This window comes from Carassius carassius, chromosome 14 (assembly GCF_963082965.1).
Source record: "Carassius carassius chromosome 14, fCarCar2.1, whole genome shotgun sequence".
Taxonomy (NCBI): Eukaryota; Metazoa; Chordata; class Actinopteri; order Cypriniformes; family Cyprinidae; genus Carassius; species Carassius carassius.
Window position 1 is genome coordinate 18,071,332 of NC_081768.1, and position 144,179 is coordinate 18,215,510.

Consider the following 144,179-nt stretch of genomic DNA (forward strand, 5'->3'; position numbering starts at 1 on the left):
ATCATCGCCAAATATGTTTTGTGCTTTGACCAGATGTTTAAAATTACACCTAAGCCCTGTGCTTTTCTTAATTCAGCTAATAAAAAAACATATAATTGGAAAGATTGAGAAATTAGACTTTAGGACACGCAGTTCTGATAAAATTCCAGAAAATGGTCTGGTGAAGTCTGTAGATAAGATAAGAGTTTCACACACATGGCCATATAGTCAGTGGTAAAGACCTGCCTTTCTTGGTGAGACCCCTTCAACAGCAGAGCAAAGCATCTTTATGTCCAGATAACAAATGAGAGAGTGAAAAAAAGCATAGCTTTAAACTTGTGATCAAAAACAGCAGATCATTTGATAACACATGATTTTTTTATGTTTTATGCTCACAAAGGCTTCAGACAAAATAAGAGACAAAAATGTTTACTAATAAGACATTAAAAGAATTAAGATATGGAAAAAGAGATATCATCCATCATCCAAAATAATTTTAGCAGCTTGAGTCAACAAATGATAAAAAAAGAAAATAAATGTGGCTTATTACTGCAGAACTATTGAAATAAAAACAATGTAAAATCCACCACACCTGATTATACAGTGAGGCTTCAATCCTTCCGCTGCAGCTGAGTTCTGATGTAACTTCTCTGTAATACAAAGCAACGTCCCCAATGCAAATATCACACAATCATTTGGAGTTTGGTCCCTGTGGTTTGTTTTAAGTGCTCAGGGCACCTCAGGTTTCTTATTTATCCATTTTTTTAATTTGTGTCATATAAACACAAACAGATTAGATAATAGAGACGAGGGAGCGTGGGATTAATTTTGAAGTGGCTCATTAGCACGTGGCTAGTCTAGGATAATTAGGTTTCGTTTGTTCCCCACAGCCTCTAGTCATATTGCAGTGTGGCAGCTGCTTTTACAAGCCCCCCATGCTTTGGGTTATAAGTGGCTGTCAATCAAACAGGCCTGAGTTTGGTAGCGTAACATCTGCGACTGCATCCTGAGTGGTCCATAGCAACAGCATCCACTTAGTGTCTGGTTCACAGGCCTTTGAAACACCCTCTTTCAGCCATCACAATTATGCTGTACTGAAATAAAACTACGGTAACAGTGTGTCACAGAAACACAGAAAAACCAACAATACTTATGTAAAAAGAACAAGCTTCTTAAGTTTTATTATTTTAAATATTATTATTATTATTATTAACTTCATTCATTTTTGCATAGAATTGCATCCATCAGTTATACCACAAGTTGTTAAATTGGGGTTTGCAAAGGTATGAAAGGGAGTGAAAAAAAGATTGTATTTTTTATAAATGAACAAAAACTGTATTTTAAGGGCAATGATAACTTAATGTTTAACTCAATTATGTTATTAACAACTGTCATCTTAATATGCCTAAACGAAGTAAATTCTTTTAGTATTTTATTTTAATAATTTGCTGAGAATATAAAACTATCAAAATTCTAGGAAGAGCTTCACTTGCAACAAAAACCATCATATTTCGGAAGATGAAGACATTCATTTCAATTATAATCGTGTCAAGTTTAACGTAGCAAGATATCTATTTTATTGAAGTTATGAAAACTACAGTAACAGCAGGTTAAATGTAGAGCAGAAGCAAAAACAGCATCTTTGAATAAGAACAAAAGATATTCCCTAACTTTTATTTTTACATGACATCAAAGCAGAGTTGAAAACTAGACTTGACTACGGTAAATCTTCAATGAATAGTTCCTATCTGAGAACCCTAATGAGGTCCAGAGTGATCCGATTCCTCTGAAGATCCACATTTATGACCCGTACCTCTACCCGCTCACCTGGGCCAAGAGCTAGGCTTCTTTGCCGCTGGTCAACAGGCAGCTTATCCGGAGTGATGAAACGCTTTGGGATGAGACCAGAACGTCCGACTCCAATGTCCACAAATGCTCCAAATAAAGCAGTGTTTGTCACACGGCCTGTTACCACCATTCCATCATGTAGGTCACTCATGGACACAATTTCCCGCTTGAAATCAGCCTGTTCAAAATCTATTGAGGACAATAAAAAAAGAAAATAATTAGGGTAAAGGTGCAGTCATATTAGTGAAATTTCATGGGCAAACAATTTGACATTGTAATTTATGATGAATTGCTGAGGGGAACTTTTTCACCCTCACGAAAAACACTTTTGCCCAACACGCAAACCCTTGGACTCCTATTGAAATTAGTGGAATTTACATAATTTCGCCAAGCAATGGTAAATGTGACTGCACCATTAAAAAACAAAGATGGAAAAAAGGGAAGATACGGTAGAATGAATGTTTAAACAGATTTTGTCTTTTTCCAATGACTAAGACTGACATTATCCTCCTTCCCCTTTAAGACTTGAGCACCGTCCTCCAAATTGATCCAAGAACTCCAAAGCTACACATTAGAAACAAGCTTCAGTTAATGGTTTAAAACAAATAGAATTACCAGCCCTCTCAAACATCTTCTTTCCGAGTCCATTTCGTCTGTTTTTTTGGGGTGATTTTCTTTGGGAGGTGCTTTTTACATAAACATGGCCTCTCACCAGGCTCTGCAGTCCAGGAAACATTCATCTCTGATTATTCTTATCCGGGACACCTTACCTAGAGCACTGCTCACATGGCAGTTATTTATACAGCTGGCTACAGAGCAGAAGCCATCAGGCTTCCAACCAGGGGAAGTGAGCTTGCAGCCTTCTGATGAGAAAACTAGTGTCCTATTTAGTGCACCACACTGACGAGGTGATGTCTCATTCATTCAGATGTGCAATATGTTTGGTGGCATTTTCAGATTAACTTATTTCTAAAAGACCTACAAAATGAGTTTTTTCCCTCCACACGAGTCTTAATTCAACTTCAACGAGCATTGCCATAATATTTTCAAGTGTGGAAATTAAACCCCTTCCCATTCCCAAAGAAAACCTTTCTCTGCATATAATGAACACTGCTCCCCAACCCTGAAAACACGTTAAGACATTCATCTCAATTATAATCCTGTCACCTTTAATGAAACATAACATTTACTATCAACACCCGCAGAAGGAAAACAATGTCTTCTCAGATGTCTGAACCTAACATTAAAACCAGAAGAGGCGTTTGTTGTTTGGTCGTTTTTATTCACTTGGAGAGTCACTGGGGGATTTTAGTGCTGGGATCAAGGCTACTAAGCTTTCCTCTTTATGCTGCATTCTCTCTCATTAATGATATATCTGTCGGCAGGTCTGCTTTAATAATGTGGGTCTTCCCCCAAATTACGCGACAAGACTTCAAAAGCCTGGAGCGCCGCCTAGTCATCTCACAGACAAGAGACGGACTCAGGGGAGATGGGAGGAGAATCATTAGGTGGGGAAAAGAGTATATGATGCCAGCATTGTCTATGATCTGCGCAGCGGCCATGTTGAGAAAAGAACTTTGATACTTTGGTTTGTGCTGTGCTAAACGGATTTCAAAACCTAGCCACAGGCTGCAATCCGAACCATATTATAAAAAATGTAAAACGTCCATGCACTTAGTTTGCATTAGCCTTTCTATAATGTGTAAAGTTGTCCTACATGTCTATTTCTTAAAGCAACACAAAATGAAAATTTAGCATTTACTTAGCAACCTGACAAATCTGTATGATCTACCTTCTCTGGTGGAGTACAAAAGGAGATATTTATAGGACAATGTCAGAGCTTCTCATTTCCATTTAATGAATCTCAAAAGCCATCAAACAAGATTATATGTGCAAAATAACTTAAATCTCCATCTTTTCCTCATACAAAGCCATTGTTCTGACCTTAACCATTTTATGCATGGTGCCCAATACAGTGGACAGTTATGTGGAAGCCATTTTGAACCATTTAAGTTGTAGCACCATTTCCCGTCCACCAACTGGTGAACCCCCAAAGTGTCGTCTACAATTCCAATTCTTATTATTATTGTTATATCTTTTTTTTTAGATCATTTATTTCAATGCTTACCGTATATATTTATTTATTAGGTCATATAAAAGTGTAGGCATGTATACTGAATAATTGCAGGTATATGTGTGCATGATTGCATTCAAGTGTGTGGCGGGAGGGTGTGTGTGCTTGTGTGTGTGTGTGTATGTGTGTTCACATGTGTATGAATTAAATATATTGTATGAGTTGGACTTTTATCATGCATTTACTGTGCCTCACTTATGTGCCTTAACAGCTCAAAAGCTAATGGTCACCATCAAGTCAATCTAACCTCATGAGAAAAAAACTCTGAGTTGTCAAATTTGGGCCAGATTTACTAAAAAAGGCAAATTAGCATGAGAGAGAGCAATTCCAAAAAGAAAAAAAACAAGGCAAGTGGAATGTTTTGCAGGTGATCTACTGACAATGCACAAATTAAAGAGTAAATTCACCAAAAATTAAAATTAGCTTGTGTTTTACTCACACTCGAAGCATCCTAGCTGAATAAAGGACTATTGTAGTGAATGTATGCGTTTTTGTAAAATATCTATATTTCAAATGTAATAAACACTATTCTCTCACTTCCGTTATCTCTCATACGCGGAAGCAGTTCCGGCGGATGTCGTAGTAATGCGGAGAGAGAACACATGAAAAAGCTGAGATTTGCAAAGAAAAATGTCAGAGGATTTCGCAAGGATCCTTTACAACTATAAATTCACTTGCGAGACTAGCATATCTCAGAGGCGCACGCATGCGTAACGTTACAACAACATCTGCCGGAACGGCTTCTGCAGTGCGTATGACAGATAACAGAAGTGAGAGAAATGTGTTCATTACATTTGAAATTAATATTTTTCTTACAAAAATGCATGTATTCACTGCAGAACTCCTTTATTCACCCACCGGAGCTGTGTAAGGCACGTTTTATCATGAATGCGTGAAATTTATTTGACGACTTGTGGACTATTCAACTGTAACACCCACTGCCTGAACAGCCAGGACAATTTTTTAAATAACTCTGACTGGATTCGTCTGAAAGAAGAAAGTCATATACGCCTAGGATGCCTTAAGGCTTAAGGTTCAGTAAAACACAAGCTAATTTTCATTTTTGGGTGAACGTACCCTTTAAGATATTTTTGATTAAATCCGAGAGCTTTCTGACCCTGCATAGACAGCAGCACAACTACCACATTCAAGGCCCAAAAAGGTAGTAAGGACATAGTTAAAATTGTCCATGTGACATCAGTGGTTTAACCTTAATCCTGAATTAAGAAGCTACAAGAATAACAAAAATAACGACTTTATTCAAGAATTTCTTCTCTTCCGTGTCAGTTTTCGACATGCATTCACAAGAGTACCATGACGCATGCATCTGGTGCTGTTGATGCACAAGCCAGCTCTCAAATTTGATAAAAAATAGCTTATTTGTTGTTCCGAAGGCGACTGATGGTCTCACGGGTTTGGAATGACATGAGGTTGAGACGCATCTCATTTCCATAATGACCAACATAATCTATCAAGAGCAGCACATAATAGCATAAGGACATGTTCAGATAATGGCGTCCTCTGGTATTCAAAAATTAATACAGGTGGAAAAATTCTCTCCCGTCTACACGCATTCTCTGTTCACTGCAGTGCCAAAAATCGCAGCCATGTGAAGTGCAAGAAAAAAAGTGATGCGACATTCAGCCAAGTATGGTGACCCATACTCAGAATTCGTGCTCTCCATTTAACCCATCCAAAGTGCACACACACAGCAGTGAACACACACACACCGTGAACACACACCCGGAGCAGTGGGCAGCCATTTATGCTGCGGTGCCCGGGGAGCAGTTGGGGGTTCGGTTCCTTGCTCAAGGGCACCTAAGTCGTGGTATTGCCGGCCCAAGACTGGAACCCACAACCCTAGGGTTAGGAATCAAACTCTCTAACCACTGGGCCACAACTTCCCCCAAAACTTCAACCAAAGTGGGTTAAGACATTCTTATTTGATTGACTACAGCAAACCTTAGAAAATCGCGTTGCAGGACTCAATTTAAATACTCTCCTCTCATATATTTTGTGTCTGAAAGAGAAACTTTTACAAATGTACGTATATGTAACGTTCAGCCACAAAAATCCACACATTTTCAGCGCTAATTTTGCACTGCTTGTCTTTAATAAATCCTGACAGTATTTTTTAAGGCTAAAAGATGGATTGCATTGGGGCAAACTGTTGGTAAATTTAGCCCATACTGTGAATTCATGCAAAAACAATTTTACGAAGAAAAAAAAAAAAAAAAGCCTAAACCTCGGCTCAAACGAAAGAGAACGTACAAATCATTGCAGTACAACTTCGCAACATATTCACCAAATTTTGATAAATTACAAATTGACATGAAAGTGTGTTGGAAAAGCTTTCCATGCATTCAGCTAAACTTATGCTAAACAGTCTGAAATCTGGGTGAATAATCCCTTTGATAAATCAAAAAAAAAATATATATTTTTTGCTGAGGCAGTAGTTGGGGTTTTTGACTGGAACCAACACAAAAAAAATGATGTATTTAAATTTTTATAAATGTTTTTTTCTTTTGCAGTTTGCGTCAAGCTGGAAATCACAACTCTGTAAACACTTCTGCTGAACAATGATGATGTAAGAACTTAAACATCATAAGAAGTTTTCAAAAAAAAAAAATTTATGTACAAAATCAAGGAATATGATAGTGGGAACAGCACTGGCCCAAAAAGGGAAAGTGACAGAGTTATGTTAACTGACCTGTGTCAGTGAGCAATATTTATCAATGAGCCCTGCATAGATCTTCAGATACAAAGTAGACTCTTACCCTGACGAATGTCAAAGCCAGGCGGCTGAGTGAGTCCGTCCACAGTTAGCTGAAGAGTCTCAGGTGTGGTGTCCAGAGATTTGGCCAAGACATCTAGACCTCTGCTCTTAACACTACTCTCAATACTCTGCCTGAGCGCAGCACTGCCAATCTGATCCAAACTGCCCCCTATTTGAGACAAGAACCTAAATGAAGAGAGAAAGAGCATACAGTTACTGCCTTGACAAGTCAAGAAATAAAGTTTTTAAGGACATTTCATATAAAACATTGTATGTAAACTTTTCAATCTTAATCAGAAACACTCCACATGCAAACACATACACTTTCAGATGCTGTGTTAAGGAAGTGAGGTCTGTTGAGGACCATGGGAGGTGGTTTCTTAATGAATGGTGTTTTAATAGCCCTTCTCAGAGCCCAGTGCACGTGGAGGAACTCCCCCGACACCAGCGAGGAGCCTGAAGGCCGACACATGGAGTGCAAAGACTGGGAGAGAAGGTAGATATGGGAGGGGAGGGGAGACTAATTATGCCCTAAATCTTGATTTCTAGAGTCCCAGAGACGAAGACTCTGTCTCCCTCCATAAATCTAACTGCCTTGTGAGCATCATACATAAAAGGAAAATGTTAGTGCTGAGGCTTGAGCAGTGAAGCAGGAACACAGAGCAAACAAAGCCAGCAAAAAAGATCCAGACATGGCCTATTACTTGGCACAGGCCATAAGCTCTGGCTCAGGATGAGCCTTTATATTCATGATGTGATCACAAACTGTAATGCTGAGACAGTGGTTATTCTTCAGCTTTATATTGTGCTGCATAGTAGGTCTGTTAGGGACATTGCATGTAAAAATGCATGGAAATATACAGCATATGTATGGGTGGGAATCTTTAGGCAAATAATGTATTAAATTTTGGAGTTGCAGTAAAATTACAGGTTTAAAAAGAAAAAAAAAATTCAGGAAAGGTTTTCCTGATACCTTAAAAAGAGCTTTTTTTAGATTTGTGCTTTAGCATTAAAATAACAAGACTTTGGTTTTTGGTTTCATCTAAAAATTCTTAATGGAATAAAGTGAATTTAAACATCACAACATTTTATATTTGGAAGTTGCTTTAAATGTTAATGTTAATGTTAATATACTGATAAAATCATAAAGTTAGTGCCTGAATAATGTTCTTTCATCAGAGTACAGTGCAAATAGGTGATATAACCTCTACAGGGACACACACATGTCCTGGAGTGTGCAACAAGCCTGTATCAGGGGGTCAAGCTGTCCAGAGGTGGCTGTGGAATGCTGGGGTCCGGGGCATTACTGGAATGTGAGTTTTGGCAAGAGGAGGGGGCAGACCTGCTGAGCCAGCTTGCTGATGGATGGCCGTCGCCGTGACAGCCTGACGCCAGCGCAGCTGTCCTCTGTGTGAGTGACAGGGCAGGTGGGTTCAAGCCCCGCCCATTAACTGCTGCAGACAGGGGCTTGACAGCAGCAGTGACACGCAAATCTACTCACACTCGCTCTATTGTATGTATCCAGACAATTTACCACTGTCCGTGCTTGCAAACTGATACATAGCACTAATACTTGCATACAGATCATTGCTCCTCCTCGACTCACCCTCTTAAAAAAAGTGTACACTTGACAAGACGGATGCTGGTAGAGTGTAATTTTAAACTGTGTGTGTCCAAACATTGACAAGACACAGATCCTTCATCATTTTAGCAAGAAATTCATATGTATGAATATATTCTGAATAATCCATGCATTTATTAAGAATATGGCTCAGGTGGTGTTTTATAGTTGAACCCCTTCTCAAGCATCCCCACTTTGGCATGGAGACAGGTGAAAAGTAACAACATTCCTCAACAAGCTGCATAATTCAAGTTATCATACTTCTCATACAAACATTGTTGGAAGATTTCTGCATCAACGTTTTCTATAAACACAGAAGTGCAATGCCATAAGCAGCTTTTCATGCTCACATTGAAACATCTTACAGTTCTAGAGCAGTACTAGATCTAGTGAAATAAAAAACAAAACAAAAAAAAAAAACCATCACAGACTCTGTTGGGCCTTTGAGTTATGAGGCGATGAAAATGCAAAGAGTAACAGACACACGCACACACCGCGGATGAATTCCAGCTTGTCTCTCAAGTTAAAGATTTGATGAAAGAACCACAGAACCGAGACATTTAAGGGACACTGCATGTTTTGCAGCCTGCACAGCAAGGACAGCACTAATGGTCAAATGGTAAGAATTTTGTAATGTTTATGAAACAAGTATCCAATGCTCACCAGGGCTGCATTTATTGGATCAGTAATACAGTAAAAGAAACACTAATACTGTGAAATATTTTTTTACAATTTAAATTTTTCTATATAATTTAAAAAGTAATTGTGCAATGTGATGGCAGATAATTCGAATATGTTAATAATAATAAATGTTTCTTGAGCACCAAATCAGCAGTTTCGTGCTGGCAATGTTTTTGTGGAACCTGTAATTTTTTTTTTTTTTTTGAATTCTTTGATGAATAGGAAGTTCAAAAGAACAGCTTTTATTTAAAATAAACAATGTATAAAAGTCTTTATTGTGAATTTTCATGCATCCTCTTATCTCATCCTAAATCTTTATTTGGAGCCTTCTAGCTTCAACAAAATGATTCATAGTCTATCTACATAGCAGTATACACTAGTGTTGTCAAAAGACCCGGTACTTCATGTATATTATGTGCAAAATTTAAGTGTATACTAAGTATGTGTGTTAGACAAATTAAGTGTATGTGTATACAAATATAAAGTGTAGTGTGTTCAGTGTGTTCAGTGTGTATCTGCTGTTCATAAGATGGATTGCCTGAGGGAAGAAACTGTTCCTGTGTCTGGTCGTTCTGGTGCTCAGTGCTCTGTAGCGTCGACCAGATGGCAACAGTTCAAAGAGAGTGTGTGGGGGATGTGAGGGGTCCAGAGTGTTTTTTAACAGCCCTTTTGCTCACTCTGGATAAGTACAGTTCTTGAATAGATGGGAGAGTTGAACCGATGATTTGCTCAGCAGTCCGGACTACCCTCTGTAGTCTTCTGAGGTCAGATTTAGAAGCTGAGCTGAACCAGACAGTTACTGAAGTGCAGAGGATGGATTCGATGACAGTGGAAAAGAACTGTTTCAGCAGCTCCTGTGGCAGGTTAAACTTCCTCAGCTGGCGAAGGAAGTACAACCTCTGCTGGGCCTTTTTCACAATGGAGTCAATGTGAATGTCCCACTTCAGGTCCTGAGAGATAGTGGTGCCCAGGAACCTGAATGACTCCACTGCAGTCACAGTGCTGTTCATGATGGTGAGTGGGGGGAGTGCAGGGGGGTTTCTCCTGAAGTCCACAGTCATCTCCACTGTTTTGAGCATGTTAAGCTCCAGGTTGTTGAGAGTGCACCAGACAGCCAGCTCTTTAACCTCCTGCCTGTAAGCAGACTCGTCACCGTCCTGAATGAGGCCGATGAGTGTGGTGTCGTCTGCAAACTTCAGGAGCTTGACAGAGGGGTCCTTAGATCTGCAGTCATTAGTGTACAGGGAGAAGAGCAGTGGGGAGAGAACGCAGCCCTGGGGAGCTCCAGTGCTGATTGTACGGGTGCTGGATGTGTATTTTCCCAGCCTCACTAGCTGCTGCCTGTCTGTCAGGAAGCTGTTGATCCACTGACAGACGGAGGTGGGCACGGAGAGCTGAGTTAGTTTGGGCAGGAGGAGGTTTGGCATGATTGTGTTAAAAGCCGAGCTGAAGTCCACAAACAGGATCCTCACATAGGTTCCCGGTCTGTCTAGGTGTTGCAGAACATAATGCAGTCCAATGTTTACTGCATCGTCCACAGACCTGTTTGCTCTGTAGGCAAACTGAAGAGGATCCAGCAAGGGTCCAGTGATGTCCTTCAGGTGAGCCAGCACCAGTTTTTCAAATGACTTCATGACTACGGATGTTAAAGCCACAGGCCTGTAGTCATTTAGTCCTGTAATTTTGGGTTTCTTTGGGATGGGGATGATGGTGGAGCGTTTGAAGCATGAAGGGACTTCGCACAGCTCCAGCGATCTGTTGAAGATCTTTGTGAAGATGGGGGCCAGCTGGTCAGCACAGGATTTCAGACAGGCTGGTTTAACACAATCTGGGCCTGGTGCTTTTTTCCTTTTCTGCTTCCGGAAGACCTGGCGCACCGCATCCTCGCTGATATGTATTGCAGGTGTGGGGGAGAGGAGGGATGCAGGAGGTGTGAATGGTGAGAGTGCTTGATTGGAAAGGTGTTCAGGATGGGTTGCAGGAGCTGTTAATGGTGTGAACGGTTGTGTGGAGAGGTGTTCAGGGCAGGTGATGGGTGTTCTTTCAAACCTGCAGTAAAACTCGTTCAGATCGTCTGCCAGTCGTTGATTTTCCACAGTGCTGGGGGGTGGTGTCTTGTAATTGGTGATCTTCTTTAGACTTTTCCACACTGATGCTGAGTCGTTCGAAGTGAACTGAGTCCTTATTTTTTCAGAATAATTCCTCTTTGCCACTCTGATCTCCTTTTCCAGTGTGTATTTAGCCTGTTTATACAAGACATTGTCCCCCTTCCTGTAAGCATCTTCTTTGGCCTGACGGAGCTGTCTGAGTTTTGCAGTGAACCACGGTTTGTCATTGTTGTAATTTAGTTGAGTCTTTGTAGGAATACACATATCCTCACAGAAACTGATATATGATGTTACGGTTTCTGTGAGTTCATCCAGATCGGTAGAAGCAGCTTCAAAAACACTCCAGTCAGTGAGGTCAAAACAAGATTGTAAATCCTGCTCTGCTTCATTAGTGCATCTTTTTACAGTCCTTAATACAGGTTTAGCTGATTTTGGTTTCTGCCTGTAGGTCGGTATAAGATGAACCAGAAGGTGATCAGAACGTCCCAAAGCTGCTCGTGGAACAGAGTGATATGCATCCTTTATTGTTGTGTAACAGTGATCCAATATATTACTGTCTCTGGTGGGACAGGTAACATGCTGTCTGTATTTTGGCAGTTCATGGGAGAGATTGGCTTTATTAAAGTCCCCGAGAATGATTAAAACAGAGTCCGGGTGTTGTTGTTCTGTCTCTGTGATCTGCTCAGCGAGTTTCTGTAAAGCCAGACTTACTTGCGCTTGCGGAGGAATGTAAACACTAACCAGAATGAACGAGTGAAACTCCCGCGGCGAATAGAACGGCTTGCAGTTGACAAACTGCATTTCTAGATCTGGACAGCACATCTTCTTTAATACAGTTACATCTGTACACCACAGTTCATTGATGTAAAAGCATGTCCCGCCGCCGCGCGATTTCCCCGTTGATTCTGCGTCGCGATCCGCTCTAAACAGCTGAAAGCCCGGCAGATGGAGCGCGCTGTCCGGTATGGCGTCATTCAGCCAGGTTTCCGTGAAACACAGAGCAGCAGAGTGAGAGAAATCCTTATTTGTCCGAGAAAGCAGAAGGAGTTTGTCCATTTTGTTGGGTAGAGAGCGTAGATTTGCCAGATGGATGATAGGCAACGGCGTTCGAAATCCGCACTTCCTGAGTCTGACGAGCGCTCCAGCTCGCTTTCCCCGTCTGCGCGTCCTGAAGCGTTTGATCTGCGCCGCTGCTCCTCCGATAACAATATTCAATAAAACGTCTGAATAATTGAAATCCGGAAAAACATCTTGTGGTGCGTTCTGCCGAATGTTCAGCAGTTCATCCCTGGTGAAACTGATTGCAGGAACATAACTAAAGACAGGACAAACTAACAAAAAGACAAAAACATATGCAGAGCAAGTCACGGAGGCAGCCATCCTGTACCGGCGCCAAGTGATTCATAAAATATTTTATTTTTTGTGATAAAAAGTTTTTTTTTTTTTTATTAGCTTATTTTTGTGTTTTGCTTTGGTACCGAAATTGGTGTAGAGAACCGTGGATTTTCACTGGTATCGGTACCGAATCCTGAAATTTTGGTACGTGACAACACTAGTATACACTATATAATATATACAATATAATTAATGGTAACACTTTATAATAAGGTTTAATTTGCTAACATTAACAATGCATTAGCTGTTCACAATACTTTTAAAAACAAAATATTTTATGAACTATTAAAGGAATAAATGTGCTACTACTTGTTTGCAAGCAGAGGTATGCATGCATAAATGTCATGGTACTCTCGTGAACGAAGGTCTAACAGGCTTGAAATGACATGAGGGTGAGTAATTAATGACTGAATTTTCACTTTTGGGTGAACTATCCCTTTAACAATACTTGCATACAGCATTTATTAATCTGGGTACATTTTATACTATAGTTTATATATACTATACATATACTATACTAAATATACTATAGTTTATTATTAATAATTTTTGTTCCATAAAATAGATGTATCAGCATATTGTCATGGTTCTGCCTTCATGTCTTGGTTTTTCTCTAGTCTTGTGGCAGGATCATGACAGGCCCGTGTTTTGTGTACAAGCACATGGCCTTGTCTTTGGGCCATGTGCTTGTGTTGTCTCGTTTCCTTGCCCCGCCCCTCTTGTTACCCTAGTTTTGTCATCATTGTTTCACCTGTTCCACCTGTTGTGTTCATTAGTAGCCTCCCTTTATAACCTCGTGTGTTTCTCTGTCCCTTTGTCGGTTCATTGCCAAACGTTGTTTAATATTGTCAAGTACTGTCAAGCTTTGTCACTGTCCTTCGTTAATTAGATATTGCTGTTAGTATTTTGTCTAGAGCTCTCTCGTACTGCGTCTTAGCTTAAGACGCTACGGGAAAAGTCTCTTTTCACGAAATACTGAAGCAAAAAATTATCCTTAATTTTGTATTTTTGTAAAGCACATTTGCAGCAGTACACAGCCATAGGCGAGACGGCTCGTTCGCTCATTGGCTTGTTCTGCGGCAACTGCACAGCCTATCGAGCGCAGGTTGATGCAACATCAGACCAATAAGGGCGCTTCGCGCCCTTCTTGCCACTTCCCGCCGAAACGGGTGTGGCCCAACCTATAAAAGGAGCTCGAAAAGGCTGACTCACCTGATTTTTCATCTCTTCAGCGAAGCTCACGCATCGCTGGATCACGGAGGAAGCAAGCGCCGTCTGAGAAAGCATATCAGCAGGACGAGCCATTCTGAAGCTGCTGGCATCGCCGCCTTCCACTACCGTTCCTGCTGCGCTATCCGGCGCCTATATCCTTTCAATTCTGTTATATCCAGCTGTTTTTTATGTGTGTGTGTGTTCGCCCTGTCAGAGCCCCACTCAGCGAGAGAGACCGGTACGTCATCTGTGTCTCCTGCCTGCGCTGCGCTGAGGCGCCGTAAAAGCATCGCTTCCAGCGGATTCCGGAACCGTCTTCAGCTCAACCGAGCTCGCCGGTTCGCCCTGCTTCACCGGCCCCCCCTGCATCGCTTCCCGGTGGGCAGCGCCCGCTGTTTGCCAGCACGTCGTCCGAGGAAGTCGATCTCAGGGTCGCGTCGGGGGAAGAGGACACGCGCTCTCTGCTAGCTTCGGGCAGTGAGGGCTGGGCGAGCTCCGAGGATCTCGCGCCTTCTGCTCAGAAGCCCAGGAGACGAGCTGACATCGAGAAGGAGCCGGGGCGAATGCTCGCGTTGCCGCGACGAGTCTCGGCCGCGAGTGGTTTTCACCAGCGCCCCCCCCTCTCGTTCCCGGCTGGATGGTATTTCCCTTTCGGATGAGCGTACTTCTCAAAGCCCGCCTCATTTCTTCCTGAGCTTCACGAAGTGGTGGCGAAGGCTTGGAACGCTCCATATTCAGCGCAAACTCGTTCGTCTGTTTCACTAGCATTCTCCACACTGATGATGCTAAAAAAAAACAGGAACTACCAGTCACTTCCGCCGGTGGAACAGGCGATAGCGACGCACCTTTGTCTGCCCTCTGCTGGACGGCGGCAAAAGCGGTGTTGCCATCTAAAGCCTGCTGTGTGACGCTGCGGCTGCACTACTCGCGTTGGCTGCTTCATCAAAGCGCAGGTGTAAGAGTTCCGCTGTGGCCGAGCTCTCACCCAAGCGCGACGCTGTTTCAGTTCCAGGAATTGTGACTGTCTCAGCGTTTTCTGCAACGCGCAAGCCTGCACAGTTGCCCGCTTGCCTGCACACAAAAGCCGTTATCACAACAGCTTCAGCAACGCAGCTCGAGACCCCCGTTCTCGCTCTACCGGCCGTCGCCCCGCGCCGCGGGGACCGCGGCAGAGGATTACGGTGAGGCCGGGAGCCCCGAAGCCATCCTAGGAAAGCCATCTATGCATGCTGCATGACGCTGCGTCTGCACTACACACGATGGCTGCTTCATCGAAGCGCCGGTGTACGAGTACCGCTGTGGCCGGGCTCTCACCTAAGCGCGCCGCTGTTTCAGTTCCAGAGATTGTGACTGTTTCAGCGTCTTTTGCAATGCGCAAGCCTGTACGGTTGCCCGCTTGCCTGCACACAAAGACCGTTATCACGGCTACCGAGATATTTCCCGAAAAAGGTGTAATTTCTGGTGTCCCGGCCACAGCCGATGGTGCTATAAATGTAGTGACGATGCCCACTGCTCAATGCCAATCTCCACATATAAGCACAGCCCTTCACACAGGGCTCGCGCCCATAAAAGCATAGTAGACGTGCCCACTCCTCAGTGCCCACAATCACTATGTCACACGCGTCATGTAGTTTCTGTAAAAACGAAACCCGTGCACGTTCGTCCGGCCACGGCCGATGGTGCTATAAATGTAGTGACGATGCTCACTCCTCAGTGCCCATCTCCACATGTAAGCACAGCCCGCACACAGGGCCTGCGCCCATAAAAGCGACTCAAGTCGATCGCGCACACTGCATAGTAAGCGTGCCCACCCCTCAGTGCCCACAATTACTATGTCACACGCGTCATGTGGTTTCTGTAAAAACAAAACCCGTGCACGCTCGTCCGGCCACGGCCGATGGTGCTATAAATGCAGTGACGATGCCCACTCCTCAGTGCCCATCTCCACATGTAAGCACAGCCCTGCACACAGGGCTCGCGCACATAAGATCGACACAGATCGGTCGAGCGCACCGCATAGTAAACGTGCCCACTCCCCAGTGCCCACATACACTATGTCACATACGGCGCATGGCTTCTGTAAGAACGAGGCCCGTGCACGTACGCTCTGCACAGGCAGACAGCGAGTTGAAAGTGGTAAATGTGCACATATGCAGCCCACAGTTACTCGCAGACATATCGAGCCCCACGGGGCCTGCTCAGCCTTCCCCCAGTCGGTTAAGCGCCGGGACGGGGTCGAGGAGGAGCGATCTGCCCGATGTGATCAGCGCGCTCCCCGCCTCAAATGCGCAGCACACCCGAGCGCCGCCGTTGCCCAGTCAACAGAGCGCGCTTCGCATCCAGCCCTTAGCCATTCATGCAGATGCATGGTCAGAGCTTCCAGGGGTTTCGGATTGGGTGCTAGGCATTATAAAGAGAGGCTACTCGCTACAGTTTTTTTCGACACCCTCCGCGTTTTTCAGCGCGCGTCGAAACTACGGTCAAAACAGAAGTAGCACACATACTTCGGGCCGAAATATCAAAAATGTTGAGCAAAGGGGCTATAGAGCCTGTGTCTCAAGCTCAAAGCGAGGGGGGGCTGTACAGCAGATACTTTCTGGTGCCCAAGAGAGATGGGGGTCTCAGGCCCATACTGGATCTAAGAAAGCTGAACAAGGCATTGATGAAATGCAGTTTTTCAAAATGCTTACGACCAGGAAACTCCTCGCGCAGATTCGCAGAGGGGACTGGTTCATGTCAATAGATCTGAGGGACGCGCATTTTCAAATACAGATAGCGTCAAACCACAGGCGATATTTGAGATTCGCCTTCGAGGGCCAGGCATACCAGTTTACAGTCCTCCGTGGCTCCTCGTACGTTTACGAGGTGCATGGATGCTGCGCTCGCTCCTCTCAGACTCAGAGGCATGGGAGTGCTGGATTATTTGGACGACTGGCTGGTTCTGGCCCGATCACGAGCGGAGCTCGTGGATCACAGGGCCGTTTTACTCGATCACATCGAGAAGCTCGGCCTCAGTGTCAATTGGGCGAAGAGTTCGCTGAACCCCAGTCAGACGATTCTGTTTCTGGGTATAGTTCTGAACTCGTGTTCCATGACGACGCGGCTGTCACCACAGCGCGTGATGGGCATTCAGCGCGCAGCGAGTTCTTTCTGCTGCGGCGCGACCATGTCGCTCAAACACTGTCAGAAGATGCTGGGCCTCATGGCCTCAGCATCTCCGGCTCTGCAGCTGGGCCTGCTCCGCATGCGCCCCCTGCAGTTCTGGCTGAAGACGCGGGTGCCGCGCAGAGCGTGGGCGTCTGGCCGGCGGCATCTCAAAGTCAATCAGAGCTGTGTCACAGCTCTGGCACCTTGGACAGCGAACGGCTGGTACCGATCAGGTGTAAGCCTGGGGACTTCCCCGAATGTGAAGATGGTGTCGACGGATGCCTCCACTTCGGGATGGGGAGCGCTGCTCGAGGGCAGACCATCCTTTGGCCTATGGTCAGAATGGGAAAAGCTCCATCATATCAACTGTCTAGAAATGCTGGCAGTAGAGAACGCGCTGATGCGCTTTTGTCCCCAAATCAAGGATCACCACGTCCTAGTCCATTCGGACAACATGTCTGTGGTGTCCTACATAAATCGCCAGGGCGGTCTCGGGTCCTGAAACCTGTACAGGCTAGCGGAACGCCTCCTGGTTTGGGCTCAGCGCAACGTGCGTTCGCTGAGGGCAGTGCATGTGCCTGGGCTACAGAATCTGGGTCCAGACAGGCTGTCCAGAGGCAATGTTCCTACGGGCGAATGGTCTCTACACCCGCAAACAGTCCGGCTGTTGTGGGAGAGATTTGGCAGGGCGGAGGTGGACCTCTTCGCGTCCCACGAAAACGCTCACTGCCCTGCGTTCTTTTCCAAGAACGAAAGCACGCTGTCACGGGAATGGCCGTGCTGCCCGCTTTATGCTTTCCCTCCCGTCTCCCTCCTTCCGCAGGTGATGGAACGGGTGAGAGAAACGAGATGTTCAATACTGCTTGTAGCACCTCTTTGGATGAACCAACCATGGTTCCCAGATTTGATGCAGTTAGCAGATATCGCCCCGTGGCCGGTAACGTTGAGGAGGGACCTCCTCTTGCAGGCCAGGGGCTCGATTTGGCACCCTCAACCGGAGTTGTGGTCCCTCCATGTGTGGGCGCTCAACGGTTACCCGCTGATCTCGCAGTGGGAGTGCTAAATACCATCACTCAGTCTAGAGCTCTGTCGACACGACGTCTGTATGCCTCGAAGTGGTCGGTGTTCTCCAGCTGGTGCACAGCTCGAGGTTATTCTGCGAAACTGCGCTCGGTCAGTTAATAGGAAGGAATGATTTAGTCATCCGGTTCCTCAGAGGAGCTAGGAGGCTGAATCCTCCCAGACCTCCGTCAGTCCCTATGTGGGACCTCGCGGCGATTTTGGAGGCATTTCCCCCTTTTGAGCCTATCCAATCGGTTAGCCTTCAGCATCTGTCGTTCAAGACAGTATTCTTGTTGGCTCTCGCTTCGGTGAAGCGTGTGGGTGATTTGCACACACTCTCGGTGAGCCAGTCGTGCTTGGAGTTTGGGCCCAATGACTCAAGGGTCATACTCAAACCTAGGCACGGTTATGTGCCGAAATCCCTCAACACACCGTTTCGGGCTCAGGTTATTGCCCTGTCTGCCCTGCCGGTGTCAGGAGAGGATAGAGACTCGAGTCTTCTTTGCCCTGTCAGGGTTTTAAGAGCTTATGTGTCTCGCTCTGCTGCCTTTCGGCAGACGGAGCAGCTGTTTGTCTCGTTCGGTGGACGTTCCAAGGGAATGGCTGTTTCGAGACAGACTCTATCCAGATGGATAGTTGACGCCATAGCGTTAGCTTACGCTTCCAGGGGCCTTCAGTGCCCGTTGGGCGTCAGAGCACACTCCACAAGAGGCGTCGCCTCGTTGTGGCGTGGTCTACTGGGATCTCCTTGCATGTATGGCGGCAGGTTGGGCCTCGCCGTCTACATTTATCAGGTTCTATAACCTGGAGGTTCCCGCCTTGTAAGCAAGGCTGCTGTCGGTATAGTCGAATCAGGGCCCTGAGGGGAATTCTGAGTTCACGAGCGCTATGCGCTGCCGACTGTTATATGGGCAGTATTGCGTAAGACCCGCATTGCCACATTGGTCAGTGTAGCACACAGCTCGGTACTAGATCCTACAAAATCAAAAACCATGGACCAAAAACAGAAGACCTGGATCGACTCACAGAAGCAATTATTAGCAAAGATGATAGTAAAAATTTATAAAATAAATGAACCACTCAAACTACTGGAATGCAGCTAATTAAAGGTAAATGTGTTTCTTTTCTCTTTTTTTTTGTTGTTGTCTTGCTTATGTTGTACTTTTTCGAAATTGACAGAATGAAATAAAACAAAAAACAAATAAAAACAAATGGATAACAGTAACACACAGTATTTGAAATAAATGATAAACACAGAAACAGTCAAGAATTCCCAATCTCAGTTTCTGAAATTTGACCTCAGTGTTTCAATCTCAAGTTCAAAGTCTCAATTTCAAATTCCCAAAAAAATAAGGGATGTTCATCAAAAATGAATTAATGAGTTCAGTCCATGAAGGGGAAGAAAAACTTTGTCCTCAGGGAAATCCAGAAAAAAAATTGGAAAAGAGAAAAAAAACGTAATGTGTGCAGTTCTGTCCTACCCAATCAGAAAACTCTTTCTCGCAACTCTCACAACTCTTTTACTCTGTTTCCAGGTACGAAAAATGGGATGGCTCGCCAGTCCAAACCAGGGATGAGGATCCACAGCCAGGACAGAATTCGAGATCACAGCAGCAGTTCAGAACTCACAAAAGAGAGAAATAAAACAAGAAACACAAAAAACCCGGCCTCGCAAAAACAAAGCCGAAACAATCATTAGTTAAACTCATTCAAATAAACAGTTTCAAATTACTAAGATGTCCGTTTCAATCATTTGGATACAGGAAACAAATAAATGCTAGTCACCATGTGCTTAATAAACACACTAGGGTCTATATGCAGAGCAAGCAAAGCTAGCACCGCATGGCACACACTTTACAATAGAGAAAAATATAATCTCAATAAAAAGTACGTCTATCAAACATTCAAACATAACTATATGCACTCACATATTATATCAGAAAACACTTAAAGCATTTCCAAACTATTTTTTACATCATTCATCATTTCCCAAATGTATTTTACACATTAAAATTACAAAAACAGTATCTACATTCCCAAAATACATTTCTTATAAAGAAAACGGTACTCACCAAGAAGAAATATAAATCGGAGAACAAAAGAAAAAAAAATAGAAAAATAGTTTCAAGGAAAAAAGATCGGAAGATTTATCCTATCACGTTTGTGCTCTCGTCTCGTTCTCGTCTCTCATCTTCTCGTCGTAATCAGGTTCACAACAAACTTCTCAAAGCTTAAACAAATCTACTTCTCACTTTTTAATGATCTTTTGCTGAATTATTAAACAGCTATTCACAAATCATGTAATCTACTATCACTGTCGTGTCGTTCTGGATCTCTCGTGTCATTCGTAATCTCTCACTCTCTCTCTTCTCTGCTTGTACGCGATACTTCTGGAAACTTTCCAACAGGGGCGGAGCTAACCTTTCACCTCACCAATAAGAATTCAGTTCAACTTCTAAATTTCTGGATTATTTATAATAAAATAAATACATTTTACTTCATGTTCTTCTTTTCTTACTAATTATTTTATAGTGATATAAATAAAAGAATATAATTATTAATATTAGTGACCCGAGTTAATGACCTGGGTTACATCAGGCCTTGCCTCGGCTGTGTGATGTCATATTGCCGCATCTACGGATGCTGCTAGATATGGGACGGAGGGCTTTCCCCCTTTCTGTCCTGGACTCTCTGTGAGTCCCTCAGGTGACTGTGCACCGTAAATCCTGGGCATTGCTTCAGGTTTATTGGTGTGATCCCTGCGCACACGGCGTTTTACATTGGGTTCCCGTAGCGTCTTAAGCTAAGACGCAGTACGAGAGAGCTCTCGTAAGAGAACGTACTCGGTTACTAAACGTAACCTCGGTTCTCTCTAGAAGAGAGGACGAGTACTGCGTTCTCTGCCGTGCGTACGATTCACTCTGGTTCGCTTCGGCGATGAAATAAATCAGGTGAGTCAGCCTTTTCGAGCTCCTTTTATAGGTTGGGCCACACCCGTTTCGGCGGGAAGTGGCAAGAAGGGCGCAAAGCGCCCTTATTGGTCTGATGTTGCATCAACCTGCGCTCGATAGGCTGTGCAGTTGCTGCAGAACAAGCCAATGAGCGAACGAGCCGTCTCGCCTATGGCTGTGTACTTCTCCAAATGCGCTTTACAAAAATACAAAATTAAGGATAATTTTTTGCTTCAGTATTTCGTGAAAAGGGACTTTTCCCGTAGCGTCTTAAGCTAAGACGCAGTACTCGTTCGCTCTTCTAGAGAGAACCGAGGTTACGTTTAGTAACCGAGTACGTTTTGTTGTTTTAGTCATCCTCAAGTCTTAGTCAAGTCCTAGTCAAGGCTTTTGCCTTTTTGTCTTGTTTTGCCCCCTCGTGGGTTTTGTTTTCCTATTTTTGTACAATAAACTGTGTTGCTGTGACTACTGTCTGCATTTGGGTTCATCCTCCACCACCCTCATAACAGAATGAACCAACCAACAAGGAACCCAGCAGACAGTATGTCCTCCTTTGTAGAGCACAACCCAGACGACCTTGCACAATGGTGGCACTGGGCTATCGACGATGCAAGGAATGGCAAGCTGCCAATTCCTCCCCAGGAAGAGCGGTCCCTGAGAGAGTACGCTCGGGTCGCGAACGAGAGGAGGCTGTTCCTACCTGATATCCTCCTCAACCGCTACCTCATAGTGGGTCTCAACGCTCCTCCACCCCTGGCAGAACGGGAGAAGCTGGTCTGCTGCTCGTTTGGTGACATGGTGGATTGTTTGTCGCTGAGGGAGTCGCGGGGTTCCACCTTGTCGTCACCATCACCCAAGCTGTCAGTGATCCCGGAGGGTCGTGTCCTGGCTGTGGTTACCCAGGGGAATCAGGCTGGCTCCACTTCCACCCCTGAGGCTTCAGTCGTCCCCGAAAGTCTCCGTGGCAAACGAGGGAGACGGATTTCGTGAGATTCTTCGTCGGAGTCATCCTCGGCTGAGTCAGCGCTGTCTGAGACTGCCCGTCCAACGCAAGTCACAGATCCCGCTGAGCCTCACCCACCAGCCACATGTCCGACTCTGTCTTCCACACCGCGACCAAAGAGGAAGAGGAGGAGAAAGGGAGCCTCTCGCCCTTCATCTCAGCCGGTCCCAGAGCCCGCTACTGTAAGCGCTGTCCTAAGCGCTGTCCCAGAGCCCGCTATTGCAAGCGCTCTCCCAGGTGCTGTTCCCGAGCCCGCTACTGCAAGCGCTGTTCCCGAGCCCGCTGTCGTGAGTGCTGCAGAGAGAGCAGCGGCCGATTCAGCTGCCGTGAGCGCCGAACCCCAGTCAGCTGCTGAGAGCGCCATACCCCAGTCAGCTGCCGTGAGCGCCGAACCCCAGTCAGCTGCTTTGAGCGCCTAACCCGTCAGCTGCTGTGAGCGCCGAATCCCAGTCAACAGCCGTGAGCGCCATACCCCAGTCAGCTGCCGTAAGCGCAGTACCCCAGTCTGCTGCAGACGATGATCTCCCCGAGTCAGAGATGGGGAGCTCTATACCTTTTTCTGCTCCAAGGTCACCCGCAGTATCTCCTGTCGTCTTGTCTCCTGTTGTGTCCCCTCCTGTCTCCCCTGTCAAGCTGCCTACTGTTTCCCCCAAGTCATCCCCCCATGTGTCTCCAGCCAAATTCCCCCGGAGTCCCAGTCCTCAGTTCTCGTCCCGGAGACCCAAGAACCCCAGTCCTCCCATCCACCCTGGACTGCCCCTAAGAACTTTGTGCTTCCCCCACCTCCTCTGCCTTGTTTATTGTTTTTGATTTTGCACCCTAACCCTGTGATTGTTTTTTCATGTTTGCCTTTAGTGTTATTTGTCATGTCTTGTTGGTTTGTGTATTTGTCCCAGTCAGTCGTGTCCCGTGTTTGATGTTCCCTTGAGGAGCGTCTGGAAGCCGCTCCTTAAGGGAGGGGTTCTGTCATGGTTCTGCCTTCATGTCCTGGTTTTTCTCTAGTCTTGTGGCAGGATCATGACAGGCCCGTGTTTTGTGTACAAGCACATGGCCTTGTCTTTGGGCCATGTGCTTGTGTTGTCTCGTTTCCTTGCCCCGCCTCCCTTGTTACCCTAGTTTTGTCATCATTGTTTCACCTGTTCCACCTGTTGTGTTCATTAGTAGCCTCCCTTTATAACCTCGTGTGTTTCTCTGTCCCTTTGTCGGTTCATTGCCAAACGTTGTTTAATATTGTCAAGTACTGTCAAGCTTTGTCACTGTCCTTCATTAATTAGATATTGCTGTGAGTATTTTGTCTAGAGTTCTGTTCTGCGTTTAATGTTAATTGTTTTGTTGTTTTAGTCATCGTCAAGTCTTAGTCAAGTCCTAGTCAAGGCTTTTGCCTTTTTGTCTTGTTTTGCCCCCTCGTGGGTTTTGTTTTCCTATTTTTGTACAATAAACTGTGTTGCTGTGACTACTGTCTGCATTTGGGTTCATCCTCCACCACCCTCATAACACATATGCAATTAAAAATATATAATTAAAATTAACCTAGAATAACAAATGCTGTAAAGTGATTGTTTATAATAATTCATTAAGTTACATTAACAAATTAAACCCAACTGTAAAGTATTAGCAGATTAACAATGTCTATGGCAAAACTAAAGACACATTATCTACAAACAAATTACCAAAAATGTAATTCCACATTAGCTCACCATATGTTGAATGCTAATAATGATAATACAAAAAACAAAACAATTTCCAGCGGAAAATTAATTGAAAAGTCAGACACAAGCTTAGTGTCCTGACAACACCTGCTTGTAAATTACTTTAACACATATACTTGTGCCCTGTACTTCTACCAATTTCAACAAATTACTCAAGCACTCATATTGCCCAATGGCAGCTACCCATCATCCTATATTGGTCCTGCACAGATTTCCGTGATGTTGGTCAGGGACACTGTGTTTCCCTCCAGCTGTCCCTCTGGAGTGCCAGAGTTGGCACAAGAACAGAATAGAGATGGAGAAAGAGAAAGGAGGTTGCAGAACTGGACTCTGAGTGATTTATGAACAGCTACAGTGTGAGTGTGGCGGTGGTGGACGATTGGCCCAAGGGCTCAGGTTTCTGGAAGGGGTCTCAGCTGGGCTTATGTTACCTTCTGGTGTGTTAGTGTTTAGGGGGTACCAGCGCTCCTGCTCTTTTGGATCCAGAAGAGCGGAGTCGGCCATATCCTCCGGGCATAATGAAAAGCAGCTCTGCCGAGGAGAGTTGTGGAGGACGCCTCTGTTCCACACACCGTAAGCTACTGGGTGGGCCTACAGATAGAGGCTTTCCAGACACAATGAGGCTGCTTTAGTGTGTGGTCCCCTTAGCAGTAACCCTGAAGTTAATTCGTTATCATCAGTGAATGTAAGATATTTGATATCAACCCTCCGATGATTCAGTGACTGAGAGAAATGAGTTACTAATGCTGCAGTGAAAATGATGAAGAGCTATTCACTTCCTAAGACTCACTTGGCAACGCTCATAATGCTGGAATGGATATACGTGTATTGCTTGGTTGTTAAAGACAGAAAATCATTCAAAGGGATAGTTCACCGTAGAATGAAAATTGTATATATATATATCTAACAATATCACAATTGATTTAAAAGTTTCAAAGAGCAAGATTTTCAGTGGACCAGTCCTCCCACAAAAACATATCATATGACTGGGAACGCAGTGTAACAGTCATATAAACCATTTTTTGACCCAGATCACATCAAACATTTTTTGTGTCTGAAAATGCGAGGCGCACCGCACTGCCTTTTTTGGTGACCAAATCAGTTGACCTGTCAATCAAGTCAAAGGTTTATAGCGCAAAAGCTCTAAAATCTTTGGTTTTTGCTGTTAAGTAAACTGTCATTTTAGCAGAAGCCTTAAAAATACAGCTCCAGGTAACCCGCGACAGACACCAAAAGTTTCTCCATCACTGCAGTCTCCGGACTTTCTAAGCAACGGTAAACTTTCCTCACCACAGTAGAAGGCCTGCCTCTCCATTCATTCGACAGGACAATGGGAAGAAAAACGCGAATGACGTCGGGCGCTTTTCCACTCAGAGTTGCTTTTTTTTTTCAACTTTAGGTGCTCAGAGCGCTTCAGAGCACTTCAGAGCTCATAAACAGCATGCAGAATGCTCACTGTCAACCGAAAACGATTAAAAAAGATACCTTTCACTACAAAAAAACGTGTTCTGTGTGATCGGGCCTTTTACGTGAGTGCCCTGTTGGTTACAGTGGCTACTTTTTTTATATGTAATAATTTCATTAAATATTTATTTATTTGTGAAAAATACTGTAATCTATACATCTCTTTTTTAATCCATTGTCAAATGATTTCAAATTTCTTAAATATTAATAATAATAATTTTAAACAATTATATCGGCTTTATATTGGCCCCCCTGCATTCCAAGATATCGGCATCGCCTGTAAAAATAAAACACATATCGATTGACCACTACTTAAGATTTTAAAACGACATGAGGGTGAGTATTTAATGACAATTTTTATTTTTGGGTGAACTATCCCTTTATTTATAGAAATTTTTAAAAGAAAATAAAATCATAAATTCATCTTTAACTTCATCTTTGTGCACGGTAAAGATCATCTTTATCATGGGTGCAGCAGGCGCAGTGATATTACGCAGCGCCTGAAAATAGTCCCCAGCAACTCTATTTGCTGCAACTACTACACTAACTAGTTGTGGACTATTTTCAGGCGCTACGTGATATCACTGCGCCTGCTGCACCCATGTTATGGAAGCAAAGTTCCTTGATTATTATGCTGGAATAAGAATATAGTTCCTAGCCATATCAGCCTAGAAAATCGCATTCAATGATCTATGCTAAGCTAAGCTAAAAGTGCTACCACCAGACCTGGAAAATGAGCTTAGATATTGTTCCTTTAAACATAATGGTTAATCACTACCTTCCCCTTCATGCTCTTGCAAATTATTGAAGAACAAAGAAAGCGCTTTCAGTTAGTGGCTATAATAAAATGTCACAGAAAACTGGTCCCCAGCAACGTCACAGAAAACTTGTGAAAGTGAGTTTATTTTGGTAGGTCCCAATAAGAGCTAAAATCAACCTTTGTTTCACAGCTAATACTTAAATACTAGAGATGGTCCATCAGGGGGTCAGTGCTACATATTGTGTATGCGTATTTGTGTGTGTATGAGTGGGAAGTGGTGGGGCTAAGGGTATCAAGTTCATCACATTAGAGCAACATGATCCACCATTACCATCCACTGGCCCACACTTCGCAAAGCGCCGACGTGCAACAAAATCACCAACGAAATGGAGGGAGACAAGCTGCATGTTTTCACAAGCACAATGTGTGACTGATTTTAGCCACCTCCTGTCCTGACTTCACAAATATTAAGCGCAAACCAGTCACGGATGCAATGAGGGGCGTTTTTCCATTTCATTTCTATTCTCATTAACTGCTGCATTTATATGAATGAGAATGAGAGAGGAAGTGAAAAGGCCTGTCCAATAATTTGCAAAGGGAAAGAGAATGAGCTGGTGAAACAGAGGACAAGAGTGATGAACCCAGTGCATAAATGGGTTACAGATTGTTGGGAATACGTCAAGCTTGTCATCATCATTATAAAGACATCGCTCAGACGGTTCTGCTCGCATCATTAGCCTTATGCTTTCAGCCCTGGCCGAAGCTCACAACATATTTGATACATTTTATTAGCAATACCCAGAATTCCTCCCAAGCCCCCTAGAAACCTTTGTTTAAAGTCCGCTACATTAGCTGGGCGCTACATTACCAACTCAGCACTGCTGGTGGCCATGTTTAATCAAATCCTGTTACTCCAAGAAAAATATGCCTGGGCTCATGATGACAATCGGAGTGGAGCAGCGTCCATTAGCACAGCATTTGGTAACGATAGAGAATGGTGATAATACAGGGGACTGCAAGGGAGGCTTTTCTGCCTGGTTTAGTCGGAAATGAAGCCTAACGGAGAGAAATGAAAACAAACAGAAGGAGAGGAGAGGAGAGGAGGGAGGATATGACAGGGTGATTATTCCCCCTCTCCATGCCCCTAAGTGGCTTTATTAGACCTCTGACCGTAAAAGGCGCCTGCGACGACAGATCAGTCAGAGAAGGAGTGGATAGACACGCATACGATTCACACATGCATGTACAGAGGGGTCTACGGTCTCAGACCAGCAGTGAAAACGTTCAGTTTTAAATCTATTTAATTCATACAAATAAAAAATTTTTTTAATATAGATTATTATACAATATGATTTGCAAATTACTATCTATCTATCTATCTATCTATCTATCTATCTATCTATCTATCTAAATTCTATTTTAATTCTATTTAAATAATATATAAATATTTTTATTATATTAATTTATCATTATATTTAATTTATAATATACAATATCAAATTCATATTCATATTCAATAAAACATTCTGGCCTACAAATGGTCTAGAAACTTCAATATTTTTTCAAGTCATAACTGTCTTTGTTTTACTTTTTTTATAACATAATTTTTAGCCATTTTGTTTATTTCAAGGTTTAACTGGAAAAAAAAAGAAAAATACAGATATTCAGTGAGGTCTCTTATGTTTGTACACAACTGCACATATACATGCAAAGTTACAAAATGAAGTGTAATTGCACAAGTACACACACTGTGCTACAACTGAAGCCAAAGTACAACATCAGCTATGAAGGAAATGAAAAAGTGAGTAATAGGCAGTGAATGAATGTCTTGTTCCTAAATTATAGTTGCCATTCACCAATAAATCCTCCAAATTCCACAGCATTCGAATGCCTTGCCCACGGTTCAAATTCAATTTTCAAAAACCTCTTTCACATGCATACACTGAATTTGATTTAACTTGCAGCTGTCATGCATGCAAGCACATCCAAACCACAGGGCATCCGTGCTCACATCTTCTGGAAGCAACAGGCACAAGTGTCAGATTGGAGTAGTCTAAACAGACTTGAGCAGCACAGCTGCGGGGAGAGCGTCATTCACTTCCAGAGTGCTGAGCACACGCTGAATGTGCTTTTCATATGAGCACCAGCAGCTCGCAAAACTCTCACACTAAGCAACACAGGACCAGATGCTCCTACTTGAAGTAAACACTTGTTACCACTTGGGTCAATCCTTAAGCAGATCCAATGATCAACTGCAGTAGTGCAGTAACGTGATAGTTTAGTGCCACGATCTGTTCTCACCTCAAGGCGATGCTGTAGGATTCGGGATGGATGCAGGTTTGGTCCAGTGGGTTAAACTGGTTAGAGGTGCTCCCAGAGCCTTTGACTTTTTTCTTCTCAGCTGTCTGCTTCAGAGGAAGCTTGAAGTCTTCGTTACCTCCAGAACAGACACTGCTTGAAGCAAAATAACAAAAACATTGAGGGTAAAATATCTGAATTAAAAATGTGCTTTTACATGTGATTTGTGGCCTATAAATTGTAAGTATTTCTTCTTCATTTTCTAGAGACTGGGGTAAGCTGTGCCACTTTTTAGTTGCATTCTACAAGATATTACATATATCTGATGATATCCTGATGCATTATAATACATAAGATTATTTCATCTAATCAACGAATTAGATGAAAGCATCTATTACATATCACCATATAATTATGTGAAGAAAAAAAAGTCAAATGTAAGACTTTTTAATACCATCTTATATGATATTTAATAACTAATCCTGTAATGGAAATACACATTATATTACATATATGTAATATTTAATGTGTAAAAAAAAAATATATATATATATAGCTGTCATGAATACCGGTAAAATTTATTATTATGATATACTTTAAACCTTTCATATCAGCATACAATATTCCATACTAAATATCCCCACAAACATACTGCATCACCAAGAGGTTTGGTGGTTTAAATAATTTATTCTAAAGCTGTATTTTTTGTAGTGTTCTATCAGCTTTTGCACTTAAATCTGCATATTTTTATTTATCTTTTCAAATACCCTTTTCAACTTTTTTAAATGTATGCATCATCTTTCATGTCAAATTATTACAATTGATCAATAAATTCAATATACAGTATAGGGCTGTTACGGTCACAGTTATGAGTTACTTTTAGTTTAGTCCATTTCCCTCAAGTTTTTCCTTATTATGGTTATGTTTCTGTTCTCGTTAATTCATCATTAGTTAACCCCCTTCACCTGTCTGCCCCTCGTTATTTGCCTTATGTAGTTCCCTCCTAAATAAGAGTCCAGGTCTTTGTCTGGTGGCTCCCATGATAGCTTGTGTGTGTTCCTTTCTTTGTGTGGATAATAATAAATACATGTTTATATTCCTTCATCTTCGTTGTGCGCTTGTCTTCTTACACACGAGAGAGTGACGGTAAATAAATAAAATAAATAATGTAAAAAGATTAATGTTTTAAATAAATTTTTGGATGTACAAATAAAAAAATGTAGGGAAAAAAAATTACACTTTTAATGAAATGCGATTATGCGATTTAAGGTTATTTTCCACATACTGTGCATTACTATTTATCCTGTATGCCCTGCATTCTGAAATGCACTGATTGGCCTTAATGGTGCCTAATGGTGGCCTAATGGTTAGAGAGTTTGATTCCTAACTCTAGGGTTGTGGGTTCCAGTCTTGGGCCGGCAATACCATGACTTCGGTGCCCTTGAGCAATGCACCGAACCCCTAACTGTAGCCTCCGGGCTGGTTGTGGACGACGCCATGTTCAACACGAGGGGAGGGGGAACAAAAACAAGGAGGCGGGGACAAGCACAGCACAGAGAAGACAAACAAGCAAAGTGGCGGAATCAAAATTAAATATAAACAATATATCGATATATACGATATGTCAAAATCCATATCGTGTTTAAAAAATATCTCGATATATTTTAAATATCGAGATATCGCCCACCCCTACCACACAGTGACGTGACTTTTATAAAGAATATCTCTTTGGATTTGAGACTTTAGTCTTTGCAACTTTACAGATCTTCTTTATGCACCAAGAGCTTGTAACACTCCAAAGAGAAAGGAAAAATGTAAATCACACCATATGACCCCTTTAAGTCACTTATTGAGTGAGTTATTGTGTCATTCAACCAATTCATTTAAAACGCTGAATCATTCAGTAACAAAACACCACTGATTGTTTCTTGGAGAATGTTTAATACTTCTGCTGTGATCTTTGTTTGGAACTATTTTCATTGAGAAAATAGAACAAAAACAGTAAATATTATGCCTAAAATGTAAGTAACTTAATAATTACCTGACTACTTTACTTGTTTATTGAACTAAAATCAATGTGACATTTGCAATCGTGAAAATATTCAGCAAAATATCTCCCTTGTCAAGGTGTTACTTAACTATATCATGTTACGAATAAACTAAACAATTTTTTTTTTTACCTTTGTTTACTTCTGAGTTTCTTTCTGTGTGCTGTTACAATTTGTTTTGAAGTTTTGAAGGTTTTTCAACATTATTTAATAGCACCTGTAGCATTAATAGTATTAATAATTATTATTAATAATAATTACATTCATTTATTAATTATTATGAATTGTAATTGTATTTTCTCCATTTGGTGGCAAAACTCACCATTACTATTGGTTAAGCCACTGACACGTTAACCAAAGTATGAAAAGTGTTCAATATTATAATTCAAAGCTAATTTTTTGACAAATAATTTAAATCATTTTACACACTGAACTTTTATTAATATATGATAAAAAATAATGCATAATTATTTTAAGTTAAGGTGGCGACACATCTTGTCCCACTAACCACCTACATAATATAAAGGCAGCTTGGTGCAAAAATATGTAACTGTAGAAATGGCATGAATTTGGGGGTGTACCTGCGAACGGTCTCGGGGTTGATCCTGATGAAGCCGGCACATTGCTGGAAGCTCTTAGGACCGAGGCCTTTAACCAGTTTTAGCTGCTCTCTGTTGAGAAAAGGCCCATTCTTTTCTTTCCACTCCATAATACTGCGTGCTCGACCTGCGTTCAGACCTGCTATGTGCCTGATAAAACAAAACACCTCATTTAAAAAAGGGACATCGGAAACACTTTAGTATAGGGACCAATGCTCACTATTAACAAGTTGCTTATTATGCTTATTAGTATGCCTATTATTAACATATTGCCTGTTTATTAGTACTTACAAAGGACATATTCTGCATAACCATATTCTATATCTTACCCAGTACCTACATTTAACAACCTTACTATGAATAATCACCAAATTAGATTTTTTTTTTTTTTTTTAGACAAAAGTCAAAGTTAATCGCTTGTTAATAGCAATAATTGTACCTTAAATAAAAGAGCATTCAAAACATATATGATTTAAAAAAATTTAAAAAAGTCTACATTTTTTTTTTTTTTGCTAATGTTCTAGGTTAGGACGTTTTGCTATTTTTCTCTGATGTTCAGAATTGTCATTCTTAAACACACCTTTGATGCTTTTTACGCAATCAAACTTCTTAGGTAGCAATGAGATTGATTTATATGTTAATACCCAGCATTAACCACACATACTGGATCAAGAGCTTCGCTTTAAAAGTCCACCCAAGGCCATGGAAACTTCTTTTTTATACTTATGTAATCCGTACATATTCACAAACATGAAGTCCGATATTAGTAAAATATCGAGAACATTTTCCAGCAGAATTACCAAAATGGCTGCCTAAGATCTCATAATCTTTTTAACATTTCCATATAAAACAGAACTGCATTGAGACCATTTGCAGTGAGATGGTATGGGCAATTCGAAGTGGCAGCTCCCCTAAAAGCAGCTATGTAAACATTATATGTCATCACTTATAAATAAGGGGTGAATACCACTGGAGCCACAAACACATCGTCTGGAGCTCTGGTACTGAGAGCTCATTTAAAGTCAAGTAAACAGATGACCTGATCCCAGCCTACCTCACGAGCATTTAACCCTGCATGTTAATGGGATCACACAGCTTTCCAGCTCAGTATAGTGATGTATGGGTGTCTAAGTAAACCATAAGTCAAAGGCATAATCATTAAGAGAAATACAGAAATCTGATATTTGTGAAATGTGCGTATTTATTTCTAATGCTTACAGTATATGTATCTGAATGAATGCACTGACGAAACATGAAAGTGTACCTGCTTTCATAAAAATATTTTTTTAACTCGCTTATACTAACTTCTTGTGTTGAACAAAGAAAAAAAAATAAATAAAAAAAAATAAGCTGTGTAAATGAAAGCTAACATTTTGAAGTCACATCTAGGGGCATAAAGACGTGATCCTGATTATATTCCGGAAATATATGTTTCCAAATCACTGTTTTCCGTAGTGCAAACAATTTGCAATTACTCACGAAATCCTACAAGGTATTAGGCAGATCGAGTGGATGTAATGAATGTGTACATTTCAGTGTTTCTGTAAGTTTATGTGACTAATATTCAAGGCTATATATCTCAGTTTGAGTATATGTTAGCGAGCGGCAATGTTTGTGTATGTAGATCACAATGTTTGTGTGTAGTGGGGATGTGAGTAGATGTTATGGTGCGCGCGTCTCTGAGTGTGTGTGTGTGTACGCGACGTGTAGGGTGTCAGACTAAACAGAGCGCTAAGCAATAACGGCGAGTCGAGTGAGAAGTTGCCATGTTGTGACTCCTGCTGGAAAGTATTTGGCCTCTACCTCATCAGCGTCTCTGAACAGATGTTGATGTCCACTCCCACGAAGCTCACACACTCCTGCACCACCCCATCCAGCGCTGCCCTCAGCAAACTCTGTGACACGTCGTGCTGGAAAGAGTGACCACAGTCTTAGAACGTGTGTTTGTGCAAGAAAGGAAAAGGAAGGGCTCTGTTCTTGACCTGGGCTCTGAAAACGAAATCAAACACCTTGAAGATGTTTTTTCTGGTATGCTGACTTGATTCAATCGTAATTTAGACATGTATTAAAAGTTCACTAAATCGCTAGGTTACTTTGAAAATAATTAAAACGGTAAAAGTTCTCCTCTGTGTCTTTCGAAATGTCAAGAATGTCTACATCTATTAGATATCTCAGCAACAAATCGTGCTGTCTCAGTCACTTTCCAAAAACAAGCCGCTTTGCAAGGCCAACGGTGTGTCACTGGCAATCAAACGGTAACCCTAAATACTTTGCGGTGTTCATGCTGGTCTGAAGGGGGGGGAAAAGAGACGGCAGAATATAAAAGCAGCCAGTGGACTGCTTTGCCTCGAGAGACACAGAGAAGGTTTGAGGCTGTTTTCATTGGAAAGCATCGGTGACACTTCAAAGTCCGCTCACAGGGGTTTTCCATTAAGTGCAGGGAATTGATAAAGTTAATCCAGCCGAACTTTTCACACTTTGGAGGCGGTTTTCTAAAATGGAGATGGAATTCAAAGCAAAGAAAACCACAAGGCCAAATTCAAAACTGACCAAAATTAGGAGCAAGCAGGGAACTCTGACAAGCCTTTGTCTGTCTTGGGACCAGCATCCATATGGAAGTTGTTAAACCAATGCTTGAGACCTGCTAAGAAGAATGTGCAATTCTTCATTTAGAAGAACTCATTAGGACGAACACAACCTGCACTTATACAAGATATTCATGTACTAGCTACAGTTCACCATGGTGGCTTGGGAGAAAAACTATAATTGTACTCATATTTAAAGTTGCAATGAAATGGAAATAGCAATAGATTTTTTTCTTGACTTCATTTCTCAGAATTGAGTTTATATCTCGTAGTTCTGACTTTACAACTTGTAATTGTGTTTATATCTCACAATTCTGAGAAAAAGAATTCCAAATTGTGAATTTGTATCACACAGTTCTAAGGAAAAAAAATCTGAGGATATGTAAACTCACAACTGCTAGAAAAGAGACAGAAATGTGAGATTAAAATAATCTCAATTACCTTTTTATTTTTTTTTCAGTGGTGAAATGGATTTCATCTGAGTGAAATGGATTATCGAAAAAAAAAAATTATGGCAGCTGTTAATACTTATTGTGTACGTTTTCACATTGTACTTGTATTTTAAAATACCTTTCTGTAATCACATCTGTAATTAATTTCTGTAGTTAGATCTGCATTACCCTCTCCACCGTACTCCTATACATGTACCTTAGCCCACAAACCACCAAAACCTGTCCCTAACCTTAACCGTGTACCACCTCAATAGCAGCAATTTTAAGTTCAACATGAACACAATAAGTACATTGTACCTAACAATTATTACAATTAAAATAAAATAATTTATAGCAACAGACATGATGGGTTCAACACCTTAGAAAACACAAATGTAGTTAAACTACTCAAATAGCTCATTGACTCCCTCTACGACCTAAATAGATTCAAAGCACTTTTGATGAATAGTTGAGCATGTGACTTCTAAAACACCAGCCCATTTATGGTTGTTAAAGGATGATGAGAAACTTCAAGGGGTCAAAAGACTGTGTTCTCTAATTTTCTTTTTAATTAGGGGAAAACCCAACAGCAATGACAGTTTATGGTGGTTTGGGAGTGTACAACATGTACTGCCTGTTCTTTGTACATTTCTGTGTGTAAATTTACAGTGCGAGTAAGATCTAATGCACTCAAGTTGTCTTTGCATGCACTAGTGTGTCATTGTGTTTGTGTGAATACAAATTCAGTATATTAAACAGACCGAGAAGCCCACGGGCCTCTTATAGCTAACTCAATATACACATTCAACCTCCCTTGTGCACACACGAATACACACAGCCACACACTAACACAAGAACAGGCAGAAATAATAAACAAAGACATAGACGATATATTTCCCTCATATTTGGACGCAGTGGTTTACTTTCAGAGAGTGTTAGTGTTTGAAATTACACAACCAATGGGAAAAAGTAAGAAGTGGGTCTGAGATGGTGTGGATCAGGATACTTTATCCAGAATATATTTTGTTTTAATCATTCTGGGGCAGCTTACAAATCAACTTGCTTTATCATAAGGCCAGTTTAGCTGGGAATGAAGAACAGAAAACATGAAACAGTGTAGAGAAACTTATTCTATAACTAAGCATGTTAGAGGATATAAATATAAGGTGTGTATTCAGTTTTTAAAGACTGACTGTTAATATCCTTCCATCTTGTTTCACATTAAACACAGAGCAATTCAATGTGCTAGCTAAAGAACTGTTTTCCAATGTTATAAAACGCAGTGCTTTTGGACTGCAAAAATGCGGCCAAAAACACGGAGAATGTCAAAGTGGTCTGAGAAGCAGATGTTCAGTTAAAAAAAAAAAAAACTTCACCCTCAAACCAAATGTTGTTGCCTAGAGAAATCTGATCTTGTAAACTCATTAGCAGATCTGCCTGTTTGTCCACAAAACACATGTCCGTCGAGAACAGGCACCAAAAAAAGGTGTGATAAGAGATATTATGGGACGAACAGACTTTTCTCTTCTTTGATGGCTGAAAGATTTTTGTGCATGGGTTGATTTAAATATTAATAGACAAGTCAAATATAATATAATAATATTCTTTCAGTGAAATGGAATTGAGGTTTTAATGCTCAGTTCTTCATTAACAGAGTAAATGAAATTAAAATGATGGACTCCTGCAGGCAGGGTACCTCATATATAAGTACTGCAGTGCAATGGAGATGAGGTTTTAATGCTCAGGTTTTAACTTTCGTTGACAAACAGAGTGATGGAATAGTACCCTATTAGATATGACTGAATGAAGATAAACAGAAATGGTTTAGACCAGCACAATGATAAGATCTCAGTGGGTTAAGGATGACTGAGATATTGAGTGACTGCTAGGAAGTGAAGTGGCTGAGCTATGCGGGTTATAGCAAAGAGCAGAATGTGTGTTTTGACCTGACAGGATCCGGATGACTGCCACTGGAACAAGGACATCTGTGTGATAACATTTACTGTCTAGCCGTTTACAATGGAGTAATCTTATCCAAGGAAAGACACAAAATCATTCATCACAGACTGGAAGAGAATCACACTTTGCAAATATCTTTAAGTTGTCATCATAACACTGCACCAGGTTGTGCATTTTCTTAAACTTTCAGTTAACTTAATTAGTAATGGTTTTAAAAAACAGTAGCGGCATTGAGATCTCAGCACTATACATCCCCTGGGAGTAACTGTGAGTGTAAAAAATGAAAGATGTGTCTTGAGGCTTTCAGAAATCTGGCACTCTTTTGTAATATCGCCTCAAGTGGTTAATGCGGTTCACTGCAACATGCCAATAGTCAAAAAAGAATGAATGTTATTCTAGTATCACCTCCTAAATTTAGTCTGTGATACACAAATGCTGGAAAAACAACTGAAATATTAGACCTCCAAAAATATTTACTGCACAAAAACAGCCTTCATGTGGGAGAACACCACTGGCTGTAATATTCTGTCAAAATCTCTCACACATTTCCTTTGTAACCTTAGAGAGGTGAGAAATATATGAACACTACTGGATCGCATGTGTTGAAATGAAACATGAAATCTAAACAATAAACATTGAAGCCTGAAGGCAGAAGCTGAGATATTCAACGGTGGCCCAATCATTCCTAATGATCCTCATTTACTCCAACAGTTTATTGCTATTTTCCCATATAATGCTTATGGTGCTTTCCAAACAGTCACTCAACAGACTTATCAACACATTCACGATTGTACACAAACAGATTATAAGGCTAAAATCACTGACAGCTTGCTGATAATCAATAAATCAGTGCACGCTCAAGGTACTTCTCACAACAAACAACACCTTGTTTTTAACGTACAAAAACCTGCTGGTGCATAATATCCGGATGCAACCTGAGAAGTATGTGGACAGGTTCCCATGTAGCTGCTCCCAAACCCTAAGGTTAGCTTTCGAGTATCTGGCAGCCGGTCGACTGTATAAACTGCCTTGAGCACGGATGGAGCGAAAATTCTCACAGTCCTTAAGCAGGCTGATAGAGGAAGACACCCAAAAAGTGTCGCCTGCGGGCAGTTTGGAGCTCTGCTGATGGAATGCACACTCATTAGAAAGCCATCAATCATCTCAACCCCCCCAGATCTATTTTTAAAGGCTGTTCCAGGAAGCTATGTGCTAGGGTACACTAATTTACGAGGCGGGACGCCACCACTGCGATATTAGTGATCACATACAGGGAGAAAAAGTTCAATGAATGGTATATGATTGAACAAGAGAACTGTCCGGCCGTCTGGCAATGCAGGGTCAGTAAAGAGTGAATTAAAATGACAGTTCATCCTAAAATGAAAATTCTGGCATCATTTACCCACCCTCATGTCATTCCAAACCAATATGTCTTTTTTCTGTGGAATAAAAAGATATTTTCAGAAATGTTTTTTTTCTCTCTCAGTGGAAGACATGGGTCATCAAAACAGTTTGGTTACCAACATTCTTCAAAACATCTTTTGTTTTTCTGCAGATGAAAGGAATGACACAAGGGCAGTGTTGGGAGGGTTACTTTGGAAATGTAATTGGTTACATATTACAAGCTACCCTATTTAAAATGGATTAAGTAGTGTAACTATTTCAATTAATTAGGTTACACTTTATTTTAACGTGTCCTTGTTACAATACAATTATACATTTAAGTACTGAGTAATATGTACTTACTATATGGTTAGGGTTAGGATTAGTGTTTGGTTTAAGAAACTTGCATGTAATAGTGCATAAATTTATTGTTATTATAATAGTACATGTATTATAAATGTATATGTAACAAGTGTAACACGGACACCTTAAAATAAAGTGTTACCCTATATAATGTAACTGATTACATTTTGAGTACTTTTCTTAATTTCTAATGAATGTTTTCAACTATTAATCATTTTGAAACATTTCACATCTTAGTAACTATAATACATTACAGTTACATTTATTTTGTAATTAAATTCTGTCACATGTAACTAGTTACTCCCCAACACTGCATGTAAGGGTCAGCCAATAATAAAAGTATTTTTTTATTTTTGCATGGTCTATCCCTTCAACGCTTCAAAAACACTTCAATCACTTGAGGACAAATTGAACAAAGCTGAACAAGAAGGTAAACATGGGCTGAAATTGTTGCGGTCATATTTGAGATATCAACCTAGACACATTGAATGTTTCCAGTAGTAGCTGTTGAAGAAGGCTTCAGCTTTCATCTCTCCAATCTCCTGTCAATCCTACTGGATATATCTAAGACTGCATAACCGTTTTGATTAGTGAGTGTAAAACTAAGCTGGATCTGGTAGAGCATACGTTAAGAATCAAACCAACATCTCCAGCAGGGCCTGAGAAAGACCAAGCTCGCCTAAAGCCGATATTAAGCTTTCCATCTGTCTTCAAACGCACATGAGCCGCACTCTCTGCTCCTCGCTCACAGTAGGAAAAGCGGCTGACAGCTGAGCTCTGACATGGCGTAGCGGTGTGGTAACCCTGAAGACAAAACAACCAAAACTCAATTAAAGCATTGGGGAATAGGTGAAGAAATGTGGTGGGAGTTCACATAGTTTTTAAACCTGCCCTCTGTTTGAACAGACTCGTATCCCGGACCCCGTCATGCCAGGTATAGAGCAGGGGATGGGCCAGTGGTAACACAAATACGCAATTACATTGCCTCACCAAGCTCAGCAGAGCCATGGCGAGGTCTCCAACCCAATCACGCACACATGCATGCACGCACAAAAACACACAGGCTCACACAAACCACAAGATTAAATTCAGGTGCGAGGTCCTGTTTGGCTTGGATAGGCTCCAGCGCCAGAACAAAGTGTGTCTGTCCACACTCAGCCCAGTTAACAGGGCTTTTTTTGACGAAAAGCTGCCACTCCGAGACGTCAATCAGTTCTTCTCTCCTTTCCCCGCCCTCATGACCCAATGCAGATCTAACCAGCTGCAGGCTCTGAAAACACACTTCCCAGAGAGAGCTGAACACACAAAGATGTTAGACTGGGGAGATCCCTTTACATACCTCCCAAACCTCTGCCTCCTGTGTAACCAGAGACCTACATTTTCAGCAAAATGCAAAAGCTCCAAACAAGGCATCTGAAAACGGCTAAAAGATGTCTTGACAGCAGCGTAAAAATTATGAGGCCTGACAGAGCATAAGTTCTGTTAAATCATCCTTAAACCAGGCTACAATTTCTATTTATGACATAAGATTTTTTAAATGTGCAGTCTTGTCTTGCCTGCAAGGTCATTTAGACTAATTAAATAATCTCAGACATCATTAAATCTTGCAGTAAGGATTCAAGTCTTCTCTGCAAGGTTCCTACACTTTTTGACCAAGACTTTCAATCTTTCCAGACATTTCAGATAACGTTATTTTTCTGATTCAGTTTGAGCCCATTTGTCAGATTTGTTGAATTTGTTGAGATTTATCAGAGGTGCAAAAAGAAAACGGTATATTCACCATAGAATTTCTAGGACTTTTTCATGATCTTTAGTCATTTGTGAAAATGGAATAAGATTTTTTTTTTTAATTGTGACTCAATCAAATTTGCCAGCAAGTAATTCTGATCAATCTGTCAACACATTTGACAGATTAAAGCAGTTGTTTTGAACATATATTGATGTTAAACATTTTGAGATTTTAAAATCTCTTATGCAATCAATACCTATCTTTATTTGAACAAAAATATAGGAAAAATAACTGCTTTCTCTTTTAATGTTTAAATGTAATATAATGTCAGAAATGGTTAATAAATAGAAAGTTTTAAAAAAAACAACCACTTATTTGAAATATATTTATTGTCACTTTTGATCAACTTAATGCAAACTTTATTACAATAAATAAATAAGTACATTTTAATAAAAAATAAATAATTAAAGCATTGCCTAAAGTAAATATTCACTACAGAAATTTCCATGTCTTTGATGCATTAAAAACACTATTTTTATATAAGAATTATTCAAAGCTTGCTTTGTTCCACTAAAACATTATGCATTAACTCTTAAAAAGCATTCTGGCAGCAAATCAGATGATGCAGTTTCCTGGCAGTGGGCTGAAATTTTAACGACTAATTCTGACACTTTTCTCACCTACACTCTGCTCCATCTTTCCTTTACCTCAGGTGAAGCCTAGAGACCAGGTCTGGAGTCAGTAAACACCTGTCAAACAGAAACTGAGAGTCGCACCCATGCACACTGCACTACTGGACTCACTCACTGAAGTCATGAGAAACAACACGTACGTTAGTCTTCTTTTGGAGGTTTGCTACAAATGTGAACAGCCCTAAGACAAAAAAGATAAACAATATTTCTCATAGACTTTACCCAGGAGAGAAAATTAATTAAGAGTCACATAAGTAAAAGATTTATCATGCAAAAACACAGCTAGATCAGACTGACTGAAAGAAGGTGTTCAGCAGAGCGCACAACTCTTCCTTTTTCCCACGTGAAAATGGACTCGGCTATCAATCATTATCAATCAGCCTCCTGTCAGTCAATACCATTCGCTCTCTTCCGTTTTACCCTGAGGGAACAATCTCAGCAGACCCATTAAATAGAGAAAGCCTTCAGGAGTGACATCACCGCTGCTTTTTCACTACACAACCTTCTGAACCTTCATCGAAAACTGTTTTTTTTTTTTACAAAGAGATTGTTTATTGGCGTTCTGAACATGCAATAAACAGTGTGAAAACAAGACTATATTCTAAAGCTTTGGCTGTGTGATCAATAGCGGTCCTTGTGACCAAACATTTAAATGTAACCTATTTTGTAATACAAAATTAAAGTACAACCTAACATACGCATATTTCTTCATGTGCTCAGAAAAACTTAAACACTGACTAACATAATTTAATAATAAAGAAAGGTTAAATAATTAATAAATAAAGGGTTTTTTGCTGGTTTAAATGTTTGGACTTGAAAACACATGGGAAAGTGCATCAAGGAGAGTGACAGTTTCCTTAATATCCGGGGGTGTGTATGGTGTTTTCTCTCACAGCTGGGTAAAATGGTAAAATGTGCCTTCTGGGAGCTTTAAGCAGTTGGGGAAACTTGAAAACTCTCCACCTATGTCTCAGTGATTGACAGTTAACTATATAAACCTAAACTTTAGAGGTCCCACCCACTTCGACTAAATGGAACTTCAGGATAAAAAAAGTAACAATAGAGGGCGATCAAAAGTGTTATGAAGGTGACAGAGAACGACTTCAAATTCAGCTCAGCAGCAAAAGCTTCCACTCACTTCATAATGTTACTGTACTATATCATATCATAAATTCTTTATAGAATTACTGGTTACACTTTATTTTAAAGTCCAATTCCTGCTATTAACAAACCATTAACTATGACTTTTGCCTTGACAAACTCCTAATTTGCTGCTTATTAAGAGTTAGTAAGGTAGTTGCTAAGTTTAGGCATTGAGTAGGATTAGGGATGTAGAATATAGTCATACAGAATATTTATACTTATAAAAAATATAATATGTTATTAATAGTCATGCTAATAAGCAACTAGTTTATAGTGATAACTGGTCCCTATACTAAAGTGTTATTAAATAATTTTTTATTGATATAATATTTTAGATTTTATTTGGAGATATACACTACATCTATATTGATCATATTTTATCTATCTGTATCGTCTATGTTGGATTTATATGTTGTAAAACAATATTATGTTATTTAATTAACTGTACATGCTCATTCAAATATATTTACATGTATATTGCTTCTGTCAGCTGCATTTCACTTAATGAGATACTCCACTCCAAAATAAACATTTTGTCATTAATCACTTACCCCCAGGTCTTTCCAAACCCGTAAAAGATTTGTTCATCTTCGGAGCACAATTTAGAGAGAGAAAGAAATAATTATATAAAATAAATATCAGCAATAACATTATGGTAATATAATTATAGCTTATTGGTACCAGCCAGAAATTCAATATCGGCAGTGCAACCCTAATCTTATTGTCCCTAATTATTTGTTGTAATTTATGAATATATAAATTCACATAATTAAGTAATCTATACAGAATCTTACACACAAAAAGTGAGTTCCAAACAGAGACAACCACTAATGGCAAACTTTGCTCAAAAATTTACAGATAAAACACCTTTTTCCCCATCACTCAAAACATGTAATTATATATTCTGTAACATCATATATAAGGGCCGTTATCGTGCTGCGTTAACGTGAGACTCTTATCGGGCGATAAAAAAATATATTGCCGTTAATCTATTCGCAAAGTTGGGTTGGGAGCTGGGTCTATACTAAGCAAGCTATGATGACTTTCACCTTGATATTTAATATAACCGACTGGCTGAGGCCAGCCTAAAAAGATACTCAGGACAGTTGATGGGCCACTGCTGCGCATCGTCACGAAAGCTTATCTTTTCACGTGTTTTTAAGCCTTACCGCTTGTCGATTTAAACATTAAAGCATCCAAAAATAAGACGCGGAAAAGCTGAACAGAGTAGCTGGTTACTCGCGCGCTGTGTTCGGTGCGCACGAGAGAGAGAAAGGCGTCTCAAAACACTTGAATATCGAATTTGCTTATTTTTGCTCGTGACGACAAACACATACAAAATATGTCAAAATATCCACCTTGGAAATTATGCTTGAAAAAACTGTCAGTTATTTCTTAAGTGAAAGTAAACAGTTGAGGAAAAAAAATGGGATGTGTATTATATTGGATGCGTTCATCGTCTCTTAAAGGGACCGCGCCTTATTTAGCTAGTGGCTGCTGTAATGTTAATCCAAGAAAATGAAAATGAAAATCACTCACTGCTCTTGACTGAATTACTTTGTAGTTTTAACAGTCAAACCAAAAATTATTCAGACACCAGATATAATTTTTGATATATATAGCAAAACTGTAATAATGTGAGAAATGTTTAAGGTGTCTGAATAAATGTGGGTTTGATTGTATATTTAATTTTTACATTGAAGACTATTCAGTGCTATTTTACATTTAATTATTTGGTTTCTGTATCTTGACACCTACAAACTTGAAAAAACTTAAACATTGTGTAAATAGCACAAATAAATAAAAATAAACGAACATACAAATTAAACAATTTCAAACAGGGCCCACTGGTAAAACCTTCACCGGGTCCCCGCTGTCCCCAGCTACGGCCTGCTCACGCCTGTTTCACACATACTCCGTCTGCAGTGCGTATGCAGTCCGTGTGTGTTACGTATGTGGTGCAGCACGGACTCGATGTGCTTTCACACAGGACGCATTTGCAGTTCGCTACTCTGTACGTAAACGATCGCTGCACTGCTGCAGATGCAACGCTCCTGGAACGCAACTGGAATCCGTTAACATGGGTGCGTAAAAAAATATGCAACACATACGCACTGCAGAAGGAGCATGTGGGAAACAGGCGTAAGGTTGTTTGCACCTTGTGCAATGTGGAATTAGTTTACAGCTTTTTCAAGCAGTTTGTGATGCATTTTGAAAACAGGAGATGAGCCCCTTTTCTAATGAACCACCTAGCTTGATAAACCCCTTCTCAAAGACTTACTGTTTGTCAATTTTATTTGGGTAACACACATATTCTGAATGTCTTCTGCAGAATTCGAATGAGCCATTTTAATCTAGATTAATCTAGATTAATTTCAAGATCACAGCGAGATTAATATAGATTAAAAAAATTTATCTATGCCCACCACTAATATATATATATATATATATATATATATATATATATATATATATATATACATACCGTATTTTCCGGACTATAAGTCGCACTTTTTTTCATAGTGTGGCTGGTTCTGCGACTTATAGTTAGGTGCGACTTATTTATCAAAATTAATTTGACATGAACCAAGAGAAATGAACTAAGAGACATGAACCAAGAGAAAACATTACCGTCTACAGCCGCCAGAGGGCGCTCTATGCTGCCAGATAGAGCCCTGCACGGGCCTCAAATCTAGGCCCGAGCCCGGCCCTGGCCCGAGACGCTCTGGCCCTAGCCCGACCCGTGTCCGACAGCTCATCAGAATTATCAGCCCGAGTCCGACACGAGCCCGTGTTTTTATTTATTTATTTTATTACACAGCAGAAGCCTGCCCTATTTGCAACAATTAAAAAAGGGGTCAGTTTTGTGTTATGTTTCTTTTCATTTCTTTATCAAGTTAATTTAGAAAAATGTTTGGAGCATTTTTTTTTTAAATGACGATTAACGTTAATCAGCCGAGCCGACAGCGAGTATAAAACATATTTAATCAATTAAGCCTCTAAAATTAACGCTAATACTTTACTTGGATACAATAAAATCCATAGATATAAAACACTTAAAGCATATCACACAGACAGTTAGTTTAATATATGTTTATTTATTAAACCACAGTGAGTAAAATAAAAAAAAATTGAAATACTGAGGCAGGCTCGCAACAGCGCTCGCAAACGAAATGAGAAATAGCCTACAATCTAAACAAATTAAATTAATTAAAAACAAACTTGCAGGTTATCTTACCTCAAAAATGCACCACAGAACATGTCCATTCTTTTTTCCATTAGTTTCCAACAGTTAAACGAAAATAAAGTCCAGTCAAATGAAAAGTTAGAATAGTCTCTTACAGAGCATCGTGGAGAAAAAGAATAGCATCCAGAGTGGAAGGTTTTAACCCACTCCTCTTCTCTTCTATCACTCTTCCCGCTGCGCTGAAGACACGTTCGCTGCTGCTGCTGGCGGGACACTAAACACAGAGCGAGCCAGTCTTGACAGTTGCGGTAGCAGGGTCTCGTGCTGTTTCCACCATAGCAGCACATCTCGTCCATCACCTTCCATGTTGTGATTGAGGCGCATGTATTGCTGTACTTCATCGTCGTCATCCTCGTCCTGCTCCACAATGTTTTCAAACTCGGCCAGCGCTCTCTTCTTTCCTGCGTGTCCCGCAACAACAGGTGCAGACACAGAAATGCTCGCCGCTGCATGAATCATCATTTTATATTTATTAGTTGGCGAACTAGGCTATGATTAATACATTAATTTAGAGGCCTATATTAGCTACTACTACAGTAAGTGGATATAAGTGAAGTATAATCGTGGGTCGCGCTGACGGAAAAGCGTGCGTGCGTGAGACTGTCATGTCAGTATGTCAGAATAATTATAACGGGTTGAATTATCAGATTATGAAAGTTATCAGGTTATGAAATGTCTATGTTTGTTTTTCTATCGTCGACGTCAACTTCTCATTTTTTTTTTTTATTAATGTCTAAAAATATAAATAGAAGGATAACCCAAAAAAGGCCCGAGGCCCGGCCCGCATGTGAGCTATAACGTGAAAATTGGCCCGAAGCCCGGCCCTAGGTGCATAAATAAGTCGGGGCCGTCGGGCTCGGGCTGAAATGCAGGGCTTTACTGCCAGAGATGCTGCTCAGTGCTCCTGTAGTCTACACTGAAAACATAGAGCGCCCTCTTGCGGCTGTAGACGGTAATGTTTTCTCTTGGTTCTTGGTTCTAAATAAATGCGACTTATAGTCCAGTGCGACTTATATATGTTTTTTTCCCTCATCATGACGTATTTTTGGACTGATGCGATTTATAATCAGGTGCGATTTATAGTCCTAAAAATACGTATTTATATATATATATATATATATATATATATATATATATATATCTATATATATATATAGTAAACCCCTCTCACATGCACACACACAAACACACTTATCACTCAGCATGTCAATGCAGTGGAGAGGCATCATGTGTTGCTCAGATTATGTGGCAGGGTAAATAAACGCTAAGTGCTGACAGACGTGCAGGGGGTCGCTGTGATACACACTAGACAACACTCACACAGTGCAGGGGCAAGGCGAGGTGACTCTGATACTCTGCTAACCTAAACCTGTGTGCATTTGTTTTTTGGGTCAAAAAACTGGCAGTGAGAAGCATGTGATATTGATCTTTTTTCAAAGATGAAAGATGTTATCCTCTCCTTATTTGGAAAATGGCTCAGATGTTGCAGTTGACTAAGTTTACAATTACCTTTAACTATCTACATTGTCCAATTCTAGATTTAACAACAAATTGCATTTAAGCTTGGAGCTTTTTTTTTTTGATTCACCAAACTTAATTTAACTACAATTCTGGGAGGAGTAAGATATTTTGTTTTCTTTTGCACATCAATAATGTATTTATTTAATAATAATAAAAATATAGTAAAAATAAATATATTATCAAATATTATTTCAATATAACTGTTTTCTGGTTCCATTTAAAATAAAAGGTAATACATTTCTGTGAAGGTAAAATAGAATTTTGAGTAGCCAATACTCCAGTGTCACATGATCCTTCAGAAATCATTCTAATATGCTGATTTGGTTCTTATCCTCATAAATACAAAGGGTTGTGTTGCTTAATATCTTTTTGAAGGAAACACACACACACACACATATATATTTGCAAAATAAAAAATAAAAATCTTACTCCTCCCAGTATTGTAGTTAAATTAAGTTTGGTGAATCATAAAACAAAACAAAAGCTCTAAGCTATATATATATATATAAATATATATATATATATATATATATATATATATATATATATATATATATATACAGTACAGACCAAATGTTTGGACACCTTCTCATTCAAACAGTTTTCTTTCTTTTCATGACTATGAAAATTGTAGAGTCACACTGAAGGCATCAAGGGCTATTTGACCAAGAAGGAGAGTGATGGGGTGCTGAACCAGATGACCTGGCCTCCACAGTCACCGGACCTGAACCCAATCGAGATGGTTTAGGGGTGAGCTGGACCGCAGACTGAAGGCAAAAGGGCCAACAAGTGCTAAGCATCTCTCGGGGAACTCCTTCAAGACTGTTGGAAGACCATTTCAGGTGACTACCTCTTGAAGCTCATCAAGAGAATGCCAAGAGTGTGCAAAGCAGTAATCAAAGCAAAAGGTGGCTACTTTGAAGAACCTAGAATATGACATTTTCAACAAGAGGTTCTGCATAGTCTTGATGTTAAAAAAAAGGGCAGCAGAGGGCAGGAGAGAGAAATCAAGCATGCAGGACAGCTAGAGAAAAACAGAAAGATGGAAAGTCAGAGCCAGAAGGAAAAAATACAAATCAGGCCCAGCCTTGAGTCAACATATGATGCTACTGGGAATCATAGTAGAATTAATTTCTGGAGAAAAATGGATTACTCATAATATGAAACTGCAAAAGCAAACAGTTAGAGACAGGATTAGCTCTCTAGTCCAGCTGACTTCTGTTTGAAACTGCTATTACTCAAAACTAAAAATCAGAGCCTGGCTTAGAAAGTTGGGAATGTGCCTACAATTACTTTGAACATTTCGTTGGATCAAGAGCAGAGCCAGACACAACATCATATACGCAGCATTATGTGAGAGGACACTCAACTGTTGGCACAAAGACAGAATAAACATCCATCCATCCATCCATCTTCTTCCGCTTATCCGGGGCCGGGTCACGGGGGCAGCAGTCTAAGCAGAGAACCCCAGACTTCCCTCTCCCTAGACACTTCCTCCAGCTCTTCTGGGGGGACACCGAGGCGTTCCCAGGCCAGCCGGGAGACATAGTCTCTCCAGCGTGTCCTAGGCCTTCCCCGGGGTCTCCTCCCAGTGGGACGCGCCCGGAACACCTTCCCGGGAAGGCGTCCAGGAGGCATCCGGAACAGATGCCCGAGCCACCTCAGCTGACCCCTCTCGATGTGGAGGAGCAGCGGCTCTACTCTGAGCTCCTCCCGGGTGACTGAGCTTCTCACCCTATCTCTAAGGGATCGCCCAGCCACCCTGCGGAGAAAGCTCATTTCGGCCGCCTGTATCCGGGATCTTGTCCTTTCGGTCATGACCCAAAGCTCATGACCATAGGTGAGAGTAGGAACGTAGATTGACCGGTAAATCAAGAGCTTCGCCTTGCGGCTCAGCTCTTTCTTCACCACGACAGACCGGTACATCGACCGCATTACTGCAGAAGCTGCACCAATCCGTCTGTCAATCTCCCGTTCCATCCTTCCCTCACTCGTGAACAAGACCCCAAGATACTTAAACTCCTCCACTTGAGGCAGGAACTCTCCACCAACCTGAAGTGGGCAAGCCACCCTTTTCCGACTGAGGACCATGGCCCCCCTCCTTGAACTGCCAACCCCTCCTTGAACTGCCACCTTAACGTGGTGGAGGGGTTTGAGTACCCGAATGACCCTAGGAGCTATGTTGTCCGGGGCTATATGCCCCTGGTAGGGTCTCCCAAGGCAAACAGGTCCTAGGCGACGGGTCAGACTAAGAGCGGTTCAGAACCCCCTTATGAGAAGACTAAATCTAAGGACCGTGACGTCGCCCGGTATGGCGCAGCCGGGGCCCCACCCTGGAGCCAGGCCCGGGGTTGGGGCTCGTATGCGAGCGCCTGGTGGCCGGGCCTCTCCCCACGGGGTCCGGCCGGGCTCAGCCCGAAGGAGCGACGTGGGGCCGCCTTCCCGTGGGCTCACCACCTACAGGAGGGACCGTAAGGGGCCGGTGCTTAGACAATCGGGCGGCAGTCAAAGGCGGGGGCCTCGACAGCCCGATCCCTGGACACGGAAACTAGCAGAATAAACATTACTGAAGTAAAACCCCTGGCCTTGTATAACAAACTAACAACCCATTATTATTAGGAGTTGCATAAAACCAGTTTCTTATCAGATTGAATGTCACCTGACTCACCTGGTAAGTGCCGATACCAATGTGTTTGGGGTCGATCTTAATGAGCTCCGCTAAAGGGTCCTGAACACGCCTCCCAATAGACACTGAGGACAAAGAAAACAATACAAGAGGAAATCATCTCACCATTATGGGTAGTTACTGCTCAAATATAATAATGAATGTCTCAAGAGAACAACATTTACACTTTAATAAACCCACAGACTTAATTAAGAATAAATTAGGCTTGCATGAGCATTAGATCTACGCAAATGAGAGACTATTTAAATCATGCAAAAGCTTGTGTGGAATCTACTGCACTAATCACGTTTATTAATATAATCTGTTAAACTAAGATTAAGTATTTAACAATGGATGCCCGTTTCCACCACAGAATAAAATAAAAAGTTAATTGCGATTCACAAAATGTTATTTAATTTAATTTTATTTTTTTACAATAGATCACACATAAATCCGAGAATTGTGAGTAAAAAAAGTCAGAGTTGTTGGATAAAAATTTGCAATTAACTTTATTTATTTGTTTTTTTTTGTATAATCCTGTGGTGGAAACAAGCTCTTTTATACAAAACTATTCAGCAGTCAATGTAAATGTGACCACATAACATTGTTAAATATATGCCAAAAAATGTGTATACACACATATTAATAATCATTGATAATAAAATAATCATTGTTATTTACATTCTGTCAGTTAACAAAAGTAGAAAGTTAACAATAAAGCAAAAAAAGCTAAATTAAGGCTGAAATAATTATTTAGAAACTGTGAACAAATGAAAAGATCATTTAACAGACTAAGCTACAGATGAATATGCCATCACATCTGTCAGAGAGAAAGAGAGAAACACGCCCAATAATAGACACACTCACTTATGAATCCTCTTTTCTTAGTAAATTGTCGAAGACAGGCAAAAACATGGGCCAGCTAAGAGAGGTCTGGTCAAATAAGAACTCAATTAAAGACAAATAAAAACCCATATCAGAAAAACTTGAATCTAACTTATCCCAGGAAATGTGACCAGCCAAACACAATATTATAAAATGAAATGAACATAAGCAGTTTAGTGCACTTGTTCCATTAGCTTTATCTAGTCTTGTTGAGGGTCAGCAAATGAAAGTCAGATTTTCATCTTTACTCGACCATATGTGCGAGAGTCAGAGTGAGAAAGAGAGCGACTCGCAGGACAGAATGTGAGCCATTGCGTGGTTTTCTGCCCAAGCACAACCTCCACATTACAGAGAGTGGAGGGAAGTGCTTTTGTGTGCGCTGTACAAGGCCTGAGCTGAAACTCCATCCCTTTCCAAATATTATTACAGGCAGCAATTTCCCACAGAGTTCAATGTGGAGACGCAGAGAGTGAGGCTTGGTGATCATATTCCAGAAAGCCACCTCAAAACCTCCATCCACAAGCACCCACTTCAGGCAGCACATCCACCTCGATCTTTACACAGACAACCACTACCTCTACAAAAAATTGTCCTCAAAGTATGAGCACCTTTGTGGGTTAAAGCAGGAGGAGTCATATAATGAGCAAGTAATTTTAGCAGGACCTTTAATAATTTATATATATATATATATATATATATATATATATATATATATATATATATATATATATATATATATATATATAAATGATGAAAATGAGTCCGAAAAATGAATTCATTAACATAAAAACAATAGACATGATTTAATTATTTATATGCTAGTGATAATGTAGCAGTGTTAATGCATGAATCACAAAACACTACACACATTTACACACACCCCACAAAAGGACAGTCCAATTTCTTACGCCTTTCATAAAAGCTATAAATATAGCTCCCTAGTTTGCTCTTGCACTTGACCAGAGGAAAATTTATGTTTAATCCCATACTGATTTACTGCTTTTATAGAGGAAGTCTGGTATAATTCTCAGATCCTGTTTTTGAGAACGTTTGAGCGATTTCCAAAGTTTTCGCCTTGCTTTTTTTATTTCTGGAGGAGTAAGAAAGGGTGCTTGTGTGGTCTGAACACAGGCAAACCTTTTTTACAGAAAGTTCTGTTTCACAGAAAAATATCTAATGGGTATGACAGACATAGAGAGAAGCGAATCGAAATGGTTTGATAGACTGTAAAAGAATATTTCCAAAAGTACTGTCACTGCTTCTGAAATCCATGTATTGACAACTGGAGAATGAAAAACATGAATGTGGCCTACAGAAAACAAGGAGTCTGTTTCAGACTAAGGAGACAGGGTTGACTGAAATGGCAAGTAAAGGTCTGGTTGAGTGGGAGCTGAGTTGGACTGACAGGTAAGGCCAGTGCGACTGAAGACTTGGATTCTTGGCACTGAAAAATATAAAAGCTTTGACATTCATGTGTACAAGGCTGTACGTTTGCAAAATCTTAAACCATCTCATAAAACCATCTTTAGCATTACAGGATCAATAACTATTGTCAAAATATTGCGATTCTTTATCGTTCTTATTTTTATATATGATTATAATATTAATATATTTTTAGATAGTTTTGTCATCTTAAGTACTTTTTATAATTGGTATATTTTATTTTTAAATCATCTTTTCAAAAAAAAAAAATTATATATTTTTTTAAGACTGTTAGCACTGGCAGATGGGCGATTAATGACAAAAATGTTCAAATCTCCCGACAGCCATATCAACGATAATGGGTTATTATTACAAGTTAGTGCTGCTTTGCCTTCCGATTTTGTTTGTCTGATTCATAACAATTAAATTGCATTATGCACATATCTGGTATTCTCTCAATTACAGCATCTGACATAAAAAAAAAAAATTACAAAAAAAAAAAAAAAAACGTATGGTCGATCACTAGTTCTGAAAGCATGAAAAGAAGGAATATGTAAATCACCTGCACTCCTTAAGTTGGGATCCATGTCAGGCATCTCTTTAACAGCCTCTGGACTCACACTGTAGATGGACGCTCCTGCTTCATCTGTTATACTGAAACAACAGAGACACACTGAAGCACATTTCCAAGTAAATCAAAGCGGTAACCTCATGAAGACCCCAGTGAACTTATGAAGCTCCCTCAGTACGTCTACAAGGTGACAGACCAAAGACTCAATTTAAATACATTTCCATAGAAAGCTTGTAGTTGATACTGCAGGCACCGAAGTTTAGCGTAAATAGCAATGCATGGATGACAAGCTCATAATAAACAGCAATTTTCTGTCATAAAGTTTTTACTTAATTTTTTTTTCTTAAACTAAGGAGAAAAAAAAAGAAACAAAGAAAAATGTTCTGAGCTCAGGAGGTTATTGGGATGTTATGACTGGTTTCTGCCACTCAAACAAATGTAAACTATGTACACGTATTCTGAGGAATTTTTTTAATACTGCAGAAATTAGATTAATTTTTTCAAATTTACCAAAGCGTTATTATTTGTTTAAAAAAAAATAATAATAATAATAATAATAATATATAATAGATTTTTTTTTTAACATTTTAGCAATTTAAAAATTCTTAAAGGATTTTTAACATGGCACCCCGGTTGGGAAACACTGATCTAACAGACCAAGGAATAACTGAAATCATGGGTCAATACTGCCATCTAGAGGACATAATGGCAAACGTGTTTGCCGCTAATGGTATTTTTGACAAAACTAAAAATAGATTTTAAATGCTCCTGCTGGAAAAATGACCCGTGCATGCAACTTCTTTAATAATAATAATTATTATTATAATAATGCATTTCATAGATATTATATTAATATTATCATATCATTATTCAATTCAAAAAAACTATATATATTCTATTTAAATGATAAAAACCATGAATTAGTTCTTTCCTTCTCAACGGTCTAGTTCTTAACTAAACTGACCTCTCTCTGAAAAAATCAGCAGGGATAAATGTGCTCTGCACATGATTATCACCAGTTCAGAATGACCCTACAAATTAGGGCAGATCGCCACTGCAGCCTCCATTACATTTGCTGCCTCTATCTTTTGGTGCCTAAGGGCTCCTTTGGTAACTTTGCCAATTAGTGTCATCATACTCATGACAGGACACAGAGGCTTTGTGACACGGACCTCCAGTTTGACTGGTGTCCTCATTTTTCCAGAGCCTTTCCCCTCCTCCTCCCTCTCCATCCCACATCTGACACATCGCAATGATAACGGTACTAACAAGCCCTGGCATATGACCTTGGGGTCAAGGTGGAGCAGGTTATTAGTGGGATTATTAACAAATTAAGAAAGAAACACATGCCATCCTTGATAAACATTAAAATAAAACTTAATTATATAAATATAAAACTGGATAAATATTAAATTATGTATTATTTATGATGAATAAACCACATAGCCTAAATAAATGAATTGTTATTTATTAAATCAAAAAGGCTGCAAGAGTTAATAGATACAAGCCCTGAACCATTCTGACAATGATACACAACCCATCCACCAACCACTTCTCTTCATTAAGGGCACGGCTGAATTTGCAGAAGGGAAGGCAGCAGAAGGCCCAGCTCAAGTGGACACCAAGACATAAGAACAAAGACAAAACCTGCCTGCAAGTGCTGCAGATGACTTGATGACCCTGAGGTCTGACAGTCACTCACTCAGTTACTCACACCCAAATACACTCACACTTTGCGGACTATCATGTCTCTATGAGAGACTCTGGGCAAAGTCACGGCCGGTGCCCCTCTAACTGTAAGTAACGGTGGTTCTCAGTGTTTGTCATCATCCTCCAGGCTGGTCCATCTCCCACTTCCGATGTCCATGACCATCGGGTGACACCAGGAGATGGATACATACTTTGATACTTGCCCCCTAAACACATGTTCTAATTAAATGCATTCATCAGATCTGCCTGCAGGGCGAAGAGATCGTCACTGCAGTGGAGAGAAGTCCACTATTCTTGATAATACTGGTAAAATTTTGACAAAATAAAAGTCAACATTGCACACAATGAAAGTGTTTTTCTGTACATTATTAGTTGAATCAGCACTACAGTTCATGTGATTTTTTTAAAAACTTGACAGGAGTAAATTGTATTTTTGTAAAAATGTTTACATTATAAAATACAAAAATACAGTTTACTCTGTAAAATCTAATTTTTGATTCAGTTTTTTTTGATACAATTAGCTTTTTAGGGCAAAAATGTGAAAATCGATTAAAAAAAAAAACTAACAAATTCTCTACAAATAAATGTATTACTATGCATTTATCCTATGCAAAATGAGAAATGTTATTCATAAAAAAAATTTTTTTAAAAAACAACTGTCATACATATTCTACTGGTCAAAAGTCTGGGTTTGGTAAGATTTATAAAATAAATAAATAAAAATAATAAAAAAAAAACCTTGCATGAATTTTCTTATGCTCATAATGGCCGCATTTACTAGAACACCAAATTACAATAAAATTTTACTATTGTGGAATATTATTACAATTTTAATGTAACATAACTCATCTATTTTAAACATTGTGCTGCTTAATATTTTTGTGAAAACTGATATGTTCTTAATGATTCTTTGATAAGCTGAAATTGCAAAATAACAGTATTTATTTGAAATAGAAATCTTTTGTAATGTCACAAATGTTTTACTGTTATTTTTTATCAATTCAATGCATCATTGTGGAACAAAATTATTCAATTTTAAAAAATATCTTACTGACCACAAACAGAGATGGTAGATGTGGGGAAAAAAAAAACATTTACAATTCAGATTCCGAGCGATTATCTTTGACTAAAAGGAGAAGTTGCTTTGACTGTTAGAAGGAAAAACTCAAGTAATTGCGGTGGCACCGCATGTTAAGCTTTGCAACTTTGACAATACAGCCTATTCATTATCATAATAAAATACAGTCAGTCAAACATATGAAAAAAAAAAAACACACCGCTCAGTTTAAATATGTAGTAAAACCTGTGCCGTTAAGTGTTAACACCGTACCGTCATGATGTTATGTAAAACATTTTGGATATTGGAACACGAGTGAAGTACATAATAAATGATAAATTGTCATTCAAATACATTGTGAATATGGAAACATTTTATTTGTGTCAAATGAGAGACCCAACGTTGGTTTCAGTTTCCTTTTAGCCTAAATAAACTCATTTTGGTTTGTCGTTTATAACTTCTGAAAGGCCTATTTTTAATTCTTGTTCTTTTCTAAATACTGTTATTTGAAATTATTTGTTGTGGAGTGAGGGGAACTAAAATAGCCCAGCTATGTTTACAGTTTATAATGTTTGTAAACATTTTGTGTCATCATTAGGCTTATTTCTGAAAGAAATAATCAAATGCGACTTATACGTGACTTATGTTTTTTTACACATAACATATTTTAACCATACAGCAAACCTTTTTAAATATTCTGATACATTACAAAAATTAAATAAATTAAACCATTTAACTTAATTGTATTAATCGGTCAAAATTCTTAACGGTCAGTTAACGGTTAACCAGTTAAAATGAACATTCCTAATATATATATAACTACGTTGGCCAATTACTCAGAGCCAGCTGACCGAAGGGATTCCCAAAACAGAAAAAACAATCATCAGATATCAAGCAAATGCCAAGCCTAAACACGGTCACATTTTTTGCCTAGAAAAGGGCCAAAATGGCAGGTGTCAAAGGCCGTCAGTCTCAGGCTCTGTGCCTGAGGAAGAGTGTGGAGGCGCAGTTAACAGCACATTCAATCTGCTGCCACCAACACACAAGTCTGAAAAGAGCAAAACCTCACAGCCACTCATGTCAAACTGGTGGCAGATGTTCATCACCCCCTCAACTCCCCTTCCTGCCTTAAACACCCAAAGAACTGCAGCAGAGAGTGTCAGCGGGCCAGGTTACGGGATGTTTTCTCATGTAGCATGCAGCAAAATGTGCAGGTTTACCAAGATTACTGAACCTTAACCAAGAATATTGTTGAGATTTGAAGGTTTACACTGTGGACTGGAACTAGCAATTCAAAAAACGCAAGTGTAGCCCATAAAAAGGATATCCCAGAGGTTTCCATATCTTAGTTTTCAGTTTCACTGGAAGCCTGCTACATATATGCAGATGTGGAATTGAGGTTTCCATGTTTTTATGTTGCTTGCATTTTCTTTTTCTATACTCCAAGGGGCTATAAACTACGACCTAAAATGGCCAAACACAAGTAAATGAGGCGTGAAATGTGCAGCATGTAAAAACTTCACTGGTGGGGATTGCTTCCAGTTGTTCTGACATCACAAGAGATCATTAGATTAGAAATTGACAAATGGGAATTTGGCATCTGGGTTTAAGGCAATGAAAACTTTCAAGCGACCCACATGGTTGATCTCATGCTTGGCTGCCACAGATCAATCAGCACGAGCCGGATTGGGAGTGACACTGCAGTATTCATGTCCATTCTTCTGGATACTTTATGTTAAGAGTAAGCTAAAATGTCTGATATACTCATACTATAGATGCCAAATTTTCTTATAAATAAGAAAAGAGTTTTTATAACATATGCAATTTTATATAATTTATGATTGAAAATTTTTTTTATACAATTTTAATTCTGCAAGGAAAGTGACAGTAAAGACATTTATGTTACAAAAGCTTTTTTTAATGCTGTTCTATTGAACATTTGACTCAAAAAGGAAGCATTTCAGCAGCACTCACTGTTCTCAACATTGATAATAAATGTTATTTGAGCACCAAAGTATTTCTGAAGAATCATGTGGCACTGAGGACTGTTGAGAATTCAGCTTTGCAATCACAGGATTAAACATTTCTGATATATTCAAATAGCAGACAATATTACGGTTTAACTGTATTTTTGGTTCAATAAATGGAAAATTAATGGAGCAAAACATGAAATAAAAATAACAAAAATCTTACCCCAAACTTTTGAACAGTAGTGCATATACAAACACCACATGCTATGTTTTTTTAGCAAACTTAAAATGCCTAGATTTAGGCAAAAACAATATTAATTTAATTGTTTATTGTGATAGCTATAAATCTATAAAACACTCCTATTGGGATTACCATTTCATACCATGGGAATTTACCTTAACACATAGCCTTATAGAATCGGTGAGTGTGTTTCCTAACCAATATACCTCTTTGAAAAAATGAACTGCAAAAACCACTGTTAATACATCTATTTGGAATAGATGTACTAGATCAAAGAGAGACGCTACTTTTTTGAAATCCTGAATGCTTTACTTTTTGATGCTAAGAACAACCTAACAGCAAATATAAGATGGCACACACTAACATCACTACAAGACACATCACTGTCAACCAAGTGCAGACATTAACATAAATTTCAATGTATTAACAGCAGTCAATCAAAATTAGGGGGCTCAAGACAGTTGCTCATGGAGCCACTGGTTCTGGCTGTCCTCTGTGTTGCGGACATCTATCCCTCAGTGAGCCATTAGCCATGGGCCTGTGACTGGCAAATTTTCCTCCTCGTTCCTCACTGTCCTAATCACCCTACCCAGAATCCTCCTCAAAGGACAAACTTCCCTGATGCAAAACTCTAGTCATCCAAGACCTTACAGCAAAAAGTGATTTCACTTTACCAGGAGCACTTTGACTGTAAAGGACATGTATTCAATTATATATGGGCATATATGAAATAAATAAATAAACATATAATTTATGTACATATAAATAATATAAAAATAATATAAAAATAAAATTATTATTATTATTATTAACAGCTTACATAATACTAGTACTACCAGTTATAATAAATCAATATTAGATAGCAGTAATTATTATTATTATTATTAATAGCTTGCATTTACATTTAATGATTTTATTTATAGGTTTATTTCTAATACAAGCTTATGTACATAATTCAATGCCCTTTACAGCCAGTTTGCACCTGGTAAAAGTATAATAATAATAATAATAATAATAACTTAAATACTACTACTACTACTAATAATAATAATAAATATTAATACCATGTTTATATTATTATTATTATTATGAAAAGCATGCATTTACATAATTAATAATTTTATATATTTATTTCTTATACATGCTTATATGAGTAATACAACGCCCTTTATAGACAGCTTGCTAAGGGTAAAGGTATGAAAATAATAATAATAATAATAACTCATCTATTTATAATTTACAGAAATCGATCATTCCTTTCCTGTTAAGACTGAAGCGGTCAAGCTTAACAACTGATCCCAGCAACAGTGTGTACTGAAGGAAAAATAAAAAGGGACAGAGGAGAGAGCTCCTGTAATTCTGTGTTCCTCTGTAAAGTGAGTCTAATGACCAGAGACTGGCTGGCTGGTGGCAGAGAGCCAGCCTGAGGGGAGAAGGGTGGTCACTGCCACGGTCTTCAACCTTAAGAACTGACAGAGCTGTCCAATCAGTCTGTAGCCATAGCTCAGTGTCAGGATCACTGTCCTGACAGTCAGGAACACTACAGACTCCCTTCGTTAAGCAAGATACATGTCATTTTGTCCTTCAGGGGCGAGAGGCAAAGTCAGGGCCAGACAACAGCAATGACTAGAGTCAGAGCAGAACATTTAACATATTCCTTAGATAGGAGACAATTTATAATACATAATGAACAAACCACACTCACTTAGGAACAGTGCTCGAAACTCATTTTATGAACAAATAGCAATGGCACAGAATATGTACTGAACCCCTAACCCAAATCTGTACAACATAACTATGACAAATCCATGACCAAAGCGCCAATGGTTTCTGCCAGCAGTGTAAAGATACCATGCCAGCCAAGGTCAACTTTTAGTGGGTCATCTTGGATTTGATTCATTTCGGTGGCCGTTTGAGCATGTATTAGTCATGAGAAGGGAAAAAAATGCAGTGTGCACACACCAATACTGATGTTAACACATACAGTCAGAGATTGTATTCCAGGAATCTCCCACCCCAAGTTCAAAGCCAATTATCTGTAGCTTTACTCATAATTAATACCAGTTTAAATCATTGTATTGGACTAGAAGGATAAAAGGGCCTGATGGTAAAGAGTGGTGTGCCAGAGGAGGGCACCACAGAGGGGTTCCAGAGGAGAGGCTCAAAGCACGGGGGAAATCTCAGCTAATATATTGGAGCAGACTCAACTAGGGCAAACAACTACAAAGTTCAAAGAGAGGTCATCTCCTCATCACTCATGTGAGCTGCTCAACGTACAGCACAGGTAATGTGCAAACAATCCCAACAGACACCACACCATATACATATACACTCGCTTTAATAAAAGTGTTGATGGAAAATGTGAAAGCATTAACAAACTAGCTTAAATACTGTGTATATGAGAAAAACAGATGTGGCCACTGAATGTAGATTCTGTGCATGCCTGTTAGTATTTTTTATTAATCATTATTAATAATACCACAAAAATACAATATTTAATAGAAAATTGAAATATAATGAATATTTATCCACCTTTGGCAACTAAAATAAGCTTTGTATACATTTTTGCAAGATTTCAATTCATTCGCTGCTATAGGTAAATAACTTCAAGCATAAACTGCAGTAAACTGTTAAAGTGTGTGTGAACGGAGTCCTGCACATAACATATTTGTGGTCACAAATTAAGAATTTGTTTCCTTTTTTTACTTTTATTCAGTTCCCCTGTGATTCATGGTCACAATTTACCTAAAACATGGGAACACAATAGAGCCCCACACAAACTGAGAGTATTATAAAGAATTAAAATAACAAATACCAGTTAGCGATATCAAGCAGCATAACAGACTTTTTTACAGCTAAAATAACTGAAAGGAATAAGATTAGAAGCCTTGCACATCCAAGCGCTCTCATTCTTATGTTAAAAATGAGATGGATGCATGAATGTATTACTTACAGTAACTTCAACTCTGCACTCTTGCACACAAGTAGATTTCTGTGAAAACAATTATTTCCTATTTCTTTAAAAGAACATCCAAGGCCTCAGCCAAAAAAGGCCTTATTATAGAAAGAACCAAATGAAAATGTCAAAAGGTGAGTAATTATCCCAGTATTCCTCAAGGAACAACCCCACAAACTCAACAGGCTAAAGTCTCTTCATTTAAATAAAGAGCAGCAGGTCGCCGAGAGCTGGGCTGCTCACCCCCCAGGCTCAATACCGCATGGAGTCTGTCGGCACTGCCTGTCATTCCTCTGGAGCAGTAAGGCGAAAGAAAGGACAGGAGACGGCTAGCGGGGACGTCGGGACAGAAGGAGGGGAGCAAGTGACAGTAGACGGGGGGCAACAGATGATGTTTTATGTCTGAATAAGCTGAAGAGTGGGGAGACAGATAGCAGAAGGTGCAAATGAAGTTTAATTGACTAGTGATGTACAAAGTGCACTGTGGAGATGAACTTTTAAAAGGGAATGAATGATGTGTTAGAAAAAGAAACACTGTGGTGTAGTTACACATTTCCAAACACACATACACCCAAAAACATAACTACACTATTACTCTAAAGTTTTGTTCTGTTTTACTTACAATACTACAAATATACTTTTACTTAGCAAGGACACATTAAATTGTAAAATAAATAATAGAAAAATATTGTTATACTTATGTTATAAGATGTTTGTTTTTTTTGTACTTTTAAAAAATTAAAAAATTAAGCAGCACAACTGTCAACACTGATACTTATAAAAATGTTTCTTGAGCAGCAAGTCAGCGTATTAGAATGATTTCTGAAGGATCATGTGACACTTAAGACTGGAGTAATGGCTGCTGAAAAAACATCTTTGCCACCACAATAAAAATTGACATTTTAAAATATACTAAAACAGAAATCAATCATTTTTCATTTTTTAACATGAGATTTATTTTATTAAAAACCATTAAAAAGTCTAAAACACTTAAATTTAAGTTTTAAATTGTAGTGTACAATGCACAAAAGTCAGATCTATGCATGTTTTTAACTGTACAATGGAATTATTCAGAAAGAGTGTATAGAGGCAAGTACCCCAAAATATTATTAGAAATTAAAATAAAAAAGTACTAAATTTCCCTTGTAACTAACTACTTTTAAAGTGTACCTTTGGATATTTGTTTGTTAAATGTGAAATAATGCTTTCATACAAATGTAACCACTTGCTATTTCTTTGTGGAGTGTCTGAGCATTTCACACAAGTAAAGTTAGCATATCCATTTCTCTACTTAAGGGATCATTTAGAATGCAATTTTATAAGTGTCACTTATTTCAACTAGCATCCTGTTTCTACAAATACTTGTCTGTGACTACCACGACTGGAAACAGAGTTCAAACTGTCTGGCACGCCCTGGCTTGCCAACCCATGTTGCACTGCCAATGTGGAGATCTCAAATCTTCCACTTTCATTTTAGAATGGAGGTTAAAATGGATCCACTTGTGGAGCGCCTTGGATGTCAAGTTTGACACATCATGCTTTGCTGAGAACTACTGAGACAGACCTGGCAACCCATCTGAGCCACGCTGAAGGATGCGGAGAGCTGTAATGAAAACCGCCATCAGTGTACGCCATAAACGGCCACTTCAGAGTGGTTCTGGGCAGCTCTCCAGTCAGAACCAAAAGTCAACAAACACGAGTCTAGCTAGATGGAGAGAGAGACAATCCCAGATCTAGTTTTTATTTGGGTTGGATGAGAACACATCGGACTGGTTTGGTTTGAAGGATGGTGAGAAATATTTGTTTTTAATTAGAGCCAGTCAAACAAGGTCCAGATACCATTTAAAACTCGCAAGAGTAACACATTCCAGACCAGCACCATTTCCTTTGCTCCTTTTCTGCGTACCTTTCTTGAAGGTTGCTATTTTCGCTCTTAGTGGTGTTTATTGATTAAACATTTTCAAATTTCAAGCTGCAATTGCACTAAGACTGTACAGGAGCCTGATGTGACCTCAAATAAATGCAGTTTTCATCTCTACACCAAAGCCAATAACTGCTGAGCAACTCTCAGAAGAACAACATCTGCTGTACTGTTCACTGCTCTGTTTTTAAAAAAGGGAAATGTCATACCAGTAGGACACATCGATGGGCTTGAAGAAGCGTTGTTTAATTAGGTCTGTAAAGAAGGCCTCAGTCTCCCTGCATGCTTTGCCATTTCCTATTACAATTGTTTGACAGCTGTGGGGGAAAAAAATAAGTTACTCAAATATATACACAATATAGGTCAAACGTTTGAAATAATTAAGATGTTTAAAGAGCTTTTTAAATTAGTCTTTTATGCTCACAAAGGCTGCATTCATTTCAACTTTTCAAAAAAATAAACAGTAATTTTGTAGAATATTATTGCAATGTAAAATAACTGTTTTCCGCTTGAAATATATTTGAAAATATAATTTATTTCTGTGATGGCAAAGCAGAAATAACAGGAGCCATTACTCTATTCTTCAGTGCTTTTTCAGGATTCGTAACATTATAAATGTCTTTATGGTTACTTTTGATAAATTTGCCAAATACTAATGTATTATTTAATTAATTTTTTTAAACGTTCTTAACCCAAACTTTTAAATAGTAGTGTATCCCCCAAAATATTAAGAAGCAAAAAATATTGTTGGCTTAAACAGCTGAAATTAAATTTTGCCATCACAAGAATAAATTACAATTGAAAATATATTCAAATAAAAAAATTAAAAAAAAAGAGTTATTTTAAATTGTAATAACATTTCACAATATTGCTGTTTTTACGGTATTTTGATTTAAAAACTGTTATCTGTGGTTGCAATACCTGTGTTTGAACATAAGATGGCGCAGTTTTTCTGCTTCTTTGTGTTTAGCAGGACCATGGAGGTATGCCACATCTGTGTGCAGAATCTGACCTGAGGAAAGAAAAATAGGAAGAAGATATATCAGGACAGCAGAAAACGTATGAGACTATATTTTATCCCGGCATCAACTTAATACATTAGCATCATGAAGGTACAGCGGACCCCCATTTTTTTTCCTCTTTGATTTTTCTGCACTCATCACCTTCTCCCTCTCCTCTCAGACAATACGGCTGCCGTTTTCTGTCAGCCTGAGAGAAGCAGTCTAATTGCAATAGACACCTCAAGAGCCCGGCAGGTCATGTGACTCCACACCCACAGACCTGTCACAGTCAAGCTGGGTCTGCATGTGGTGCTGCTGCGGGGCAGAGGGCAAAACATGGCAATGCCACCTGACACACACCCGCCAGGCTGATCAGTCGCCTGGATGCAGGGCACACACAGGGCACAGCGTGCCGCTCCTCCCACCGAGAAGGCACATTCTCATCCCACCTGCCAATCAGACACTCTCCTTCACCAACTTTAAAAATATAAAAACTAAAAATAATTACAATTAACAGGCAAATGTTCACTATGTTAGTCTACCAAGGATGCGTGTTTTTTTGGTATGGCTTTACCATTACAGAAATACATTAGTTAATATTTCACAAATTACCATTTCACTTTTTTAACTAAATAAATGCATCCTTGGTGAGCATGTTCTTATGTTATCTTTATAAAAAAAAAAAAAAAATAAAAACATTAAAAAGTCCATTATCAATTATCATAAACTTGGATGTACTGATGTACTAGTTGTTGTGCCAGAATTTTATAAAACTCAAATTTACCATAATTATCCATAACCACAAGACACTTTCATTAGTTGACAGCCAAAAGAAAAACTAGAAAAATACAAAATTATTAAATAGTTATACAGTATTATATTGAAAAGTAATGTTATAATATTACATTAAAACATTAAGACAAAAAAAGCAACTTTTATCTTTTTATCTTACTTTACGAATTATATTTTTTGTTATGTGTCTATAGTTTTAAGTTTTAGTTATTGAGATTTAAATAAATAATAAAATAATAAATAAGCTTTCCATTAATGTATGGTTTGTTAGGATATGACTTTTTTTGGCCTAGATACAACTATTTGAATATCTAGAGTCCGAGGGTGCAAAAAATCTAAATATTGAGAAAATCGCCTTTAAAGTTGTGCAAATGAAGTTCTTAGCAATGTATATTAATAATCACAAATTAAGTTTTAATATATTTAAAGTAGGAAATTTACTAAATATCTTCATGGAACATGATCTTTACTTAATACCCTAATGATTTTTGGCATAAAATAAAAATCAATCATTTCGACCCATACAATGTATTGTTGGCTATTTCGAGAAATATACCTGTGCTTCTTATGACTGGATTTATATAGATATAGACTTTTTATAGACATTTATTCAAAATGGATTCCACATTTCTTCTGGCTCTTACTGGTTGGGGACAGGATTGCTATTTTGCAGCCGTGGTGAAACCCTGGGTCCACTCCCATGATGACTCTCCCACGGACCGGACACATCAGAAGGCGCTGACGCAGATTCCGAACAAACATGGCGATGGACTCTTTTTCTGCACTAACAGTCAACTTAGTCCTGGGACAGGAAGAAAAAGAATGTTATAGAAAGAAGATATGGAAAAAGAACCTTAACCATCCGGCAAGAACAAACCTGTAGCCTCGACTGAGAAAGGGCACAATGAATCTCTTGAAGGATTCTTCAACAGAATTCTTCAAAATCGCCATCAACTCTGGCCGTGCGAATCCCTGTGGCCTCCATCTGTAAGTCATACAGCAGGAGTCCATCAGTTTGGACACTCATACACTGTGTTCCAAATTATTATGCAAGTGTTATTTATAACAGCAGGATTTCAGTTAAAAAAAATTCAGATGGTAGCATTTCAAAGAAAGTGTTTTGGTTTTATTTATCTTATCTATATATTTAGATAACTGCTTTACCTGCACCTTTACAGTGTAGAGACTGCCAAAACAACAATGATATGTGCGTTCAAAATCTGAGATTGTGATTGTATAATAACTACATGGAAATAAATAGCTCTGAGTAATGAAAGAGAAAAATAATATTCTTTTTGAAAACAGGGTGCTTTTCATTTTTATTTCATTAGATGAAAACGAAATTCTGGCACAACAACTAGTACATCAGTACATCCAAGTTTATGATAATTGATAATGGACTTTTTAATGTTTTTATTTTTTTTTTTTTTTTTTTTATATAAAGATAACATAAGAACATGCTCACCAAGGATGCATTTATTTAGTTAAAAAAGTGAAATGGTAATTTGTGAAATATTAACTAATGTATTTCTGTAATGGTAAAGCCATACCAAAAAAACACGCATCCTTTGTGAGCATTAGACATCTTTTTAAAAAATAAATAAATAAATAAAAACTCTGCAATGGAAACCCTTTTGACCTATAGTGTAAAAATGGGAAACACTTTATTTTAGTGGCCAATTCTCACTGTTACCTAGTTGCTTATTAGCATGTCTATTATTAACATATTAGTTGTTTATTAGTGCTTATAAAGCCCTTATTCTGCATGACCTACATTCCAAAGCCTACTCCAAACCTAAACTTAACAACTACCTTATTAACTATTAATAAGCAGCAAATTGGGAGTTTATTGAGGCAAAATCATAGTTAATAGTTTGTTAATAGCAAGAATTGAACTTTAAAATAAAGTGTGACCTAAAAATGTAAAATAAATTTGATTTAATTACCAGTAAGACATATTAAAATACTAAAAAAAAGGTTAAATAAAATTCCTCTGAAATTAATTAAATTATATGTTGCATTAAAATTAAAATGCAAAGTATATTTGGTAATCTTATAGTTTAGGGACCAATTCCCACTATTAACTAGTTACTTATTAGCATGCATTTTATTAAAATATTGTCTATTTATTAGTACTTATAAAGCACATATTCACATATAACACGACCATATTCAACATCCCTAATCCTACCCAAAACCTACATTTAACTACTTTTCTAACTATTAATAAGCAGCAAATCAGGAGTTTATTGACACAAAAGTCATAGTTAATGGTTTGTTAATGGTGAGAATTTAACCTGAAATTGTAACTATATATTCATAATGTGCATGTTGTATGTTTATTATATTTAATTTAACTGGCAAATAGAGCTTTGAGTAATTTTGGGTTGACTATACAATACGATAATTTATATATGGAAATACTGGTTTAATATTCACTAAATAAAATTTACATTTGTATTATTTAAACATTTTAAAATGTAATTTTCATTCATTATCAAAAACATAACCTTTTTAAGAAATCGTTTCTGAGACATGGTGGAAAGAGCTACATCAATATCAAAACCCGTGGTTGTAAAAGTCAGTTGCCAACCCATTGCCCATTAAACCTGCAACAGCACTGGACCAGACCATGAGGGAGAGAGGAAGAAGATGAGGTGTGGTGTGTGTGTGTGTGCACTGTGGGTGTGTGCTGACCTGACGTTGATGCACCACCTACAGAAGTCATTCTTCACCCTGTCGGGGATGTTGACCTTCACTGTCAGAATCTTCAGATTCTCCCCACGGTTAATGGCTAATGTCTGAAACAAGAGAGTAACCTGTAGAGACAGCCGACACAAGGCGAGGCACGGTAGCGCACAGTCGGTCCCACCCCCTCCCGTTCTCTCCTTAAACTAGTCAGTGTGCACCAGGACCCATTCGTGTCGCACCGAAAAGCTCCGTGCCTCTCTCATTTTCCTTACTGGTCCTCTAAAGGAAAGTGACATGCTGTGAAGCAAATAGTTTTAAGTATCTGACCTTTTCGGAGGAAAAGCTTTTGAAAGGAAACAAGAGGGAAAAGATGACCCATCAATCTGGACTCCAAGCGGAAGAACCGAGCTGACAAATGCCACCAACCCCCTACACAAAACACACACCCCACCACAGAGCAGGCATCCGCCCCCTCTGCACCACTCAACAGCTAATGGCCTGATCAAGACGTGAATTAATGCAGCCAGAAATATGATGAAAATTATATTTCCATATTTTGACATTTTAACACCCTGAGGCAGCTGTTTACTTGGGTTTTCTCATGCGATGTTTATGCGATGCGAGTTTTGCATGAGATGAGGGAAATGTCAAAACAAATATCAAAGTTGTCTCCGTTCCCTGTGTCATTGCAAACTTGTGGCCATGTGTAGTTAATGCATATATCTATTAAAGCATATATTAAACTGGTCTGAATCATGCCATGAGTAAAATTACAATTGAGAAACATAAATATATTCTAAAAATACATGCACGCATAGCTTTCTAGATTAATGGATGACAGATTTGTGCCAATAAACAGGTGTCAAAATGAGAAAAATATTTTTCACAGATTTGGGTTTAGTGTCATATTTCAGACTCAACAGTCCAGGACATGACATTTTAAAAACAGAGGAGGGGGAAAAGTTTAGTCTAAATATTCAACATATCATGTTCCTCAATAACAATGAAATCATAATTGGAAAAATATGAGGAATGTAAGCGACAGAAATTAATATTATTTTAAAGACTGAGCTATTCTGATTCAATATTTTTTCACCAAATAAAGTCAACGGCACTGCCGTAGAACAGAGCAATAGAGGATGGCCTCTACAAAAACAGAAAGAATGGATGAACTTTTCACTTCCTATTTTTGCATGTACAGAAAAACAAACATACACAACATGGGGCTCAGAATACACCAACGATCATTCTCCATACAAAATAAATATGAACTCTTTCTTTAGCAAGGGCAGCTTTGTTTTACAAAACTATTTGATGTTTAGCACTGAATATATTCTAGTCAATCTGTCATAAACTCAAACAAACAAGCAGAAAGCAAGACCACATTTTATTTGTTACTAATTGCCAATTTGTAGATTTTTCAGCTGCACTTTTAGTGAGCGTGCTAGAGGGGAAAAAAATATTTTTAGTTAGTATTTCTCTTTTAATAACTGAAAAAAATAGTTTGGTGCATTTTGACTCTAGAAATGTATGTTTACAGCATGTATATGACAGATTAAATAATTAGGAAAATAACATTCATTTTCATCAATATAAATAAAACTTTATTTTCTTTTTACAAAATGCCATGTTTCAACCAGAAAAAGCCCATGGAAGCTTAAAAACGTAGGCTTCTTATATCTAAATGTTCAAAATAAAGTCAAGTGGCACAGAAGTAAAAGAACGTAAGTAAAATATATAAGAAATAAAGAAACAAAAAAAATAGAATATCATTTGGCTATGGTGAGATGAAAAGAAGTGTATAGAATGGAAACATTTAATAAATATATATATATTTTTTCGAAATTGTTTATTGAAATATTGATAAACAAATACTTGAAGCTAAATTATTTTCAACCAAAATTAAGCAAAATATTAGTATACATCAATATACAATGTATTTAAACATCACTTTCAAGTTATACTTATTCTGTGTGCTTCTGTTTTTAGTCTTTTCATGGTTCATCTACTAAAATGTAGTGCAAAATAATATTTTACAACAGTCATTTACACCGCTAGTGCAAACGGTTTGATCATTAACTTCTAAAAAAAAAAAAAAAAAAAAAAAGTAAATTATGCATAATTCACAGATAAAGCATCAATGTAACCTCTGGAGTAACTGAAACCAACAAAACCTTCCACCAACCGGTTCATGGAACCCACACACACACATCTGTCCTTAATACACTCTCACAAGCAATGTGTTAAATTAAACAAGCAAGTATGTGTGCATACACATGCCTCCTGTCAAAATACATTCCACGCTCTTCTCTAGCAAAACCACGAAAAGGTTCATTTTAGCCGGAGTGCGACAGCTCACAGGTCACGACAAACTCAAATTAACACTCACTGACAATCTACGTCAGCAGATTAACAAGAGGGTAAACTGTATGCTTCACAGAAGATCTCACCGCCACTCATTCACTCACTCATTCAGCCCGTCTTTCGCTCTTTGTCCCTCTCTCGCGCCCCTATCCCCCTCCTTTCTCAGAGCCCATGAGCGGCTGTCATCATGAAGCTGTGTCTGTCAATCCTAGCCTCTAATCCACAGGCACGTGGATGGGGACGTGTCACATATGTTAAGAAGGTTAGATCGGGAATGTCTGGGGGACAGGGAACGGGGTGAGAGAGATGAATAGAGGGAGAAAAGGATGACAGAGTCACTGTGACATGTGGCCCACAACCAACTCTGAGTAAGCGGGTAACCGTGAAGTGAGAGAGGGGGAAGGGGACACCATTGACACAAACACATACAGTTAAACAGCGCTGACAAAAGAGCTTTGAAGAGTGGCACGAGGACCTGTTTATACGGCACAACACTGTCAGTGTGTGTGTGTGTGTGTGTGTGTGGATGTATGTGGACTGGTGGTCCGAGTGTGTACATATACACTATCTGTCAAAGGTTTGGACACACCAACTCATTGTTTATTAGGACTATTTTATAAAAATATTATAATCATCAAAATTAAATAACACAAGCATGGGAGTAACGTAGTGATTTAAAAATGTTAAATCAAAAATTAGATTACAGCTCAGCTTCTTTGTGAGGGGGAACCTGAGATGCTTTTTACACAGTATTGGAGATGTTCACATGTGTGCTAGACACTTGTTAGCTCCCATCTATTCCAGCTTTTGTTTTCCAAAGAAATTCAAATGCAGGAACAATTCAGTTTATATTCGTCTTCACAACTCACACAAGCTTTTAGGATCTTCCCTTTAAAAGTTTTTTTGAGATAATTAGAAATATAACTTTAGACAAGGTTGCTCAAAATATTTTACTGGTAGTTAATTTAAGTTAAAATTATTTATAATAAAATTAAAAAAAAAAAAACCTAAAAAAAAGAACACCTTTTATTCAGAACAGAACTTGTCATTCCAATGCAGAAAGCAGTTTTAACAGTTTCTCATTGTGGAAAAGGCTTTTGTGGAATTAGAGTGAAAGAAAGCAATATCGGTGCATATGATATTCCAATCTTTTCAATTAAAAAAAAAAAAAAGCTAAAAAAAGTTTCGAGATCTGAAAGTGCTCTGTCTGTAGAGTAAATCTCATAAGACACAAGATAAAGAGGTGACCAAACCTGATGGTGCTGGATGCGCTGAACATCACAGGTGAAGTCTGTATACAGGCTAAACTTGGCAATGTCCTTTGGTTTGCTCTTCAGATTGCCCTGCTGTGGCTGCTGTTCTTTCAGGGCTGTTTTAGACACTGACGAGTGCATGGTCACCGAACTCCTGTCGCACCTGAGAATAAACATACATTCAGAGTAAAATACACACATATAATTACTGACTAATTGAGGACTGACAGGCTAGAAAGATCCACATAATGCCAACAGAGCAAAACAGATTAACAGATAATAGAAAGATGATAATTAATAGGGACTGGATAGTCAGAGGAAAGAGTTAATTTGCTCAAATAATCAGTGTCTCACAGTGACTGTACATAGGTGAGAGTCTCTTTGTCCTTTGCAATCATATCTGCCAGGATCTCCTGCACACCTGTGGCCACCTCATCCAGGGTAGACAACCCTACAGACAGCAAACGAAACAGCTGAAATGTCCCATAACATCATTCAGTCATCAGTGGCCCCGCGTTAACTTTTGAGAACTGCCCTTTTTTTGATAGAAAGTGTGGAATAGTTGCACATTTTTACTCACTTTTAGAAGTAGATAATATTGAAACCTCATACACAACAATGCATATAAATTAGAGAAATGTCTAGAAAAACATGTCACAATACTGCTTATGTATTAGGCATAAGCGGTCAAAAAAAAGGTACTTTGCTGCCCTCTATAGACTCAATGTCTTTTATCAGTCTTTTATTTTATTTAGTAATTAAGGCTGCAAAGACAAAACTGCAAAATGCACATTAAACAATACATGGAAGGGATGATGTTGGGTACAATTAATCAGTTTCAAAAAGCATTAATAATGTTACACTTCAGAGGACACGGAGGTGTGAATGCCGCTGTACAGTAAGGTGACCAGACGTGCCATTTTCCTGGGAAACATTCTTCACAGGATTTCTTATGTGCCCAAATTAACCAGGTTTTGGTTGTTTGCGCTCTGCAGATAGATCGTTGTATGACCTCTAAGTACTGCAAGATCACGTGTCTCTGTATGCTTTCGAATCGCTCTCACAGTACTTAGATGTCATACAACGATCAAAAAACAGCCAAAACCTTAGAAATCTTGGTCAGGACATGTCCCTAGAAAACAGCACATCTGGTCACCTTGCTGTACAAGCACTGTTACAACAGGCTTTAAAAAAGCAAAATAGAAATGGAAGATACCTTTAGTGTCGGGCTGGATGGAGGATTGCAGGTCCAGTTTCTGAGGTTCCTGAAGCAAAGCCAGTGCAACAGGTTCCAGTCCTAGCTCCTTAGCTCGCCGGGCCTTGGACAACTTACTGCCCTTTTTATAGGGAGCATACTAAAGAAAAAAATATTATTATTATTATTATTATAAATAGGTATAAGCTATTATTAAGTCACCCACAGTCAAAAACTCACCAAATGGTCAAAGTTTCACATTAATAAGTAAGCTGAGAAGCTTGTTCTGCTCTGTTCTTACCACATGGTCTATTTCATCAGCCGTTGTGCAGTTCTTTATAGCCATTTCCAGCTCCGAAGTAAGAACCCCCTCCTTCTTTAGTGTCTGAGAAACAGATCTGCTCTTCTTTGCCACTGACCTAAGAAACGTGAATAATATTAACTCAGTGTATTTGTGTTATTACAGTTTTGATCCTTTTTGCTTTTTTTTTTTTTACTTTTCTGTTACATAAGGAAAAATTTTGAAAACTGATGTCTATTTAATTGTCAACTTACACAACGGTTCAAAAGTTGGTAAGAATTTGTAATGTTTCTGAAAAAAAAAAAAAGTATTTTATGCTCACCCAGGCTGCATTTAGTTGATCAAAAATACAATAAAAACAGTAATAATTTTCTAATACATAAAAAAAATTATGAAAAAAATTAAGTCCTGTCTTACTCCTTTACTCCAGTCTTCAGTGTCACATGATCCTTCACAAATTCACATTCCTTATTATTATCAATGTTGAAAACAGTTGTGCTGCATTATATTTTTGTGGAAACAATTTGTGTGATAGATTTTGAAATTGTATATCTAAATATCTTGAGAAAAAAAACACTTTTCAACTGTAGTGTACATAAATAAAATATTATTTAGTCAAATTAATCAAGAGAGAACATAAGTAAACTTCGTCATTAAATCCAACTCCTTACAGAATCACAAAGCAATTACATGGAAAACATTACAAAATCTCTGCTGCCATCTACAGGACACATTTGGTTATAGCAGCCTGATCAAGGTAATTCAAGCTAAACGAGACACATTAAAATACCAGAATACTTTTTGTGCCTCTGGAGACATTATCCTGCTAAAAGCATTTTGAATTAATTGCAAGAAACCAATCAGGGTGTACAAATAAAATAAATTCAAACTGTTTTTTTTAAATGGTTAAATAAAGGTTTTATCCAACAACCACTAAACAAAACACTTACCGTTTCCTTGAATATAAATATAGATTTAAATATGAATTTATATCAACTAAACATCAACTCAATTTTTATTGAAATTGAATAAAAAATGATTTCCTTTTCTTATCTCCTTCTTTGTTGTTGTGCCCTTCCAGTGTCTTACCGTAACTCTTCAAGAGTCAGCTGCACATCTCGAACAGCATCGGCATCCATGTGGTTGATCAGCTCCTTTCTATAGCGCACCATAAAGGGAATAGTGTTCTCCTCCTGGAAGAGCTGTACAATGTTTGCACACACCCACTGCTCCACACCAGACTTCTCAGCAAGAACCTACACGGGATATTAGAAGAATGTGTCCGGTTTCATTTGTTTTCTAAGCAAAAATAATGACTATCATACATTTTTACCATGAATTACCAAAGACACATCATTCTTTCTGTGTAACAATAGTTCATATACCAAAAATGTTGTTGAATTAAAATCTTTACCAATTTAATTCTTTACCAATCACTAGGTTTAAAGTTTTTTGAAACAGTAAAGTAGGCACTTTATTTGCATTTAATATGTTTTCAATGCATGTAAAGTTACTTACATTTAATTAGATGGAAAAAAGGGAAAACATTTTTTGACCCATATATACTTATATTTCCCTGTATAATGCTGCAATTGACCAATCAGCATCAAGTATACCAGAAAGCACTAAAATAATTTGAAATAGCAAATAATAATTCATTTGACAATGCAACAGATCTTCATTGTGATCTTCAGGATGATACAAACAAATTCACTAAGTCAAAAACTAAGTCAGTCCCTAACGCCTGTTTCACATATACTCCGTCTGCAGTGCGTCTGCAGTCCGTGTGCGTTACGTATGTGGTGCTGAAGCTAGGGCTGGGTACCGAACTTCTATGCCTTTATGGTATCGAACGAAAAACTTCGATACTATGAGTATCGAAAAATTATTTATCTTTCGGTGCCAAATTTGGGCTCCAAAAGCCAAGCGGTGGCTGTGTCTGTGTGAGCTTGAAGCATACGTGCATGTAAGGACCATAGGTAAGAGCCTAAATTCGCCGTGATTGGCTGTCCACCACCAAGTGATGTGACGGTGAGGATTTCTGAAGATACTCGCAGTCACACAACACAAGTCAAGTGTAGTTGTGTTTTCTCAAAACGTTTCCGTTTTACAATGCCAAAGAGGTCTAAAGTGTGGCTACACTTTATAAAAGTGGATGCCGAGTCAGCAAAGTGCAACATATGCGATAAGAGTATTGCAACCAAAGCCGGCAATACCACCAATTTAATGAAGCATTTGTTTGGATGAGTGTTTTGCCCTCTCTCCCTGTTTAGTTTGGTCTACTCCATAGAGCATCACAGTCCCGCCCACAGCTGGTGCCGGAAGTAAAAATTCAATGCAATTTCTGCATTGACATTTGGGTTATAAGCCATAAAAACGTAATCATACATGGTAGACTTAAAACCAGCTACGGCTGTACTAAGCGATAGTATATGCTCATATAAATGCAAAAGGATCATGGGGCACTAACCTTGTTTTGATATAAATGCCTTTAATTCGCGATGTCTTGGCTAAGTACTTCATTACCCACAATCCCACAGTGATGCACCTGATTGGTGGAGCTCGTGTAACCGTCTGGTTAAACCCCGCGAAGGTCCGTGAAGACTGAAGATCATTAATAAAAAAATAAAATAAAATAAAAACCAGTGTTGCGTTTTTGCACGGTAGACTTATCAGTCCAATCATGATCTCCTTGGCTGCCATGAGAGTTTTGCAGGGAGTTTGGTAACTTAGCTAGGCTACTGTAGCCTTCATATGGTATGAGTCATATCAAGCATTTGCCACTGTCAAAACAATATTTAGCCTAGGCATACCTTTTTGTGCATTTACTGAACATTTGTGTAATGGCAACGACATGTGTTGACGACTGAGCGGTGATTGCAGTCAGGTACAAAGCACTGCACCATGTTGCTGACGTTATTGTTAACAACTTCCAAACACGCACACAATATATAAAATACACGATGATAAATATAAAAATCAATACACAATACCTACATAAAACACTATTTATTTACACGATTGTAAATTCAATACATTCACTATATAAAATAAAATTCACTGGAGTAAAAAGTTCGCGCGAGCGGCCATCATCAGATTTGGAAGAAGCTCAAAAGGCTCGTTCGCGGTTGTGGCTTCAGTCGAATTCAATGAGGCGCGGTGGTTTATGGGATGAGTAGTTCCTGCGCTCGAAATGAAAATATGTACACAGTCTTGTACCTTTGACTTTTTTTTGGATTTTCTCTTAATTTTTTCACTCGAAATGATATGTTATATGCTTATGAGTTCAGCCGTAGCTGGTTATCCTCACACATGCTCTAAAACTCTTTAGATACGGATTTTTCCGAAAGTCAATGTCAGAAATGAATGGGAAATTTACTTCCGGCACCAGAGCTCTCTCAGGCTGTGGGCGGGACTGTGATGCTCTATTGCGTATCTTGAAACACGCCCCCTTTCACGTCGTCTAAAAAATAGAGAGAGAGAGACAGATTTATCAGGCATGGGCGTCAGTTTGGTTTGAAATGTGGTGGGGACAGAGACGCATTCAGAAGTGCATTTTCAGAAGTGGTGGGTACAATGATGCATTTTTTTTCTCTTTCGCGCAGGTCATGTTTTGAAAGACGTCCTGTATCTTATTAATGTAAATAAATAAAAATGTATACAAAAATGTGATGATGTCCGACTCGTTTTATGAAGAAGAAAGCCGTACAAAGCATTAGACATATGATATATGACCCACTAATCTGCTTCATATCATCATATAAGTACCATGTTGACAATATGACATGGCCATGACGTGGTTTAATGTACCTAAACAATGATTACCAAATTTCTCTTTCATGTTGCTTTGTTATAACCACTGAAAACGGGGAAAAAAATCTAACCCAAAATCGGGCCTCGCTCTACATTATCCCGCTTATTACATGGCTACCCACCAAATAAATCAATAATTTGACACAAAATATTGATTTAAAAAAGAGTTTATTGATTTAAACACGATTGTATTGCTTCCGCTAAAGAAAATAGTTCCGTCTCTACGATTAGAATCCTGCCGCGTCCATAGCAACGCTCTGTTTTTCATGGCAACGGTGTTATTATCAAGAAATAACAGACTTCATTCTACAGTGGAATTCAACCAAGCCATGTAATAATTTGATTTAATTCCCAGTACAATTTACCATATCTACACACAACACAACTTAAGCACTACAAATTTTATCAAGATTGAAAAAGCAAAAATACGTGTAGCACATGAACACTACTGACTATCACACCATGATCTGACTGCTCTCAATTCACAACAACATGCATCCATCCAATCTACATCAGGCATTTTGACTAAAACTTGATCCATTCCTCATCATCATCATCATCATCATCATCACAACTATTTCAGAATTCAGCAATAGATTCAAGCAATAATTAAACAAGATACTGACTACTCAACAATCATCTCCCCCAACACTTGCTGTATGAACGCAAACCGTGACTAGCTAATTAAGTTGGTGGCTAAGGAAGTCTAACGTAACATTAATTGCAAGAGAAGAATTAAAACAGCCGATCCCTTGTGTGCAAATGCACAAGACCTAGCCATAATACCAGCAAATCTTAATAAACATAAGTTATCGCGTCTTACCTTTGTGTCAATGGTCTGCAGACCCTTGCTGTGTGTACAACAACATCCATTTGTTCTACAAGTTATCACTTTGATATGTTATAGTCCATGGCACTAGGATGCAACCTTGTGATATTGTATGAAGGCTAAATGACTTGCTCGTCTATGATACATTCGCCAGAAATTCTGGCCAATCCCAGCAAAGACTAGGTAGCCTCGTTCCCGCTCGTTCACTGTCCATTCCAAACTGTCAACTCATTTGAAAAACATTCTTTAAAAAAAAGAAGCGCGATAGTCATATAGACGGTTTCATCGGGCGCACGCGCCTGGACCTAAGTTAACTTCCGGTCTGTGTTGTGTATATCGGTCTGGCTGCAGTGCCTTCTACAAACGCGGTTAAAGTCAAGGCGATGAGTAGACTGAGGGCTCAGGTGGTTGTGCTGCGGCATGTGTTTCCCATACATTTATTTATTTTTGGAAACTCACCACAATTTTAAAACTGATCGATTTTCAAAAAGGCTTCGCTGAATAAACATGAGTAACGTTATGTACTGCACGTTTAATAATAATAATCCCTTACATTTATATGTTTAAATATCAAAACGAGGCACAGGTGTTTTTTATATCGCTGTTTTTCTGAAGGAAGACTTGCATGTTATATGCCTGATAAAGCAGCGTGTGTGAGCGTACTTTGTTTACAGCTGTTACTGGGGAAACCTCCATTTCTCGCGCTTTATGTCTATGCTTTAAAACATCTCCTATTGGCAAAGAATGGATTTGCATTCTCATTAAGTCCGCCTGATCCATGCAGCAAACATATTTTGTTTGTTATCAAAAAATATCTACTCTAGAGGGACTTGGCTGATGTTATTGATTCTATTTGGAAGTCTACCGGAAGTTAAGTTAGGTCCGCAAAAGCGCGCATGCGCAGTAACGTTTGTTTATGTTGTTGCCGTTGAAACCGTCTATAGAGAAAATAATAACAGTGACACGATGACTCCCCCTCCCCAAACCTAGAACGTATCCCAATGTTACAGTTGTTGCAGTTTTAATGAACAGAAAAGCGTGTAGCCAGCGCAGCAGCAGAACTCGAGGTTTAAAAAAAAAAAAAAAAAAGTGGTGGGTACAAAATGACTCATGACGAAATCTGGGGGGGACACGTCCCCCCCGTCCCCCCCGAAATCGACGCCTATGTTATCAGGTACAGCGAATTTCTCTAAGCAGCAGGCCACTGTATACGTTCACTTAAAACATAACCGACTGTGTTTACGAGAATACTTGCAGGTAGTGATGGCAAAATCGAGGCCTCGTGAACCAATGAAACAGTTGAACCAAATGTGCCATATTGTTTCGAGGCTTCGAATCAATCCGACACCTGTCTCAACGGTGACACCTAATGGTCACTTGCAGGTGTTGATCTGAAACAACGTACTCGGTTACTAACGTAACCTCGGTTCCCTGAGATGAGGGAACGAGTACTGAGAGTACTCTCGAAAGGGAACCTTGACGAGCCATTAAAAAAATGTGTTGTTTTTTTATTATTATAATGTTCTAATATGTGAAGCTTGTAACCTATAGGCCCCTCACTGTGCATAATGTTATTTTGGTCATGAAAAATGAATATTAATAAAAGAAATCAAGCCACAATGTCTCACTTTTTTAGAGATTTTTATTCAAAAATATGAATTTATCTGCTGTGGAAGGACTTAGCCTACTTCTTTTTTTACAGATAATTTCTCCAGCCTTTGAAAAAATCCTCTCACAAGGGACACTTGTTGCTGGCATACAAAGATATTTTTTTGCAAGGACATACAAATGAGGAAAGATTACTGCTCTCTCTTTCCAGTAAGTTAGTGGATCATGAGTTCTGGGCAAATACGCATCGTTGATGTATTTTTTCACTTCCACTGTGGCATCAGCTGTAGCATTGTGTATCATCTTGGTTTGATGGATGCGAGTATCAAAAAGTTCCCATAAACTGTCCTGTGTTTCTACTGGTGTTGATGGTGATGGTGATGATGATGATGATGGGTGTGATGTTGACATTTCTGGGTCTGAATAAAAATGAAAACAGCAATTAGTAACAAATCCTAAACTGACGGCATATATGAAGGATATATTATATTACATGATTCAGATTACATAACATAACACAGACTGAAACTGCTCACCAGGATTTGTGTTTGAACGCATCAGTGAAGCACACTCCAGTGTGATATGCTTTACAGCTTCCTGGGCTTTGGCAGCATTTCCAAATGCCACATTTTTGAACCTTGGGTCCAGCAGTGTAGCCAGTGCCAAGGCTCTAAAACTCTCATAACCTCCACATCTGGAGTGCAGACCTTCTTGCAGATGTGAGCCTATGAGCCAAAACAGGAGAAACACATATTTATAATAATGACAATAATATGACAGTTATGGCCAATCACATGGGTAGTATGGTCATTGTGGCCTACCTAATTGAACAGTTGATTCCTGCGTTGCATTTCCTTTTTTCTGTGCAAGCTTGTGCTGCAACATCCTGTACAGTGGTATAAGCTTTGAAGCAGACACTCTCTTTTCCTCTGACATCTCTGTTGTTGCGAGTTTGAATGGTTGCAGTATTGACAATGATTGTTCAATAATGTCATAATCAATACTTGTCAGGGGAGCAGTATCATTGTTTAAGTTGGAAAGTGCAGCAGCCACTGGTTCACGTTGGATATACAAGCGCTGTAGCATGTCAAATGTGCTGTTCCATCTCGTGTCAACCTCCTGTATCAGTTTCAGAGTTGGTCTTCCCATCAAGCTCTGCATCTCCACAAGCTTGTCCTTTGCTTTGCAGCTGGATCTGAACAACCCCACTATCTTTCTGGCCTTCTGGCGTATTTCATTGATGACTGGGGTTTGATCTAGTGCCTTTTTCACAATCAAATTTAAAGTATGAGCAAAACATGGGACATGGCGAAGGTGGAGTAGCTGGGCACTTAGGATCATGTTAGATGCATTGTCAGTCACCATGCACTGAACTTTGGAGGTTATTCCCCACTCAGCCATTAGCAAGGCTTTAGCCTCCATGAGATGCTGGGCTGTGTGGGTTTGGTAAAACCTCCTTACACCCAGTACAACAGTTGCCATTTTTGCCTCTGGTGTTATGTAATGGCAAGTCACACCAAGATATCCATCCATATTAATGGAGGACCACATGTCAGCTGTAAGGCTAACAAATTCGGCCTTTTGTAGGTCCTCCATTGTCTTCTCCTTGGCTTTGTTGTACTTTTCGCTGACCATTATTTTAAGCACCTTCCGGGATGGGAGGACATAGCTTGGATCAAGCTTGTTCACAAATGCCCTGAATCCCTCATCTTCCACGATGGTGAAGGGCTGCAGATCCTTCACCACCATGTTTATAAGAGCCTCATCCAATTCCCTCTGTCTGACTTTTAAAAGAGAAGACAAAACATACTTTCAGACAAATACATTGGAAAAATACAGCTTCAATTAGTGCACATCTATTAAAAGTATAGCCTACTGGTTCATTATTTGGAAACCTTCCAGTGTTTATAATCAGTGCTTTATATAACTTATAAACTTTATAAACAGTGTCCCAAAAGGTTGTAATTATATTTCAATTATAATTATATCCCAAACAATGCATACCTTGCTTAGATGGCCCAGCAGTGTCAGTAGCAGGCCTAGGTACAGGGGGAATGCCATCCTCTGCACCCTGCAAAATGGCAGGATGAGTGCTCCTGAAAATGGCGCATCATGGATGATGTATTGTTGCAGTAGGCTAGCTGCCTATCACAATACACACATCTCACTTTATTTGGGGTTTCTAAATGGAAATGCTCCCACACCACAGATGTACGGCATCTCTTCTGGGGAGCTTCCATTTTATCTATCTATCCAAATCTATCTATCTATATATGAATCGATCTATGTATCTAGATATGTATCTATAATCTATGTATCTAGATATGTATCTATAATCTATGTATCTATATATGTATCTATCTATAATATATGTATTTATATATGTATCTGTAATCTATCTATATATGTATCTATCTATTAATCTAGCTGTCTATATATATTTATATCTATGTATCTATTAATGTGTCACTATATGTATACTCTGTCTGTCTCTAGCCTCTCAGTCAATGTGTTGTGTAAATTTAAATGTAAGTCTAAATTGCCTATAACTAATCAAATCGCACTATGTCACTATATCACCAAAAATCCGCTATCTCAAAGTCAAACTCCTCTCACAAAAACCCACGAGGTCAAAATGCGTTTATTTCACTTTTATACAGATGTGCGATTGTGTGGTCTGTTCCCGACCGTTCCAATCAAACGCTGATTCGGCGGACCACACCTGATGAAACAATTAGTGAAACACTTCGAGGCTTCGTTTGGTCATAGTCACGTGACATGGGTGTTTCGAATCACGCTTCGGATCAGTGTTTCGACACATCTGCGCTTCGAGATCTCGCAAAGCTTCGGAACGACTGTTTCGCTTCAGCCATCCTTACTTGCAGATACAATTATTTTGATATAATTGTGTGTGTGTTCATTCAGAAGTTACTATACGCGAAAGATGAATTCATTCTCTGTACGAACATTGTCTGAAATGCTTCTCGCAGTACGTGCTTTGAATGAGTGAGCGCAAGCTCCGAACGCGCGCGAATTGTTTAAAGCGCTAAAATATAACGCCATATCTAATCACCAATATTTAGAAACAAGTGCAAACGATCAGCTACGATCCGTTTCACCACTTCAAGCGAGTGAACAACGCGAATCAAGTTAGGAGTTTTACATCACTATTCATGATAGCCCATCGGACTGGAAAACAGAATTGCCCCGGGACGTGGGGCTAACGAGCCCTGCACCTCAGATCTATCCAGTTTGCGAAACACTGGTTTTCACACTGGTTTCGTTAAACAAAATAAATTATTCTTTTAAAATATTGACTCAAAAGAATCATCGGTTCACTAATCGGATCATGAACTTGTATTACCGAGCTAAAGATGATCTATTATTGAACATCTCGAATGAATAAAGACTTCAAGTTAATCTGTAAAGTTCATAAAGCTATCGTTTGAGTTTATAAACTTCTATTTCATGCATGATTCGTATGGATCTGCTAACTGAATGCAAAGTGGGAGTTCTAGAAGAATGTTTGTGTCTTGATGAGCATGTATCGCTCACTAGGAGTCGCTAAATGAACAGCTGCTGTTATTATTTTTATTTTTTTCAACGGAGGATCAGTTGCCCTATTGGTTAAAATCCCCAAACTGTTTACTTAATTAATAAATGACATAAAAACAGGGGCGTTTGCGTTATGATGTGGTGGGCTGCTATGGGCAAGGAAGTCCAGGGCAACTTTTTGGTCCCAGTCCGCCTGACTGTGAAGTGTTACCAGAATTTGTTTTAATTAAGGTGAAAAATAAAAGTTCTGTGTTTAATTTATTTGTGTTGATGTTGAAATTGATTTTAAAACATATGGTATCGAAAAAAGTATCGTTAGGAACCGGTATCGAAACTGAGGTATCGAAATTGGCACCGGATCGAAAGATTTTGAACAATACCCAGCCCTAGCTGAAGCAGCACAGACTCATTGTGCTTTAACACAGGACGCGTTTGCAGTCCGCTACTGATCCACGGGTGTTTAAGCCACAAAACACAACATTTGTCCATTATTTTGATATCAAATCATGTAAAAAAAAAAAAAAATCAAAAAGCTTTTTCAGCATTGTGATACTCTTTCATCACAGTACAGTAACAATCTTTCATAGACATATTTAAATTCAAATATAAACAACGTATTACTCATGCATTTTGACTGCTAGGTTTTTATAATAAGTTGCTGAAACAAGCTGCAACACATTTAAACACAACATTAGCCTACTTTTCTTGTTAGGCTATCACAAACATTTAATATTAAAACTCACCACTGACAGAAACAGTCGACTCTCGTGCCTTTTGCATTTAAATCTTTATTACACGCAATCCAACAGGTCTTAAATAACTTTGTTTTTCTGCCTCTATAAAAGTGCATATATAATGTTGCCTTGTTTCTCTAAAGTTGCTCTTTTTCTTGTTTTAAATCTAGCCAGAACCCATGTGTTGCGTGTGAAACACAGTAGGCTTTAATTAGTATACATTTATTGTGAAATGACTGCATTTCCATGTCAATCCATGTTCATTTTTACAGCGAACAATGCGCTGTCACTTTAATTCAGCGTATGCAGCACAGCAAAAATAGACTCGGTACGTAAACGATCACTGCACTGCTCCTGGAACGCACTGACGGACCGCAACCGCATGCAGTGTGAACGCTGGAATCTGTTAACATGGGTGTGTAAAAAAATATGCAACGCATATGCACCGCAGACGGAGTATGTGTGAAACGGGCGTTACAGAAGGTAATAACCCACCTGAATGGGATCCCAATTCATCTGTAAGTCCTCCACACAGGGATTGCCCGACTTCAGTTTTATCGGTCTTCCCTGGGCTGAGTTTGTGGTCTTCTGCTTCTTCTGAGCAGGTTCATCAAAGGTGAAGCTGTCATTAGGCTCCTCTTTTTTCACCTTGGGGAAATGTTGACTGGATGATGGACACTCATCAGGCATTTCTCCTGCGTTATTACTGCTCAAGTTAATGGACAGCCTCTAAAATAAAGCAAAAGGTTCAAATTAAATAAATGATTTGAGTACACAATGTCTGTGCTGGATAAATATATTTGAACTCTTTACATCAGTCAGGGGGAACCCATATTTAATAAGTCGTCATTTAGAAAAGCAGCTTGTAGTACACTTATTACAGGGTAATTACTGTTACTGATTTCAGTTACTTCCCAAATGCCATATAGATGTAGAATTGTGAATAAGGAAGAAAAACAGTATACCACAGTGAAAATCAAAGCACATGCATTATGACTTGCCTCTTCTTTGACTGCCACATGCTGTTGTAACTCAGGCTTCGGCAGAACCGCATCCTCAGTTTGTTGCTTTGTATTAGTCTTCTCCTTCTTCACTTTAGGAACCCGTGGAGCTCTGGGCTTCCTCTCTGCTTTAGGTTTTGGCTCTTTAGGTTTGGCCACCCTCTTGGTCACTTTTTTCTTTTCACCGGTTTCATCTGTCCCCCTCGGACGCCTTCCTTTAGTTTTGCCTTCGTTTGAATTTGGTAACCATTCTTCTAACTCCTCACTGTCACCTTTTTTTTGGCCTGTCCTGTAACAAGAAAACAGTTTTATTTCATCCAGCATTCATGAAGAATAAGAAATCGAAGCTACTATTGCAGACTTTTTTACGCAATAAAAACTGCAAATTGTATTACAACGTCGACTGCTTGGAAACATTCTGTGGTTAAAGAGCAGTTTGATACATCAGTTATAATTCATGAGTTTGTTCCACACTGTTAGTCTATCGGCTGAAACAGAAACAGAGTCTGTTTTAATGTACACAATGTTGTATATTAGCCCTGGAATGCTAATCTGAAAAATAAAAAATAAAAACTGTGTTGGTCTGAGCAAACAAAGCAAACCACTCACATGTCATCAGATTCATCATCTGTCGCTGGTTCTGTGTACACCTTTGCTGTTCTTGTTCTTCGAAGCATCTTTGTGTGGAAAAAACAACGAATGAAAACAAACTAGCGTTACATGAAATAAACAAGCAAGGATGCCTGGGATAATGAAAAGAAACTTGGAAGTGAATATCTTTTCAACTCAATTTGATCTTATTATCGATGACGTTATATCTAAGCGTTATATTTTCAGACAAACTGAAATGAAAACCTGTCCGCAGCTGTCACGTTAAATATATGAAAAATATGAATGGCAATGGAAAAGCGTGTTTAACACTGTTGAGGTGAATATTAAATGCCATCAATGAAATCTCTGCAGAATCAGAAAATCATTTTGAATTTAGCACGCGACCGCGTACGTTTCGTGTGATTTGTCTGGGCTGCTGCTTCTGCAAAAACCAGTGATTATATCAAAGATGTTCACCTACAGCAGTTGATTATTTACCAAATCTGTTAAAACTTACAGTGTTCTTCAGACAGGCATCAAACCATAACCCAACCAATCCACGACTGAATGGTTTGTTTCCTTCCTTACTAGCGACGTCAACAGCAGGAAGTGATGTAGATAAAGTTCTCAAACCCTTATAAAATATAATAAAAGTTCAGCTTGATGTTTTTTCTCAAATGTTTCCAGAAACGGGTGCTGACCATGCCCAGCCCATGTTTTTTGCTCTTTTTCCAGTTCAGTGATTTGCACGGTTTGTTTTTCAATTATTGCCAAAGTTGTGTGTTAAGAGTGTTAGTTAAGAGTGCTCCGTGCGTTTTAAATTAAGCAAAAAGGAGTTCAATCTGACAGAAAAAAAATCAGTCTGCAGGAAGACTGCAACAATCTGTGTTTGTAGTATATAAACAAATCATTATTATTTGTTATTGTCCAGCAGTTATAGATTTCTAAGCCAATTAAAAGCTAGAAATTAGAGAAACATTCAGAAATAATTCTGATATTCTCATTTGCTGCTAAAAAAGGGAAAAAAAACTCTTATTATGATAATGTTGAAAACAGCTGAGTATAATTTTTTCAGGTTTCTTTGATGAATAGAAAGTTCAAAAGAGCAGCATTTATATGAAATCGAAATCTCTTGTAAAATGATGCCTTTATCATCACTTTTGATCAATTTAAATAATCCTTGCTAAATACAAGTATTAATTTCTATCATTTATTTAACAAAACAAAAAAATATATATATACTGACTAAGCTTTTGAATGATATAGTGTATAATGTTTATTTCACACAAATGCTGATCTGTGGATCCTTCTATTCATCAAAGAATGCTGAAAAAAATTACTCATCTGTTTTAAATATTGATAATCATCATTTTAGAATGATTTCTGATTAATGTGACATTGAAGACTGGAGGAATGATGCTGAAAATTCACCTTTGATCACAGGAATACATTCCATTTAAAATATATTCAAATAGAAAACAGTTATTTTAAAAAGTACAAATATTTCACAATATTACTGCTTTTGCTGTACTTTGGATGAAATAAAGGCAGGCTTCGTGAGCAGAAGAGACTTCTTTCAAAACATTAAAAATCTTACTGTTAAAAAACTGTTGATTATAGTAGGCTCTAAAGATTACAGAAATGTTATATCGTAATGTTTTATATATATATATATATATATATATATATATATGTGTGTGTGTGTGTGTGTGTGTGTGTGTGTGTGTGTGTGTGTGTGTGTGTGTGTGTGTGTGTGTGATTTCTGTCCCCCTCACTTCTGAAAAGATGGCTACGCCCCTGTATGTGTATTTCTCCAGACTCTATTGACCTCAGCCAACCATCAGATATAGGTCTCAATCACACTTTAAATATCTACCTCGAACCTGAAGAGGGAATCGGAATGGACGTGTGGTTAGTTTTAAGACATGTGACACATACCTGTATATATATATACACACAAAAAAATCTATAAAACAAATTATAAGACAAATATTCAGGTTTTCAATATAAATATATACTTTTTTCCTCCTTGTATTATAAATGTTTCTAGGCACACTGTACCTGAACGTAGATGGAAGGAAGCGCAGGGAAAGGACCTAGACTGGTACGAGAAAGCTCTGGGGGATGGATCACCCATTTTCATCTACCTCCATGGCAATAGGGGTATCAGGCAAGAAACATTTAATTATCTTAAAAGTGTTTTATACACTAGAGTTTCATTCTTTGTTTTGGAAAAAAATATTTATTGGTCTGTTATTGATCTGCTAACCTATAGACAGTATACAATATCTGCATAATCTCAGAGAACAGTGATCTGACTTGTGCAATGAACTTTGCGCTGCTTTGCACTTTACCTTAGTAAAACACTGGGATGGATAAATGCATGCTAATACAACTTTTAGTTCCTCTGTGATTTGATTTGATTGATGGTGGTACAATTCTTCAAAAAATGAATCAAAAATATACATTTTGCCTTATATTCAATTCAATTCAAGTTAATTTGTATAGCGCTTTTTACAATAGAAATCGTTACAGAGCAACTTTACAGAAAATTATGTTTCTACAATATTTAGTAATAGCTTATAAGTGGTTGTAATGATATAAACTCCATAACTATGGGAAGAAGGAGGCGGGAACCGGCGGACAATCAAATGAAACTTTATTAATCAAAATAAACACAAAACAGCGCAACAGCCCCTCGCGGACGACTGTTGCGCACAAATAAAAACCAAAACACAACTAAAAGCCCAGGCCTGGTCCTCTCTCGTCCTTCACTGTCGTCGCTCCTGTTTTATATCCTTCCATCTCCTCCGTGGGACTCGAGACCGATGGGTCGAACAGGTGTCGTTCATCTCCAATCTCTCCACCGGCCTCGCTCCTGTTCCCACGTCTCTCGGCCCCACCCCACTCGTCACATACCCCCATCGCCCCTCGCAAGTTTACTTCAGATGTATCAAAAACAACAAACACTATTAATTAAAACAGTAAACACTATATAACTGCAGTATGTTTTTTGTTTTTTTTTCAACAGTGTTGCCACTGCCACTGCAGTGAAATTACTAGAACAAGGTAAGGTTCTCTTCAGTTTGTATTTTGTCTTAATCCAAAAACTGCAAATTTCTTGACAGGAAAGCAGTTTGATGGAATGATACTTGAAGGTGCATTCCTAAATGCGAGGATGGAAACTAATAAACTAACTGAACACCCTTTTACCTGGGTAAGTAACGTTCAAGATCTTTGAACATCTCGTATTTTTGAACAGCTTGTATAATTTTTTTTTTGTTTTTTTTTTTTTTTACTAATTAAAACATTATAATTGGGATTTTTAAGTGAAATTGACTTCAGGTCTGTACAATTTAATTCTGTCAAATTTGAAGTGAATTATATATATGGATAAACCACACAGGATTAATAAAATGGGTCATAAATCATAATTGGGTATGTGTAAGTCTTATTTGTATATCTCTTTTTTCCCCTTTTCCAGTTTTATTGGAAGTTCCCACACATTCAGTACTCCTTGTTCAATCCACTGAAAAACAAAGATTTGAACCTTCCAACTGATGAAAAGTATGTGACATTGTTTTTAATATATTCAAGCATATGGTTAATATAAAATATAAGGCAATTAATTTATTCAACAATATGAGTACAGATATGATTGTAATAGTATGCTAGTTTATGTTAAATATGTTAAAATATTGTAAACTTTTGATTTCTGCATTTCTTCCCCTTTTATTTCTCGATAGTTTGCAAAAAAATCTAACTCCCCTTATGATTCTCCATGCTGAAGATGACCATTTAGTGCCCTTTGCCTCAGCTCAAGAGGTGTGTGTGTACAAAACTTACCTTATAAAAATAATTCAGAAATACATTTATTTATAAATTTTTTACTTTTTTTTGGCTCAGATTTACAGAACTGCAAAAAAGGCCCAAAACTCAGATGAGCATGTCAAGCTGGTGCAATTTGATGCATCACTTGGATATCTTCATAATGGGTTGTATAAAGACCCTGGTTTGCCAGATATCATAAGGTGATGTAAATTTCTGAAAATGATTTATTTATCTGAATATTACTTCTTTAAAGATTGATGTGGAAGGCTTTAGAGAAAAAAAACTACTCTGCATAAAAAGTGACAGTGAAAAATAATTAGTAACTTTTGAGAAGTAGGAATGTGTTACTTGTTGCTAATGTTTGACATTACATCACTAAATGACAGCAATATATTAGATAATGACGACAAAATAATTGCCTCTTTTCATCATTACAGGGAGTTTGTGCAGTCACTGATGACATGATACACAGACAAAAGGAGGAGAATTTGCACACCAACTAATAACTGGCAAATTAGCTGTACAACTGGTGCTATAACTGTATATTTAGTAATTAAAACAGTATGCACTACTTGGATATAAAACATTGTAATGTCTAAAGTAAATTTTACAGAATTGTCTTGTTAACATTTGTAACTTTGATTTATTTTAAGAATGCAAATAAACCTTTTTCACAGTGCATAATAAAATCAGTTGTATAGTTTGGGGTCTAGGTTTTTATTGTGTGGGCAACTAATGATGGTCATTTATACTTTAGCATTGTACAAGGTTGTTTTACTAACACATTTGGCCTGCAAAGTAGTCCTAAGATATCTAAGCTGTATAATATGACTTAGAGTACTTACATTCTACTGTAAATTCTGTTCTCATATCTGAAAACATCTCGGTTACGTATGTAACCTTGGTTCCCTGAACAGGGAACAAGATGCTGCAGTGACATCATCGCTATGGGAATACCTTCGGTGTCTAAAGCCCTTATACCATCCCGCCAATTCATTGGCCAAATAGCACTTAGCACCGTTTCCCTATTCAGGGAACCAAGGGTTATATGTAAATGAGATGTTCCCTCTCATAGGTTCACTTCGATGCTGCAATGTTGACGATGAACTTGATTAAAGTGCTAGGAGAGGACTATCCTGCCGCAGCACAAACATCTTCCATCGAGGACCCTTTGAAAAAGGACTTACAACAAGCAACTGCTCTTGTAGAATGAGCATGCAAACCTAGAGGCGAAGTCAAGCCAGAGAAATAGCCTCCACTATGCAGTGTGACATTCGCTGTTTGGTGACAGCAGAACATCTGCTCTTACCACCATAACCGACAAACAACTGGTCAGATCCATGGCACCAAGCTGTGCGATCAACATAGATCCTAAGTGCCCTCACTGGGCAGAGACTCAAGCTATTTGAAGGCTTCTAAGACCACTTACTGAAAGCGAAATGCAGTCAAAGCAACTTTAGGAACATAAACTGGCCTAGGTCGCAAAAAGACTAACCAGCCCTGGGCAAAGTCCATACACGAAGGGCTGATGGAGAGAGCCTGCAGATCCCCTGCCCTCTTAAGGGAAGATAAAGCCACTAAAAGAACTGTCTTGAGGGTCAACAGCTTCTCTGACACAGACTCCAACGGCTCAAAAGGATGGCCTGTCAGGCCTTCCAAAACAATTGATAAGTCCCAAGAAGGGACTTGTGCTGGGCGGAAAGGCCTAAGCAGTCTCGAACTCTGCATAAAACGGGAGACCACGGGATGACGACTGGCTGAAACATCTCCCACAAGTGCATGGCCAGAAAGATATGGCCGCCACATACACCTTAAAGGGTTAGTTCACCCAAAAAAGAAAATTATGTCATTAATGACTCACCCTCATGACCTCTGTTCATCTTTGGAACACAGTTTAAGATATTTTAGATTTAGTTCGAGAGCTTTCTGTGCCTCCATTGAAAATGCATGTACGGTATACTGTCCATGTCCAGAAAGGTAATAAAAACATCATCAAAGTAGTCCATGTGACATCAGAGGGTCAGTTAGAATTTGTTGAAGCATTGAAAATACATTTTGGTTCAAAAATAACAAAAACTAAGACTTTATTCATCATTGTCTTCTCCTCCGGGATGGTTGTGAGCGCGTTTACAACACTGCAGTGTAGTGATGTCCAGTTCGCGAATTAATCATTCAATTTACACAACAGACCCGGAAAAGAAGACCATGCTGAATAAAGTCGTAGTTTTTGTTATTTTTGGACCAAAAAAGTATTTTTGATGCTTCAATAAATTCTAACTGACCCTCTGATGTCACATGGACTACTTTGATGATGTTTTTCTTACCTTTCTGGACATGGACAGTAGACCGTACACACAGTTTCAATGGAGGGACAGAAAGCTCTCAGACTAAATCTAAAATATCTTAAAACTGTGTTCCAAAGATGAACGGAGGTCTTAACGGGTTTTGAATGACATGAGGGTGAGTCATTAATGACATAATTTTCATTTTTGGGTGAACTAACCATTTAAGAGTGGCGGGGGTAACTCCCTAAGAAAATGACTTTGAAGAAATTCCAGTACTGAACCAATGGGGAAATGGACTGGATTTAGAATGAGTTGTCTACACCAAGAGGCAGAAAGTCTCCACTTGAAAGCATGTAAGTGTCGCATGGAGGGAGCCCTAGAATTTATAATAGTGCCTGTAATCTCGGCTGAGAGAACTGAACACATTAGCGTACTCCGCTCAGGGGCAACATCCATCACCTCCAATCAGAAAGGCAGCCTGAGCGTGTTGTATGCCCAAAAATTGCACGCACCTTTCATGAGTGTCTCCTCCTGCGATAAACCTGTCAACCAGCTCAACGCATCTCCTGTAGCTCATTGTGTCCCCTGAAGTGGAGTAAACTGCTCTTTTAAAGGAAATAGCTGAGAACAAGATGAAAAAAAAAATAAACTCTTACCTACAGACAACAGATGATTAGCTTCCTGAAGGAAATTAAATCTGATGAAATAGCATGCAGCACGCTGATATAGCTTACCTAGGTTAGCGTCGGGGTGGTGTTAAGCGTTATTTGGCCAATGAATTGCCATGATTGTATAAGGGCTTCAGGCATTCATCACACCAAAGATGTTCTCATAACGATGATGTCATCGCAGCATCAAAGTGAACCTATGAGAGGGAACACAAGGACAAATCATTCACACCGGAAATGGTAGGTATAGTTTGAGACAGCCCACTGATGTGAGAATCGATAACTCACCTTTGACTGGACAAGACATCTGTCAATCAGGGTATACAGGAAGAACAGCAGAATAGTGATAAAAAGTAAAGTAACAGTTTTAATGTATTGTATGAATTGCCTTTCCTATGGAATAAAAAAATATGTATGTACATTTGCAACACTACTTCTATTACGTTTGAATCAGATTACAAAAAACTAGTTAACGCTAATGCATGGGTGTTTCTAATACAGCATCTAGGGATTGTACTGTATATCTGACGGTTCTCTCTTCAGACTGACATTAAATATCTCTCTCTCTTTATTTTAAGTCGTAAAAACACTATTAATGCCATTTTCTTTTGCTATTTGAGCAAATAGGAATGCAAAAACAAAAAAACAGGCAGAGGTTTGTCAAATTGGGATTTTTGTTGGGCAGAGAGAATTTAAAGGGGAGAATACAAAATATTAAGAGTTGAACAATCTTTTTATTTGGAAAATTAAACTGGAATTGGGTTAAAACATCAAACAGTGTTAAGGGTGCTGCTTTTACACTTCCTTTTTTGGTACGCACCCAGGTTCGACGTCAGAGTTCGGTTCGTATGGATAAAGTCAAGTTCCTTTTCTGTCAAGGCGATCCCCCTCGTCAAGCCCTCATGTCTTTTTCCTCCCCTAAGAGAAAAAAACAGCAGGACAGCGGATCTCTCTCAGTTGCCTCAAGCAGTGTCACGTCAAGCTTACCAAGATGTGGCGAGACCCCTACTCAGCATGGGTAAACCCCTCTACTGCAGCAGCTCTCACCACCATTGACAGCGCTGACGAAACAGGATACACCAAACTTCCTCCCCTGTAGGAAATGATCAGTGCACATCTGTGCCCCGCTATCTGCCCTCAGCTTAAAGATCCATGCAGCGCATCCATCCACCTCAACTATCACTGTAACGATAAAAGACTTCCTAGTCATCGGGAAGAAGGAGGCGGGAACCGGCGGACAATCAAAATTAAACTTTAATTACAAAACAAACACAAAACAGCGCACCAGCCCCTCACGGACGACTGGTGCGCGCAAATAAAAACCAAAACACAACTAAAAACACAGGCCTGGTCCTCTCTCCTCCTTCACTGTCGTCGCTCCAGTTTTATATCCTTCCATCTCCTCCGTGGGCCTCGAGACCGGTGGGTCGAACAGGTGTAGCTCATCTCCAATCACTCCACCGGCCTCGCTCCCATGTCCCTCGGCCCCGCCCCACTCGTCACATACCCCCATCTCCCCTCGCAGGCCGGGGGGTACTCCCGAGACTGCGCTCTACTTCCCCCCCCCCCCTCCGGGGGGGACCGCTCACGGGGACCTGCGGGAACCTGGGGGTAGGACAGGCGAGGCGAGAGAAAAGGAGATGGAAGGAGGAGCGACAGAGACGAGAGAGGGGAGAGAGGAGAAAAAAAAAAAAAAATCCGGTTCCCAGACGCACCGCTGCTCGGCCCTCCACCAGCTGGGCGATCTCCTCCGCGGTGCCTGGCGTAGGCACTGGACGGCCCTCGGCGGACGGCACGACACTCCTCCGCCGCCCGGTGGACGGCGACGGCTCCTCCGGTTTTGGACAGCCGGCAGGAGTCCCCCGTTCCCTGCTCCTCCCCGTTCCGGCGGATGGCAGCAGGCTCCGGCCACCTGGCGAACGGCGCAGACTCTTCCGCTCCCTCACGGACGGCAGCCGCCCCTCCCTATCGTGGGCGGCCGGTAGCGAGCTCGCCCGTCCCCGGCAACTCGCTCCAACCCACCGCCTCGAGCGTCCATGGCGGCACACGTCCATGGATTCACCACAGCGGCGAGGGATCTTCAGCAGCGCGTCCCTCCTTCTCCCGGGTTTCGGCACCACTGTAATTAATAACAACCTTTGTAATCTTCGGCAAGAAGGAGGCGGGAACCGGCGGACAATCACAATGAAACTTTAATGACAAAATAAACAAAACAGCGCACCAGCCCCTCACGGACGACTGGTGCGCACAAAATGAAACCAAAACCTAAAATAACGCCCAGGCCTGGTCCTCTCTCATCCTTCAGAGATCAAGGACGCTGGAAAAATGGCCTTCCTTGACTCACCAGTCTCGTCAAAAGGGCTATTTGGCTCTACTATACATGGGTTCACTGAATGGTTTTCAGAGGCTCAGAAGATGTCACAGACACTGCGTCACCTCCTCACTAAACGTCCTGCCACCGCGGCTGCAGGCCGCCAGAAAAGCCCCGCTGCTCAGTCCATGAAGCCGGCACAGCATCAGCCTCAGCCTCAGCGAAAGACAGAGCCTGGACTCTGAGCCTTCCCCTTCCCGAAGCGTGAAGCACGTGCCCGAATATTTTACCGCTGTTATAGCAGACCCAAATCCTCACCCTCTCGCAATCACTTATACATTTTCATTTATTCATTTAGCTGATGCTTTTATCCAAAGCGACTTACAATTGCTATAAATGTCAGATGTCGCACGCCTCTGGAGCAACTAGGTGTTAAGTGTCTTGCTCAGGGACACATTGGTGCCTCACAGTGGATTCGAACCCGGGTCTCATACACAAAAGGCATGTGTCTTATCCACTGCCCCAACACCACCCCTATACGAATGTAGACTCCCAGCTTTTTCAAGGCGAGCTCTCGTTCAAGAAAATAAAACCTCTCGCCTCCCATTATATGGCCTGGGCAGCCATTCCAGGAATCTTGTGATGGGTTTTGGAAACAATCCGACGAGGCTACTAGTTGCAGTTCACTCGCAGGCCGCCCTGCTTCAGAGGCATTGTTCAATCTCCTGTCCTGGACAACGAAGCTATTGTTCTAAGGCAGGAGGTGCAAGCTAAACTTGCAAAAGGCGCTGTGGAAATAGTGCCCTCAGTGTACAACGAGTCAGGCTTTTTCAGCAACTATTTCCTCATTCCAAAGAGAGACGGCAGGCTCAGATACATTCTAGATCTCAGACATCTGAACAGTTCACTTATGCGCCGGTCGTTCAAGATGATGACTATCAAGAAAATTCTTGTGCATATTTACCCGAGAATTGGTTTTTGAATGTGGATTTGAAAGATGCTTACTTTCACATCCACATAGCCCCCCGTCACAGAACGTGCTTGTGATTCGCATTCAAGGGAGTGGCCTATCAGTATGCAGTCCTTCCGTTTGGACTGTCCCTAGCCCCACACACTTTTACAAAGTGCATAGACTTGGCTCTGTCCCCTCTCAGGTAGATGGGAATCTGCGTATTGAACTACCTTGAAGATTGGCTGGTCCCAGATCAGAATGGGAACTGAATGCTCACAAAGAGCTGCTGCTCAGTCACTTGGAGCACCTCAGGTTGGTCATCAACCCAGGCAAGAGCCAGTTGTTGCCCAGACAACGAAATGTCTTTCTGGGAATGGTTCTGGACTCTGTCCTAATGAAGGGCATGGATCTGGATCGGCCCCTGACAATTCAGCGATTGACAGCTCCCCTCACACCGGGGATGACACGCCCCCTGAAGGTTTTTCAGAGCTGTGGGCCCCTGGAGGACCTCCTGGAGGATGGGCGTGGCCTGAAGGAAAGTGACCATGACAGACGTGTCCAACTCCAGTGGAGCGCCAATCTGGCATTCGGCTCCTGGACAGCTCAGCATCGATGCCTACATATAAACTGCCTGGAAATGTTGCCAGTCTCCTTAGCCCTGTATTCCTTCCTTCCGGCCATCACAGGCTACCACGTCCTGGTCCATTCAGACAGCACGACAGTGGTGTCTTATATCAATCACCAAGGCGGCCTTAGGTCTCACGCCTTATACAGATTGGATCATCGTCTTCTTCTCTTGGCACAGATAGAACTCCTCTCACTAAGGGTGGTTCATGTGCCGGGCAAGATGAACCTGGGAGCGGACATGCTGTCCAGAGGCAAGGTAGCCCCAGGCAATTGGGTGCTGCATCCTCAGATGGTACAACGAATTAGGGCAGTCTTTAGGAAGGCAGAGGTTGACCTCTTCACCTTGGAAGACAATTCTCATTGCCCAACATTTTTCTCAATACAGAGAGACACCCTGGCCCAGGGCTCAGCCTCTATGCATTTCCTCCTATCGTCCTGATTCCCCAGATCATCAGGTGAGTCAAGGAAACCAAATTCTCCCTCCTCTTATTAGCGCCACTCTGGAAGAACCAGGCTTGGTTTCCAGACCTGATGCAGCTGGTAACGATGTGGCCCATCCCATTGAGGAGGGACCTTCTCTCACAGGCAAAAGGCATGATTTGGCATCCCCGCCCAGAGTTGTGGAGCCTTCATGTCTGGTGCATCTACGGGAGTGACGTGTGACATGTCCTGTTTGCTTTTTTTCCTGCGTCCTCCGAGCTGCTGGATAAGGGGCGTGCCCCATTCACACTCAAAGTTTATGTGGTGGCCATCGCAGCGAATTATTCTCTCGAGGTTGGCCATTCAATAGGCAGAAACGACTTGGTCGTTAAATTTTTGAAGGGTGCGAGGAGACCGAATCCTCCTCGCCCTCAGACTGTGCCGTGTTGGGACTTATCTGTGGTCCTTAAAAAGGCCCCCATTTGAGCTGCTCAGTTTGGCTGACTTGTGACCCTTATCGCTTAAAACAGCCCTTCTCCTTGCTTTGGCATCGGTTAAGTGTGTGGGTGACTTACAAGCGCTGTCGGTCAGTGCCTTGTTACTTGAGTGTGGGCTCAATGACTGCAAAGTCATTTTGAAACCGAGACACGGCTATGTTTCTAAAGTGCTCTCTACTCCCTTTAGAGAAAAGTAATATCTCCATTTGCGCTCCCCGCTGCAGATGGCAAGCAGGAACCGAATGCTCTCTGCCCTGTTAGGGCTCTGAGAGTCTATGTGGAACGTTCGAATCTGTTTAGGCAGTCTGACAACTGTTTTTTTGCTTTGGAGGCCACCAGAAGGGTCTGTCGGTCACTAAGCAAAGACTGTCTGTATCGCTGGATTGTTGATGCAATAGCTCTGGCTTATGCATCAGAAGGACTGAAATGCCCTATTGGTGTGAGAGCCCACTTCCCAAGGGGAATGGCCTCCTCATGGGCATGGTCCAGCGGCATATCTGTCAGTGAGATCTGTGCGGCCGCTGGCTGGTCGTTGCTGTCTACTTTTGCCAGATTCTATAACTTCGAATCCATGCCTGCAGAGCAGGGATGTCTATCTGTTTAATCCTCCCATATTGTTAGTGGTTCTCATGCCCTCAGCTAAGCTTGGGGTGAGATAATGCACTTAGGGCCCTTATTAGTGCTCTAACACTGGGCTCATGTAATTGTTGCTCGTAGTGTGGCGTGATTGGATTTGTTTCCCATACTTAATGGGAGTGAACATTCGAAAGGGAACGCTTTGGTTACTTAACATAATCTCAGTTCCCTGAGATAGGGGAACAAGCATTATGTCACTTGCCGCACTACAAGCTGCATAAATCAATGATCGTCGCTTCAGTCAAATTATCTGATGAATGGGGCTATGGGCAGTCTTAATTAGCAGTCGGCCTCGCCCCTTTTGGCGGGCTAAAGCACCATTGGTTTGTGCAGCTACACAAACCTTAACAAGTCAGGCTTCAGCAGAAAGGAAAAAAGGAGTTTTCCCATACATAACGCTTGTTCCCTTATTTCAGGGATCCGAGGTTATGTTAAGTAACCAAAGTGTTTTCTGACTTTTGTTTTCGGAATTGTGGTGTTTTTTTAATTATTTTGTTTTTGAGATTCACATTTGTGTTTGTAATTTATTATTTTGTTTTCAGAATAGTGAATTGTTTTGCACTTCTCGTCACCGTATATTTGCACTGAAAAACAAGACAAATATATAAATGAAGAACATATTTGCAGTGTGATCAGAAGGTAAATAATCATTTTCATATAATAGTGATTTAGAGTAGAGCTATTAAAGATTATTATTATTTTTTAATAATGTGGATTGGTTTTCAAGCTTTTAAGTGTTGCTAATACAACACAGTGAGATAATTAATTAATTAATTAACTATTTTCACTTGGTCTTAAATCTTTTTAAAGTGATAAAAATCAGGCCCTGATGTTCTTAAGACAAATTCAGTTCCCAGGGTATCTCAACTACTTTGCAAGAAAAATGTTTTTGTAATTAGGTATTTGTCAAAATTCTGTACTAACTCTCCCAAAACAAAACAAAGACCAAACAGTAGTTGACAAACCCCTTGTGAGTGCATGAAGGAACTGCAGGGGGTTAATGAGTTGATTAAAAGCATTTAATTTAAATGTAAATTATAAAATTACAATAAATATTTTTTACACTAAACAATCTAAATAAAACATATTTCAAATATTTATTCATCTGTATGCCATGTTACCATTAACCAACACCAGAGAACCATGAACATGCAAGTGTTGATAAATAATTTTAATATCAGCTTAAAATATAGGCAAAAAAATAATAAATAAATATATAAATAAAATAAATAACTTTGGGTATCACTGCTATATGCTTAGCTAAACTAAAAGACATACAACACAAAAAACAGCCTTGCCTGAAACCCGAATAATAATATGACAGCTCTCTGAGGTTTCTCAACTCTTGTGTTAACTTAAGCTATTTAAAAAGTCTTATTTTAGCAGTTTGAATAACAATGGTCTTCAATGAATTGACGTTTAATTAATGCTTTTTATAGTTTTAAAATAAAAGTGTAAAGTTTGCTGATTGGGCATAAACTTCTGCTTCATTATTTGTAGTTTCTATCAACGAACACTGAAGTCGTGCGGTTTTACATCCTGCTAAAAGCCGGCCTTTCCACCGCTTCTGTTTGCGCTCAGATGACGTGGCCATGGGTGGCGAAGCGGAGGGTTTCCTTCCTCAACGTTGACTCATCGCTCTCTCCAATGATAGGCCCACGTTACCCACGTGATCCCTTCACACCAATCAGCGGAAAACGCGCTGATCGCTCGCTGAACAGTTTTACGACAAGCTCTTATGTGTGCTTCTTAAGACAACCACTGTCATAGAACCAGGAAGAAGGAAGGTGGGATAGCCCCCCTAAAAGATTCCATCTCAAATCAGTCGCAGAATTTTCCCTAGAAAATCATGGGGCTCGGCAGGTGGACGATTGAAGTGGTTGTCCTGACGACTGTTTTTAGTTCACTGCTCCCAGTTCGAGCAGATGAGCACGACCACAAGGTAAGATAAACCGCGGGCCGAGAAGCCCTCTGTGCTCGGTGTGTATAGTCTCGAGAGACGTTAGATATTAGGCTGGTTGCTCTGACAAAATGTCTTACAGCAAAGGACAGAAATAAATCTAAAACCGTGGACTCGGTTTCTGATTCATTGTCCCGTGTCTGTGTTAGAAATGCTAATCACACCAGAAGCTACGTGGCTAGCTTAGCATCAGTTATCCCATCGCTTACATTATGTTGTGCAAATGGCAGAGAAGTGCTCACAATCATCAGTTTATTCTCCTCTTTGATGTATGATAAATATAATGTTATTCCAGGCATAACCTCTCAAAGTGTTTCGTGTGTTGTGTGTTTCATTTATTTATGTGTGAGGTTACTCTGAAGGGTCGGCTAACCGTCGTTAGCTAAAATTTGTCCGTATGGACCGACACATATCCGGTTGGTCCAGGCTTTTTTTTATGACGGACGAACTGTAAAAGATGGTTAACGTTACATTTTATAGTTAAAAGCCGCTATAATGTTACCTTAGAAATACAGTGTGCCGGGATGACAGTTTTATCTCGATGACATTTGATTTCGGTGACTATATTTCACAGTTCCTAGGTCTATGGTGTTTAATCATAAAATGTCCAGCCCGATTTTTATAAGGCAGCTAACAATTAATCAATAAACTAGTTTTTTTTCTTTAAAAAGTAAAACATATAAATGCATCATACAGTTTTATAGCCCTGATGATAACAATGTTTGCTTTGGATTTGAGACCACTTTAAAGTCATCATGAATTCATTATTCAATTCATATTTAGATTTTATGTTATTGTAAACAATTCATCTGAGCATCTTTTTTTTCTGACCTTTTAATTTTAAATCAAAATATTATAACTGGAGCAAACATTCAACATTATCCATTTGAGTTTAATGTGCACATCTCAAAATCCAGTCAACCATGGATACATAGAACCAAGACCCCACTCTACACTTTTTTTTTTCTTCTCGATAACCTGCCCCAAGATATTTTCAATAATCTTCTACAATCAGATTTAATACAATACAGAAGATATCTATTTATACTTCTATTTCATTGTGACTTTAAGGGCCCTAGTGTGTCCAAATATCATCTATGTCAGGACCTACTTAGACAGCATTTTTCCTGTTCCTGTTTCCTGTTCCTTAATTCATCAGCATCTCGGATGTTGGCAGGTACATTCTCACTTTTGAATAGAATTTAAACAACTTTATGATGCATGATCAGATCAGACTACTTGATTATGGGTATTTACTAAGATTGCATTTCCATTTCATTGCAGCCCCTTTTACAGCTTTTATATTATTACTGGAAGTATTCAGAACCGCACATAATTTGTGATCATGATTTATTGCATAAATAGTCCTCATGCTGTCTCTAGAGATCTGGGGATTTCTGATACTTAATGGCCTCCTTAAAAAAAAAAAACTGATGCCATTGAGAATACCTCTTAGCATGGGAGATGGTGTTTAAGGTTTCATGAATACAAACATATAGTTGTCTTCTCTTCCTCATATTCTCATGTTCATTTCATTTAGACCAGTGCTTCCAGTGTCACGTTTGCTGCTGTATTATCCTTTAGATTCAAAAAGGATTGTGTAACACTACCTGATTTTCAGGTTCACACCCTATGTTTGCTGTGATTCTTTACACTTCTAATTCAAAGAATCAAAGGAATAATTTACCCCAAAAAGGAAATATTTATTCTGCATGAAGATTGTCTACATCCCTAGATCAGTTACATTTAATATCTAGTGGGTGACCTATTATGTCTAATGTCTTGTCTTTTGCCTTAGGAAAGGGTTCTTCATTATGATTAAGAATCCTTATTAAACATACAGTAGGATACCAATAACCACTGAAATGTGACAAAAGCATTGCTTCCAAACATCTGTCATAGGTTCTGTGTACTTTAGTCTGTAATTTCTAAAAACTGGTTTGGCAGCAGCTTTCGAATATGTTTATCAGCGAGTAGTCTATACATCTTCCCTTGACAGTAATGATAACTTAACACAGTGTACTCGGTTTACATATTGGCTCAACATTTTAGGCACACATTTTTGTGCTGTTGATCATTAGACAAAGTTGTGTGCATTAAGCCTATATTTTATATAAATAACTGGATGATCTTTTGTATTTGAAAGCTTGATGTTAATTATGGAGTGTTCTCCACTGGAAATATCTGCTGTTGTATTGCAGGAATTGCAGTACAATCAATTATCTATGACAAAAAAAAAAAAAAAAAAATATATATATATATATATATATATATTTTTTTTTTTTTTTTTCTAATAAAATTTGCTTGCCTGTCCACTTGGAGGATGCATACATTTTATCTATAGACTTAAATGAGGTGTAATGTTGAACCAGTTTTCTTTTTTGAAGCAGTTTTTCCTTCAAGAATAGTCTTGATTATTTTATTTATTTTTTCCTTGAGGGATTGGCAGCATCACAATCTCATTGTTAAAATCTCTTTTCTGCCAGCTGACTTCATCTTGAAGCAATGATGCAATTTTTATGGGTGTGCTTGAGCCCTGGACAGCATTCTCTGTGTGTGAGCGGATTTGGGAATGATGATTGTTAGTTTGCTCTAGACTTTTGTCGGCATTAAAGGGATAGTTCACCCAAAAATGAAAATTATGTAATTAATAACTCACCCTCATGTCGTTCCAAACCCGTAAGACCTCCATTTATCTTAGGAACACAATTTAAGATATTTTAGATTTAGTCCGAGAGCTCTCAGTCCCTCCATGACTTTATTCAGCATTGTCTTCTCTTCCGTGTCTGTTGTAAGACAGTTCAAAACAAAGCAGTTTGTCATATCCGGTTCGTAAATGAATCATTCGATGTAACCGGATCTTTTTGAACCAGTTCACCAAATCGAACTGAATCGTTTTAAACTGTTTGTGTCTCCAATACGCATTAATCCACAATCCACAAATGACTTAAGCTGTTAACTTGTTTAATGTGGCTGACACTCCCTCTGAGTTCAAACAAACCAATATCCCGGAGTAATTCATGTACTCAAACAGTACACTGACTGAACTGCTGTGAAGAGAGAACTGAAGATTAACACCGAGCCGAGCCAGATAATGACTCGGAGGTCTTACGGGTTTGGAACAACATGAGGGTAAGTTATTAATGACATAATTTTGCAAATTGGGCAAACTAACCCTTTAAGTAATGCGATTTATCACGGTAATGAATATGCACAATATTGTTATCGTGGGCACTTCTAAATACCGCAAATAATTATATTACAAATTATTCTGAATTTGGAATGCATTTTAAGAATACTATTCCCATCAACTGTACAAAATGCCCAACACTGCTGTATGCTGCTTGAAAGAGTGTGTGCTCTGATGTAAACAAGCACATAAGAGAAGCACATGGAGGAACACGTGAGAGATGAGTTGAATGAAAGCACATTCACTCTCTGACAGCAGATGGCGCTAAACTGCAGAAAATGTCCTTAACCTGGAAACCCCTTAAATAAACCAGCTGGACTACTTTCTGAAACATATTTAAATAATTTTAAATAGCCATTCAGATTTGTGTATTTGCTATAATGTTCATCACAGTGCCAAATACTTAAGTATTATGACTCTGGACTACAACGTGCCATAGATATAGTTTGAAAATGTTTTGATTTTTTTTTTTTTGTTAATTCACACTTTACATCAGGGCTTCATTTTTAACATTAGTTAATTCATTGGTTAACATAAACTGCCAATGACAAATTATCATTAATCTTAGGTATTCCAATATTTAATAACACGTTGTTAAAATATAAAGTTGCAACTGTATTATTTAATGAGTTAACATGAACTATGACTTTTTTATTTTTTTAACAAAGATTAATAACTTCTGTAGCAAATGTAGCTATTGTGAATGTTAATGGTTAACTTATGAGATTGTAAAGTGATACCTATGGTCTTATAGTTCTTTTGCACTTTAATCTGTGCAAAACTTTTAACTTTATAGATTTTTCTTTGTTTTATTTTATTTAAATGTTCATTTATTTTTGTTTTTAGAAAAAAGTTATTTAACCTATTATATTATATTATACTATATTTTGAGCACTGTTTTAAACAAAATTTCAATATCGTGATAATACCGTTTACCGTGATAAAAGCATGAGCAATTAATCGCAACTTTGATACCGGCATATCCCTAGTTTGCTCTATTTGAAGAATTGCTCAAGAACAAAATGCAGGCCAGTTTCTGTTTATTTTAAAACTTTTCAAATGGTCTTTCTAATGGTGACATCCTGGAGTTGAATTTACATCACAAAGAAGCAGATGCTGATATTTGAAACAGGTATCTGATGACTGCTGTCTGTCTTTTACAGTACACAGATAAAGAGGAGGTGGTTCTATGGATGAATACAGTGGGCCCTTATCACAACCGACAGGAGACCTATAAATACTTCTCCCTACCATTCTGCGTGGGCACCAAGAAAACTATTAGTCACTATCATGAGACATTAGGAGAGGCGCTGCAGGGGGTTGAACTGGAGTTCAGCGGTCTGGACATCACGTTCAAAGGTATAGTTGTATGTTAATATGTGTAGTGTATGTGTGTTTACCTGTTCAAATGAAGGTTATCAAAGGCACGAGTATTAAACTGTTGTACTATGTGAATTAAATTAGTTTTTATTTTTGTTGGTTAGTAAGTATTATTGCTCTTTTGGTGATTGTAAGAATGCAATGTCGATCTGTCTTTTACAGAGGAGGTAATGCAGACAACATACTGTGACATTGAACTTGACAAACCTAAAAGAGATGCGTTTGTCTATGCCATCAAGAACCACTACTGGTACCAAATGTACATAGATGACCTTCCCATCTGGGGTGAGTAACCAGGATGCCAAGGTGGGAGGTCTGTTCTTTTCTAAGTGTACAAAAACCTGGCACTGGTTTGTTTACAGGTTTTCTGTTTTGTATGTGGTGTTATTGAATAAAAGTGCAGTCACATTAACCGTTGCTTGACAAATTAATCATTAGTGATTTCAATAAGAATTTCCCTAGTTCCCAAGTTTCCCAATGCAGATTTCGCTCATGTTCAAGTTGTTCACACAAATATGCCATGTTGACCGACAGAAAGCTACTTTGAAAAAATTGGACTTCTGTTTGAGCAGTGAATAGTGTGCCAACTCACAAATACATTTTAATTTGAGTAGTTTTTGTTTTTTATGTTTCTGTATAGGTTAAATTATTTATTAATTGGTTTCAGTTTTAGCAATTTTAGTACTTGGACTTGAACTTATGTCAGTTATTGGTCAAGGCAAATTTTATATATATAAAAAATATGTGTATTATTTTTATTTTATTTCAGTTTAATTTCAATTACAGAAAAAATTTAAATAACAACCGTTGAGCTGAGAAAGTTTGTGAGAGCAGTTGTGAAGGGTTAAAAAGATATATTTGATTACAATCTGTTAGTACAAACAACAAAAATGATGAACAGTTTTATGATAATCATTTTAGCCATCAAAAAGACTAGATTAGGGTTTTTGTTCATGAATGACCTTCGCCAAAATGTGATTGAAACCGTGGTGCGTATGACATTATCTGTGTTTGGGCCATTGTTTCTGTGCGGATGTGCAGCGACAAAGTTACCAACTGCTCTCTGAGGTACGGTTAACTTTGTACTCCTCGTCGATGGTGAGAATGCATTGCACGTTAATATTTGAGGTGTTGGGATTCATCTTCTCAGAGAAGAGAAATCGGCAATATCTGTACATCTGTATGTATCTGAGCCTGTATTAAGGGTCTCCTGGGACATTCTGTTTGTGGTGGTTTTTGACAAGAATGCATCTAAGGAGTATTGATTTGTCCATTATGCAACATTTGAGGCTGGCGAGAAGGTGATCAAAATGCTGGAAGTTGTGTCCTATGATGAGCCTTAGGCTGAGTGAAAGCGGAGATTAGAAAAAATCCAGCATTTGGTGCCTGGATGTGAGCCACTGTTCTGCAAGTTAACAACTTTTTAGTGTCTGCGATACAAAGTGAATGAAATGTTATGATTGAGGCCCATGAAGCCTTTGAGGCTAACAAAACATAATTCAGAATCACTGATGTACTTTCTCATAGTTTAGATCTTGGAGAATTCAAAGGTTTCCTTCAAATTAGTTTTAAACCCATGGTATTCTGGAGGGTCCTGGCATCAGCTCACCCAGCTCCAACCAAGCCTCCATCAGGCTGCAGAGTGTCACCTCTTGGATATCAGGAAATGGTTATGTTAGCAGCACTCCCAAAAGACTTCCGCAGACCTTCTGAGAGATAAAGTCTCGATACTGCTAGGTGCTCCAGAAACTGTCTTTTCAATGGCATCTTGGATCCTACTCATTATTCGTCACATCAAACAGCTTGTGTGAAATCAGCAGGTGGGAGACTAAAGTTAGCAGTCATCATTGTGGGGACACTGGGACAGAAATGCTTTAGAAAGTTCTTTGACATCCATTAAGAGCCAAAAAATTGAGATATATATATATATATATATTTTGGAAGCTTCCCATCCACTGACCATCTTCTCAGTCTATGAAAAGGATCTTGTATCTCAGGTAAAGTTAAAAAATGATTCCCTAATCCTCTGAGAATCGGACCTTTCAGTGCCTGAAAGGGACATCAGTTTATTAAATTATTTTAAACATGCTGATTTTTTATAAATCATTACTACTCAACAGTACTAATGAAATGTAACTTCCTTGGTGTAGTGAACTGTACTGAAAGAGCATTATTGAGGATTATTAAGTGTTCTAATAGTTGCTCATGAATTAAGAAAATCTGATTATGGGAATAAATTAAATTGGACTTTAACTGCCTTGTGAGTTAGCTATATGTTTTGAGATGCATCTTTGACTGTTTTGTTTCTTCAATAATTTTGAAGCAGATATAAATATAGACAAAAAAATATAGCATTTAAACTAAATAAGTTTGTCTCAAAAGCTTGAAGATGTCTCTATCAGTTCTTTACTTGAAACCACAATGTGAAATGTCATGTGAAGTGTCTGTAATGTGAAGCTTTTCAGATGAAACGCAATATTCTAGAGGAAATAATATAAAGCAGACTTATCTCTCAGGGTTTGACTGGATAGTAAAATGTTAGTGGTTATTCCAGTCATTTCAGAGGCAGAGAATGTTATTACATTTGATGGAAGAATAACATATGCTACTGAATCATCCCTAATAACAGTAAACAATGTCAGTTTTAATTTAATTTTATTAGGATTTAATTTACTGTTTACTTTAACTAATAATAATATATTACTGACATTATTGAAAATTGTTTTGTGGGATTATTTAAGGAATTGTTGGTGAAGCTGACGAGAATGGTGAGGACCATTATCTCTGGACTTACAAAAAGCTGGAGATTGGACACAATGGGAATAGAATTGTGGATGTTAACCTGACCAGCGAGGGAAAGGTCAAGCTTGTGCCAAACACAAGAATCCCCATGTCATACTCGGTGAGTAAAGCTTTCCTGAGCCTCAGAAACCTGCTAATACTAGTTAAATTGTCACTTAGATTTTTTTTTTGTTTTTTACTTTAAAAAAAATACTTTTAGCATAGCTGTTTTGCCCATAAAAATGTATGACTAATGCTTATTGTGTGAAAGAAGTCAGTGTTTGCTTAGATATTTCTCATATATATATAATATTTAAATGTTTTGATGATCCTCACAGGTGAAGTGGAAGAAATCTGATGTGAAATTTGAAGATCGGTTTGACAAGTACCTTGATCCATCCTTCTTTCAACACAGAGTAAGTGCCACATATTGTTTGATTTCATTTTCAGAATGGATTTAAAATGTGCTAAATATTATTATTATTGAATATATTTAATGTTTGTGTGTGTGTGTGTGTGGTTTTACACCTGACAGATCCACTGGTTCTCAATATTTAACTCTTTCATGATGGTGATTTTCCTGGTTGGTCTTGTTTCAATGATCCTGATGAGGACATTAAGGAAAGACTATGCCAGATACAGCAAAGAAGAGGAAATGGATGACATGGTGATCACTTTTGAAATGCTTTATTAAATGAGCCTTACAAATCCCATCACGTTTTAATTTATGCATGTCTGTGATGAATTAGTTTATTCACAACCTTAAGGCCTTTCCACACTGAGCGCGATGTGAAAAAGCGAGGCGAATTGCTGGCGAACATTGCTAACACAATCTATCTATAATGCTTACAAGAATAGGCTACATACTAAGATATAATTAGCATCAAGCTAGACTAGAAAATCTGTGTAACTAATTTATTTGCTTACCCACTTTAAACCATCATAGGGTGCTTGTAATAACTTCTAACTGTGATCTGTGTAGGTTGATTTGGATAAGCAGACACATGCACTCTTTATATGTGTGAAATAACACTACACTGCAAATACATATACCAACAATAACAAGAACTCCGCATCCATCTCTCCGGGATACTCTTCTTCTGTGTTTGTTTAAACTGGTTTTCCAAACAGTGCCATCATTCACACCCTTTTGTGCAACAGCAGCACCTCCGGTCATGTGATGTAACGCTCGGATCTTATTGGACTGCCCGAGTTTTCGCTTTGCGAAGCTGAGAATATTCGTCAGACTGACAAAAAAACAAAAACAAACAAAACAATTACATTTCCGGTGGGTGAATGTTCGCATTGTATTATTTCAGTGCGTCATTGCGTCCGATATTCATTTAGCTTTTAGGCGCTCCATGAGGAAAGGCGTTTACAGTGACTTATGTGTTTTAGCGCTGATAATAGCTCCACGATTTAATACTACTTTTCTCTCAGGTACTACATTTCTCTTTACATTTTTTTTTTTTTCAACTCAACCCACATTGTTTTTCTTTTATCTCGATATCAGGATCGTGATCTCGGTGATGAATACGGATGGAAGCAGGTTCATGGTGATGTGTTCAGGCCATCCAGCCATCCGCTGATCTTCTCATCCCTCATTGGCTCTGGCTGTCAGATCTTCTCGGTTTCCTTCATAGTCATCATTTTGGCCATGATTGAGGACTTGTATACAGAGTGAGTTTCACCTATGATTTACAGGGCAATCATAAACTTAAAGCCTAATCACAATACACATTTGGACATTTAACAGGTCATTTAAAGTCCTAGATAACATCTAGTGAACACATTTCCCTTAGTTCTTATTAAAGGAATTTTATGCTTGCCTCTGTAGGAGAGGGTCCATGCTGAGTACAGCCATATTTGTTTATGCAGCCACATCGCCAGTCAACGGCTACTTTGGTGGGAGTCTTTATGCAAAACAAGGAGGTATGCAAACTGATATGTAACTGTTCCAATATGGAAAGCTCCAAATATCATTTTAAAAATGTTAGCTATACATAAGTTATAAATGTAAGCATTTAAGGCCCAGATATACTCGCAGCAAAGTTCTTTTTCATTCTTCGTAAATAAAAAAGTTACAAATATCTTGGCCACAGTATATGCAATTCGACATTCAAGTCACATCACATTTATATATATTATATATATATATATATATAGCACTTTCTTTGATTGTTTAATTTAAAGCATGAGAAATGGTGTGTCTTTCAATTAGAATTAAACAACTTCAGTTTATACTATTAAGTGGCTCTCCAGAGTATTCATGCATTTTTACTTGCCTCTAACCTTGACGGGCTGACCAGAAGTAATAAAACAGAGAAGATTTAATGCCAAGGAAGGCGGAGCCCCAGAGCCACACCTACCTGTTGGGTCATCACCATGGACCAATGGTAGTTTGATGGTATTTGCCAGTAGGAGCAAACGTCACATTGGATAGCAGTTTTGAACTTCTAAAAATGTTTTGGGTCGATTTAAGAAGAAAAAAAAATGAAGAAAGGATATCTCAGACAGCACCAATGGCCTCGTGGGCAGCACGTCAACATGTAGCTATGTTGCACTTTGGTCGTCCCGAGTTCGAGTCCCAGCTCGTGGACCTTTCCCAATCTTATCTCCTTCTCTCTCAACCACTTTGCTTTCTATTGATCTACTGTCCTATCTCAATTAAACAAAGTAATAAAATGCTAATTATAAATCTAAAAAAGAAAAATAAATGTCTCACATTAGTTGATTCCTCAGTTTTGCTATAAGTATACCAGGGCCTAGATATAGTCTATCAAAGGTGTCCTAGGAATTGCAAGGTGAAATTATGTACATCCTTTTTTGTCACTACTACTTGTTTCTTTCAACTATTTTGCATAATTTTTTACAGGGAGGAGATGGATAAAGCAGATGTTCATAGGAGCTTTTCTGATTCCTGCCATGGTGTGTGGCACAGCTTTCTTCATCAACTTCATCGCTATGTACTACCATGCCTCCAGAGCCATCCCATTCGGCACCATGGTGAGTTCCTCATCTGCCTTATACAGTGTGTAGTCCTACATGCCTACATTTACATTCATGTACAAGTCCATCTCAGGCTGATTTTACATAGGCGATCAACTGCTAAGTAAAGAAATAATCAGTTGAATGTTATTTTGGACCACAGAATTTGGTTGTAAACACACTGGTATCATTATTTAGTTTCTAATACCCTTGATATTACACATAATAGCACTTAATAGCATTAATTGCTTGGTAAAGTACTTGTTACATCTGTTAAAATATGATGTTTCTAATTTGTCTGAGTAGGTTGCAGTGTGCTGCATCTGTTTCTTTGTCATTCTACCTCTGAACCTGGTGGGGACCATTCTGGGCAGGAACCTGTCCGGCCAGCCCAACTTTCCTTGTAGAGTCAATGCTGTACCCAGACCCATCCCAGAGAAGAAATGGTAACCTCATTCATGATTCACACATCACAAACAGTCTCAAACATGCTCAGTTGTCTTGATATCATGCCATATTCATCATTGTGTCATTGTTTTGTTTTTGTTTTCTGTGACTACATATGTGAATATAATCGAAGTAATCTGAATGTAAATATTGTAAATGTTTTCTGCATAAAATGTAATTATCAGTAGACATTAGATCATTGTTTTTAAATGTTTCTCTTTGTTAGGTTTATGGAGCCGGCAGTTATTGTGTGTCTAGGTGGCATCCTTCCATTCGGGTCAATATTCATTGAGATGTGAGTCTGTAAATTGGTTCTGGATTTATATTTGTACCCATAATTACTATGAATATCTATAAGCAAAAAAAAAACTCTGCTCATCTTCCTTCAGGTACTTTATCTTCACATCTTTCTGGGCCTACAAGATTTACTATGTGTATGGATTTATGATGCTGGTGCTGGTGATCCTGTGCATTGTTACAGTCTGTGTGACCATCGTCTGTACCTACTTCCTTCTCAACGCAGAGGACTACAGATGGTAAGGAGCATTTACTTGCCATACTGTATTTATAATGCTGTTTTGCTCATGCAGTTTACTTTGCTTCCACATCCATCCTCCCTTGGGATCAGACCACAGAGGCGTTAAAATGTCTTGTAGGGTGGTAAATGCAGCATAACCAGATGACATCATGAGACTGACAGTAATTGTTTTTTTAGGCAGTGGACAAGCTTTCTCTCTGCAGCGTCGACAGCAGTTTACGTTTACATGTACTCCTTCTACTACTACTTCTTCAAAACAAAGTGAGTTTCAGTTCCTTTTCCTCAAATGTCATTATGTAAATGCTCTAAATTTAAAAGACTGATTTACTCGCCCTCAGTCACTCAAAATATATAATTTCCTTTCTTTTATGGACCATAACAAAGATATTTTGCAGAATTCTAAGCTGCAATTTTCTATTAATGTTTCCTTTTAGGTGAAAAGATCTTATGAAGCATTAAAATATACCTTAAAAATTAGAGGAATTACATTCTAAATCTGTGTGTGATGAACATACTTCAATTTAAGGATCACTCTTTACACATTCCTAGTTACTTGTGTGAAATGCAAATATTTTAAGCTCTTGGTGGTTTGAAGAGTGCATGCTGGACGATGGAAAGGTCAGCACAAAACATAGTCACTGCAAGCAGGGCAAAAGCTTGGCAAAAAGCCTGTCATTTGGTTATAAGCGTGTCCATCTGACCCATCCTTCTTAGTGCGACAGCCAATCAGATATTGTCTTGGCCGGGACCTACACCCCGTTCTCCGGTTCTTGCATGTAATTAGCGTAATGTCCACGTGATCGCGTGTGTCCAAACTCCTGAGAGTTTAAACGCTTTAATAAGCGAACTTAATAGTTTAAATATAGTGCATCCTACACACATCTACTTTATATGAAAATTCTAGAAATCATTTACCCATCAAGTAGGTACCAAAATACATATACTTCCCATAGTTGAGGTGGAAGTAAATAAGGATTTAGCCGTGATAAGTGTTTAACACACAAAATTAACTTGAGTAATATAAAGCATGCAAAATACAGGAAATACACATGTATGAGGCAACTTCTGGTGATTAGTTCCTATAACTGAGGTAGATCAATTCAACTTATTGGAAGCAATTTTGAGACCGTTGTTTGTATTAAACCACAAGTAGGGCTGAAACGATTAGTCGACATTATCGGCAATGTCGACAATAAAAAAATGTCGCTAAAGATTTATGTTGTCGAGTATTTGTTTGATTTAATTTGATCTAATTTAGAGCCTGCAATGATGCGGTTTGACCAGTGTGGCGCTGTGGCGCAAGACTGTAATTCAGCCCTCCTTGATGCAATTCAAGAGAAGAAGAGACACAGCGCTCAGCACTGTTCAGAAAAACCTTTTACTGTGAGAGAAACGCACCCGAGCCGAACCGAATTGAGTTTGGATATGAAAATATATGACGCGCGCTTTCCTCTCAATAACGAAATAAACAACAACAAAAAAAAACAATCACAGCAGTGTGAAAGCAGCAATTAAAAATCCATATTATTACACAGATGTGGATATTTGCACGAGCTCAGTAAAGCATTCAAGTCACGTCTATAGTATTTTCATGCAATACCTTAAATCAAGCAGCTTTACGGTATTAAACATGATTATTAAATATTTGATTAATGTGATAGTTTGGTTTGCAGAGATCAAAGCTTAATCTAGCTCAGGACTGTTTGGATTATCATAAACAAGTAAGGTATTTTAAGAGAGATTACTCTACCAGTCAAACGTTTTTGAAAGGTAATGATAAGATTTTTAATGTTTATTTTTTTAGTTTTTTTTAAGAAGTCTCTTCTGCTCACCAAGCCTGCATTTATTTGATCCAAAATACAGCAAAAGCAGCAATATTGTGCAATATTTTATTTACGATTTAAAATAACTGCTTTCTCTTTGAATACATTTTAAAATGTAATTTATTCTTGTGATCAAAGCTGAATTTTCTCCAGTCGTCAGTGTCACATGATCTTCAGAAATACTAATGATGATTTGCTGCTCAAGAAACATTTAATTATTATTATTGTTATTATCAATATTCAAAACAGTTGAGTACATTTTTTTTCAGGATTCTTTGATGAATAAAGATCCAGCGATCAGAATTTATCTGAAAAAGCTTTTGTAAAATTATATGAAATACCATTCAAAAAGGGTTATTGTAGAAATTCATACTTCTATTTAGCAAAGATGCTTTACATCGACAAAGACATTTATAATGTTACAAAAGGTTTATATTTCAGATAAATGCAGATCTTCTGAACTTTCTATTCATCAAAGACATCTGAAAAAATTATACTCAGCTGTTTCAATAATGATAATGATAATTATGTTTTTTGGAGCACCAAATCAGTATATTAGAATGATGTCTGGAGTAATGATGCTAAAAATTCAGCCTTGAAATCACAGGAATAAATTACATTTTAAAATATATTCAAATAAAAAAACAGTTGTTTTAAGTAGTAAAAAATCTTTCAAAATGTCACTGTTGTTGCTGTACTTTGGATCAAATACATTCAGGCTTGATGGGCAGAAGACTTCTTTAAAAACAATGTTACTGTTCAAAAATGTTTGAGTGGTAGTGTATATTGTGAATAAAATGGTTTATCCAAAAATAAAACATCACTTAACTTTATTTTGTTTCTTATCCATATTATATCCATTTTCATATTGTAATTAAATGGTAAATAAGAAGGTTTCTCTGTCATTTCATTTTGTGTCAAATATATTTATTTGTCTAAATTAACTACAATAATTATAATTACATAATATTATTTCCCAAAGCTGAAGCGATCAGACTATCTTTTATTTATTTGCTATGTAAAACAGTATTTTAACTAATTGCAAGAGCTAAATAATCGATCAAATTCTATTGATTATCCACTTAAATAATCGACGATTAGTCGATTAATCGTTTCAATAATCGTTAGATTAATCGACTATCAAAATAATAATTTGTTGCAGCCCTAACCACAAGTGGGTTAAATTTCAGTCCATTGGTTTTGGAAGACAAAGTTCCCTGGTTTAAGGTTTTTGGTGATCCTGGGCCAAAGGAATGCATTAGCATCCTTCCTGATTCCTGATAAGGCTGGGGATTTATGCATTGGGGTCACCACAGGGGTTCTTGCCCATTTGGTCTTAAGTTTGGGGAACATCTTCAAGGTTCAAGGAAAATCTTACAATATATTGTGAAAGTACTTTGAAAAGTAGAAGTTGTTCATCATTTTCTTTGTGTAGATGTAGGATCTGATACCAATAATTAGCCTGTACTCATTTTTTTCCCCCCAGGATGTACGGCTTATTTCAGACATCGTTCTACTTCGGCTACATGGCTGTGTTCAGTACTGCTCTGGGAATCATGTGTGGTGAGTACAAGAAAACAAAATCACTTCTGTAGTACTGTGATTGATTCTCCTCTTAAGTAATAAATGTTGCCATCTGGGAAAGGGATTGACACATTTTGACTATCGTTTTGTTTTTATCTCTTTGTTTTTAGGAGCCGTGGGTTACATGGGAACAAGTGCCTTTGTGAGGAAGATCTACACAAATGTGAAAATCGACTAGACACTCTGCAGTGACGCTGCGGATCAGCAGACACTTCTCCCGATCGAAGCGGGCACAAAGTCTCCATTTATTTTGCAAGAAGAGATTGTGGTATCTTGTACAAAATCTAGTTTTCCATTCTCAATGAATTAAAAGTGGTGGCATGAAGCGTACACAAAGATAAAATGAAAGGTGAAATAAACAGGACTTTTTTTTTTTATTATTCTTTTTTTGTTTCTTTTATCTGCTTTTCGTTTTTCCCTACGGATGAAATGCAGGCAGATAAAAGGGAAAAGAAAGTACACCACAGCGTTGCTCCTATTTCTTATAACTCCCACCTAAAACCATTGAACAGATCTTTATTGATGGAATAGTCTAGCTCTCTTCAGTGAAGAGGCCAAAGTGTATGGAGAGCCTTTGTTCTATTATATGTGAATATTAGAGAGTGGGGTTTACATCCATCCTCTTGCTTGTCTGTTTTATATTACAGAGTCAAACAATGCCATTGTTGTAGTATTGTTTTACATGCTTATGAACGACACCAAAAGCATAATGTGGCTTAAAATTCCAAAATACCTGTAGCTCAGATCCGCAGGATGGAGCTTGGCACATCAGATAGAGTACGCTATCCGCAGCAGATCCTAGTGAGACTGATGATCTGAAATGATGGTTTGGTGGCAGATTGTTTTTAATGGGTTGTGTGATGTGATATTTCTTTTTCCAGTTCAGTCTTATGTTGTCGTTTGGGTTTGAATGAAGTCTGCTTGTAAAGATAATATATGTAGGGGGTGGCCATGTATATAACCTTAATAATGTAACTGTAGATGTAGATCCCAAATGTATTTTGGTTGTACAGATTTATTAAAGGGTGTATTTTCTTTTCTTTTTTTTTAGACCGTCAGTTAAAGGTTTTTCATTAGTTTTTTTTTTAAGGTTGGGGTGGGCTTGGTGGAACAGTTACAGCTTGCCTGATATTGCATGAATTTTTCACCAAATCATATGATCCGATTCTGTTTGTTTTTTAGAATCATTACACTTTAGGTGACCCCCATCACTACCCTTGTTCATTAGCATATTGTAGAATGGTCTCAAAAAGAAGTGCTTCATTGACTTTGTGCTGCTCATAGAGGACTTTTCATCAGCTTTTTTGAATTTTACTTTTGGTTTATTTAAAGAGTTGAAAGGCTACTCATTGTCTTTGACAGCCGTCTCTCTCGTGCTTATTTTTGTATCCATGATCTAAACCAAAATTGTGAATGTCACACAATTTAGGCACACGTGCGAAATCTCTGCAGAAATACTGTACAAAGTGAAGTTATTGTACACTTTACTAGATGTTTTCATGGTTACTAAGTTGAGACGCACTTAGACCAAGCTGTTGTTCTTATTTTTCTTATGTTCCTTTATGTAAATACAGTATGTAACTAAAAAAAAAAAAGTTTGAGAAGTGGCAAAGCCTTTTTCTAAACCTCATTCCTCCCAGTTTAAAAATGTTTATTTCTGGTTCTTCATGTCATGTTCCATGTGAAGTCTAAAGAGACATTTTAAACACAATATTAACTTGCTGTAAAAAAGGAGAAGAAAAAAGAAATAAACATTGTTTTTGAGGTTATGTAGGCATTGTCTATATATGAAGGAAAAGTTGTCAGAATTAAAATTTCTGCCCAATGACAGCTGAGTACTGGATGGGAACTACAAGAATTACACACAAATCAGTATGTAATTGATTGCACTTTTCAGTAGAATAAACAAATGGTGTGATGGCAGCTTCATCTGTCTTTAACATATTACGTGTGTTTGTCAAAATAACGATGACAATATGATGACAGTCTTGTTTAAGAATCAGTCTCTAGTCTACACCATTGTATCTTTCAGCAGAGAACTTACCGTTAGGTCCTCAAACTTACTTCAACCTCTTTGGTACAAAGAGCACATTTTTAAGCTGCAGTGCTTACAAATTAATTTACCTCTCAATCTTTACTCAAAATGTCAAACATTCTTTGTTTGATTCAAAGAGTGAAGCACTTAGAAATGAAAGCATCTGCTATGGCAAAGAGACAAATCCATGACACTGCAATTTTTATTTGGACAGCATAACAAATACATAAATCAAAACAGATTCTGCTCTCTAATGAATGCCAACATACTGATACATGAAGTCTATAAATAATTCTTTATTTTGGATATGGATTATGGGCTTTATTTTAGTGCTAAGATCAGCGTGACCTGTCAGTACCAGTAGTTTTGAGTTTTCAGTTCACCTTCTCAAAGTATTCCTTTGAGCCGTCTGGAGTCGGCTTAATCTAAAAAAAAGAAATACGAAAAGGCAATTACATAAATGCAAAGCCAAAACATCCACCCAAACCCTTACATTCCCCACATCTATGGCCATGACAGTGTTACTAAGTTCACCGCTGGTCAAATACTACCAATTCACAACAACTAAAGCTGCGTGAATGCTAAATGTCTAAGGACAAAGAATGCACAGCAAAAAATTTACATGATCTGGATTTATGTTTCCAGTTTGCCGCATTCACATACATATGAATGGAAGTCGATTGGGCCCTTACATTTCATAAAGAGTGCACACACAGGTTTATACTACTTGTAAAAACAGTAAATACTCACTGTGGGTGACTTTGGGGTCCAGCTGGCAGGACAGACTTCACCGTGGGTCTCCACAAACTGAAAGGCCTTGACAAGACGGAGGGTTTCCTCAACAGAGCGTCCAACCGGCAAGTCATTTACACTCATGTGTCGGATCACTCCATTAGGATCAATAATGAAAAGACCCCTATAACGTGAAACATCATTTAGTGATGCATACATTCCTCCTCAAAAGCAAATTATTCAGTCTAACAATGCATGAAAACATAGGAGCTTGTTTGTAAAAGTACTGCAACTTCATGTTACCTTAAAGCAATTCCAGCACCCTCCAGCAGGACCCCATAGTCCCGGGACACTTGCTTTGTGAGGTCAGCCAACAGGGGAATGTGGATTTTCCCTAATCCTCCAGTCTACAGATAAACCAGAGTTTAGTCTGTGAGCTTAAGATTTCCTATGAATTGGACATTTCTGTTGCTAGTTTCATAATAACCTGATCCTATTTGGAGAACTGAAAATGTGTTGAATGTTTAGCATGTCATGCGTTTAAACTGTAATGTGCATTTTAACTTTGTTTAGCTGCAATTTGTACATGGCCTTTTCAAAGTAAAGTATAAACCTTTCTTGGGGTGTTGGTCCAAGCCAGGTGGGTGAAGTGAGAGTCCACGGACACACCAATTACATTACAGTTTATATCACGAAACTCATTGGCCTTGTCACTGAAAGCGATGATCTCTGTAGGGCAAACGAATGTGCTGCCAAGCAGGAAGAAATTAAGAAGCATTAAAAAAATAAGTAATTAAGCAGTAAATAATTGACAATTAAATATATAAGAAAATGATAAAAAAATAATAATAACGTATGCTTACAAATCTAGTGGGTAAAAGAAAAGGACCAGGTATTTGCCCTTGAAATCTTCTAGACTTATCTCCTTGAACTCTCCGTTGAGAACAGCAGTGCCTTTGAAGTGAGGGGCTGGCTGAGTGACCGCCGGGGCCCATCTAGCAGAGCCTGATATTAACAAACACACATAATGGATTAGTAAAGATATCAGATTTAATTAAATGCACAAATGCATTACTTTTTAAGACTTACTGATTGAGAAGCAAGCTTTTTGTGCAGCAATGCACGCAAGGGGTTTTGGAGCCCTGATCACTGCTGCTCCATTGTGAGTGACCAAGGCTTTCAGTCCATTAACTGCAGCTCTTCCTGCCTGTTGTGAAAAGGAGGGACATGTATAAAAAGAGTCGTTACACAAGTTTGTTATCACAGTTCAACAGACAACACCATGCCCATACACCACATGTACACTGTAAAACATTTCAAACTACAAAGGCTCGCTGAATAAGAGGCACATTGCACGAATGCTGTACGCATGAGTGCTTTTAAAGCGATGCACAAATGTTTTATATACATTTATCTAATAAAAACTGACTACTTTTCATGTTAGATTAAAATACATCAAACTGTTCATCATTTACTTATTATAATTTAATAATTAAAAAAAGAAATGTTTACACAATATAGCTACGCTTAACAATAGTTTATGCACTGGTAATAGGTAGTTATTTGATAGCTGACGTTATGTAATCAGTTTAAAGGTTAAACACCGTAAAACGTATCTGCTAACTAAACGATGACTAACAGAATCAAACTAAATTACATTTGCACCGAAATACAAATCAACACTTATTCCTCTTAATAATCGTTCACAGCAAAAGTGTTACTATCGTTTCAGCTAAATGAGACTTACAGAAGTCCCGAGAAGTCTCCCGAAGGTGGCCGCCATCTTGCCAATGTGCTTAATGCAATGCGCAAAAAATACCTTGAGCATCAAAGCTGCGCACTTATTTTGCATTAATTGCGCAACACACACACACACACACACACACACACACACACACACACACACACACACACACAATTTTGCATGTTTTATTTATTTATTTTTATCATCATACTTGACACATCAGGGTTTTATGGCTCATTTGAAATAGTGAGAATATGGAGCTCACTCGAGGAGGAATAAACATGGGACAAAATATAAGATGAAACAAAAAAGTGGACATTTTTAGAATTATCCTAGGTATTTTAACTGTCAATCAACGGGCAGAAGTCATGTAATAGATTGTGTGCAACAGACAAGGTTTGATCATGTTGATTTTCATTTACATTACATTTCCATTTATTCATTTAGCAGACGCTTTTCTCCAAAGCGACTTACAAATGAGGACAGTGGAAGCAATCAAAAACAACAAAAAGAACAATGAAATATAAATGCTATAACAAGTCTCAGTTAGGTTAACAGTACATGTACACGTAGCATGGACTTTTAAATAATATAATAAATAAAAACAAAACATAGAATTAAAACTTGACATTCACACACACACACACACACACACACACGCACACGCACACGCACACGCACACACACGATTGCATAATAAACACACAATTAAATGTTGAACATTTATTTAAAGTCCTTAGAAATGCATGTATCAAATCTGATACAGTAGGATTTATAGGGTTAATTAACATTCTAAGCAAATAATTCTTTTTTGATTCTCCTAACTGATATTCGATTCACAAAGCAGGGCTATATTTCATATTTCTATGCATATTTGAAACATAACAATGTAATGTGCAACATACAGCACTGATAATTTTTACATGTTAAAAGAAATGCTATGGATTGATTTAAAAGTAAATTTGGGTCGAATATAAACACGGCCTTTTTTCGTTTTCTATTAATACGTTAGTGTCAGTGAACAAAGTGCTCGCTCTGATCATGCTAGAATGTAACTGGATGACGTCTGAGCACGTGACACGCGGAAGCGTCGCAGCATAGCTCAAGCTTGTCTCATCGGCGTGACCTACACAAGTTAATATTTTTGTAAGCAACAAAAATGAATTGGTTATGATTGAAGAGCCTTCGTTAAAAAGCAAAAATGGACCCCAACTTACAGTACTGGCAAAGCAATGGACAGGTACTTGTGTGTCTTTGCGTACTCAGTAAAAATCATGCTTTAATGAATTAGTCTGCATGAAAATGATATCAGCGACAAATTAATGATTATATCCACAATTTTGAAGTCTTTTCTAAGCAGGCTGCGTCTCTGGTTCAAAATCCTCGACCCCATTTCTGTGTTGTCATCACAGGTGCGTTTCTGCATCATGCATCGCTCCATCATCAAATTATGAACATTAATATCATAATGAATCACCCCAGTACAGCCTTCTCATGCAAAGCCTGTATTAACTGTATCACGTGCATTATAAAGGATGAAACGCACTGTGATATGTGCTCCTTGCTTATAAAAGTTTTCATTAATAAATGGCAACAAAAGACCCAATATTGTTTTCTTTAGGCTGAAATTGAGCAGGCCCGGGCACTTCTTCAGAATGAAGGACATACACAAACAAAGGAAAAAGTAGGCTTCTTAATATGTTTAGTATTTATTTGTGTGTTCACATAACTTTGCATTCTAGTTTGTCTTCCTTTATTTCTCTTTCTAGGTTGCTAATGCCTGGTTACTGTCTCTTGTAAGTTTTTATGAATCTACATTTTTCAAGTGAGCATGACAAACAATGTGTAGATATCACTGATTCTTTGGACATGGGACAAAAAAGTCTACAGAGCTAAAACAAAAAAATATTTTAGATTACTTTGTTCACTGTGTTCAGGTGTTCACCTGTGTTTTACTGCTTCTTCCATTGTCTAACAAATACATTATAATATTGTAATTTTAATCATATAAATACAAATAGATTCAGATCATTGACATGTTGGTTAAAGGTGGGAGTCATGGCAGTTTGATTTTGCCCTAAATTATATAATTAATATGTTTTAAACATTTCATACATTTTTGTCATTAATATTGTTAAACTCCTTTAGTCATCTGTCCATCCTGATACTGGAGGTCTAATCTCACCAGTGTTTCGTTCTCAAGGTACTGTAACAAACTTGAAAGTTTGTGTCATTAATGCAGTTGAAGTATTCTTTCACCTATGTATTTATCTGAACTGAAAATGTTATTTTGGCCATCTAATGACACATCTGCTTCTTTTTTTTTTTTCAGTTTTTCTACCCATATCTGCTCCCTTGGTGAGTTCTACAATTCAAAACGTCCTGAGAATTTGCTTTACAATGTAAAGTAACACGTTGAGAGTTGAAAATGTACATTTAGAATCTGAAATGAAAGATCCCCTCTATTTTTATGTCTACAGGTTGTTGCAAGTTTAATACCCCACAAAGGCATCAAACCTGCATTGTTCTGGCAAGTAAGTACAGTCTGTATTTATTTCTTAATTTATGTCTTTTCTTATCAACTAACAATTTCTGCTGTAGTTTTTGCTTCAGACGTACTGTGCAGGATTCAACCATGCTAACAGAAATGCAACAGCGACTAAGGTAAACAGTAGTTTTGTTTAAATTTAAATGACATAAATTAACAATCTTAGTGTAACTTGGCAGACTATTTTAAGCACACTTATTCCACTTTTTATTTTGTTTAGGATAACAAAACGTCAATGAAGCAGTCCATTCTTATTGTTGGAACAGTAGCCTACTCAACATTTGCAGGGGTGAGAGAGATTTTTGTCACCGCACTGGCTTCTCAGTCAATAAACGTTTTCATCTGATGATTTTATGTTCGGTGTACCTACTGTTCAACAGGTGTGAGAATCTCATGAAACCTGTCAAGATTCAAAGTTCATGCCCGGGTCATTTTACACCTCCAACATAAAAAGAATGTGATTGTTAATCGTAAAGAAATTCAATCCTAATTTAGGACCATTCAGATGTGTATTAAAAATAATAATGCAAGATAATACACGTAACAGAAATTTTCTCCAAATTACAGTTACCGTTAATTTTCATAATGCAATCAAATCTAATTAATGTTTTGCTGGGAAATACTACAATCAATTAAATTAAATCTTAATATGCTCTCTTTTCAGGCTCTTCCTCAGATTATACTCAAGCGTTTTAGACTCTTCGGTGCTGTGGCTGAGACCTTCTCTAGATCATTGTTACCTATTCCTCTCTCAGGTAAGAACACCAGAAAAAAAATGCACATAATACACACCTACAGTAGAGTCTGTTCATACTGACTGCTCCATTTTACACATATTCCAGGCTATAGTGTGCCCTTAAGGTATTTAAAATGTTTCGAACCAAACATGTGGTTTTCTAGCCTGTCTAGCTGCATTCAGTGTAGTGGTGGTGAGAAGTGAAGAGGCCGATAATGGAATACGAGTGTTTGATTCTAACGGAAATGCCATTGGAGTCTCGATGGCAGCTGGATCTAAGGTGAGACTGCAGTAAAACCTTGTGCCACCAAAGCTGCTTATCTTTAAACTGTTTCAATATGTATTCTTTGTGTTGGTCACAGGCCATAAAGGAAACGGCCCTTTCAAGAGCAGCTCTCTTTGGCACCACTGCAGCTGTTCCCACTTTACTGCTGGCTCTCCTTAAAAGGTACAAGTCAAAACAGTTTGCTTTCCATTTTATCTAAAAGATTTGATGATGTGAAATCTGCTGTCAATGTTTCAGGGCGAAGTTTGTCCAAAGGAACCCGATGATAATCGCTCCTGTTCGCCACATCAGTACTGCCATTATTTTTGGCCTGATGATTCCTGTGTCCTTCAGTCTTTTCCCACAGTTTGGCAAGGTAACACACATTCATAACAAACCAGGTTGTCATACTTGTACATACGTATTTTAATTTCAGAAATGCATTTATCAGAAATCACATTATCCATCACCAGCAGATAAGCATTTCGATTTAACCTATGTTTTATTTGCAGATAAAGAAGGAAAGTCTAGAAGAGGAGTTTCAGTCACTTGACAGTAACGAGGAACTGTTTTACCACAGAGGACTGTAATGTTGCCATTACCAACTTTACTACTTGACGATGACTTTTATTGACACCGAAAACACATTATATTAAAGTCCAGTGCATTTCAACAACATTTCAAAAAGGTGGTTACTTTAAGTTTTAAAAGCATGCAGTATTTTCTCGAAAGGGTTTTTTAATTAATAATCAATGCTTTACTAATATTGGAAGGAAGTACAACTGTATGGTTCTGAATTCATATTCATTTAATAGCTGCATTTCAGTCTGAAAAGTTTTAAACTGCACTGAAGCGAATTGAACCAAATCATGCTAATAACACCGTCTGTTAGTGTCAATAAAATTCATTTTACACATTTTTATACACATTTAATGGTTATATATATATTTAACAAACTATTTGAGGAAACAGCATTGTATGACTCTGTGTAAAGGTTGAAGACCGTTTTTAAGAAATCAGTTTGAGCATCCTCTTTTCAAGATATATTGCACACAGATGATCAAAATATCTTCTATGATCTGTTTTGGCACAACGGCTAGCCCTTGATAACAAGGGGTTGTCAAATTAATTTGGTTATTAAACAAAAATGTATGAAGTACTGCCAAAATCAATATTGTGTGCACTCACTGGAAATGCAAAATGTGGGAACAAAGTTCCATCTAACACGGGGAATGTCTTTTGTCACTTGAACATACAATGTTAAAAAGTTTTCTTAGATGCATAGACAGGTTCATTGACATCATAAATTTAAGATGAGGTTTTGGCAATCAATAATTAAGTAAAATAGATTTTCAGTAATTAATTTATTTACATTCTGAATTTAATGGGACTCTTCATAATAGAAGTCTTTTAGTTAGGCATGAACTAGGCAACCGTCAGCCCTTTCACACTGATGTGCAATTATGAACATTTTATAAAAGTTCAAAGAGCATGCCAAATTAAGATTATGAGCCATTTAATTAGATACCTCAGGAATGTTTGCAGAGACTGCATATAAATCCAAGTGCTATCAAAAGGTTTGTTTATGAATTATTTCAAACCTGTTACACATAGAATTGTTACATTCAACATAATTACACACATGAGGTGTAGCTATCTTGTTATAGCTATATTTTATACATCTTTCTAAGAAATATTTTTGTTCTTATATAACTTTTGTCCTGTTCACTATCCCTGAAATTAGACACAGGTTCTTGCAAATGTTATTCAATGTGTGATTGACAATGAATGGTAAGATCCTCTCTGATTGGTTACTGTGAGGCTTGCCAGTTGGATGGGGTGCACTGATTGGTCAGATCTTCAGAAGTCGCTCAGCTGCAGCTAAGTGGAAGAGGAAGTTTTCAGTGGCTGGAGGGTAGTGCCGCTGCTTCAGAGTCTCCAAAGTCAACTTCGAGTTCTCTGCTTCATCAGCAAGAGACATCAGGTTTCTGAGGATCTCCTTAGTTTTTACTGAAATATCCTGGAGACAGATTTAAAAAGGGGCTGGATGAAAACCACATGAAGGATTTCTAAGTCTTTGTAAATTTTAATGTTTTAAATGTGGGTCATGTTACAGCTGTATGTTGTCATTGCTGAGATTTTCAACCCTGTTCTTACTCGTACCTTAATAACCTGTGCATCTGTGCGCTCCATGTCCTCTGCAGCCTGGACAATGTAGTTACCGATCTCTTTATGGAGTTTTCCCATAGCCATTGCCTCTGAAAACAAATTACAGTGAGATATGGTGACTTAAAGGGATAGTTCACCCAAATAGTAAAATTATGTCATTAATAACTTACCCTCATGTTGTTCCAAACCCGTGTTTAGATTTAGTCCAAGAGCTCTCAGTCCCTCCATTGAAGCTGTGTGAACGTTATGCTGTCCATGTCCAGAAAGGTAAGAAGAACATAATCAAAGTAGTCCATGTGACATCAGAGGGTCATTTAGAATTTTTTGAAGCATTAAAAATACATTTTGGTCCAAAAATAGCAAAAACTACGACTTTATTCAGCATTGTCTTCTCTTCCGTGTCTGTTGTAAGACAGTTCAAAACAAAGCAGTTTGTCATATCCGGTTCGCGAACAAATCATTCGATGTAACTGGATCTTTTTGAACCAGTTCACCAAATCGAACTGAATCGTTTTAAACAGTTCGCGTCTCCAATACGCATTAATCCACAAATGACTTAAGCTGTTAACTTTTTTAATGTGGCTGACACTCCCTCTGAGTTCAAACAAACCAATATCCCGGAGTAATTCATTTACACTGACTGAACTGCTGTGAAGAGAGAACTGAAGATGAACACCGAGCCGAGCCAGATAACGAACAAAAGATTGACTCGTTCTCGAGTCAAGAACCGTTTCTGTCAGACATGTATCCGATTCAAGATCCGAGGAGCTGATGATACTGCGCATGTGTGATTCAGTGTGAAGCAGAATGATACACAGAGCGTCTGAACCGAAATGATTGTTTTGGTGATTGATTCTGAACTGATTTTGTGCTAATGTTATGAGCGCGGGTAAACCGAAGGCTTGAATCAAGGGCAATTACGTCGAGCGCAAAAGAATCGGTGAACCGTTTTCTTCAACCGGTTAATTTAATCGAACTGTCCGAAAGAACTACTGGGGATCCGAAAACCGATGCAACCGGTTCTTGACTCGTGAACGAGTCAGTCTATTGTTCGTTATCTGGCTCGGCTCGGTGTTCATCTTCAGTTCTCTCATCACAGCAGTTCAGTCAGTACACTGTTTGAGTAAATGAATTACTCCGGGATATTGGTTTGTTTGAACTCAGAGGGAGTGTCAGCCACATTAAAAAAGTTAACAGCTTAAGTCATTTGTGGATTAATGCGTATTGGAGACGCGAACTGTTTAAAACGATTCAGTTCGATTTGGTGAACTGGTTCAAAAAAATCTGGTTACATTGAATGATTCGTTCGCGAACCGGATATCACAAACTGCTTTGTTTTGAAATCTCTATCACAACAGACATGGAAGAGAAGACAATGCTGAATAAAGTCATAGTTTTTGCTATTTTTGGACCAAAATGTATTTTCGATGCTTCAAAAAATTCTAACTGACCCTCTCATGTCACATGGACTACTTTGATGATGTTTTTATTACCTTTCTGCACATGGACAGTAGACCGTTCACACAGTTTCAATGGAGGGACTGTGTGTCCCAAAGATAAACGGAGGTCTTATGGGTTCAGAAAAACAGTAAGTTATTAATGACATAATTTTGCTATTTAGGTGAACTAGGCCTTTAAATATCCACATCCCAATTCTACCCAGTTAATATTTAAAACTGGATCTCTCACCTTTGGCATTTTGTGACACAGTGATTTCACTGTCTGGAAGATTAACATACACATCAAACAGATCTGATCTGTCTCTGACTTCAGGATCGACAAACCCTGCAACATACCCTACAGAGAAAGAACATGGAAATTAATATAGGTAGCAGCCAGCAAGTGCTAGTTTTAGTGGAGAAGGAATTCTCCAAACCTGTAAACAGCTTGAGGTTTTCCAGCTCATTATTATCAAGGTGAACAAAAGGGTGGAGAATGGACCAGTCTTTTCTATGCCATACCAATCCAGGAAGAGCTCTGATTTTAAAAAGAAAAAACACTGTTACCACAAACTTTTTTAGTGTGCAACCATTATCATATACAATACTGTTCAAAAGTGTGGGCTCGGTTACATTATTTATGAGGAAATTAATACTTTTATTCAGCAAGGATGCATTCAATTAATAAAAAGTGACAAAGACATTTAAATAGTTACAGATGTTTATAATTGAATTGAAAAATATTTACAAAAATAGAACTGAAGTAAATGTGATTTTTTTCCTGTTGAAAAATATAACCGATAAATTGTGGGAAATATTTAAACCAATATAACTGAACTCCTCATTCTGTTCTATTTTTTACATTTCTATTCTTCAAAGAATCCTGAACAAATGTATCAATGTTACCACAAACCTATTAAGCAGCACAACTGCTTTCAACATTCATGATCATATTTTTCTTTCAGCACCAAATTAGGATATGGATATGAGACTATAAGACTTGAGTTATGCATTTACCATTACAGGAATACATCACATTTAAAAATATATTGAAATGGAAAACAGTTATTTTAAATTTTAATAATATTTCATAATGTTACTATTTATACTGTATTTTTGATCAAATATATGCAGCCTTGGTTAGCATAAGAAAAACAAACTTCAACACTAACCATTTTAATTCCTTAATCTGACATATTTCTGGTTTGGATTAATGAATATTTATGAATCATGCACAATGAAACCATGAATATAAATTAAGAACGTAAACATTAGTCCATTTTGATTTTATGTTAACTAAATGATAATTTCTTTGGTTACCTAGTGAACTCCAGCAGCACCTCAATCCGTGGGTGATAGACCACTACTCTCTTTTTCAACATTAGTGCTGTGTAAAGGATGATAGTCTCCATACCAAATTGTGACACAACATCTACAATAAAGATTTAACATCTCATTAAGTCAGTTTGCATACAATACATATTTGTTTACAGAATGAAGACTTTATTGGAGGACTTGTAAAATAATCATAAAGCCAATTGGAGCAAATAGCCATGGTATCAAAAGTATGTGATGAAATATTATTTTAGCTGCACAGTTCTTGCTGCAACATCACAAACATACAAAAACTTAAGTGTATATCCTTAGAAATGGTGGGATGACAAACAAAAGATGCTAACTGAAGGAAACCGAATTCTGAAACTCAACACAAGCACCAAGAGGTTGCACTAAATGGTTAGTACTTAAATTAAACATACCTGCACAGGACTCTACTGAACGCAGCATATCTTTCAGGGTTGAAGTCCTTAGCTGTGATAACTATTGAGAAATGTGTCACCTTTGAATGAAATTGAACAGTTAATTGGCAAGCTAGCATCATTTTCATCAACAAACAATTGTTAAAGGAACACTCCACCTTTTTTGAAAGTAGGCTCATTTTCAAACTCCTCTGGAGTTAAGCTGGTGAGTTTGACCGTTTTTGAACCCATTTAGCCGATCTCCAGGTCATTTTTAGCTTAGCTTAGCATAGATCATTGAATCTGATTAGACCGTTAGCATCTCGCTCAAAAATGACCAAAGAGATTATATATTTTTTCCTATTTAAAACTTTATTCTTCTGTAGTTACATCGTAATATGATTATTTTCAGGCGCTGATTATTACGCCGGAATGAGAGTATAGTTCCTAGCCATATCGGCCTAGAAAATCACAACTTTTCATTTTCTGTTGGTCTTACATTTACCTTTATTCATTTAGCTGACGATTTTATCCAAAGCGACTTACAGCTGCTATATATGTCAGAGGTTGCACGCCTCTGGAGCAACTAGGAGTTAAGTGTCTTGCTCAGGGACACATTGGTGTCTCAGAGTAGATTCGAACCCGGGTCTCTCACACCAAAGGCATGTGTCTTATCCACTGCGCCAACACCACTCCCTGCGCCAACACCACTGTCAAAATATTTCTTAAATTTACATCCTTAAAGGAACACTCCACTTTTTTGAAAATAGGCTCATTTTCCATCTCCCCTAGAGTTAAACAGTTGAGTTTTACGATTTTCTTAGTACACGATGTAACTACAGAAGGGTCAAGTTTTAAATAGAAAAAATATAGAAACTCTTTGGTCATTTTTGAGCGAGATGCTTACAGTCTAATCAGATTCAATGATTAGACTGTAATGATTCAATAACTCAATGATTCAATAAGCTAAGCTAAAAGAGCTCCCGCCAGACCCGGAGATCAGCTGAAGGAATTTCGAAAATGGTAAAACTCAACTGTTTAACTCTAGGGGAGATGGAAAATGAGCCTATTTTCAAAAAAGTGGAGCGTTCCTTTAAGGATGTAAATTTAAGAAATATTTTGACAGTTATTTCAGTTTATTTTAATGTTTTGTTTTATTTTTAGTCATTTTGGGGCCTCCTGGTTGAGCACCACTGGATTATAGGAATAGTTCACTCATTTATTAACAATCTGCCAAATTATGTAAATGAGAAACTATTATTAGTGAGTAATGATTAAGATTTCAGTCTTCTCCTCACATGAAAATGAGGTATGGATTAGTGTTATGATGCTTTTTGTCACTTTTTAGAGCTTTACTTCCCCTGTTGATCTACTCTGTAGCATGATTGGATCACAGATTTGTAATCTTTCAGGATGGTAGTGGAGGGCTAAACGTGAAGTTGGTACCTTTTTAAGCACAGTTGGCTCCTGAACTTCGACAGTGGTGATGTAGTACCAGGTTCGGCAGTATTGTCCAAACACAAATGTGTGCAGCACCTGACTGTTCAACGGCAGGCAACTTTTTCTTAACAAAACCTCTCGCAGATCAGCACTGATGGAAGGATAACACCAAACCCAAAGTGTGTCTGCATTTACATCTCTCTCTGCATAAGGGGGATGAATGCAATTACTGACAAAATAATAATTATTCTGGAATTAAATAGATAGTTCACCCACAATTTTAGATTCTGTCATGAGGCCTTCTGCAGACCACAAAATGAAATATTATCCAGAATGCTAGTAAGGACTGACAGGCTCAGTCACCATTGACTTTAACTGCATATTTTCCCACACGATGAAAGTCAATGGTGACTGACAAATAATGCGGTCACTCGCTCGGTCTAACTTTCCCTTGTGCGTTCAACGGAATGACTACCGCTTTTATACATAAAATATTCTAATAATAAAAGATATTTCGCGGTATTTTAATCTTACCAATTAGTCCGAGACTTAGCATCATCTCAGATGTAGCCATGTTCAATTCCTTATCCACGTTAAACTGTTTCTAGCACTTAAGTACTTTCTGAACCATTTATGTTTACAATTTGGAAAGCACATTAAGTGTCAGATCGAACACACACAACCCAATGTGAAATATGCCGGGACAGTTTATCCAGGAAAAGATTTTAATGTAAAAAAGTACGGTTCTTCTTGCAAAATAGAAGTTCAAGCGTTGAGTCCAGTGCAGGTACAGTTTTACCTAGCCCTACCAATGATCAAATAACGTTAGTTATTTATATCAGTGCATGTGAGCAAGCTGTTGAGTTGCAGTAATTCCTCCGAGTGTGTGTAGCAAAGGAAAAAATAGAGAGGGAAACGACAAACACATAAAACGAAAACTTATCATAAACTTATCATAAACAGTAGGAATCCACTACTGGTGGGTCAAGTGATCAACACGCTTCTTCCGGGATTCTCGACGTTCAACTAAAATATCCAACGACATACTGACATCTAGTGTGTTGGTGCGATTAAGGTAAAAAAAAAACTTAATTAAACACAAACAAACAAACTATAATAAACAAAATTAGATATATTAAAAAACGTAAAAAATAATAAAACCCAAATATAAAAGCATATTCTAACATAAATAAGATGAATATTTTCTTAATTTAATCAACAGCCTATAAGTAACAAATAATTAACACCAAGTTCTAAGGCATAAACTACTTTAAGGACTTCAATCTAGGAGCAACTTTTCTACATTTGTGTAAATAAAACTCACCTATAATCAAAACATTATTTCACAAAAATGTAAACTCTGTTTTTTTCATAAAACCACCGAACTTAACAATGTGACATTTAAACATTATTACCCAAGGTGTTATAATAGCAGAATTTTTGGGGGGGTTACAATCCCTTTAAACTGTAACCTAGATTATGTTGCAAATGCTTAGATTTGTGAATCATTTTCATGAATGACTAATGATTACAATATGTATGCATTTTTTTAGGGTTAGGGGAGAGTGGGGTAAGTTGAACCAGTGGGTTAGTTGACCCACCCCCTGTATCTTGGAACACTTTTACTGTAATGTGACCATGTTTTTTGAAATCACACATCTTTTCTGCCAGACTGTGAAAAGGAGAAACACATGGGAGGAGTGGAAGGCACCCATTTACTTTAAAAACTGCTTTTGGCTGGTCAAAGTAAAATTAGAGTAGAGTGGTTTTTATTATGTTTCATTTAGCTTTAAGAAAAGAAATATTACTGTTTGTAAAATGAAATTTGATTATTAAGTGATAAAAAAAAGAGGTAAATTATCTCTCAAATTCCACATGGGACTGAATCAGATTAAGTCAGATGGTCAGTTTTCTCCAAGATGGTCCATTTTACCAAATTGATCACCAGGAACTGCTTTAAAAAAATTATAAGAAGCCATAGTTTTAGAACCCTTTATCATAGATAGGCTACATTCTGACCATTTAAAATGACAAGAAGCATCCTAAAAGGTTATTTATTTATTTATTTATTTTTTTTAAGGTGCAGGCTCAACTTACCCCACAACATTTTGCTCACATTGCACTTCTGCCTCAATTTCCCTTACTCTGAACATTAGTAAAATGGCTCATTTTACCCCCATCTCCCCTACAGGACTTTTTGTATCCTAAAGCTAATTTCTGAGAAAAAATATTGAAATGTCAAATAATAAGGGCAGCCATAACATTGCCAGTTTATAAAAATACATTTTTTCTATTAAATAAATAAATAATATATGTATATTTAAATTTTTTTTATACAGTCTATGATATATACATATAATGTCGGGGAGGAAGCGCGTACATACGGGAACTCTGGTCTTCCTCGCCGGCGCTGTTCACGTGCGCTAGTCCTTTCTTGCTTGCGCGGCGAGAAGTCACGGCGCGGATGGACAGGCAGAGTCAATAAAACAGCCTCGACTATCTGAAAACTGCCTGCTAGGCCATAACAAGCCATAACAATGCCAGCCTATTTCCAGAGACCGGAGAACGCCCTTAAGCGGGCAAACGGTGGGTAAATGTAGTAGGTTGTTGTCTCTTGGACTAGTCGTGGGTCTAACGTAGCTGCTAGCTCGGTATGGCGCGTGCTGGATGTTACAGCTGCTGGGCCTGTGTTTCATCTATTTTGAGTTTTAAATCTGCTTTGTTACTGTATCGTATATTCATCTTATTAGCGTACTCAAATAAAGGACATAGTTAGAAATAAAGTGTAAATGTTCCGCATATTTAGTAAAAGAACAAAGATAGAGACCGTTGTTGTTAAGGCTAACGTTACCATGTGTGTTAGCAGGCTTTTCTATTCCGCCGCTAGCTTCGCAATGGCTCTGCACCCATTTACCTAAATTTGTTACTTCAGACTTATGTGCCCTCTAGAAGCTTGCGTTCTGCAAGTGAACGTCGCTTGATTGTGCCATCCCAAAGAAGCACAAAGTCACTTTTACGGACTTTTAAATTAAATGTTCCCTCCTGGTGGAATGACCTCCCCAACTCTACCCGGACAGCTGAGTCCTTAGCCATCTTCAAGAATCGGCTTAAAACACATCTCTTCCATCTTTATTTAACCCTCTAACTTTAACACTCACTATTCTAATTCTATTCTTTAAAAAAATCTAACTACCTTTCTAATCTTTTTATATTCTATTTTCTTTTTTATTAATTATGAAATTGTATGCGTGTGTGTGTACAGTTGTAGGCAAAAGTTTTGAGAATTACATAAATATTGGAAATGGGAAAAGTTGCTTGCATAAGTTTTTATAATAGCAATTTGCATATACTCCAGAATGTTATGAAGAGTGATCAGATGAATTGCATAGTCCTCCTTTGCCATGAAAATTAACTTAATCCCAAAAAAACCTTTCCACTGCATTTCATTGCTGTCATTAAAGGGCCTGCTGAGATCATTTCAGTAATCGTCTTGTTAACTCAGGTGAGAATGTTGACTAACACAAGGCTGGAGATCATTATGTCAGGCTGATTGGGTTAGAATGGCAGACTTGACATGTTAAAAGGAGGGTGATGCTTGAAATCATTGTTCTTCCATTGTTATCCATGGTGACCTGCAAAGAAACGCGTGCAGCCATCATTGCGTTGCATAAAAATGGCTTCACAGGCAAGGATATTGTGGCTACTAAGATTGCACCTAAATCAACAATTTATAGGATCATCAAGAACTACAAGGAAAGAGGTTCATTTCTTGTAAAGAAGGCTTCAGGGCGTCCAAGAAAGTCCAGCAAGCGCCAGGATCGTCTCCTAAAGAGGATTCAGCTGCGGGATCGGAGTGCCACCAGTGCAGAGCTTGCTCAGGAATGGCAGCAGGCAGGTGTGATCGCATCTGCACGCACAGTGAGGCGAAGACTTTTGGAAGATGGCCTGGTGTCAAGAAGGGCAGCAAAGAAGCCACTTCTCTCCAAAAAAAACATCAGGGACAGATTGATCTTTTGCAGAAAGTATAGTGAATGGACTGCTGAGGACTGGGGCAAAGTCATATTCTCCGATGAAGCTCCTTTCCGATTGTTTGGGGCATCTGGAAAAAGGCTTGCCCGGAGAAGAAAAGGTGAGCGCTACCATCAGTCCTGTGTCATGCCAACAGTAAAGCATCCTGACACCATTCATGTGTGGGGTTGCTTCTCATCCAAGGGAGTGGGCTCACTCACAATTCTGCCCAAAAACACAGCCATGAATAAAGAATGGTACCAAAACACCCTCCAACAGCAACTTCTTCCAACAATCCAACAACAGTTTGGTGAAGAACAATGCATTTTCCAGCATGATGGAGCACCGTGCCATAAGGCAAAATTGATACCTAAGTGGCTCGGGGACCAGAATGTTGAAATTTTGGGTCCATGGCCTGGAAACTACCCATATCTTAATCCCATTGAGAACTTGTGGTCAATCCTCAAGTGGCGAGTGGACAAACAAAAACCCACTAATTCTGACAAACTCCAAGAAGTGATTATGAAACAATGGGTTGCTATCAGTCAGGATTTGGCCCAGAAGTTGATTGAGAGCATGCCCAGTCGAATTGCAGAGGTCCTGAAAAAGAAGGGCCAACACTGCAAATACTGACTCTTTGCATAAATGTCATGTAATTGTCGATAAAAGCCTTTGAAACGTATGAAGTGCTTGTAATTATATTTCAGTACATCACAGAAACAACTGAAACAAAGATCTAAAAGCAGTTTAGCAGCAAACTTTTTGAAAACTTTATGTAATTCTCAAAACTTTTGGCCATGACTGTATGTGTAAAGACCTCTAACACTAGCTTGCTCTATTCTTTTTTTTATTCTATCTGTTTTCTTTATATTATATTATATTAAAATCCCATGCTAGGTTTACTGTGTTAACCTAACTGAGACTTGTTATAGCACTTATATCATTGCTCTTTTTGTTGTTTTTGATTGCTTCCACTGTCCTCATCTGTAAGTCGCTTTGGATAAAAGCGTCTACTAAATGAATAAATGTAAATATAAATGCAATGACAACTTCTGCTATCGGAGTTTAAAGATTTATTAACAGTATGCACTAAGAAAATCCTTAAGACTACAACAGTATCCCTTATTTGTTAATGTAAATCGAATAGATTGTCATTTGGACAAAATAATAAACATAACATGATTGGAATAACAGTACTGCGCACCTGCCACAGTCACCAATGTTTTTTTTCTGTGTTTTATTAATATTATAACCAGCTGTAAATTACCTATTTGTGTTGAAAGTGGTAATTGATAGAATACTGCCGTGAGCTCATTGAATATATTTTTGTGAAATCAGTCCCATCTGGATGCTGTATGTCATAAATAAACAAATTCCCCAAAGTGTCGTTGTCATGACATTCTTTTTGTTTCTTTCCTCAGAGTTTCTTGAAGTTGGTAAAAAGCAGCCAGCTTTGGATGTGCTCTACGATGTCATCAAGAGCAAAAAACATCGAACATGGCAGAAGATACACGAGCCGATCATGTTCAAGTATCTCGAGCTCTGCGTGGATCTGCGCAAGAGCCACTTGGCAAAGGAGGGACTGTATCAGTACAAAAACATTTGTCAACAGGTTTGAGACCATTTTATTTGTTGCTATTTATTTATTTCTATATCATTCCTTTAACGTTTTGACCTTGTAGTGTTTAATCAACACTGGACTGCTCGTCTGCTCTCTAATGACATTTGCAGGACTACTCCAATCATTTAATCCACTTAAAGCTTGTGCTCTTCTGCCTGCAATTTAGAATGCAATGGTTACATTTCAAAATCCAATCAACAACTGATGCATAGAACCCAGCCTATGTTTTTTCTCTTTCAATAATCTGTTACACTCGTATTAACGTCTGAAGATGAATACGAATATGAAAAGAAAAGATCTGTTGCTACTTCTGTTTCATGTCGACTTTTAGGTTTAGTAATTTGTACCATAGTGTTATTTTTAGTTATTTTTTGTACAAGTCATGGTGACTTGATTGTAGAATCGACCTCGATTCATTTGTAAGCTCTGTCCTTGTTGTGAAATTACGAACTACTTCTCTTGGGCTTCAGGTAAATATCAAATCTCTGGAGGATGTGGTCCGTGCTTACCTGAAACTTGCAGAGGAGAAGACCGAGACTGCAAAAGAGGAGTCTCAGCAGATGGTGCTGGACATTGAGGATCTGGACAACATTCAGACTCCAGAAAGGTACAGGAAGCTAAAGGCCCACACAGTTCCTTCCTACTCGTGCATAGAAAGTGTTTTTTGTTTTTTTATTGGTGAAATTATTTTTTTCTAATTTTAGAATTTCACTACATATCACTTCATGGATAGGTCAGACAGGACATGTTCAGTTTCTATTGTTTTCAGTATTCATTAGGAACCTGCGAACATCCAACCTCAAGTAAATTATGAAGGGATTGGTTCTGTCTCGATGATGGTGTTCCATAAAAGATTGTGTTTTTTGTTTTTTTTCTGTGATCTTCAGTGTTCTGTTGAGTGCCGTTAGTGGTGAAGACACTCAAGACCGCACTGACAGACTTTTGCTCACACCTTGGGTCAAGTTCTTGTGGGAGTCGTACCGCCAGTGCCTGGACCTGCTTAGGAATAACTCCAAAGTGGAGCGCCTTTACCATGACATTGCTCAGCAAGGTCAGTGTAAACCTCATGTAACATAAAAATATCTTCTTGTGGGACTTTTAGTATAGGGTACAGATAAGCATTTATTTGTTGATTTATGGAACATGGGTCTTCAGAATTAATACATAATTTTATTATATATCGCGGTCATGTTATATGATACCAAAAATGTTAATTACTTTGGTTGTGCACAAATTTATTAAAAAAAATGTACTTTTTTTTTTTTTTTTTCTCACAGCGTTTAAGTTTTGCCTGCAGTACACTCGTAAAGCAGAGTTCCGTAAGCTGTGTGACAACCTGCGAATGCACCTGGGACAGATCCAACGGCATCACAACCAGAGCACTGCCATTAACCTGAACAATCCTGAGAGCCAGTCCATGCACCTCGAGACACGTCTGGTCCAGCTGGACAGCGCTATTAGCATGGAGCTGTGGCAGGTTTCTGTGCTTCATACTAGGCACCAATGTACAATAGACTATATAAATATAGTTATATAACATGAATATATTTATATTCAGTTGAGTTTAGTTTCCATTTATGCTGCAACTTTCAACCTTTTTACAGTGCAAAGGAGAGTGCTTTCCATGCAAACAGAACAAAACTATTGATTAATAATAGTCGACTAACCGTTAGTCGAGCAGAAGAGGCTTAGTCGATCAAAATTTCATTAGTCGCTTAATTGCACACACAAAATAAAATCCTCAGGAATTGGCGAAGTCACGTAGTCCATGACGGACAGATCATTAACAGCTGGTCTATGTGGTAAAACATTACATTGGTCAGGACATCCAAATGTTCATTCCGTTCATCGACCTCAAATGTGGCTTATCATCTGAAACATGTAAGTAGCAGCAACATTACATGGCCACTTCCTCTAACGTTAACCTAGAAAAATGTGTGCTATTGAAGTTTTGTGTGGAGTGTTTAGCTAAACATGATGGTTTACTTGGAGCCGCCGGTGCGATCATTTGACTTTAAGTTAAAATATTCCATAATTTTTGTTCATACAGATGAGAAAAATGCATCTTTCAAACCTGTGAAAAGGCTTTCTGCCATCTAGGTCTCTGTGAACTCCATGTTTGCCTCAAAGACGTGAAAAATGTATCTAGAAAATGTCTACTTTTAAATGAACCAATTCAAAAGGAAAATAATTATTTTCAGATTATAAAATCCGTGTAAAATAAGCTTGTCCACTGTGGAAATTACCAGTCTGTGTCAACAATTTGCAGACGAAAATACATTAAAAAAAAACTTTTAAATCAATTTTTTTTTTTTTCTCATTACTTCTGATGATGGGGTGTAAACAATTAAAGGCTCATTATTATGTATTAAATGGTTTATTAATATAAACATGCGATTAGGCAACTAATTGCTTAAAATTAATGATTTCTAGTCGATCAGAAGAATCTTTAGTCGAGGGCAACCCTATTGATTACAGGAAAAGATCAATAGTTGGGATTCATTTGTGAAAAAAAACTGTCGCCCTACCTTTTTGCACTACAAAATGTTTGTTTATTATATGTTGTGAAAGCATGAATGATTTGCTGATTATACTGGTTGCTTACGTTATTTTTAATCCACACAGGAAGCATTCAAAGCAGTTGAAGACATCCATGGATTGTTTGCCCTCTCGAAGAAGCCCCCTAAACCCCAGCTTATGGCCAACTACTACAATAAGGTGTCCACTGTATTCTGGAAGTCTGGCAATGCCTTATTCCATGCCTGCACCCTACACAGACTCTATCACCTCTCCCGGGAAATGCGCAAGAACCTCACCCAAGAAGAGATGCAGAGGTGAGCACTGAAAAAAAGCAGACATCAGATTGAATGAGGATTATTTATTTATTTTGATTATTTGTAGCCATTTCTTGAAATATTTATTAGTTTATTAAGACTGACTTCAGAGTGTTGCCGTGTTTTATTCCTTTCATTCAGAATGTCCACTCGAGTGCTCTTGGCCACACTGTCTATTCCCATCACCCCTGAGCGCACTGATATCGCTCGTCTGTTGGACATGGATGGCATCATTGTAGAGAAACACCGCAGACTGGCTACTCTACTTGGCCTTCAGTCTCCACCCACCCGCCAGAGTCTCATCAATGATATGGTAATAGCCATTCTGTCCATTGTTCATTTTTTTTTAACCCCCTTAAATTTATAGTTTATTGAAAAAAGATTGAGAACCTTCTTGGATATTATTTTTGTCATAGGTGAGGTTCAACCTGCTTCAGTATGTTGTTCTTGAGGTCAAAGACCTCTACAACTGGTTGGAGGTGGACTTCCACCCTCTTAAACTTTGTGGAAGAGTAACTAAGGTGAATGGCACTTTATTTAATAACTACATTAGTTATATATTATGTGACCGTTATGTTTGATTCAGTCAGAATTTATCTTCGGAGCTTATGTATATATCCACAGTGAAATAATTCTCCTATGCTGTATGGTTTATCTTCAACCATTAAAACAGTTTTCTTTTTAACTAACACTAAAAACATAATATTCATGCTGTGTATGTGTTCTTGCTGTTGCTGTGATAGGTGCTGAACTGGGTGAGGGACCAAGCTGAGAAAGAATCAGACCTGCAGCATTATGTTCCTCACTTGCAGAACAACACCATCCTCAGACTGCTACAACAGGTTGGCTTGATCATCTACCCCCAGGGGTTTAATAATTACTTGGGGAATCTGTGATGGCTTCAGTCTTCTGCAAATCTTCAAATTCTATCTTCTGGGTTTTACTATTCCAGGTGGCTCAGATCTACCAGAGCATTGAGTTCAGCAGGTTAGCATCTCTGGTGCCATTTGTAGATACTTTCCAACTGGAGCGCTCCATTGTAGATGCAGCGCGGCACTGTGACCTACAGGTATAGCAACAAACAACAACATTATTTTACTCCTCAAATGTTAGTGTATATCTTCCACACAAAGTCTCTAAATCAAGCATCTTGGTAGTGTAATTGGTAGTTTAATTACATGGTCAAGAAGAATCTCCAAAATGTTGTAGTGACTTAAAATCTGTGTATTTACCCAAAGGTGCGCATTGATCATACATCTCGAAAACTGAGTTTTGGCTCCGATCTGAACTATTCTACTAAAGAGGATTCTCCAGTGGGTCCGTTCCTACAGAACATGCCCTCTGAACAGATACGAAATCAACTCACTGCCATGTCATCCTCCTTAGCCAAAGCCATCCAAGTCATCAAACCTGCCTCCATGCTGGTAAGACAATTGCTAATTTTAATTGATTATCTACCTTCTGGTCAGTGTTATTTCGGTTTCATTATCAACTGTAACTTTGCCCACAGCAAGAACATGAGGAGCAGAGTCAGCAGGCCATCACAGCCTACCTGAAGAATGCCCGCAAAGAGCATCAGCGCATCCTCGCTCGACGACAAACGATTGAGGAACGCAAAGAGCGTCTGGAGAGCCTCAACATCCAGAGGGAGAAAGAGGAGCTGGAGCAACGGGAGGCAGAGCTTCAGAAGGTGCGCAGGGCCGAGGAGGAGCGTCTTAAACAGGAGGCAAAAGAGCGGGAAAAGGAGCGCATCATGCAAGAACATGAGCAAATCAAAAAGAAGACTGTGCGTGAGCGACTGGAGCAGATCAAGAAGACTGAGCTGGGAGCCAAGGCCTTCAAAGACATTGATATTGAGGTATTGAGTTTATTTGGGAGGTGGCCATTTAGGCATACCAGACTTTTATTGGCATAGTTACCTGGGAAAATGAAATGTAGACTGCATTATCAGTTGAAAAGTCTTATTTTTATTGAATTATTTATTTTTTGTTGTAGGATCTGGAGGAGCTGGACCCTGATTTCATCATGGCCAAACAGGTTGAACAGCTAGAAAAAGAGAAGAAAGAACTTCAGGAGCGTCTGAAAAACCAGGAGAAGAAGGTATTGCTTATATTACACATTCATGAAGTATTTTGTCATTGTAAATAAGTATGTTGGTAATTGATTTAAATGTATGAGGATTAGGGTTCATTCTGTGCAGCGGAGTATAGGACATTGGAATATTACACTGGAGTGAACTATTATGCATATTCCAGATCGACTACTTTGAGAGAGCCAAGCGCCTTGAGGAGATTCCTCTGATCAAGAAAGCCTACGAGGAGCAGCGCATCAAGGACATGGAGCTATGGGAGCTGCAGGAGGAAGAGAGGGTAATAATCATATACTGCTTTTTGACTTTGTTAGAATTACATGTGATTTACTTTGCCTTCTGGTTAAATTTACATTTTTTTTTTGTAAAAAAAAAAAAAAGTCTCAAAACCCCCATGTACTTGAACATACTTCAAATTACAGTTCAAGTGAAAGTATTTCTTGAGGTGATTCCTACTTCTTCAATGTCTGGTTTTAGTTTAATTTAGCAGTTTATTAATACCTAAATGAGAAGGACATGTTGAATAATGTAATCATGCCATGTTGTTTATTGTAATTGAAGCTAACGGTTGTTGTGCTCATCTGTTGCCCAGATCAGTAATATGAAGATGGAGCGTGTGAAGGCGCTGGAACACAAACAGAGGATGTCAAGAATGATGGAGGACAAGGAGAACTTCCTGTCTAAAATTAAAGCTGCTCGAAGCTTCATTTATGAGGTAAACAAAACTTTAATTTCAAGTGTCATCTATTCAATTAATGTTTTACTGATTATTTGCTATCAGTAGCTAGTATAGATGAAGTTCTTGATGTTTAGGATGTTGATGCTCCAGGTAGCTAAGCTTTGAGAAATTATCATGTACCCAGGAAAAACTCAAGCAGTTCCAAGAACGTTTGGTTGAGGAGAGGAAGCGTCGTCTTGAGGAGCGAAAGAAGCAGCGCAAGGAGGACAGACGAAAGGCCTTCTACCTCCAGAAAGAAGAGGAGGCTCAGAGAATTCATGAGGAACATCTCAAGAAAGGTTCTTACTGCTGTTCATTTACTCTGTTAACAGTGATTTGTTACAACACTTTTTTAATTATAAATATTCATATCTTATTTGATGTATGAACTTTTGTTCACTTCTTTTCATTTTTGAATTTGTCATTGGTTTTCTGTGTTTTAGAGCGGGAAGAGCGTGAACGCTTGGAACAGGAGCAAAGAGAGGAGGAAGAACGTGAATACCAGGAGCGCCTGCATAAGCTGGAGGAACAGGAGAGAAAACAGCGTGCCCGACAACAGGAAATTGAGGAGCGTGAACGCCGCAAGGAGGAGGAGAGGAAGGCACCAGAAGAAAAACCCAGCAAGGTAACACATAAGAACCCTATGTGAAATGTGCTTATACACCATACACTACCGTTCAAAATTAATGTTTATGAATTTATTTGACTTAAATATACAGTAAAATATTATTACATTTTATAGAATTATATTTAGGGCCTGAGCACCGATGGTGTGAGAACCATATTGGAATTGCTCCGCTTCTTCTTCAAAGTGAATCACATTTTTGAGGGCTTAAATATGCTTCAAAACTCATGAAACTTTGCAAATGTGTCAGAACTGCCAAAAATATGCAAAAAATGTCCATGCCCATATTCTGTTATAGCCAAAGCGCTACCTGCTGGCAACAGGAAGTGTCATGGTTAACACTGTTATGAACTCCTACGAACATATTAAAAAGCCTCAGCAAGTGCCAAATAGGCTGGCAACATGCTAGCAACACTTAGCTAAGTGTTAAAGCATGCTATTAATGCAAAGAACAGGAAGTTGTTGTAACTCATGCATACAATGTCCAATCACGTTTTATTAGAGTCCTGGCCTGAAGATATCTACTTGCTTATATTCAGTTATAGTTATAGTGCCACCTACTGGCAACAAGAAGTGACATGTTAAACAATGTGTTGCATTAGCTATGCAGTAAAAAAATGACGTTGTGTGCTAAACATGCTAGAAATTTTCAAACATGAGAGCAAATCTTATTAAGTGCTGAAGCATGTTATTCATGCCATGAAACAGGAAGTTGTTGTAACTAGGGATGTCAGTTTTCGATAATTTCCATTATAGATCGTTGTTTAAATTAACGATCAATTAATCGATTAATCATTAACCTTAATGCTGCAAAATGCGTCTATTGCAGCAGCATGCAATCACCAGTATGACAGGATGTGCAAAAAAAAAATGCTTTCTCACTTGAATTAAAGGGTTTTTAGATTATTAAATGAATAGATGTGATTATGATCATTTGATAAAATGAAGAGAGCACGCCGTACGTTTGAGGTCAGTTTACTTAGTTGGCAGTTTTTTATTCCACACGGAGACTGTCTCTTTAAATGGATTCGTGGTGATCGTTGTTATATTTTAAAACACAAATGCAATGTTTTCAATTGACATCATGGCATTTAAAATAAAATCATCCCAAACGTAACTGTGGCGTGCGTGTGGCTGTGCTGCGCAGTAAGAGAACCGCTTCCATCGGCGCTGCTGCAAAACACACCGTTACTCGCATCAAACATTTTTAAGTGATTATTATGACCAGCGCACGATATGAAGCGCACGATATGAAACCATTATCTTGGGAAATGACTTAGTTATTACAATTTTATTGCTTTCCATGTTGAAGAACCTTTTGTTGTTTCTATTTTAATGTACTTTTAAAGTTTAAAACACATTAAAAGCTTAATTTGTATCAACCATCGATAGCTTTAATCAGTTGCATCTCTTGTCGACAATTAATCGATCATCGATTAATCGTTGACATCCCTAGTTGTTACTCATGCATACATTGCCCAATCTGCCCCAAACTGATCACATTTTATAAGAGTCCTGGCCTGAACACATCTAAAGGCCAATATTCAGTTAAAGTTATAGCGCCACCTGATGGCAACAGGAAATTCCTTGTTTCACACTAACTTGAACATGCAATGTCTGATCTGCCCTAAACTTCACATGTTTGGTAAGAGTCCTGGCCTGAAAATATTTACATGCCAATATTCAGTTACAATTTATAGTGCCATCTGTTGGCAACATCACATTTCATGTTTTATACTAACTCAAACATACCATGTTCAATCTGCACCATATTTCATAGATTTAAAAGTCCTGGTCTGAAGACTTCTGCTTGCCAACATTACAGTCAGTGCCACCAGCTGGCAGTAGGAAGTTTGGCACATATAAATGACTTTGACATATTCCTCCTATATTTATCACTTTATTTACCTCGCGGCTGTAGATGGTAATGTTTTCTCTTGGTTCATTTCTCTCGGTTCATGTCAAATTAATTTAGATAAATAAGTCGCACCTGACTATAAGTCGCAGAACCAGCCAAACTATGAAAAAAAGTGCGACTTATAGTCCGGAAAATACGGTATCACAATAAATGAATATTGCCCTCTGTTAGCTGTTTTCCTAAAGCCACCTGGTGGCGGTGAGCCCGGATGCCAGGGCCTTTTCATCACTGCTTGCAGCTTTAATTTCCATCCATCCATCCATCCATCTTCTACCGCTTATCCGGGGCCGGGTCGCGGGGGCAGCAGTCTAAGCAGAGAACCCCAGACTTCCCTCTCCCTAGACACTTCCTCCAGCTCTTCTGGGGGGACACCGAGGCGTTCCCAGGCCAGCCGGGAGACATAGTCTCTCCAGCGTGTCCTAGGTCTCCCCCGGGGTCTCCTCCCAGTGGGATGTGCCCGGAACACCTTCCCGGGAAGGCGTCCAGGAGGCATCCGGAACAGATGCCCGAGCCACCTCAGCTGACCCCTCTCGATGTGGAGGAGCAGCGGCTCTACTCTGAGCTCCTCCCGGGTGACTGAGCTTCTCACCCTATCTCTAAGGGATCGCCCAGCCACCCTGCGGAGAAAGCACATTTCGGCCGCCTGTATCCGGGATCTTGTCCTTTCGGTCATGACCCAAAGCTCATGACCATAGGTGAGAGTAGGAAGAAAGTAGGAGTAGGAAGGAGAGTAGGAGTAGGCTTTAATTTAAAATGTAATTTATTACTGTGAAGGCTAAGCTGAATTTTCAGTATATGTTACTCAGGTCTTCAGTGTCCCATGATCATTCATTCACAAATCATTCAGCTATGCTGATTTGGGCTTTTTAATATTGTTTTAATATTGTTTATTGTATTGTTTTGATTCTTTGAATAAAAAAGTTAAAAAGAACAGCAATTTTGAAAAAATGTTGATCAATATAATGCTCCCTTGTTCTATAAAAGTTCTATAAAAATTAACACTTCACCAAATTAATGCTTCCATATTTAACCAGATGATGACTGCATACAGTTGTTCAGGTATAAAATGGATTGTTTTTTTTTTTTGTTCAAAATTTTCATCATTTTCTTTCCAGGACTGGGGTGAAAGGGAAGAAGCAGGCTGGAGGAAGCGTGGTGAGGGCGATTCAGAATGGCGACGTCCTGTTGGTGACCGGTAACAATTTTCACATTAATTGATAACCTGAGGCGTGAGGACAGAGATTAAAAACAGATGCAGAGAATTGAGAATCAATATCTTTTTTTCTTTCTTTTTTTTTCTCCAGGGACTGGCGTCAGGAGGGGCGTGAAGGCCGTGAGGACAATGATCGAGAAGACCGTGAAATGCCCTTCCGGAGAGGAGGAGAAAGTTCTCGTCGTGGTGGTTCAGATGACAGAGGACTCCGCCGTGGCTTTGATGATGAACGAGGTCCGCGCCGAGGAGGGGATGAAGACCGTGGACCCAGACGGGGCTTTGATGAAGACCGTGGGCCCAGGAGGGGCTTTGACGATGACCGAGGGCCCAGGAGGGGCTTTGACGATGACAGAGGTCACAGAAGAGCTGATGACGACCGCGGACCAAGGCGTGGAATGGATGATGACCATGGCCCCAGACGAGGTGATGATGACCGTGGCCCAAGAAGAGGCTTTGATGATGACCGTGGACCCCGTAGAGGCATGGATGAACCCAGGGGACCTCGACGTGGGGCAGATGATGACTGGGGCCCCAGAAGAGGAGGGGATGATGAGAGGGGAGGCCGCAGGGGTATGGACGACTCTGGCCCACGTCGTGGAGATGACCCTAAACCCTGGAAACCTCTTGAGAGACCAGGTGCAAGCTCATGTGGTATTTCTGTTTCTTTTCTTGGAGAGGGCATGTTGTCAAATGTGTTTTAAAGGGTTCATATTAGGGCATGATATCTGTTATTGAAGCATGGGACAGTATACAGCCACAGCTCATTCTTAAGTCCAGCAAAGTTTCGTTTCATTGGAGAAATTTATTTGATCTTAAAGGTACAACAGCAAAATAAAACCACGTCAGAGGTAAGATGGTTGGAAAATAAGAGATGGAAAAAAGTAATAACTGTAGTTGTTGGAAATAATTCACTAATGTCTGCGGACCTCAGAGGGAACAAAAATATGACCTCTTTATATTGTATTTGATAAGTGGAAAGTTGTTATTTGTTAACTATTAGGGCTGTGCAATTAATTGCATGCGCATCTCATCCGTAAAGCCCGTTCCGTGATTAGTAGTAAATCTCCATCACCTGCTTTCAGATGGAGCGGCATTTACTACACAGAGCTGTAGATCACTGACAGTTAGGCAATATCGCATTCATTATCGCAGATTGAATCTCCTGCGATAATTAATGCAATATTTCATAGCTTGTCAGTGAACTACGGCTCTGTGTAGTAAATGCTTAAAAATATTTATCAATAATAATTTTTCAATAATAATCTCAATTGCATGTCTTTTCAACTCATGTTGCACTCCATGTAACCTTTTGTAGGTGGATGGAGAGAGCGAGAGAAGGCTCGGGAAGAAAGCTGGGGACCTCCTCGTGATACTGGCCATGATGATGGTGAGCGTGAGGGAGATGACCGTCATGAGGGAGATCGATTTAGAGATCGCCGCCCTCCCAGGTAAAAAAAAATAGAATACAACATTGTTTTTCTAACAATTTAATCTTTATGAAAAATTTATTTTTTTGTCTGAAGGGTTTTTTGTTATGACAAATGTGAGCACTTTGTTTTAAAGTAAAAATGTGATATTTTTGCATATTCTACAAGCTTGTGGTTTCAAAGCAGTTATGCTTATGATATACTTCTGATGAATTATAATTTTTCTAATGTATATAATGTCTGTCATGTTATAGATTATAATCTGTTGTAGATGGTTGTATGAGTGCATGTTTTGCTTCTTTATGAATTAGCATTTGAAAGTAGTGAGTACCGTATTTCTCGGACTATAAGTCGCACCTAAGTATAAGTTGCATCTTTCCAAAAATACGTCATGATGAGGAAAAAAAAATATATATATAAGTCGCACTGGACTATAGGACGCATTTATTTAGAACCAAGAACCAAGAGAAAACATTACCGTCTACAGCCACGAGAGGACTTAATGTTTTCTCTGGGTTCATTTCTCTTGGTTCATGTCAAATTAATTTTGATAAATACGTCGCACCTGACTATAAGTCGCAGGACCAGCCAAACTATGAAAAAAAGTGCGATTTATAGTCCGGAAAATACGATAGTAAAGGATAGACATGCATACATTTTTTTTCCACAGATTTTTTATTTTTTTTACATACTAATTAAAATATAAGTTTTTTTGTTTTGTTGTTGAAAAAAAAATTGTTTTGCTTAAGCAGTATCAAGTCCTTGTGGTCCTTAGGCCTGTGTAGTTGAATTAACCGGTTCCATACCTTACATTTTTAGATCTTAAGATCCACTCATTTACTATTTGCTGGAAATCTAGGCTCATCCAGTTGGTAGTAAGGTTAATATGAATGTGTGTGCATGTGCAGGGAAGAAGGGGGTGCCTGGAGAAGAGGCGGTACTGAGGAGCAGAGCAGCTGGCGTGATTCTCGTCGTGAAGACTTTGACCGT

General features: G+C 38.7%; 7 protein-coding genes and 1 long non-coding RNA gene across 10 annotated transcripts in view; 4 read left to right on the forward strand and 4 right to left on the reverse strand.

The window, feature by feature from the left end:
* Positions 1–1,532: 1,532 nt before the first annotated feature.
* Positions 1,533–83,591, reverse strand: srbd1 (S1 RNA binding domain 1). Of its 2 annotated transcripts, XM_059566485.1 has the most exons (21): positions 83,492–83,591; positions 82,993–83,060; positions 82,384–82,672; positions 81,878–82,111; positions 71,933–72,099; positions 70,844–70,961; positions 70,564–70,702; positions 69,702–69,798; positions 69,348–69,510; positions 65,737–65,840; positions 63,917–64,024; positions 63,684–63,841; positions 62,168–62,258; positions 61,456–61,563; positions 51,383–51,474; positions 48,517–48,599; positions 32,599–32,705; positions 30,778–30,945; positions 28,152–28,301; positions 6,739–6,923; positions 1,533–2,016 (listed from the first exon to the last, which is right to left on the reverse strand). In XM_059566485.1, the coding sequence occupies exons 2-21, from the start codon at positions 83,058–83,060 to the stop codon at positions 1,724–1,726; spliced, it is 2,922 nt and encodes a 973-aa protein (XP_059422468.1). In that variant the 5' UTR covers positions 83,492–83,591; the 3' UTR covers positions 1,533–1,723. The 2 variants fall into 2 exon arrangements, with proteins under 2 accessions (XP_059422468.1, XP_059422467.1); XM_059566484.1 differs by lacking the exons at positions 82,384–82,672; positions 82,993–83,060; positions 83,492–83,591 and having other exon boundaries at positions 28,152–28,304; positions 81,878–82,107.
* A 1,809-nt stretch (positions 83,592–85,400) lies between these two features.
* Positions 85,401–87,417, forward strand: LOC132157594 (lysophosphatidylserine lipase ABHD12-like). Its single transcript, XM_059566952.1, has 7 exons — positions 85,401–85,406; positions 85,980–86,043; positions 86,103–86,191; positions 86,459–86,541; positions 86,721–86,799; positions 86,881–87,005; positions 87,243–87,417. Exons 1-7 carry the CDS (start codon positions 85,401–85,403, stop codon positions 87,268–87,270), a joined length of 474 nt encoding a protein of 157 aa, XP_059422935.1. The 3' UTR covers positions 87,271–87,417.
* A 9,467-nt stretch (positions 87,418–96,884) lies between these two features.
* Positions 96,885–112,622, forward strand: tm9sf3 (transmembrane 9 superfamily member 3). The gene is made up of 15 exons (XM_059566486.1): positions 96,885–97,143; positions 101,515–101,710; positions 101,894–102,016; positions 104,473–104,633; positions 104,851–104,928; positions 105,048–105,179; positions 106,026–106,192; positions 106,350–106,444; positions 107,388–107,518; positions 107,807–107,946; positions 108,174–108,242; positions 108,337–108,483; positions 108,663–108,746; positions 111,795–111,871; positions 112,003–112,622. Exons 1-15 carry the CDS (start codon positions 97,051–97,053, stop codon positions 112,068–112,070), a joined length of 1,761 nt encoding a protein of 586 aa, XP_059422469.1. The 5' UTR covers positions 96,885–97,050; the 3' UTR covers positions 112,071–112,622.
* Positions 112,623–114,111: 1,489 nt separating this feature from the next.
* On the reverse strand, positions 114,112–116,517 carry prdx3 (peroxiredoxin 3). The gene is made up of 7 exons (XM_059566487.1): positions 116,407–116,517; positions 115,749–115,866; positions 115,523–115,664; positions 115,273–115,408; positions 114,963–115,066; positions 114,678–114,843; positions 114,112–114,352 (listed from the first exon to the last, which is right to left on the reverse strand). Exons 1-7 carry the CDS (start codon positions 116,509–116,511, stop codon positions 114,302–114,304), a joined length of 822 nt encoding a protein of 273 aa, XP_059422470.1. The 5' UTR covers positions 116,512–116,517; the 3' UTR covers positions 114,112–114,301.
* A 925-nt stretch (positions 116,518–117,442) lies between these two features.
* sfxn4 (sideroflexin 4) lies at positions 117,443–120,868 on the forward strand. The gene is made up of 14 exons (XM_059566492.1): positions 117,443–117,643; positions 117,750–117,815; positions 118,025–118,087; positions 118,173–118,199; positions 118,552–118,606; positions 118,736–118,761; positions 118,884–118,937; positions 119,005–119,067; positions 119,172–119,240; positions 119,616–119,706; positions 119,852–119,967; positions 120,050–120,135; positions 120,211–120,328; positions 120,465–120,868. The coding sequence occupies exons 1-14, from the start codon at positions 117,605–117,607 to the stop codon at positions 120,540–120,542; spliced, it is 951 nt and encodes a 316-aa protein (XP_059422475.1). The 5' UTR covers positions 117,443–117,604; the 3' UTR covers positions 120,543–120,868.
* A 643-nt stretch (positions 120,869–121,511) lies between these two features.
* Positions 121,512–125,013, reverse strand: LOC132157241 (DENN domain-containing protein 10-like). Its single transcript, XM_059566494.1, has 5 exons — positions 124,881–125,013; positions 123,998–124,098; positions 123,811–123,918; positions 122,116–122,210; positions 121,512–121,972 (listed from the first exon to the last, which is right to left on the reverse strand). The coding sequence occupies exons 1-5, from the start codon at positions 124,970–124,972 to the stop codon at positions 121,805–121,807; spliced, it is 564 nt and encodes a 187-aa protein (XP_059422477.1). The 5' UTR covers positions 124,973–125,013; the 3' UTR covers positions 121,512–121,804.
* Positions 125,014–125,263: 250 nt separating this feature from the next.
* LOC132157242 (uncharacterized) lies at positions 125,264–127,652 on the reverse strand. Its single transcript, XR_009437528.1, has 3 exons — positions 127,271–127,652; positions 126,743–126,939; positions 125,264–125,397 (listed from the first exon to the last, which is right to left on the reverse strand). It is a non-coding gene; the product is annotated as an uncharacterized LOC132157242 (long non-coding RNA).
* Positions 127,653–129,140: 1,488 nt separating this feature from the next.
* Positions 129,141–144,179, forward strand: part of eif3s10 (eukaryotic translation initiation factor 3, subunit 10 (theta)) — an 18,069-nt gene continuing 3,030 nt past the window's right edge. The window contains exons 1-21 of one of the 2 annotated variants that reach the window (XM_059566490.1): positions 129,141–129,322; positions 132,166–132,356; positions 132,836–132,972; positions 133,253–133,416; positions 133,643–133,842; positions 134,991–135,199; positions 135,341–135,512; positions 135,616–135,720; positions 135,943–136,041; positions 136,152–136,268; positions 136,438–136,623; positions 136,710–137,057; positions 137,195–137,299; positions 137,455–137,568; positions 137,881–138,003; positions 138,152–138,305; positions 138,450–138,631; positions 141,665–141,744; positions 141,854–142,413; positions 143,078–143,210; positions 144,098–144,179. The exon at positions 144,098–144,179 is cut by the window's right edge and continues 108 nt beyond it. In XM_059566490.1, the coding sequence (XP_059422473.1) occupies positions 129,274–129,322; positions 132,166–132,356; positions 132,836–132,972; positions 133,253–133,416; positions 133,643–133,842; positions 134,991–135,199; positions 135,341–135,512; positions 135,616–135,720; positions 135,943–136,041; positions 136,152–136,268; positions 136,438–136,623; positions 136,710–137,057; positions 137,195–137,299; positions 137,455–137,568; positions 137,881–138,003; positions 138,152–138,305; positions 138,450–138,631; positions 141,665–141,744; positions 141,854–142,413; positions 143,078–143,210; positions 144,098–144,179 (3,510 nt within the window). In that variant the 5' untranslated portion in view covers positions 129,141–129,273. The remainder of the gene's footprint in view (positions 129,323–132,165; positions 132,357–132,835; positions 132,973–133,252; positions 133,417–133,642; positions 133,843–134,990; positions 135,200–135,340; positions 135,513–135,615; positions 135,721–135,942; positions 136,042–136,151; positions 136,269–136,437; positions 136,624–136,709; positions 137,058–137,194; positions 137,300–137,454; positions 137,569–137,880; positions 138,004–138,151; positions 138,306–138,449; positions 138,632–141,664; positions 141,745–141,853; positions 142,414–143,077; positions 143,211–144,097) is intronic. The other variant, XM_059566491.1, reaches the window with a different exon arrangement.

What these genes read in the sequence shown, in the direction of transcription:
- tm9sf3 (XM_059566486.1), top strand. Translation starts at nt 97,051, where the DNA reads ATGGGGCTCGGCAGGTGGACGATTGAAGTGGTTGTCCTGACGACTGTT. An exon ending in AGATGACCTTCCCATCTGGG is followed by an intron (nt 102,017 to 104,472) that starts GTGAGTAACCAG and finishes GGATTATTTAAG; the next exon opens with GAATTGTTGGTGAAGCTGAC. An exon ending in AACGCAGAGGACTACAGATG is followed by an intron (nt 108,484 to 108,662) that starts GTAAGGAGCATT and finishes TTGTTTTTTTAG; the next exon opens with GCAGTGGACAAGCTTTCTCT.
- sfxn4 (XM_059566492.1), top strand. Translation starts at nt 117,605, where the DNA reads ATGGACCCCAACTTACAGTACTGGCAAAGCAATGGACAG. An exon ending in ACTGGCAAAGCAATGGACAG is followed by an intron (nt 117,644 to 117,749) that starts GTACTTGTGTGT and finishes ACAATTTTGAAG; the next exon opens with TCTTTTCTAAGCAGGCTGCG. An exon ending in ATACACAAACAAAGGAAAAA is followed by an intron (nt 118,088 to 118,172) that starts GTAGGCTTCTTA and finishes TTCTCTTTCTAG; the next exon opens with GTTGCTAATGCCTGGTTACT.
- srbd1 (XM_059566485.1), bottom strand. Translation starts at nt 83,060, where the DNA reads ATGCTTCGAAGAACAAGAACAGCAAAGGTGTACACAGAACCAGCGACA. An exon ending in TTGGTATCGGCACTTACCAG is followed by an intron (nt 32,706 to 48,516) that starts GTGAGTCAGGTG and finishes CACTCTTTCCAG; the next exon opens with CACGACGTGTCACAGAGTTT. An exon ending in TGTTCAGAGACGCTGATGAG is followed by an intron (nt 30,946 to 32,598) that starts GTAGAGGCCAAA and finishes TTGTTTTATCAG; the next exon opens with GCACATAGCAGGTCTGAACG.
- LOC132157594 (XM_059566952.1), top strand. An exon ending in AACCTTCCAACTGATGAAAA is followed by an intron (nt 86,542 to 86,720) that starts GTATGTGACATT and finishes ATTTCTCGATAG; the next exon opens with TTTGCAAAAAAATCTAACTC. An exon ending in GGTTTGCCAGATATCATAAG is followed by an intron (nt 87,006 to 87,242) that starts GTGATGTAAATT and finishes TCATCATTACAG; the next exon opens with GGAGTTTGTGCAGTCACTGA.
- LOC132157241 (XM_059566494.1), bottom strand. Translation starts at nt 124,972, where the DNA reads ATGGAGACTATCATCCTTTACACAGCACTAATGTTGAAAAAGAGAGTA. An exon ending in AAACCTCAAGCTGTTTACAG is followed by an intron (nt 123,919 to 123,997) that starts GTTTGGAGAATT and finishes CTTTCTCTGTAG; the next exon opens with GGTATGTTGCAGGGTTTGTC. An exon ending in TGTGTCACAAAATGCCAAAG is followed by an intron (nt 122,211 to 123,810) that starts GTGAGAGATCCA and finishes ATTTGTTTTCAG; the next exon opens with AGGCAATGGCTATGGGAAAA.
- prdx3 (XM_059566487.1), bottom strand. Translation starts at nt 116,511, where the DNA reads ATGCAAAATAAGTGCGCAGCTTTGATGCTCAAGGTATTTTTTGCGCAT. An exon ending in TTCTTTTACCCACTAGATTT is followed by an intron (nt 115,409 to 115,522) that starts GTAAGCATACGT and finishes CCTGCTTGGCAG; the next exon opens with CACATTCGTTTGCCCTACAG. An exon ending in GGACCCCAAAGTCACCCACA is followed by an intron (nt 114,353 to 114,677) that starts GTGAGTATTTAC and finishes TCTTTTTTTTAG; the next exon opens with ATTAAGCCGACTCCAGACGG.